This window comes from Pipra filicauda, unplaced genomic scaffold (assembly GCF_003945595.2).
Source record: "Pipra filicauda isolate LSUMZ 115617 unplaced genomic scaffold, ASM394559v2 scaffold75_size2874737_pilon, whole genome shotgun sequence".
NCBI lineage: Eukaryota > Metazoa > Chordata > Aves > Passeriformes > Pipridae > Pipra > Pipra filicauda.
The window spans coordinates 676,522-791,381 of record NW_024104931.1 but is presented as its reverse complement, the minus strand read 5'-3'; the positions used below and the strand labels follow the sequence as shown (position 1 = coordinate 791,381).

Here is a 114,860-nt window from a genome sequence, read left to right as displayed (position 1 = left end):
CACTTGCCCTTTTGTTTTCCAAAAGGCAACACATTTAAAATGCATGAAAGGAAGTTGGATTTACATATGTATGATTAACCTGCAGCACTCTCTCATGACACTCAGCACAAATAGCTTAGGAAGAAGTGCTTAATATGAACAAACAACAGTAACACTAACAGATTAGATGTGCTCCCTCAGGCTTTGAGACATAGGTTAGTGATCAGTTTGTGAGAGGAGAGAAAGTTTTAATGCATGGACCAGGAATGCAGAATTTAGCTGGTGTACAGAGAGAGCTGCTGTTTTCTTTTTGGGATTCATTATAGCATAATGGACTTTTTTAAAATTAACTGCAGGCACTACTAACCTTTCCAGAGAGCCTGGGGGAGTGGAAGTTGACTGAGCTTGGATGAGTTGCAGTAGGTGACTGGAACAGTGCAGCAGCTCCAGGGACAGGAGGGAAAAAGGATCATTTTACCACCCTCGGGGGGAAACTGTCCTGAAGGGGTCCCTGCACAGGCCAGTGCCTGCCTTGGACACTCTTTGCATCATGTTGTTTTTCAGTAGAGATGGCTTGGGCCAGATAACCTCACACTTTGCAGTTAGTGTTGTCAGTAGCCTTTTGGAAGTGTCTTTGCAAGATGTTCCGGGAATGTCCAGGAGCTGGCTCTGCTGTGCTTCATCCCCTCTGGTTTCTCCTCCTGAGCAAGGCTGAGCTTCAGTTCAAGTGCAAAGTGGCAGAGTGTCAAAGGAGCTGCATAGCAAACACATTACTGAGGTGTAATTCACTTGATGCTGTGGAGCTAATTCAGGCCTGGGGCTCTGACCTTTATGGATCTGCTCCCCAGCAGTGTAAGAAGCAGAGGAAAAGGCACCAGGTTGATCAACAACAGCAGAGGGTAGGAAGGCATCTTTAGATTCTAGTGCAGAAATGTTCATGGGTCAGAAGGCACTACTCTGGCTGAATTTCTCAGCAAGATCCCTTCCCCTTAAGTGCTCAGTGTAGTGCTGAACGTTTAAGATTGCATGACATGGTAGCCTATGGAGATGGATAGAGGAACAGAATCTGATAGGAGGTTGTGGTATTGAAGTAGAAGTTTATAAGAGACTGAAGGAAACACACAGCTCCTGATTGCCTTTGTCTTTTTGTACAAGGTCAAAGTGACAGCCAGCAGATAAAGGCAACAAGCACGTGACTAGTCAAAACTGTCTGCTCCACAGATGGACTGAGGAAAGCATGAGCTTTCCTCCCTGTCCTCCTAAGGGCAGACGAAAGAGTGTGACATGCATGTGGAAAGTGAAAAGATCCATGGTTAAATAAGATGTAAAGCAAACTAACCTTTCTGCTTCAGGTCCAAAGCCTGTCTCTGACAGACAGGAGTTAGGAAGGAGCTTGCTTTCTGCTTGTCTTGAAGCTAGCCACTGTCCTGTGCTGGATGCTGACCCAAAGGAGTGTTTGGCAGCTGCTGGCTCTAGGCAGGAAGAAGAAGGCAGAATCTGCTTTAATCCTGTCATAGATGTTGTGCTACTTAGGGTTGAGCCAATTTAATACTTGAGTAAGGAGCAGGCATATCCTTCACAAAACTGGGTGTTAGTGGCTTTTCAGAAAATCCCCTCCTGTCAGGGGAGGACCACCCTCAGCATGTTGTGACTGTAAGAGGGGCTGCACAGAGGATGGGCTCTCCATCCTGCCCTGTGGTCCCAGTGCAGCACCTACCATGTTCCCAGTGGGTGTATCAGTGTAGAGCTCTACCAAATATGGTGAGAAGTCTTTGACTTGTTTCCAGAGTGTCTAGGTGTTTGCTGTTAGCAAATTTCAGTAGTGCTGTTCTGTTTCCTGGATAGGTAATTTCCTTTTCCACCTCTCTGAGCTGTTGGACGGTTGTGGGGTGATGACGAAGCCTGAGCCTGAAAGAGAACTGTGTTGTGGTGCTGGGTCAGGGAGCCCACACCTATGTTCTTACATGTCTTAGAGCTGGCAGACTCATGGCAGGGAGAGTGTGCATTGTTCTGTAAGGCCAACGCCTGCCCTGTGCCCTTCTTTGAGCCATGAACACTGCTTGTAGATACAAGAGCAGCTTTTGTCCTCTGTGGCTTCAGCCTAGCACAGGTTCAAGGAGGGGGAGGGTTGTCTCCCGAAGCTCATCCTTGGTGAGCCCCATGGAGAGGTGGATGCAGCTGTGGTTTCTTGTCTGCCTTCTCACTTTCAGCCCACTCCCTGCATCTCATCCTCTGCCCTGTTCTCTTCCACTATTACTCCTTCCACTCTGCCAATGCAGCAGTGGAGAAGACGAAGTGCCCTTCTCCCTTCTGCTCAGGGAGAGCTCCCTCCCTAGTTTTCTCTGGCTGCCTTTTGCCTTTCTAATCAGTCATGGTAATTTACCCTGGCACTATTTGGCAGGGGCTGTACCTTGGCATTATGAGCAGCCAGGGTCAGCTGTCAGCCTCTGAGCCATGAGCCTAATGCAATAGAACAGATGTAGGTATTTTTTCCAAGTTTTCCCTGGACAGCAGGATTAAAGTCTCTGTTCTCAGCTGGGGTCCCCGGTGTAGTCACTTCCCTCTGTGTTACATAACACCCTATTAAGAAGAACAGCACAAACATGTTCATTGAGATCCCTTCCCCCAGCCATACAAGGCCAAGGAACAAAGGTGAGGGAAATTTCCAAAGGCTGAGGAGCTGTCTGTTTGGTCCAGGAGCCCTGGGATAATCCTGCCCAGCTATCCCCCTGTGAAAGGGCCCTGCCACTCTGCTGTACTCCATCCTTGTGGTGCCAGGGCTAAGGGGGAACACAGGGGGTAGTGGTGGTAAAAGAGCAGTGGGGTCTTATATCCATCTGGCTGTGTGCAAACCTGAGTGAGTACCAATGCAGGGAGAAGCTAGTGTGGCAGCATCCCTCCCAGGCCCGGTGTTTGCGCCTGCCTACTGAGCTGGAGGCTTCTGAGCATGAGCGTGTGCATGAGCAAACAGGCAGACAACAGAGAGTGACGGGAAACCCCGAGGGTTGTCTTGGTGCTAGCAAGGGAGAAGGGGTTAGGTGCGGTCTATCATCCAGATAAACTTTCTTGCTTGAATTCAAAGGTGTCATGTCCTGAGAAGACTCATGTCTTTTGATTGCAAGGGTACTGGGGGAGCTTGCTGGAAATGGAGGCAGTGTGCTCTCCATAGATGATCTTGAAGTGACTGGCCTCAGAGAGGGACTGCAGGCACCTTTGGTGAGCAGGAGAGGGCTTCCCCAGCAGACCAAAGGGAGCAGTCAGGTCCATGTGAGCACACACGAGGATCTGCTGCCTCTGTGCACCAATTACTTGCTTTAGTGACAAAAGACCATAAATGAACAAGGGAGGTAATTAGGTCTGCAGCAGGCCAGGTCTGGAGGCCTGCAGAGCTGAGAAATTTGGAGTGTGTTCAAAGGCACAGGGGGAGGAGAAGGCCCTGGAGCTCTGTGTAGCAAACAAAGGTTCTGCTGGTTTTGCCCCTCAGGGAGCGCTGAGAAAAACGTCTCTGACTTGAAGGATGATCCCCAGGAGGGGGAGAGACCAGCTCCTGGCAGCATCTGTTTGTTCAGGCCTCCAGTGAAGGACTTAAACAGCTTGTTAATTCACTCCTTTGTCCAGCTGCAGACCCTTCGTAGTTGCAAGTGAGCTCCAGGGCAGTGTGTGCAGTTGTGAGCCAGCTCCTTTGCCCTGGTACTCTGTGCGCTGGATGATCCAGTGAGCTGTCAGCAGGGCTGAGGGGCATGTTGCAGCTGTCCTATGTCTAGTAAAATGCTCACAGCAGGTCCTTTCCATCTGCTTTGGCCCAAGAGTGACCCTTGCAAACCTCGTCTCCCTTGCAGTCGCCTCAGCAGATGGTGGGAAGGCAGATGGAAAGAGGGCAAGCTCTGAAGCTGTAGCAATAGAAAAGTCTGACCCTGTGATACCTCTCACCCCACCACCCACAGGTACTGGGTTCTTGCAGTGCCACCTAACCTGTAAAGCCTTGGCCTCCGTGTCCCTTCTCCAGCCTCTTAGAGCACCTCCTGCTTCCTTCTCTGGACCTCAGTGGAGGCTCTGCATGGCATCCAATTGGAAGAGAGCCTGCCCCAGCTCTGCAAGCAGAGTAGGAAGGGGCACCTGTGTTACGAGGGGAGCTCATGGCATAATGAGAGCTGAGGAACCCTTGTGCTCTAGGTGACATGTTGCTGGGGTCTTGGGGCCTACGAGTTTGGCGCTGGGGGTGTACAGCTGTGGTGAATCATTGCAAACCACTTTGAGCAGCTGCTCTCTTGACTCTACCCCCCCTTGCACCCTGCATGCATAAAGTCTGCTTTGGGAGGGGGGCAGAGGTTCCTTTCCCTACCTGCAATTGAACCAGACTGCAGGAGTTCAGGGAGGTAGAACGGCACACTTGGCTCACACTGGAGGAAGTTTCAGCTCAGCAATGGTGTTTGGGACAGCTGAGTTGTATATCGCCTGCCAGGCTGCACCAGCTCCTCTGGAGTGAGGACTCAAAACAGACTTGGTCACTGTTCCAGACTTTTCCTTCACTTCATTTATTAGCGGCTTCAGATGCAAATTCAGTGGCCGGTATGTGGAGGCCTGGCTGGCTTTGCAGGGCTCCTGTCCAGCTGCCCTCATTCAATCTGCCTCCCTGGTGGGCTTGGCTGGATGTGAGCCCAGCAAAGGTCTTGGAGGGAATGTGTGGGGCATCCAGGTTATAGCACTGTCACCTTCCTCTCCATGTGATGGCAGTGGCTGGCTTGGACAGAGGACAGGCCCTTCCCATAACATAAGCAAGCTCAATGCATCCAAGTACAATACAGACGTGAAAGGTTTGCCATGCAGTGCCAGTTCACCCCACCTCACATTTGGCACAGCAGACAGTTCATGAGAGATGACCCTTCCTCCTGCAAAATAGCTTGTGCAGGCAGTGTGGACGAGGAGCAAGAAACAGCCTGAAAAGAAATAGCAGGATGGTGGAGAAAAGCTTGGAAAGGTTGCCAGGCTTGCAAATGTAAAGATGTCCAGGGGCCGTGTAGAGGGGCTCCACTGTAATGTTTGGTACCATGCCCAGCCTGAAGTTCTAGCACCATTTAGTAGGCTGGACCAGCCTTGTTTGGCTGGATGGAAGCAGTTGTCATCGTGTCCCAAGTACAGTATCATTGTCACTTTTTAATTCCTCCAATGAGGTGTTGCAAACAGATATACATGTGTTGTAGCTGTACTTTGGATTTAGATTTGTCTCTGGGAACAGGCAGTGATAAGTGTTAAGAGCTGTTAGGTTCTCAAATTCTTGTGTTTCTGAGCTGGTTTCTAGCAAGAACAGAAGTCACACAGCTGGGGAAGAGGCTGTGTTCCCCACCAGAAACATGCTGATGGGCTGGGAAGGGACCCCAAGCTGGTGATGCCCTCCCAGCAGCTGGGGTTAATGACCAGGCTAAGGTCATTGGTAGTGTTATACGACAAGTGCTAATTGAGCTTGCCCTTGTTCACTGTTTGCCCCGGGATTTGCCTGGCAGCTGCAGGGGCAGGTTTGGGTCTGTGGAGGCAGGTCCCCTGTGGGAAGAGGCTGCTGTGATTAATGACCATCTATAAATGAGAGGGGAAGGGATAGGAGGAGAAAACTGCCAAGGCTTTAACTCCGGTGGGTACAGAGGTTCAGCTTGGTTCAGCTTGCTGAACTTGGCGGGCGGAGAAGGGTCCCTCTAGCTGTTAACAAGCTAGAGGTGAGCGTGGGTGATCAGAATGTGTTGCATAAGTCAGACTTGAAGTGCCAGAAAAAGCCTCCAGGGAAATGAAATGTCTTAAGTGTCATCAGCTCTGCAGAGATAATGAGAACCAGAAAACACTGTGAGGTAAAATGGTACAGATCTGCGAAAACAGGCTTTTGGGCCTGCGATCCTTGTGGATCCGTGTTGACTGCAGGGATGGTGGGGAAGGTGGCCATGAGGGAGTCTGGTGTTTATGTGTAGGGTTAATCCTCCTAGATCTAGAAGGCAATTAACTTTGAAAGAAGAAAGTCTTCCTGCCAAATGATGTCCCCTGCCCACCATCCCTGCTTCTTGAACAGAAGCAAGAAATGAGGGGAAGTGGCAAGGGGTGGATCTGCTATCACTGCGTTTCTGTGGTCAGTGCAAATGAGGGAGACACCCCTGTTTTGCTCTGGGCTTAGCCTCTTGACCAAGGCCCTGTAACTTGGGGTTGAGGGAGCCCCTTGGGACTGGAGCCAGGAAGTGCAGCTAAAAGCATTGTGAGGGTCCATGGGTGTCACATCCAATAGTGGCACCTCTACCTCCTCTGATGGTGACCAAACCCATTACAGCAAAGGTGGCAGATGGTCACCTGTGTTAGAGGTCAGATCAGAGTGAAGGATGCTGGAGCAGGTTGCCCAGGGAGGCTGTGGAGCCTCCATCCTCAGAGGAGTTCAAAAACCCAGCTGAACATGGCTCTCTGAGCATCCTGGCCTGAGCAGGGGGCTGGACCCCTCTCCAGAGTTTCCATCCCACCTCAACCAGTCTGTGAGCATGTGGGAAGAGCACTAGGGGATGCTGCCAGGACAACCTGCTTGCTTGGCCATGGCTGGGAGGCTCATGGCTGGCTGAGGACAGTAGGAGCCTGTTTCCTCCTCATGTCCACTGTGAAATCAAGAGTGATAGGGTACTTCATCACTCCCTTGCCCACACCACTCCTTGCAGGGCTGTGGCTGAGCCCTGCAGGACAGGAGCACTTTGGGGCCCAGCAGAGTGCTTTTGGAAGCCATCTGAGTTGCTGCCTCTGGGCACTGCAGTGGTGAAGCTGGCTTACTTCCACTCTTCCCAATAGGAGGCAGGGCTGTAAAGCAACTGTGGAAGTAAGTAGAAGTTAGGCATCAACAGCCACCTGGCGTTTGGCGTTAGGCCTGAACTGGTGGGAGTGAGGGCAGGGTTATTTCACAAAATAGTGATGAAGTATCTGGTGGGGTTTTGTTTTCCTAGATGCCTTCTTGCTGGTGCCCTGAAGGCTTGTGGGAAAGAGCAGATGTTTGCACTTGTACCTGTGCCCCAGTTGCATGCCTTCCTCTGCCCACAAAGGCTGCATTCCCAGCACTGGGAGAAGCTCTGTGTTGGCTGTGAGATCTCAGGCTGGATTAAGTGGCAAAGGCAAATCCTCAGCTTTGGGAAGAGCACACTTGACCTTTGCCTCTACAGAGTTATGCTCTCCCTGGGGAGGAAGTGTTGGCTGAGCTGCTAAACAAAGCACTGGCTGTCATAAGCAGGACCTGCCTGCCTTGGGGAGGGAGGGCCTGGGGTGGGGGTCATATTTATGCTCTAGGGGGGGAGGAAGAGACAACAGACTCAGTGACCTGTAAGCTTAGAGGTGACCAGCTCAATTTACTGAGAAATGTTAAGCTACATTGCCTTCTCTATCAAAAATACACCATCTGGGATGGTCTGGGCAGATGAGCCCACTGACAAATCCAGTTGCAAGAGGGGAATTTTCTTGGGAAGATCGAAATGATATTTTGAATCCCCTTCCCTTATTTTCCAACCTGCTCTTCTCTGTCATGTCTTGCAATATCTCTCACCCTGAATTGCTGCTAGCATCTTTGCAGTTTCTCCAGGTCCCATGGAAGAAGTATCCAGTAGTGAACTGGGCCCTAGCATGGACTTCAGACAACGTTATAAGTGCTCAGTGGTAGGAGCAGCTAAACTTGCTTGTTCTCCCTAAGCAGTGGCCTGTGTACAGGTCTCACATTAATTCAGGCATTTTCTCCTACAGTATGTCCCTCGGTTCTGTGTAATGTGGCTCATTCCAGTGCCAGAGGGCCCAGCAAGGTATATGGACACAGAGGGTATGTGTGTGGTGGTCTCTTTTCCACTTTGCACCCAGGTTTTTAAAACAGATACATAACAACAATGAAACTGGTTGAGTGCAAAGCACTACAGAAATGTATTTGCATCTCCATTGCTACAGGTACAGTGTTATCCCTGACCTTCTCGCCCTCATCTCTTCTCAGCCTCCTCCACTAAAATCCTTTGAGCTTGGAACCACTTTGAATTTGTGACTAAAGAGATAGTTCAATATTACTGAGAGCATGTGGGTTAGGGAGGGAAGACATTCACTTGGGTAGAGCTGCTGGAAAAATCTAGGTTTTCCCAAGCCTCCAAAAGCCTGTAAAATGGGTATAAATACATTTACAGTGTACTGCATTGCAGAGAAGTGAGGAGACTGATACAGCTTGAAAGAAATTTCTGCTTTTGTGCCACCTTTGCCAGCTCCTGTAGATATTTGTGCAGTGCTCAGCCACTAGAGTGGCTTTCTCTGAGTCACTAGAGTCCTTTCTCTTCCAGGGGTGATGAGAGTGTAGCATGGTGGTCAGTACTGTTGTCTTCACCTGCAGTTGGACTGGCAACATGGAAGGAGATGAAAAGTTTGTTAATCAGCTGCTGTGAACTTAGACCCAGACCATCTGAAGACCTTATGGGAAGCAACCACCACTATGTTACCAAAGCTCTCCTGCACATTGGGGATAGAGCTCCTGCTCTATCAGCTTTACAGTTTGTCTTTGTCTCTTGCCTCTGTGTCACTCACACCCTGAAGTATCAGCTGTGTTTTGTTGGCATGGGATGACTGGGAAGAGACCAAAATCAGAGTATGTTACTGAACACTTACATGGGAGGTCTGTTGTTAGCACTGGTGTGAGTGCTGCACATCTGAGAAACTAATACAATTAGAGTAGCTGTGCACGTGAAACAACTCAGGGCAGTGGGCAGTGTTCCTCCTTTAGATCTGCTTGGTGCTGACAAACCCATTAGTGGCAGCTTGATGCTGCTGCTGATCAGGACTTCAGTGAGAGCAAAAGCCCTGGAGCCTGTTGGCAGCTGAGCTTTGCACAGGACCAAGCTGATGGAGTCAGTTGTCTCCACCCAACCCATATGGTGCAGATTCCCAATCAACTTTCTGAGCATGCGGGCTTTCTGGGAGATGTTTAGCTGTAGTCTAGGCTTGGTATAGCGGCACCAGCAGGTTCTGGGGTGGGAAGGGCACTGGATTTCACTTCCCAGTTTCCCTCCTAGAACCTTGCTGACACAGCTTCCTGGACCACTAATGTCAGGAAGAGGCAGTTCATTTTCTGGGCTGGGGTGGGGGGGGGGGGCTCAGCCCAGCCTACATGGGGCATGAGAAGGGCACCAAACCATCCTTCCAGCCCAACTGCTTCCTCCACTAAAGCAACGAGACAGAGTTTCTGCCATATCCAGACTGTTTGGAAACATGTTGATAAACTTCCAAATGTCTACTTTACAATCCAGATGTGCTAGCCTTGGCTGTAAACCCTCATCTGAAGAACAGGTGTGCTATAATGTTTCTAACAGTGGCCCCAAAGCCAGCTGGAGTCTGGAACTGAGCAGGGGCCAAGGGGCTGATGCCATATAGGATATGGATACTGGGGCAGGGACAGGTGAGGTAGAGAGCTGTGGGTCAGCTGTAGTTCACAGTAACCCAGAGTCAGACTGCGAGGGAAGAAGGGGACAAACTGGAATATCCCTCAGCCCCCAGGCTCTGCTCAGCAGCACTGGAGCTGTCGCAGAAGAGGCTGCCCTGGTTGTATGAGTAACATGGATGCATCCCTAGGGGGCATCAGGCTTGGTTGGATCTGTCCTGGTGAGGAGACACAGGGCTAGAGCTGGCCACCAGCCTCTGTGGTATTTTCTGTGATTTGCCTCAACCCCCCCAGCAGCTCTGTGGTCTGGGAGGCACTGCAGGTCAGAGCACCTCCCTGCCGGCATTGCTGCGGGAACTGAAATAAATGGGGCAGCTGCTTTGTTGGGCCAAACTTCACGTGTAGTTTTGGCCTGAAAAGGTGTCCCCCTGGGCTGGGGAAGGTGTCTTGCTACTGGGCCTGGATCTGGTTTCCAATAGCTGTGCTAGGGAGAAGCACAGTCCCAGTGGAAAGATTGGTGGCAGTAGTGGGCTGCCAGAGAGGGGCACCAACTCTCTGCTGCGGGAAGGACAGCCAGCCTTGGGTGCAGGCTGGCAGGAAGCCTGTGGATGGTGGGGATGAGAGAAGGCACAAGATGCAGATACCACACCACCTTAGTGGTGCCTGCAAGCTCAGAGATGAGATCCACACTGATGGCCTATCGCTCTACCCCCCAAGCCCCCAAACTTGTTCTCACATAGGATTTTAGCTGCACTGGGACCTCTTGGTGATTTGTGTAGCCTAAAGCTTTTGTCAGTGATGTTCGTACCCTTCATAGCTCCCACAGATCTGGCCAAGCTTGCAGGGAAACAGAGCCTGACTGAGAGCAACCAGGTAGGCAACACCTGCCAGAGGAGCAGCTGCCTTTGCTGAAAGTGGGTTTCAAGGCTGGGGTGACTCAGGCCAGGGACAGCACTGAGGAAAGCCAAGGGCTGTATTGGTCCCATATCCTCATGGAACAAGAGACCAAAGTGGCATTGAGAGGGGCCCCCACAGATAGCACTTGCTCCTGCACCTGGGGTGGCCCTGGCCATGCTCTGTGCTCAGTGAGGAGCCTTCAGCATCCCCTTGTCCCCTACAGTGAGCATAAGGCTAGCTAGTGCTGTTGCTTCATTTTCATCTGCTCCCAGATTGCACTCCTGGCTTGTGCAAATATCTTTCCGGCTCTCTACCCCTGTCTGCCTTCCTCCTGCTCCTCTGCAGCAGGAGCTGCCTGTAGACCAGCCTAGCTTCCGCAACCTCAGAGCAGGCAGTTTTGGCCTGATGTTGCTGATGCAGGGATGTTCCCCAGGAACGTCGTGAGCTCCCCACCTCCTTCAGCCCTGCCATCCTCCAGGATGTGCTTCCCTTGGCTCAGGGATGCACAGGGCCAGGCTCTGGGAGGGAGGAAGGCGAGGGTCTCTCCCACCTCCATGGTGCCAGCTGCCTTCCTTGGCTGCCATCCCTGCTGTCAGAGCTTGCTAGCCTTGAGAGAAGGCAGGTGGCCGCTTGTGCTATTGCCACTGCTGTGTCCTTGAGCTGTGCAAGGCTTTCTTGCCTGCTCAGATGGGCTGAAACAGGGAAGAGGAGAGGGAGGGAAGGCAGAGGCATAGCCTGAGAATGCATGCCAGAGCTCAGTATGGAGGCCAAGGTAATCATCATCAGAGAGGGTAGGCTTGCATTGTCCCTGCTTTTGTCCTGAGCTTCAAACTCAAGGAGAGGCAGAAGAATCACGAGTGCCATCTCTTTAATTGTGTTATGGACTTCTGTGCCTGGTGTGTCTCCTGTTTGGGTGGGAAGTGGATGCTTCTGCATCTCAAGCTGCTTTTCTCAGAAGATTACGACCTGATGTGGTATGGCATGAAAAGGGGCTTTACTCATCTTCTCTGTAGTTGTCCTGCATTTGTTTCCTTTTTAACCTCTCATTCATCTTTATTCTTATTTAGTGTAAGAGCCTGGGTTCCTTTCTGAAGGCTGTGTGCCACACCTGTGTGTAGAGTGGGTGACAGTAGAGTCAGCCTGGCAACTAGTGAGGGAGACTTCTGGAGCTGTGATGTCACTGGAGAGCTGAATTCCCAGCCTATGAAGTCATAGCTGGGAAATTGGGTACTCAGCCTAATCCCAATAATTACCCAATGGGACTGTAAAGTGTCAATGCATTAGTCTATTGTGTGATGACTAACTATTTAAGCTCTAACACATCCACCTAATAATTGCCACTTTTTGCATTTCCCTAAGATTCACTTATTAGTAAGCTATTAAACATTCACTTGAAATTATTGCATTGTGATGAACTGAGATCATTGCTCACACAGCCATTGCAATGCCCAAACTGGTAGGAAAGCACCTAAAATCCTGTGATGGGAGTGAGCCCACAATTTTAGGATGGCAGAGTAAACAAACTAATATACAGATATAACATCAGCCCCACCAGTCATTCCTATTTCAGGATCTGTGTGACCATCATCAGTTTCACTTTGTTATGCAAAGCTGATGGGCTGAAGGACTTTAAGTCCAAGTTTCCCATGCCCTGGTGAGGGTCTTAAGGAAGGAACAGCAACTTGAAGGAAATGAATCGTTGCTTTTTAGGAAGATTGCTTTGGAATCAGAAGCAGAAATGAAACTACTTTAATCCCAAACACTCTGTAGAATTGAAAGTTTGATTCAAGTTTGTTTTTTCTGGTCTTCTTGTTGAGAAGTTCAGCATGGGAGGAATTTCTCAGGAAGAGCTTCTTTATCACAGCCTGGGCATTGCCTGGTTTCCCCACAAGGGGAGCATTCCCTCTTCATGGGTTACAGCCCATAAAAATGGCAAAAGGTTCTGCTTCCTTCTTTCCTTTCCTTTCCTGCTTTTGTGAGGACAGATGACTAATGAGTGGAGCAGTTGAAGCCCCTCATCAGGTTGATGTCCTGAGCAGGCTTGCTCCTGCAGGGAATGCATGATGGAATGGATTTCCTGGTCAGGGCAGCCTCTCTGCTCCTCAGGCATAGTCAGGTTTTCCTGGTTTCCAGGCCCCTTTCCCCACCACATGCAGTTCCAGCCACAGGTATTGAAGAAGCAGAAAGGCCAGACCAGCCTCTTGGGGAGAAGGGAGATTGCAGTTGCAGCATTGCAAACAGGACTTCATTAATTATAAATGGACAGGTTCTCTTGAGTTGCTGTAGCTCTGCATGAGTCACATTCTAGCTGAGGGTTGTTTTTTTTTCTCCTGAGGAGTTGCCGAAGGGGCTCTAAATAGTGTGATGGACAAATAAGGAACCAGCTGTGCTCTGCAGCTAGCTCAACCAGGGCCTTTCTACAGCAGTAGCCCACAGCAATCTCCTCTCTGCCTCACTCTGCACTCCCATCCCTTGGGTTCTGCCATCTGGTCCTGCTCTCCAGGTTTCTTCTTCCTAGCAGCATGTTTTTGTCTCCTCTAGTAACCTCTTTTTCAGCATGTGGTCTCAGCCCTTGGTAATGCGTGGACATACATTTAGACAACAGCACGATCAAGAAGTCCAGTTGTGGACACCCCATTGCCTGGTCTGTGCCTCCACCTCAGAGATGGTCCCGGTTAAATGAAAGCAGAAAAACAATAAAACCAGCAAACCTTGGGTTTCGATTAGGAACTGCCGAACAGTTTTTCTTCTGTTTTCTGACAACAAACCATCCACACAGCCCTCAGCTGCCTGCTGGTGGCCTCCTCACAGGGAGAGGCCAAGATGTACCCCAAAGCTCTGAGGGATGCACCAAGAGTGGGTGGAGGTGGCTGGAAGGCCAGGTTGTGTGTTTGGCTGGAGTGGCTCATCTGTTGGGTGGGAATGTCTGTTTCCTTGGGTGCCATGAGTGTGCTAAGCTGTGTGTATCTCATGGCAAAGGCAAGGGGTGGGAATGCTGTCCATGGAGGATTTGCTGGCTGTGTTTGCAAATTCAGAAGCTGCTTTTCCTGCCTCTCTGATGCCCATGGTTACAGAGATCCTCTCCAGACATCACTGCTGCCTCAAATTGTTTCTCTATCCAGCTCCCCAGAGCAGCCATGTTCTCCCTCCTGGTGTGAAATGGCTCTTTTCAGAGAAGCTGTGACTTGTACCTCTACGCAGCTGGCTCCACACCCAGATTTTTAAGCCAGTGGGGCTGGCCAACCTTCCCCTGCCCTTCAGCCCTGAGCAGGGGGAGCACTCCTTCTTCCTCTGCGGGAGCTGCAGGCAGCTTCTGAATCCATGGAATGTGTCCCATCTGCAGTGTGTTAGGGGTCTGCTCGCAGCAGAGGAAGAAGCACATGTGGGTTGGGAACCCTTCTGAAAAGGAAGAAAAGGGGCTAATTAATTGAAGGGATCCAGTGCCAGGAGCCACATCTGGGGGCCAACTGGCCCTGGAAGCATGGCTCCCAGGTGCTACTGCACCAAGGGACTTGTACAGAGCTGGTGGGGACCCAATGGGTAGGGGAATGAAGGTGTGAGAGGTCCTGGCATAGTTGGCCCCCCATCAGCACAGTCTTGAAGAGGCCCTTTTCTCTGTCCTTTGAGAGGACTCAAGAAGATGCAACTCATGCTCATCTTTCCAGGTCATAGCCCACTTTAACCCCCCCTGCCTCTGGCCCCATGGCTTTGAAGCACCCCACCTTCTCTGACATAGATAGGTCAGGTTAAAAGGGCCATGCCATCAGGGCAGGCCACCTTTGCTCCTCTTCTCTGAAGGGTCTGGTGAGCCCCTTGCTTTCTGAACTGTCTCCCAGGTCTGCCTCACTCAGGTCAGTGCCCTAGCCCTGGAAAGCATAGACTTGGAGAGGTGCTGCAATAGTGTCTGCCCTCGGCCTCTCCTCTGGTGCAATCTCTGCTGCCTAGGTCACACAGAGAATTAAGGGAAGTGAAGGCATCAAAGAGCACTTTGAGATGCCCTCCTGAAGCCTGCCTCCCTGGAGGAGCCCTGTGCTCCCTGCTGATGGGGGCTGGGCTGTCAAACCTTGCTTGCCAGCTTACTGCCCTGTCTTCTCTCCACTGCTGATCTCTCTTCCCAGGCATGGATTTGATCTTGGCAGCAAGCAGGCCAACCATCCACACTCTGCCTGTGCAAGTTCCTGAGCAATGAGGTATTTCATGTTTGCCTGCTGAGCCCCCACTGAGCCACATGCTGAAGCCCAACCTGCACTAGGATTCCCCACACAACCCACCCTTCCCCTTTTCTGATGGGTTTGTTTTTGGGGATGGCCAAGTATGAAATGAGCCACAGGGCACCCCTGTGCCTGCAGCCCCTTGTGCCAGACAGCCCTAGGGTGGAGAGGTTGGGGGCCACTGCCCTCAGCTGGCCCCTGCTCTGCTGCACTTCTGTGGGATCAAACGGCATCAGCACATCCCTGCAAAAGCAAAGGAGTGTTTGCATGTGTGAGGCTGGAAGGAGCTCAGTGTCCAGCTCTGGGGGGTTACTGTAAACACAGAGCTAAGCTGATTTGAGAAGGGATGCCAGCTCCCTGAGCCAGGCTCCACCACAGCCAGGGGTGGCTACAAGAGGTGCCAGGGGGCTGCTGATGGCTCTGTTGGGCTTGGATATGTCATTCCTCAGGCCCATTAGGGAGGCACAGGCTCCTGCAGCCCCACCACCGTTGGGTCCTGAGTGCAGGCTCCTGTTGGAGGTGTTGTCCCCTGGGGCTGTTTCAAATAGTCTTCTTCCCTGGGGTGACCCAGCACCTCCAGGAAGGAGGAATCCACTTGTGCCCCCTGCTCCCGTGTTGCCTGCTCTAGCTTTGAGCACTGCCTGGGCCCTTGGCTGCTTAGTTTATGGCTTTGTTTATGGTGTTGATAATTTTCTCATTTCAGGTTTAGGCACAAGCATTCTTTCCACTGCTGCATAAGAAAGTAATTAGGTGAGGATGGAAAGGACATTCTTCTTCCTCAGAACAAAGAAACAAGTCAGGGCTGTTACTGGGCACTACTCATGGCATCCACAGCCATGCAAGCCCCTGCCCAAGTGATGTCTCTGCCCTAATAGGGCAGATAGGCAAGCTGATTGCATCCCAGGAAGTGCCAAACCAGTATTTCTGCTGCCCTGTAAGCCAGCTGCCAGTGCCAAGGTCAAAGCCTGAACCGACTCAGCCCCTCGTTCTGGTCACACTTGCTCACCTGCCAAGTTACGTCCCCTCTCCCTCACTTGCCAGTCCCAGCCAGAAGGGATGTGCTAAGGTCCAGCTCCACTCCAGACCCAGCATGCTTTCAGGGCGATTCATTCCCTGTGCTTCTGCTCCTTTCCCAGCTTCACAGCACTGTGGAGGGCAGGAAGCAGTGCTGTCATCCCAAGAAGGGGGTGGCTGTGATCTGAAAGAGCCTAAAAGTCAGGGGTAATGAGAAGGAAGATGGAGCTACTGATTTCAAATAGGAGAGGCTTTAGGAACACAACTGCTGGAGGCTGAAGAGGAGAAACTGGGGGAGCTGGACAGACCCCTCTGCCACAAAGCTGTTGGGAGGCAGACAGCTTGGTGAGGACCGGGGAGGAAGCACCTGCAGTAGGAGAGGCTGGAGGGAGAGGAGTGCCAGTGGGATGGGGTGCTGGGGGAGCAGCGGACACAGAAGCAGAGCCAGTGCTCTATGTTGCAGTCACCCCATGCAACAATAGGGACAAAAGAAATTAGATAAAATCAGTTTGACTTTTAAACCCAGTAGCTGAGCTGCAGCATCTGACTGAAGGAGCCCCTACCTGCGGGCTGCTGGAAGATGTAAGGGTACACCCAAAGGATCACTCTGTGCTCACGCAGAGTTCCGTGTGTTCTCCCACAGACATCCAGTTGCAGTGCTTAGGGTTGGGATGTTGAGCGAGGTGCACCTCTTGTCCACCTGAGCTTGGCACGATGAAAAGAGGTTGGTAAGCATTACTGGCCACAGGACCCGCTGCAGGGATGCACACCAGCGGGCATCTCCTTCCCAGGAGCATTTGCAGTGCCCTACTCTGCCTCAAGTGCAGAGATGCAGTGAGAGGTCTTTAGCCACCCACCAAGCTCACCAACGCTGCTGTGAGCCAGAACGAGCCCATCCCAAATAAAGGACAGTGCCTGTGCTCCAGTAAATCCAGGAGGATTTACTCCTTGCCTGAGATGGCCAAGAGCAGCAGAAAACTGCAGAGTTGTGGCAGAGGACAAGGCCAAGCTGATGTGTGGTTGAAATGGGATTTGTGCCCCCCTGCCCTATTCTCCCTCCTCCTACTCTTCCCTCAGTCTTTCTCAGTAGCTATGAAGCAAAGCGATCATTTCAAGCCCTCTCTCAACCTTTTGGTACTCAGCAGAGAAAGATGGGGAGAAGGATGGACGTCTACCCTAAGCTGCTGGAATATGTCTCTTGAAAGAGCTCTCTTAGCTGAAGGACCTGGAGCTTTTATGTGGGTCCTCTTCTAGCTTGGACCTATACAAGGAAGACTATAAAGCCCTGAATTGGGTTGAGGGGATCTGAGAGCTCTGGAGTCAGGGTGGGATTGCAGCTAAGGCTCTTCCCATTGCCGTGCCTTTTTCCTGTGAGACGCGATCCAGAACAGCGAGAGAGGGCTAGTGGTACTAATGCAGCTCTGCAAGTCCCCAGATGCCGAGGGGCAGCGGTATTCCTCCGGCATCCGTGTCTCTTGCTCCGTGCACCCCACACCCAGGGCTGCTCCATCTTCCCTGAGCGTTCCCAGCTGCGGCGGGGGCCGGCGGGTCGCTGCGGGCCGGGCGGCGGGGCGGGCTGCGGGGGCTGCACGCAGGCTTCCGGACAGGCGGCGGCCGGGTCTCCACGGCCAGGCAGGGGTTAAGGCTTCTCTGTTGTAGTTTGTTTCCCTTTGCCAAAGTGGGTGTTGCTGGAATGTCTCCTCTCCTAAGGAGGGGGGCCGAGCCCTGTCCTCTGGAGAGGGGGGATGTCAGCATCAAAAAGACACAGAGGGGGAGGTTTCCAAAAATAAAACCCTCCATCCCCTCCAGGCGCTGCCAGTGCCAGAGGCAGGCGCGAAGGTGCTCGGAACTGCCTGCGGAGCGCGGGAGCTCGCTGGCAGCCCGGCGAGCGGGGCCGGCCGCCCTCCTCCTCTTCCTTTTTCTGCGGGGGCCGCCCGGCAGCCCGCGCCCCTCCCTGCCTTAGCACTGCTGTCTGCGCCCCCGGTCCCGGTGGGCGGCAGGTCCCGTCGGAGTCCCGGAGCGGGATGGGGCGGTGAGCGGGGGGCGGAGAGCCGGCGGTCCCCGCTGCCCCGCGCCCGCCGGGGGATGCCAGCCGGGCGCTGAGCGCTCCGCGCCGCCCGTCTCCCCCTACCACCGGCTGACACCATGCGGGGCGCCGCCGCCAGCCTCCTCCCGCTCACCTTCGCCGTCCTCCTCGGCTTCGCTCGCTGTCGGCCAGACTCGGCGGCCAGGCTGGAGCCGGGGACCGGAGGGACGGCGCGGCCGCGGGGCCGGGGGGCTGCCCTGGGGGCGGTGGGCACGGCGCACAGCCTGTCCCCGGCATCCCGATCCCCTCCACCGTCACGACCCCTCCCCGCCGCCCTCCACGTGGACCGCGGCTCCGCGGCCGCCACGGGGAGCCCGAGCGGCGGCAACGGCCGGAGGCAGCGTCCCGACCGCGGGCTGCCCGCGGCCAGGGGCCAAACGGGCGACGCCGGGCTCGGTCCCGACGGGGGGCAGAGGAACAGGCAGGACTCCTCCCGGCAGCGGCAGGGCAGTGGGCCGAAAGCGCAGGTCGTGCCCCGGACGAAGGAGCCAAGCAGCAGAGGGAGGATGGCGGGGTAAGTGCTGCGGCTGGGGGGATTCTGCTGGGGGTGCGTAGCGTGAACCCCGGTGGTCCCGGCGCCAGAGAGCGCCGGACGGAAGGGCCAGGTCTCATCCCGAGCCCCGTGCTGCATCACTTCTTCCATCCCACGGGAGCTCCGGGTGCTGCCCCGTTCCCCCCGCGGGATGTCGGGGCAGTCACGGGGGTGATGTGCGGGGGCCTGGGCCGTGCTGCGCAGCGACCGGGACTGGAGCGGGAGCCCACTCGGTGCTCGGTGCAGCCGCGCCGCTCCCGCCCACCCGTCGGTGCGTCTGTGTCCGTGGGCACGAACGCGTGAAGTGTTAACCTGAGTGGGAGTAAGGCGCCGGGCCGCCGTCTGCCGGTCGTGGGAGTGCGTGGTTCAGGCACATCAGGGTGGACTGGACAGCTGCGCGGTAGCGGGCACAGCGTCCCTGTTGTGCTCTGAGGCTGCCCACGGCCGTCCTGGAGGAGGCATGCGGGGTGAGAGAGTCCCGAGGGCGATGTAGTATGGCCGTAGTACTTTGGGTGGTGGAGAGACTGGAGAGGCTTGCTTGGCTCTGAGGGACAGAGCCTGGTTGCTTCTGCTCTTGCTGCAGGTACCTGGCCTCTTGGCTCCTTCCTCCCATAATGGGCCCCTTGTAAGCACTCCGCGCCGCAGCTTCCCATGGCTTCAGCTGGCTCAGCCGGAGGAGGCTTCCTATGACTTGCCTGGCAGGGCTGCTTCCAGCTCCAGTCTCTGGCTACAACCCTGTGGAGGTGGAGGGGATATCATATGGCGAGGCCAGCTGCTCCGTTGTGAGGGGAGCCTGCGAGCAGGATGTGTGGCGCAGCGCTGACGTACCCTTCGGCCCCCGTCCCCCTCCTTTGCAGTTCCCTCTCTGCACCTCCGTGGCTCCATGCCGTTCGAGATGATCTCCTCTGCCACCTGAGAAGGGCTACCGAAACCATCGTGCAGGAGTTTTACTGACCCATGTGGCAGCATGTGTCCTCTCTCCATGTGAGCCCTGCTAGGGGAATAATGAGGGCAGGCTCTGGGCTGACAGCCCTCTGACATGGGCAGAAATGTCTTCTGCTAATGTCGGGTGGGGAGCTTCACTAGAACGGAAAAGGTGTGTCTCGGAGTTTTCTCTCTCCCATACTCATCTCCTTGCAAAATTTTGAGACAGAGATATTTTCTGTGCCACTGTGTATTTTTTTCTTCAATAAATCCACAGATGTACCAACTTTGCTCTACTTCCATTGTGTTTGATATGTAGAGTGTTTATCACTGACAGCTAGTCAATGGCATATAGGTCCTGAGCTTACCCAGAGTGAGAGTCTTGGGAAGATCCAGTCCTGTTCAGTAAGGTTTGGACTTCTTTGGGCTCAAAAAGATTTTACCCTTTCTGCAGTTGGAGTGTTGTTGGTGTTGCTTTAGGTTCATGTGGCAGTTCAGTTGGATTTGAGTCATCTGATACATAGGACGTTTCTGGTCACTGAGTACCCTGAACAGTCTCAACCAGATTTTCAGACTGCAGCTGCCTCCGATGACAACAGCTGACTTGCACTGCTGTCAGGAGCACGTGGGCAGCCTCCAGGTTCACACTGTGTTCACAAGAGCCCTGAACCTCTTTGCAAGTAGCTTTCATCCCTTAATCAATGGTGTAAACAGGGATGGTTGGTCCAGCACTTACACACTGTTTACCTGTTATCAGCTGCATCACCAAGTGCCATTGCCTCCAAGCATAGAGGAAGAAAGAGCTATGTCCTAGTGCTGTGTTTCTCATGCAGGCTGTGCTGCACTTTCTACCTCTGCTCTGCACTGGAAGGTATGGGCTGGGGATACAGGGCTTTCTCCGATCCCCAAGAACTTCAATTCTGGAAAGTGCATATAATGGCTTTCCGTCTGTTCTGGAGTCCAAATCGGCACTTTTGAAGCATCTCTGTGACCTACTGTCTTCGGAGGTTACGAGAAAGCCTAGCTGAAATAATTGTCCATGAGTAACCGCATGGCGTTGCTCCTCATGGAAAGCTAGCTGTTGCTGCCTCTAGCCATTCTGTGAGACTGTGTCCTTCCACCTCATCCATCTTCTTACACTCCTTGCTTCGCTAGACACATTTTCATCCAGGAAACTCAGGGCCCCTAAAAAACTTCATTTCATGATGTGTCATTTTTTTGCCAGCTGGGATATTTTCTGTTCTGCTGTTTACACTGAACTTCTACTACTCTCTGGTATGACAACCTTCATTTTCCCTTACTCAGGTAGCTTTGCAGGCTGTACTAAACGCTGGTGCTATTTCTTTATACAATTATATTGTATAATATAGGCTTAAAATCTCAACTCCTGTATGGGTTGCCTTTCCAGATTCCCCACTCAGAGGTCTCTGCTGGTACCTCCAGGAGCCACACAGAGTTCTGTGGTTAAAACCCCTGTTTATTGGCACTATATCCTTTTCTGGATAATTATTTTCTCACTTTGTCTGATAGCTGCATACCTGAGGTTGAGTTTCTTTCGTGTGGACTCTTTGGATGTGTCTGCCACCCTGCTCGTGTCTGACCTTTTTGCAGGTGCAACTTGCTCAAGCACTTCCATGAATGCATCCAACTGCAAGTCTTGCAAGAGCTGGGTTTTGGTATTTTCTCCTGAAGACTCATTGTGAGGTGACTTTTGATACCACAGCAAACACCACAGAAAATTACTGACTTCTGACACTGAGCGAGAAAAACAATTCAGCCCTGAAAACATCACTGCTTTGCTTAACCTGCCGGTTTTCTCCAGCCCCCTGACTAGAAAGATTTTCTTCCTAAGTGTCATGAGTAGGGAGTCCCAAGCCCTGACACATGCCAGTTGTGGCTGTAGTCATGTGCTGGATGCATCCCTAGTTTGGACTGGCAGAGAGGACACTGCAGGCACCTCCCTCTACCTCTGTGACCCTTGGGATGTGACCACCCTTGTTCTTCTGCCCTGTGGCTGGGAGGGTGGGTCACAGTGATGATCCTCAGGTGATATACACAAAATCAGAGGAAGGTGGGTAATAGGAGAGTAATCTGGAGGAGCCTCTGCTTCTGGTACTTGCTTGGACAATTTTAAGGGGCATGTGAGACTCCCCCGACTGATAGTCCCACACTCATTCTTTCTCCCTCCCATTTTCTTTTCCTGCATTCTACATCCCAGTTCACATTTAATTACTGTTTTAGACACCATCCATAGTTGTATAGTCCTGGTTTACCCAGGCTTTGTGGCATATAGGTTCTTACTGCAATGCGTGTATAGGACTGCTCAGGAGCGGAGGCAGTTAATGCTGATGTGGACTTGGCAGAGGATTTTCAGTGACTCATCAATGCCAACAGCCTTTTGCTAATGTTCTTCACTGGGTCTGACTGCAAATATTTCATAGGCAGTTGGATGAAGTTCACTTTCCTGCAGTAGAAAGGCAGACCTGATGATCTAATTGTCCCTCTGGCCTCCTGTGAGGATGTGGCCTGAATGGAGTTAGCATATCTGGCAGCAAAGAGTTCTCTGTGAAGCTGCAAGATGATGCATAGATTGCTGTGAAAATAAGTGGTGAAAAAAAGGGTTCTACTGAATGCTTCAGAAACAGTGTGTGATCATTGCTGAGGCTGTGCACATGCTGAAAATATGTAAAAGCCATGATCTTACTACCGTTTTCTTGTTTTCCTTCCCCCTAGTGCCTGTTACGGTTGCTTGGCTCTTGTTTGAGATAACACTGCAAGATCTTACAGGCTTTTCCAATCCTGGGTACCTCTGCATAGTAGGGGTCTGATCCTGACAGTAGCCTTTGGCTGCAGCAGCAAAACAGGGGATGAAGGGCTGGCTTGTGGCAGCTCCTTTGCCCAAGGTGAAGTTTGTGCTGGTGCATCCAGTCAGAGCAATGAATCATACCTCTGGGTGTAGGGGGGCTTCCTGACACTGGTTTCAGCTCTGTGGGGAGCGTCAGGGAGATGTCTGTCCCAGAAAAGGAACGGGTCAGCGAGTAGTGCCTGAGAGCTCCTGTGCACCAAGCTCTCACAATGTGCCAGGGATTATACCTGGGTGCGCGCTAGCCACGGAATGAGGAATGAGGAGCAAACTTCGTTTGCAGTTGCTTACTGCTGCCTATACCCTTTGGAGACCTCAGGATGTACGTGGCACTTGAGGCAGGAGCTGAGATGTGGATTCAATGCCCCACTCTGCATTTGGCCAGAAATGCACTGACCTGTGCCTTAGGGCTTTCTCTGGCACTGTGGCTATTCAGTTGTCTGAGCCATTCAATTCCCCTTCTTTCCAAAGAGGGGAAACTGGCTATTGGAAACTGTATTAACCATTAATCAGTGGTAATTAACCTATTCTGCTGGTAAGGAGACAGAGATAGGAAAGACAGAGCATTTGCTGAAGGCTTGTTTTAGCATCAGCGTCAGGGCTGGGAACAGGGCAGCCGATGGAGTGTGACCTAGTGTGAGGTTCAGTGGAACTTCAGCTTGGGAGACCCATGTGAGGACAAGTCTTCCCTTCTGCTCTGATCTGGGATTGTGTTGAATTTCTTTCCACCTGGGAGAGCTGCTGACCCCTCCACATGCCCACCCATCCTCTGGTCCCTTTGCAGCCCAGGCTGCCCTGGATAAGGGTGAGAGTTTTGCTCCCATTTCCTTGCTGCTGTGCTTCCAGTTCCAAGGGTTGGGTAAGCAGAAGGCAACCTGGGTGCTCAGCTTGTGCAGCTGCTGAATACTTCAAAGTTATGAGCATGGCTTTGGTTTACATCACTTTTAGGTCTGCTGGGGGCTCCTCCCCTTGTGAGGAGCTCTGCCTGCTGCCCTGGAGGCCATTGTTCCCTGTGTGACGGAGGGGTGATCAGCGGCTGCTCAGTGTCTACAGGTAGCTCCTCAGCAGTTGCTCCTGTGATGGTGATACCAGTCCTGGAGGGACCCTGCGACTTGTTTTGTTCTCCAGAAGGAGTGCTGGGTGGAGAGGCTCAGGGCTGGGCATGCCCCACAGGTGGCTCATGTTTGAGCCACGTCTTTGCCCAAAGCGTTGGTGATGGCATGTGCAACAGGACAAATGCATCTGGGGAACACCACTCTCCCTCAAGCACTGTACCTCAATGTTGTAAACATGCCGTGCTCCTTAAACCTCATGGGATTCAGTCTGAATTCTTTGTAAGGCAGTAGAAACCACATGGTGTTCAAGCCATGCAAATGACAACAAAAAGCTTTAAGTAGAACCAGGCGTGCTCAGGACTGGGTCCCATGCAGCAAAGCCCCCATAGCTATTTTCCCATTGCTAAAGCTCTTGCTTACCTGGGCCCCATGCTCTGTACAAAGTTCTGCCATTGGGCTTTCATCAGGAAATAGTTGTGGTTCTTTTCTACCCTCCAGTACTACCTCCATATTGCTCATGGAAAGCTAGCTCACTTCCACTCCTGGAGGTCATCCCTGCCTCCATTTCTTCCCATCTTCTCATCCAGGAGGTGATGAAAGGAAGGGACATTTCCGTCCGGGTACTCCCTCTGCCCCTGCGTCCGAGGGCATCCCTGCCAGGTTGCTCCCCTCTGCACACGATAGGCTGTCCTCCCTCTGCGAGCATCGCCCTGGTTGGTGCTGGCGTCTCCCTTCACCTGGGGTTGGCAATTCATGTCTGGAGTGGGCAGTGGCACAGAGTGACTCAGTTAATGAGAGGTTTGTGCCCAACCCAACAGGGGTTTCATGCCTTCAAGATTGATCTTGTCTGCTCAGGCTTGGACCCCTGTCTGGTTTAGCCTCATACCTTTCTTCCTACAACCTCTGGTTTGCTGTTGGCACTGAGAGCAGCTAGCAACATGCTCCCTCCAGCATGTGTGTGAGAGATGTAGATAAAACTTGAACTTCAATCCCATGAAGAACTAATAAGTGGACAAAACAGTTTTTCTGGAGAAGGTAGCTATTTTACCTACAAGAAACATGATTATCTGAGTAAGTTGAGGTGGGAAAGGGCAAGGGCTTTGCTCATTGAACAGACTGCCTGAATATGACTTACAAGGTGTGTTTCACCAGTGCCAAGGGAAGAATGGGAGCTGCGACAGTCTAAGCAAAGATGCCTATGCTGCTGCCTGTTGTGCAGTCCCTCAGGAGACCTTAATTACCAACAGACATGTTCCAGCTTGGTGTTTTTCTCTTTATACTGATCAGGACATCTTAAAAAAGTTTAAGGCCTTGTGGGCTTTTTTGCAGTAAATAAAGAAAGGTTTGCTTTCCTTGAATATTTTCTGGGGATGTCTTAAAGAAGAGACTCATAGATCCCTTTGGGTTGACAGACAAAATGCTGGAAATTGGTGCTCTTGCCCAGCAAGAGCAGATATGAGTGGATGCTAGAATTATTTTGGCTTGTTCTACTTGCAGGAAGTCACACCAAGGGAATTTAAGTGCTTTCTCCCTATAAAAATCTGCCCATGTTAATAAAATATTGATCCTGAATGGCTGGATAACACTTTAAAAATGATGCGCTTTCTGAGACCGCTTCCCTTTCCCACATGGAGCGATTGTACGTCTACAGGCAGCTTCATTCATGAACACCAGAACAATCCTTGGCATACCTGCCATCCACCATCCTTGGCTCTCCTAAAGTGTGAGCCCTACAGCTTGAGCTCTGGCACTTCCAGAGGCTCATCTCACGCCATGTGGATGCAGGAGTCAGGAGGATGCCACTGGAGCAGGATTATCTTCTGACCCTGCTGTGTTCATGTTAAAGTCAATCCAAAAGACAAATGTTTCCATGGTTCCTGTAAATTCTGTCAGCAGCTCCAACTGCCTTGTCCAGCATTAGAAATAAACCATACTCCCCACTTTGTTTCCAGAGGCTTTCTAGAGCTTTCACGCTGTCTTATTCTAACTTTATATCTTTTGATGATGGTACTTTCCCATCTACCTAGACATGCAAAAGTTACCTATTCCGAAAACCTTCCCTCCATGATGAGTAATACGCTTGGAGAGTACCCTGGAACTTGTTATTCCTTCTCATTATAGATATGTAAATATGAGGTACGACCAGAGGAAGCAGCATGAGCTGCTTGCTTGGGCATTGCAGACCACCTCTCAGAGACCCAGCACTGTATGTTTACAGTGATCACTACCTGAAAACACAGAAAGGAGGTGGGGAATATGTCATTTACGTAAAGGCAAAAAGTTGCTGCAGCACAATCTTGGATTTAACACCCACGGAAATGATTTGAGCATCTTGGAATTAGTGTAGCACTGTGCACACAAATTTCATAGCACCTGAGGGTCTCCAGCCTCTGGGGTCACTGTGCCAGAGGCACATAACAGAGGCAGGACTGGGGTGCTTGCAAACAGAGAGCAAGCTGGGGAGCATCCTGTGTGACTGCTGGCGTGCCGTCCTTCCCAGGGCAGGGTTGAGCAATGAACAGCAACAGGCGGCAGCAGTTAGGTGGCGAATGAAGTGTTTTCCAGGGCCGAAGCAACCTGGGACATTTGCGGAGGCGAGATGCTATGACACAAATTGGAATCAGGCCCAATTTACACCCCAATACCATGAAGAGCCATGAGATCTTTAATGATCACAGACTGCTGGCCTCCAATTGCCTCTCAGGAGGAAAATGGTTCCTCTGAGTGCTGTGCCAGGAATCCTGCATAATGCCAGTTCAAAAGGGAGATATTCTCTGAGGGATCGCTCACACTGCATCATTCACATAGTCCTTGGGGGTTTCTTTTCCAAGCACTTAAACAACTCAGCCCTTGTCCCATTGGTTTTGATCTCAGCTGCTGGTCCATCTGGAAGGAAATATTAGATGCTGCAGGAAATAATTTTACGGGTGACTCAGAGGTGCTGGCTGCAACAAGACCTTGACTTCCCCTTCTCCTAACCGCATGCTTTGTCTCTCCGCTTAGGCCAAATGTCTGTGGCAGACAGTGTTGTCCAGGATGGACCATGGCTCCAGGCACAAACCGCTGCATCAAACGTGAGTATGACAGTCTCAGCCAGTGCAAGTCTCACAGTGCACCCCTAAAAAGTGCTAGAGTAGTGCTGTAACCCTGCAGGTGGCCCCTGCACTGTGGCAGGGAAGGAGATGGATCATGGGGTCTGCAGAGGCAATGCCATGACCTCCCTGTGAGTTTGCCAGGCTGTGGGTCAGCTCCTCCTGTCTCCTGGCAGGCTGAGTAGACTGAATAATTGTGATTTTACTTCATTATTATTATTAGTGTCCATCCCAAGCAGGATCTTGTGTGGGCAGGGCATTGCAGTGGCACATTTATGGGTGAGTTTTGAGACTTAGGCTCTCACTTGTCCTGCTTGAAGCAAAGACAGGTCTGTGAAAGTCCCAGCGGGTGGGAACCAGATTGGGGCTGTGCTCTTGTGGGTGAGCATTGCTGATGCTGACGGAGAAATCAGGGCTGCAAATTATCTGAGTGCTATTAAGGAAAGCAATTAATGAAGTTGGCACAAGGGCTGGGATGGGTGGGGCTGGAACACGAAGCAGCACATGGGATGTGTAAAATGGCAGTGGGGTGCAGGGCACTCTTGCAGTGCAGAAAAGGCCCTCCTGCTTACCCACAGAGGGAGTAATAAGTGTTCTGCTCCTCCAGACAGCCCTGGCAGAGCCCTGGGGGCTGAGCTCATTGTGGGCTCCCTGACCCAGCACTGAAAGGGAAGAGGTTTGGGGAGGCACCAGTGCAATGCCTACCAGGGGCAAGTGAGCTGTCATCTCCATCCCCAATAGCTTCACAGCCACAGACCAGCCCCTGCTGTGATCCCTGTCCCTGAACGATAGGGTTGCACCACCCAGCCCACCTGTGGGCCTTCCCAGGGAACTGGTGGCCACATGCACTTGCCTGATCCCAGGGAGCTGCCGGGCTGCCTGCAGTGCCTGGTATGCTGGGAGGACAGGGAGCACAGGCAGCAGTCAGGCTTTCTGGAGGGTAATGCCCAACCCAGAATAGCCCAGAGCATCTGCCTTCACTTGAGTGGCAGCAGCTGCCCAGATGTTAGGCAGGGAAAGAGGCTCAGCTTTGTTTGCCTCGAGATCTCACGGCGCTTTGGCTGTGCTGGGGTAATTGCATTAGCGATTGGTGTTTGGGAGCTGGGGGCCAAGGGCTGACTCACCTCCCTTCTCCTTCTCCCCCCTGCCGACAGAAGCCAAACGGTAGAGAGCGTGCTGTGCTGCCAGACGGCGTCTGTAAACACAGTGCGGGGCCAGTGATGGTAGCATCTTTCTCTCATTAGGATTTTGGTAGGAGCAGTAGATCTGGGCTTGCAGCCATGCAGGCTGCCTAGCGATCACTTAGGTGCTGGGCCCTTGTTCTCAAGGATTCATTAAAAGGACAGTGTTAACGTGATCAGGCCTGACAGTGTCCCCCTGACAGGGGATGGTAAATCTCAGGCAGGACTTAGGTGGAGATTGGTGATGTGTAAACATAATTTCATTCTCAGCTACCTCCCTCTCTGGGCTTTTCTGATGGAGTTCAAGCTGGTGGAAACATTCAGCTGTTTTTAAAGCTGCCAAGGCAAGCTGGACAGCCCATCCCAATTAGTTTCTGCACTGTAATGCTGTTTAATGTCTGATCTCATGGTCTTTGATATGTGGCATATCAGGGAAGTTAGCAGGGTAGAAATGCAGGCAGAGGGAACCTCTTAAGGATGATGAAGCATGGAAAGAACTGGCGTTGAGGTGTTTGACAGGACCTTGGTTTTGAAGGATTTGAGCCCGGGTGCAGGAGAGAGGATAGGCCAAATTGTTGCCATAATCTACTTCCTCTCACCTACCAAGCATGGTGGTTTCTTAGTTCACCATGCTTCTCTAGGGACTTTTCCAACATCTCTGCATATGACTAAACTCCAGCCATAGGGAGGTGTCTCTAGTCTTTTGGTATGTTCCAGCTATGAGGACCAAAGTGCCATGAGGACTTGTGGAATTTTCAGACAGTCAGTGACTGGGAAGATTAAAGAGAGAAATCTCTCTGGGGCAACAGTGTCTCCTGGGAAAGTGAAAGTGAGCTAAAGGAGTTTAGAAGGAAGATCTTGCCTGCTTGCAGTGGACTTGATTTCTACCCCACACGCTGCCACATCATCACACTGAGCTGCATACAGGGCATCTTGTGAGGCTCCATCCTGTGAGCCATTAGGGATAGTGAACTACATCTGTATGTAGGCCTGAAGAATTCATCCAACCCCCTGCCTGTTTGACTTTGTCCTGGGGTGAGACTCTGGCCATTATGTCCTTAGTTTGGTGAAGAAGAAACCTATATACACAAGCTGGCCAGAAGTCCCCTTGCACTGCCCATGTTTTGGGGGATGCAGTGGCTGCAGTGTACACTTGTCAGTAATTTGGCTGCTGCCTGTTAGCTCATCATCCTTCCCCTCTGCTTAAGAGCAAGGGAATCCTCTTGCTTAACCTCCCCATATTAATTTATCATCCTCCACTTTCATCGGAATTATTCATGATGGTTCTTTGCTGTTTTGGGAGATACCAAAGCACACTGGTCTGGGCTGGAAATGCAGGGTGAGCTCTTTTCTGTCATGGATGTTTTACAGTTTGAAAGAAACATTTTAATCAGTATGTCGGGAAGGACTAACTAAACTAATGCACTTGCTAGTCTTGTACAGATGGTCTTGCAGCTAAGATAGCCAAAAAAGTGCAAGGATTCCAGGTGGAGTTGCTGGCTCTGCTGTGGCCTCACAGTGTGACTTCAGACAGTCACATTAGCACCTGGGGCTTTTCCACATCTGCAAAATGACATTCACTTGCTCTCATCTTTTGTGTTTCTTCTGTACAGTGGCTGTAGGGTTTTTTGAACCCTGACTGTTCTTCACTGAAGTTCTGTTTTCTCTCTGTTATTCCTGAATTGCTGTTGATCTACCTGCCTGTCACCCTGCACGGATCTCACTTGTGTTAAATTGTCCATCCCTTCTGGGGATCCTTTTGCAGTTTTCCTATGGAGGGCCTAGCCGATGGACAGTTTCCCCCGCATTTAAATGGGACTGAGCAGGAGCTGCTTACAGTGAAGATCTACACCACCCTCCTAGATGAAGAGCACATGCAGAGCTGCAGGGACTCACTAATTGAATGTCACCTTGCAGTGTCATTGCTCAGCCCAGGGCCGGGTATGCCTGCAAAGCGATGGGAGGTTGAGCTTGGTGTTGTTCCCCTCTGATGGTCCTGCCTGCCTGGCCTAGCTGGGTGGTCAGTCATGCCGCAGTCATCCCTTTTGTGTGACCTTGCTGGAAGGACTTGTCTTATGCACTGAAGACTAGACAGCACCAGATTTGATCTGTGAGGGCACTGCTAGATGCCCTTGAACAAACTAGCATTGCTACTAGTGATACCTTGGCAGTGCTCCAAGTCTCATCATTTTATTAAGAGTTTTGAGATGGCTGTTTGTTTTCCCTAATGCCCCAGCTCCTGCAGCAGGTGATTACATGAGACTAGAGAGAGAAGAAATGAGTAGCCATCAACAGCAACTGTTTACAGTCCCCACAGCTGGGAAGCAACATTCTGAGATTAACCCCTGGGCTCAGAAACCAAAAAGCAAAAAGAAAGATTCCAAATACATATATATTTTTAACTGTCTTGTTTCTTCAGTCAGTGTAATGGTTTTGGGGGTCTGACTAGTGATTTCACAGTGGCAATGCTGCCACTGACTGATCTGCTCTCCTTATATTGCATAGCTAGACTGCGTGAAAACCACTGGATTTTAAAGCTCTTTCAAGTTCTTCCCAAGTCTGTAAAAGCAACCAGGAAGGGGATTAATCCCAGAGCTGGAATATTTCAGCTAGGGCAGCTCCCCACCCATCCTGCTTGAAGAGACCAGAAAACTAATCCCATTCCCTTCTTTCTCTTCTCTATATCAGCTGCCTTAGGGGCTTTTTAAAGTGCCTGGTCACTTATCACTGCTTTCCTGCTGAAGGGCACAGTCTAATATGACTATGAACATTGTTGGTGGGAGAGATTGTGAGAACTGCTGTGGTTCCAGGTCCCAGCATCATGCTCTGCAGTATTTCAGCATGCGAAGTGGTTGTTTTCAATGGCAGGCTTCCTGGACTGGTGGCCTTTGTTAAAACAGGCATTTATTGGGAGATAACAGTAGGAACTGGCAGTCTATTTAAATCACAGCTGAGTTTTTTATTATAAATTACATCAACTTCTGGAGTGCCAGACTTCCCAGAGACAGTTAATTCCTGCCTGACTAGCACCTTGTCCCTGTTCCAGAGTCTTCAGTGTTGGCTGATTTATTTTACTGGGGGATTTCATCAAAATCTCTGGCTTTAACCTATACAGCCCTACGTGACTTGGGGTCTCCTTTTCCTTGAGGTCTGCCTCTCTTCCTGAGTGTTAACATGGTAATAAATGTCACATGAAACATTCCAGTGAACATATCCCTGATCTAGGTAGGAAAAGATGATGGCGGGCCATCTGTGGGATGAGGGAAGGGTTTTGGGGGCTATACTGCTGTGAAAGGACCTCAAGAGTCTGCACAAGGACTTCTCTCACTTGGTGACAGCAGGATGATGTATGGATGGCACACAAGGGTAGAGCTGTCTGTATGTTTGTTGCTCAGAAGCAGTGTTTCTTACAAGTGTGCTTGGATCTTGGGGGGATGGAGAGCAACAGCCAGAGCGGGAGCGACGTGCTCATGAAAGCCCAGCAGCTGGGTGTGAAGGTGGTGGGATGTCAGATGCCCCTGCAGTCTCCCTGGGACAGTCCTGGAAAAGGGGCCTTCAGCAGAAGTGGTGGCTGCCTGGGTTGAAACCCATTCACAGGGCTTCCATGTGGCTGGAGGTTAATGTCCACTTTGTGTTGTCCAACAAGTTTTCATTACCCTTTGGCCAGCTGGCCCCTTCTTTCTTTGAAGGACAACACTGTGTTCCAGTGCCTTTTCATTACTTTTGCTCAGAACAATGAGCCTGGTCCTACTGGAGTGAGCTGTGGTTTTCTGGCTGCTGCTGGCTGGGTTATAAACCCTATTTGGCATCTGTTGACTTGGGAGGTATTAGGGTCCAGTGTATAATTAATAGCACTTTCCTCCCACGGCGCAAACTGAAGCTGATGTGCTGTAATTAGGAACACACGCAGGCTCAGAGGGTGATTTAGGCATAGGGTTAATGAACTGTAAGTCCCCATAGGAATTGGAGTGCAGTGACTCCAAAATCAGCTCCAGAGGGAAAGCTGGAAAGCTCTGGAGGGGACAGACCGAGGGCACTGTGCAAATCAGACCCCAAAACAGACTAAAGATAACTTGCTTTGGGATTAAGGACCTATTCCTGCCTAGAGCACTATGGGCAATGCTGGAGGCTGTATGCTCCATGGAGGCCATGCTGCTCATTTCTGAACTTTCTGAAATGAGTTTTGTTGGAGAAGAGCTTGGCAGAGACCAGTGTGGAGAATGGAGGTGACCTTGTGTTAGGGCCCCCAGCAGCAGTTACACTGCGACTGTGAAGGTCACCTGCCTGCAGAGAGGAGATGGGACTGTCCTGGTTGTGCAGCCTCAGTTGGATGTCACCACCGTGGGGCCAAGTCCTGTGTCCACTAATGGCCTTTCTGTGTCTCCTCAGCTGTCTGCGACCCGCCATGCCAGAACAAGGGCTCCTGCAGCCGTCCCCAGGTCTGTACCTGTCGCTCAGGCTTCCAGGGCTTCCGGTGTGAAGAAGTTGTTCCCGAGCAGGAATACCACCCGCCTGGTGCCGTTGCTGCCTTCCAGCCCCCCACAAGCTCCCTCCGGAGGAGGACCAGCACGACAGGGCGGGATGCCTCCCTGCAGGGGGCTCAGGCACCCATCCCACGGCACGTCCCAGCTGTGTAAGTCAAACCTGGTTCCTGGCAGGATGTTCCCACAAATGCTCAGGCAACTAACATCATGCTCAGTTGGGCCACAGCCTCCACTTTATGAGACCAGGCAACTTGGATTTCAATGGAAACTCCTCCATGGGCTGTGGGAGCCAACATAGGGGGGTCAGGTCCTGCTGTCCCTCCAAGGGACTCAGTTTGTACCCAGCGCTGTGTCATGGTCCCCAGGCACATGCAGGAATAGGACAGGCTAATGATGCTCCCATGAGGAAGGAGAACTGTGAAGGTCATCAGTTTGCCCCTGTCCTGTTGGTGACTAGCCTTCATGGTAGCATCAGGGTGGATAGAGGAGTGGGAGTTAAATTTCTTTCCCAAGAGGGTATTTTTTAGAGCAATACATCCAGGTAGTACCAACTGAAGAGTACATAGATCTAAGGTGTGCTTTGAAGTGCTGGTATTAGCAAAGCGATGACACTCTGAGATGTCTCCTGGCAGTTTTTAGCCATTATTGAGCTGTTTGTTCCATATTTCTGTGTCACCTTGCTGTGATTTGGGTCATTTTGGTACCCAGGCAGGCGCCTGCACATTGGGTACAGAAGCAAAGATGCAGATGTTGGAGCTCAGAGAGGTCCATACAGGAGAGACTCTGTGAGGAATGTGTTAAGCTCAGGATGACAACTGTAGCATGATCTGGTCCTTTGTTGGGTGAGGAAGAGCTCAGCACTTCAGTGCACCTGCCTCAGGTCAGTACCGAGATGCTCCTGTACACAAGCTGCAACCCCTCCACAAAACTTTGGGTTTTGTGACATCCTGCTGGAGCTGTAGGGTTTTTGCTGAAGGAGGCAGTAAAGATAGGAGAGGTGCCTTTCCCTGACAAGCACTGCTGCTGTACTGGCAGCTTGGTGGGGATGAAGAGTTGGGAATAGTGCCTGCTGCTGTGCAACAACCCACACATATTGTTCGTTTGGGTTTTTTTAAATTGTCTCTGCTTTTCTGTAAGAGTCCATGGACTTGGGAGCAAAGTGTTACGCTGCATCACCCCTAATGGCTCCTGTCTTTCTTGCTGCTACTCACTCAGTTGCTGGGCCAGAAAGACTGGTTTTGTTGGTAGCCACCAAAGCAGAGAATTTGCACATGGCTTCCAGCAGAAGCCCCTCAGTCATTAAGAAGACATTATAGCAAATTACAGGTGCTTAGCCAGGAGGTAACTGTAGTTTCTCCTTTACTTCTCCGAACTCTTGACTTTCTCTGTCAACATCACTCAGAGCTGCCCAAGGAAAGGGCAATTCAGCCTTTGTTTTTCTATATTCCTGCAGATTGTTTTCAACATGCTTGTTGCTCCTAAAGTAGCTGCTGCCCTTCTCTCTCTTCTGAAGTGAAGGCAATGCATGGGCTGGAGACATTTCTAGACACTTACCCTTGGCTGTCAACAATTTTGGAGAGGCTCAAATGACTGACAAAGAGTTGACTGACACCAAGTAGTTTCTTGAAGCTGACATATCTTGGTGCCCAAATGAAAGACTATCTGATAGGAACGAAATTCAGGAAAGGCAGAGGTGATGCTGGCAGGGAGATGTGGCCAAGCCCCTGTCATTGCTGTTCTGAGGGAGGCTCAGTGCCCAAGCAAGCACACAACCCTTGCACGTGCCTGCAGTCCTAGGCATTGCTGACGAGTTTCCCCACAGTGATGATCTCCTACTACCCGTCCGTGCCATCAGTCTGTGTGGAGGGACTGGAGGGTAGGGAGAGCAGTGCCCTTGGAGATACAGCACCTGTTGAAGGCTTTCCCAGTAAGGAACATGACCTCAGACTCCACGCAGAGGACAGGGGGCTATGCAGGCACTGGAAGAGAATTCTCGTCCAGTCAGTCAAGACATAGTGTCAAGTGATCGCTGAGCTGGGATTGCTGAATGCCCAGCTGCCTGATGTACCTTAAATCCTCTGGCACTGTCCCAAGGAAATAGGACTCCATTAAGGACCATGCCATGCCGTTCCTCCTTCCCTCCTCATGGAGGCCATAGGATGTCACCTTATTCCATGCTTCAGCAAGGGAATTTGACTGTCATCCTTTGCAATGGCCAGAGGTAGGACTCCGGCATATGTCCACCACTGACTGCCTTCTGGAGATGTCCTGAAAGATTTCCTGAGGTTGCTGTGTGTGTCTCTGAGAGGTAGTTCTCACCAACACTCTGGGTGCTGTGCCACAGGCTGCTGCCTTTCCTGCCCAGACAATGTTTAGCGGCCCTCCTTTGCAGGCAGGTGGGGGAGTGCCTGCACCCTGTCACTGATCTGCATCGAAATGCCTCTCTTCAGCCCCTGGATGTTTTCCTGTGCAATTCAGTCACTCAGGGTTTTTTTCTGTGGATCTTACAACATGGTGTGGAACTGCATGACCTAAAAGTCCTGCTGCTGTTTCCTAAATATTTTGAGTGTCCCCTTCAGCATACCAACTTCTGGGCTAGCTGAGGAGCCTGTAAGAATGAGCATTGGTAGCCAAAGGCAAGGTCTTGCTGCCTTTGCACCTGGCCATGCCCTTCTGCTACTTCACTTGCATGTCCTCATCTGGCCTCTGGATGAGTTGGCTCAGTTAAATAAACCTGCAAAAAATGAACAGAGCAGAATTAAGGATGATTTTCTGTCACTTCAGTGGACTAAGCTGGCTTATTGAAATATCATGAGACCAGAAGAATTGGACAGAATTGCAAATCTAGTAGTGAGGGGAAGAAAAGGAGGGAATTCCCCTTTTGGTGATGGGGAAGGCACTTCTTAGGTTGATCATTTGTCTCATGAAACCATGCTCTTAGACTTCTCTGAACTTGGAGCCTGCTTGCAGTTACATCATCATCTATTTCTATACTACTATTTCTGTGCTTCTGCATCAGACTTTCTCTGTACAGTTGTAGCAGCAAAAGCAAGAAGTTTATTTGCCTTCTGAGAGCTAGGCAGATCTCGCTCATGCTTGCAAGTATGAGGATTGGTTCTTAGGCACTGCAAACTTGGAGTCGTGTTCACTGGAGTTCAGTTCACTGTCAAGTTTGAGAAGAACAGCTTGGGTTTTCCAGTCCATAGTCTCCTCCTGGATAAGAGTGGATTGTCCTGGTGAGATACTGACTCTTGTCAGTCTGCCATGATCCCACAGGAGCTGGCTTGTCTGATTTGTCAATAAGGAAGAGGTAGAAGAAGCTCTTGGTGGTTTGGTGGATGGAGGATGCTGGTGATTCCAGGTCAGTGGTTGTGAGAAGACTCAATTCCAGGACAAACACCCAGTCTCCAACCTCCCTGTACATTTGCATTGTGAACAAGCAGGAGTTGCACAAGAGTGTGACCTTATAGATTGCTAAGCCTGTCTTGCTGTGCCCGGACAGGAAATCAATCCTCACTTGAGTGAATTTGCTTTCTCCTTTTGTTTATTTGCATATATATTGGCTTTATTTGTGTTTGTTTGTACAGAGGTAACAATCAGAAACTCTGAAGCCATGCACTACAACAGTGCTGTATTAGATTCTCTACAAACATGCAACAAAACCCATGAATCCTCCGCAGGGTCCTGGTCTTTCAGCAGAGATTGGGTTTGGTGATTTTGGTTTCAGTGTGTTCTGAAGTGAGTCTTCAGAGAGAGTTAAGAGAGAAGCCAGCTATGCTATTCAGGAACTGCCTGGACCAAAATATTCCCTGATTGCCTGAGTGGTGGGACTGCTTTAAAATGATTTCTTATCATGAGCTAGTTGGACTTGCTGTTTATGATGACTGCACCTTCACTGTGGACAGTAGCCTGCTCTGGAGGTAGGAAGTCTTTGGGAGTCTGTAGGAGCCCATAAAGCCTTAGTGAAGAGCATGATTAGACAGCTGCTAGTTTTCATGGTTCTGCTTCTGACACATATGCTCAGGCCCTCCAGAACTCACACCTGGAAGCAGAAGCAGTGATGCCTTCTGTGGCTTCTCTGCCAGAAGAGCCCAGGAAGCATAAATGTGACAGCAGGAGATAACTTACTGTCAGAACTGTGCCCTCAGCCTTGGTAAGAAGTAGCAGCTTCTTGAGCAACAGGGTTGTGCTGGTCATACACAACTGGCTGTACTGGTTGGTTTGTATTAGCACCTGGCAGGGGTGAAGGTTAGTGAATGGATCTGTGGGCATTCCCGCTGTAGCTGTCATAGATCTGTTTCTGGGCATGCTGGCAGTTTTGGGAAAGTGGACGTGAAGGTCAGCCTGAGCATTGTGCTGAGCACAGGTGTCAGGGGTCTGGTGTTACATGTAGCCTTCAGTGCCTCTGTTTGGAGAGGTACTGGGGAAGAATCATTGCATCCTTGGCTTGCTCGTATGGTGTGCATTATCTCTTCTCCCTGGGACTAAAGAAGAAGATGTATTCAATCTTACCTGAGCTCAGCTCTTGCCCAGGGGAAGACATGGCTAGAAGGGCAGCTCTGGGTCTACTTTGCTGACACCAGAGCTGGTGATGCTCAAGCTGTCATCCCCTAAAATACAGACTAAGCGATGAACACCGCTTCCCAAGTCCCTTTAGCAGCCTATGGCTCAGTGGAGATTTGGAGTCAGGTGTGTGAGGGAGCCTGTGGGGACCTGTTAGCTGCTGCAGAAGCTGAGAGGTCCCTGCACTGTGCTGATTGGAACAGGGAGTGCTCTGGAGAGCAAAATCATGGGGGTGTAAGAGGCCCTCCCGGCAAATCCTTCCTCTTCTTGATCTCAGCCTGAATCTCTGCCTGGAGAAGCAGAGCCCTGATAGATGATTGTGCGGGAGGAGCTGCACCTCAGCCCAGAAGCCAACCTAAATGGAAACAGCTTTGTTTTCCTAAGGCTGAAATATCAGCAGAATTCATGTTTATTTAGCAGGGAGTGGAAAGGGCTTGTGCCCCTGCCCCTCACCATCAGGATAGATGACCAGCTGCCTCTGACTCTGGGCACTGTACATGGAGGGTCCTGCTGCTGTCACCCGAGAAGGTCCCTTTCTGCAGGAGTGTTGGGCATAAATCTGTAACCAGCATCTGTGCAAGGGAGCTGTGCTGCCCAGAAGGGATGTGTATGCTGAATGAAGGCTGCCTGGAAAGCAAGGTATCCTTCCTCTTCACAGAAAAGAAAAGATGTCTGGGACCTGCAGAACATTTTCTCAGTAACTCAGGCAAGAGAAAAGGACATAGCTGTGGTATAAGGTGCTGAGACACTGTGCAGACAGCTTAATGCAGCTAAGCTCTTGAGGGCAGGGAGCTTCCTCTAAGAGGGTTCTGTTTAGGCAGGGCAGTTGCTGGGAGTTGCCTGGTGTTTTCAGGATGGAAAAGGAAGAAGGCTGAGTTGCAACGTGCCTGGCCCACTGACTCCTGATGTCAGTCTCCTCTGCAGCACCCTGGAGGAGACATTTCCTCCATTCCTGATGAGAGGAAGGGCTTTATGCAGCCCTTGAGGAGGGTTGGCCTGGGAACACTGGGAACCTCATGCCAGCAGGAAGGCTCTGCCAAAAACTCTGTTCTCCTGGAAGCGAAGGATGAGAACAGCAGGGAGCAAGCAGACAGCAGGATCTTGGGTGTGTAGCAGAGGTTGCAGGATGAAGAAAGTATATTCCCCCCATTTGAAAATTGACTGAAACCAGCTCTTGTTCTGGTGGTAGTCACATGTCAAGCATGGTCCTTTGCAGAGGGGAGTGGAGCCCATGGGTGGATATAAAGCTGTCTGCGCTGGAGTGGCCACTTAAAACATGACATTGAGAACTGGGGCTTGGCAAAATCATCTTGATGAGCTTGTTATCACTGTGGACTAGCAGATAGAACAAAAAGTTCACTGCAGGGTCACTTGCTTTTTAAAGATGCTGCTCCAAACAGAGGCAGATTTGTCTTTATTGTTAAAGCAGGATCTGGAGCCTCTTGTCTTGCCAGCTTTGAACTTTACACATTTATGAGAAAAAGGGGAGCTTGCTTTCTGCCTTACTTTCTGCTGAGTGTCCAAGACTGTTTGTCCATGATACGTATAGTACTAGGAAGAGGTCTATACTAGCCACATACCTACTGAATGCACCTTTTGCTCACTTGTGGCTGTCACTCACTTCACATTTATGAGGATTGCAATTTATTAATCCCCAAATATCAGAGAAAATAAAAGTCACCTCTGAATGAGAAGCATACCCCCCATTGCCCATGAGTGCATTCTCATGGCATGGGCTGTAACAACTTTCCCACTTCGTTTGGGATGGGACCAGCCCAGGAGACCATAGTGCATGATGTTGAGTTCCTAGGGTAGAACACTGGTGCCAGTCTTCCCTTCTGCCACTGTGGTGTCTTTGAGCTCATTACTTGAATGGCATATTTTCACAGTGCAGATAAGCCCTAATTGCAGCTTTCTAAGGTGTTTCACTCACGCAATATAGTTTTCACAAGGTTCCTTGATCCAGAGGCAAATTTGAGTAGATATCTGGGACATTGTTAAAAAATTGAAAATAAAAAGCCAGTGCCAGTCTACATGAGAATATGTGAAAAGAGATTACACTCAGGGCAATGAGATCTCCATAAGCTCCAGATCTCATCCTCTCTCCTGCTTTGACATAGTCAAAAGCCCTTGGCAAGCTGGCTGAGAAGCCTAAAGGGAAAACTCAAGCTACCCAAGAGGAGCGCAAATGTAATTTTTTTAATATAAAAATACTCTTGTTTTTAAAGTACATGATATACCTTCTCTACCTGGCACCAGATACTGTTGCTCTACTTTCTAGTGTTTTAAAGCTGTCAGCACCGTTCTGTTTTATGTGTTTTATGTATTTACTTTCTAGGGGGTTGCATACTCTTTTTCAGGCCCCTTTTTTAAACTCCAAATATGGTCTTTACATTAGACCTGGTTCTTCTGCACCTCCTTGGGAGTCATTCCTATAGCTTAACTCAGCCTCTAGGCAATTCAAATGCACTTTCCCTTCTAACTGAAAGAAAAATGCTGCTACTGTCAGCTTAATCTGAGACTCCATGAAAGAGAGCAGGGTGCAAGGCAAATGCATTTTACACGTGGTAGGTAAGGTAGCACAGAAAATCCAATTTATAGTCTAGTTTATATACTATACATACATCATTTGGGACATTTATGACAATACAATTTATACAGCAGTTCTGTAAAAGAGAAAGGTGTTAGAAGAGCACTAAAGCCACATGATCAAGTGCTGGAGAGTTTTCCTAATGCCTGAATCAGGATTGTCATCTAGCTTGCTTTCAGCTCCCTTGTGCATGTGGATTATGCTGCAGTTTCTCATACCTGACTGTGCATTGCCTTATTTGGTTTAAGCTGGTACTTCAGTAAAATCAAAGCCTTTCTCTTTGGTTTCGAGTGTTTTCCATAAATCACCAGTGCTAGCAGGAAACAAGGGATTAATTGAAGTTGATTTGGTACAAGGGGTGGTTGAAATGAAGATCTAGAAGTTTCCATATAAAATATACTTGTTCTCCCCTCCTTTCTTCAGAAGCATTCTGAGAAATGCTGCCTTGAGTGCTTGGTGGTGGATGGGATTGGTACCCAACTTTCTGCACCACCTTCTTTTTGTCTCACCTGTATGGAGGCTCTCTTCAGGGACATGCAGAAACTAAACATATAGGCAGGAATTCAGAAGATATTCAAGCTGGAAAAATATTATCTGTTACAGTTGAAGGAAAAATATCCTCCACGGGAGGAAGAAATCTGGAAGGAGAGGCTGAAATTTTGCAGGGTAGAAGCGAACAACAAAGTAGGCAGCAGAGGGTAATGTGTGCAGCTGCATATGAGGGACTGGTGGTGCTTAGGACTTTGGAGGCAAAAGACCCAAGTCACATGGGTTTTTTTCCTGTGCATCCTGGGGTCCTGCTCTGAGTCAAGGTATTCTGCATTGCCAGAAAAGATCTTGACATATTGGAAAGAGTTCTGAGAACTACAACAGGAGGTAGGGAGCTGAGGGTTAATAGACCCATATCTTGAAAACTGAGCCAAATGCTGACCTTGGAGGATGGGGAACATACTTTGAGGCTGAGGCTATTAGGAGGGGGCAGACAGGGTGTATTAGATTGCCTGTAGCCTTGGCAGGGTGGCCATGTGAATTTTTCAGCAATAAGGCTTTCTAAAAAGCAAAGTGCCAAACTCTTCCAGGGATGTAAAGACAGGTTGATAATGACACTGGAGCTTTGCCTTCTCCATCACTTTGGAGCTGTGCTGCTGAGGAGCTGGAGGAGCACTGCCAAAGCAGGCACAGTGCTCTGGATCCCTTCCAGATGAGGATTCCATGAAACCTGTTTCTCCCTGATGGTCCTTGGTGTGGATACTAAAGGCCACATGAGAGAGGTGTAGAGCAGATTCGTGGTCATGGTACTTCTGGAAACTCTGGCTTTGCCACCAGGCATCATGCATACGTGGCCAGGAGCGCTCCTAGTCCCCAGCCAGCCTCTAGTCTTCTGGCTAGTGAGTAAGTGGAGGGGTGGAGCCAGTGCTGAACAGCACAGACTAAAACTCACTGAGATGCTCATTCTCCAGTCGTTGGCAGGGCTGAGACTTCAAGAGTGGTCAGCAAAGGTTACATCCCAACACAGCTCTCATGGATTGAGTGCTGCAGGTGAGGGAATCCTGCGTATGGCTAGGGATGGAGAGATGTGAGGAGACCTAACCACATTGAGCTAATAAATCCAAAGGCCAGGGCGTCCTGCTGGGTCTTCAACCATTATTAGAGCTTAAAATATGTCTTAGATCTTCTTCACTTCTTCAGATGAGAGCACTACACCCATCTCTTCTCCACCCTGTTGTTCTCATGCCCGGTGTGTGTGTGTGTGTCTGTGTGCGCGCAGCTGCAAGCTCTTCACCTCACTTGCACGCCTGGGATGAGAGAGGTTTTGCCTGCCCTCTTCATGTCCTGTGTAAAGCGGGGGGCAGGCAGCTGACTCCCCCCACTCCTGGGGTGCATGTGAGGATGAATAGGCTAAAGTGTTTTTTCAGGGCTTTGAAGCTGGCAGCCTGGTGGAAGGGTGGGTGTCACTAGGCAACAAGATGTTAATGAAACTAAAAAGTGCTTGTGTTTGTGCTATGTTACAGGGGAGATGAGTGATCTCCCTGCAGCCAGTGATGAGCTTTTTCTCTGGCTGATGCCCCTGCAGCAGGTTTCATTAGATAGCAGCCAGGCCCTCAGATTGCAGTTGTTGTGTCTTATGGAAACAGAGGGCCCTTTCAGATGGAGATCTTGGTGTGCTTCTGGGCACAAGGACAGGTTGATATGTTGTCCTCTCCTCTTGCATGTCACTGCCCTAAATACAGGTCCTTCCCCTGCCAAATAGAACCCTGTACTGAGGAACATGGGGAGCAGGAGAGGGGCAGAGGAGGCATTGGTGTGGTTGGTGAAAGCGATTTAAACCTCAGTGGGGTGGTCACGTTGCATGATGGACAAACCAGCTCTCCAGCTGTGCCAGCAGCTTATGCCTGGTTTTGTGATGGTGCAAAAGCTGTGGCTATGGGATGATGTCTGCAGTGAGATGGTGGCACTGATGGAGACCTGCATGTGAGGGCAGCTGTTAGGATACTTCTGGATGTGTGTCTTCTCACTAAGGCATGAGAGTGGCTGTGCAACTACATTTGGGAGCAGTGCTGTGCCTGTTGATTGTGCTGCTGAACACCAGCCCCTAGATGCAGCAGGGGAGCCAACTGTGGCAGCTTTCTCATTGTTTCAGCCCAAAGGAGTTTGCGGCTCAGCACAGTAGGCCAGCCTGGGCAGTTCTGCCAGAGAAGTGGTAGCTTGCCTGATCTACCTTATCCTCTGAATTCCTGTTTCAGTCTATGGAGTGTGCAAGGTTTGGCCCATATGTGGCATTTGTAATCAAGAAGCCTGACCTGGTTCCTCTGGTGGCTCCATTTGAAGCTCAGAGTGATTGCAGGCTGCATTTTGATTTTTCTGAGAGTCACTGGCTTGCACTTCAGCTCTGGAGACAAGCAGATTGCATACAGCTCTTTATCACATTTGGCATTTGGAAATCACGGTTCTGACCATTTTATGGGTCAGCACTAAGGTCCGATGTATCCAACCTTGGGTGCAATCTGCAGCTCCTGGTGACCACCTGGTGCTATGCCCTTGTGCAGGGCATGTTTCTGCAGCCTCACTGGACTAGGCAGGTGCTGTTTCCATGCTTGGAGAGCTGGACTTCTTCCAGGGAGTCAGTTGCTCACTGCTTAATATGCGAGAGCAAAGAAGAACACTCACAGGGTGGCAGGTGGCATGTGTGGCATGTGTGACAAGGGAAGGGCATTTAATGTCAGCTGAGAGCTCTGCAGAGGCATGTGAGCAGCCACTTTGGCTAAGGAGCAAGTTAGATCCCCAGAGGCTGGTTAAAAAGAACCTATTAGCTCTCTGTGTACTTAGACGAGTTCACTTTTGTATGTGGTGTCCAGCAACTCCTGAGCAGATAAAAATAGAGTTCACAGCCCATCTCTTTCTCCCTCTTTGTTTTTGCGCACTACATGATGGGCTGGGAGCCAGCAAGGACGGCCCTGCATCACTAGCACTGTTTTGGGGGCCAGAAGAAGGAAGATGCCAGGGTGATGGTGGTGAAGTCTGAGCCTGTTGGCATGGGGCAGACAGCTGGGGACTTTACTGTCCCATGGACTTGTACATCTCTTGCTATGGTTTGTAGTGAGAGATCCAGAGAAATCTTGGCCAGCCACTGGTGTATATGTCAAGTGGAGCAAGGAGCTGGAGTTACCACTGCAAGATGGCATGAGAGAGAGCCCAAAATGAGAGCCATGTGGGCTCTGTGACAGCTTCTTACTAGCCATGGTGAGGGATAGGGGTGGCACCTGGATGGTGGACTGACATGGCTCTTGGCTTGTACCACCAGCATTGAGTATCATGTGAGGGAGGGAGTCTGACATGTTCCTGGCCATGCAGACCCACTTTGGCAGTGCTGTTTGTGCCCAAGGAAAAGGGTGTTGTCAGTGGCACCTCTGCCTACAGAAGCTCTAGAGGTTTCACAGCAGAGGGAGGATTTGGATGACTTGTGCCTTTATGTCTCTGTAATGGTCTAGATGCCTGTGTCTGGTGTCCCAACTGACATGAGATCTGGCTGCAGGTGTCTGTGAATCCAACACAAAGGTACTGGGTGGTCATTCCTGTGGCCTTCATGGTGCACAGGTTCTGCTTGACTCTGCCAGGAAAGTCTTCTGCCTGGGGGAGGCTGGTAACTGCTTCTCCTGTTTGCCTTCCACCAAACCCTGAGGAACAGGGACTTCAAACTTCAATGTCTCCTTCATTTGAATGGGGGGTACTAGAGCTGAAGACAGCTACAGGCAGGTTTCAGAGGTATTTCTGCTGTTCCTGGAGATAATAAACTGAGCCATGATTTATGGACATGATGTGGGTGGGCTTGAAGTCAGGTGCCTTGTATGGTGTGGTTTTCCCTCCCTAGTTCTAGCAGAGCTGTCTTCCTTGTCAGCATGTTCGTGAGCTAATTGATAATAAACTTGAGTGCTCTCTAAGCAATACCTCTCCTGTGCTTGGGGGCCTGCAGACTGAGCCATGAATCCTGTCTGCCTGCTGAGGAACCTGTTTGGAGTCCAAGAAAGGGGAAGTTTCTGGTTTGCAGTCAATTTGCTGCTTTCCAAGGCTGGCTGCTTCTCTCTCCTCCTGTAGACACAGACACTGGTGTTAAGGCTGCCCATTCTTCTGCGATGCTTTAGTGGAAAATCAGCAACTGCCGAGCATTACAAAGGGGGAAGTGAATCACTGGTTTTGGTCCCTGTGGCCCCAAGCAGGGAGGATGTTTTGCCAAAGGGACAGGCGGATGGACAAGACAGACACCAAGTACATTGTTCGGTGTTTAAAATCCAGAGGAGAACCTGCCTGTTGTCCTGGGAGGTTATCAGGGGCTGAGCATGACTCAGCCCCTGATCTGGCTGAAGCCTCTCATCTTGGAGATGCACACACAGGCTGCGGGCTGGAGGAGCTGGGGTGGACTTGACATTGCTTCAATGGTTCCCCTCCGTGGGACTCTGCTCCCAGCTCCACGGGCAGCCTGTGGCCTCTCCAGGTGCCTGGAGGCAGGAGTTGCATCCTAAGCAGCAGGCTGGTTGTATTTGGAGAGATGGAGCTTGTTGGACTTGGGCCCTGGGATGGGGGTTTCTGGACCTTTGAAAGATGGTTTCTTCTGTGAGGGCTGCTTATCTTCAGCTTTGTTTTGGCCAGTGCTGTCCTACTCTGTTGTTGCCCTCCTGAGAATTGCTCCTTAGGTCTCTGTGACCTCTGTCATCTCTCCCTGATGCTCAGCATGGTGCAGATTTGTTCCAGCTGGAAGAGTGACTTTCCAACCCTCATCTGTCCAGCCCTTGCCTTGTCTGGGGTTAGTACCCCTCCCTGCTGACTGCACTGCCCACGATTCACTCTCTCCACAGTGCCTCAGGCCATCCACCCTGCTGTAGTCATGGCTGGGGAGAGGGTGAGGCAGATTGGATGACAAACCAGTAACACTCTTGTGGTACTTGGCTCTGCATTTCCTTTATACAAATAGAAGAAACACCATTTCCCAGCTCACTAGCAATCTAGCCAAAGTCAACAGTTGGATGAAGAGTGGCCGATAGAAGCTAAATCCAGGAAGACTGAGGTGTTGCTGCTGGGGAGTGGGAAGTGCTTTGAAGAGTTTGCCACCTTTGCCTCCAACCCCAAGGAGGAGGCCTGGCATTAAGTCTCTAAGAGAATGACCTGCCCCACCTGCATTCCCTCTAGCTTTTGCTTACCCAGAGAATCACGATCATCTAAAGTGATCAGAGATTTGAAAACACTTTCTATATACAGTGGGTTAGAAAAACAGTATTGTTTTCTAGATAGCTCAGTCTCAGTGATTTAGACTTGGTTATTGTGATTCTGTGTACCTAGTCTTGAAATTGTAGGCTTTAAAAAAAAATGTGGCTGATTCAGAAAATAAGAGTCCTCATATCCATCTGTATGGTTGTTGGGAGTCTGCCAGCTCAGTCCTCAGTGGAGTGACAGGATACCATTCACTTCCTCTAGTCAGGGGACAGGCACCTTGCAGGTTCATGTGGGACTGGCAGGAGAGAACGACATCCAGGGAATAAAAATACCTTCTCTACCCTGCTGTGACCAAAACCTATTGAAAATAAAATGTTTACATACAAAGGTGCTATAGCAGAGGTGTGGATCCCTTGCTGGTTGTCATATAGGTATCATTTGGATCCTACAGGGTTATGTAGCACTAGAATGTAAGGGACCAGATCTCCCCTAGTTGTTCTGACTTCTAGCATGTGTCCTCAGGGGCCTATGGGGAGTCTAGGTCCTTGACTTGCACTTCAGAAGAGGGCAGCTACAAGTGCTCTTTGGGTAGTTTTGAACTGTTGCAGATGTGGGTCAGTCTGTCTGCACAGCTCCCTCCCATCCCAAGTGTCTTTTAATTTCAGTTATCACCTAATACTTACAGGTATTTCCATGTGAAGGTGACTGAGATCTCAGCCAGTGACCTTTCAGGTGATGGAGATCAGCAGGAGCACACACATCCATGCTTCTGGAAGGAGAACGCTGCTCCTTCTGCCTTCCTTCCTTTACCTATGTGTTCCCCTGGACCACTGCTACTGTTACCTGAACTCTGCAAAGGCAGGCGCTCTAGGACAGCCCAGAAGGAGAAGGAGAGAGTCCTAGGAGTCTGCATGCTGTTTTTGCCCCACAGGCTGCGCCTGACACAGAGAAAGTTGTCAGCAGCTCTGACGGATGAAAAGCAGGGAAACCAGCTGCTTGGCAGGTGGTTGTCTATAAAGGAAGAGACCGCTGCCTCTTTGCAGAGATCTGTGCTGGCCATGTGCCTGGCTGGAAGAGTGGAAGTAATACCATGTTGAGGGAGGCTGTAAGACTGAATGAATATGAAGCCCTGGGATTTTAAGTGTCCTGGAATATAGTGCTTGAAATGTCAACCTCCTCTGCCTCTTCAGTGCTTCTTCTTGAGCAGGTGGAGGCATGCAGAATGGTAAAACAAACTCCACATTCTGCTGATTTGGAGCCACACCATCTCTTTGCCATCCTCACTCTTACCCCTAGGACAGCCACACCAACAAGAGAACCTCTGGCAGTGTAGATCCATGGGAACTGGCCAAGCTCCAGCCATATGTGTATTAAGATCCTCCAAATGGGTAAGGGTTGCTAATGGCTTCTGACCAGATCAGTACTGATGTAGTGAGCTCAGATTCGTTTCCCAAGACACTTCAAGCAAGCCTGTCCCTGTCTGCCCAGCATGGACTGCCTCTGAAGGTTTGGAGGGGAGAAGCTCTGTTTTGTATTCCCTGACCATGAGCCAGCTGCTCGGCATGATTTGGGAATGGATTGGGACTGACAAATTGAGATGGAAAGATGCCTTTTGCCATTGATTTCTATTGCCCAGGGTAGAATGGTGTTACTCAACTCAGTCCACAAATCCCAGGGCTCATATGCTTAGAATAAAACCAAATAAACAAACTATTCAAAGCAAATCTGACTTCCTCCCCACTCCCCTGCTGTGACTCACTCTGGAGTGCTTTGCCAACAGGATCTTGGTAGGATGGCTTTTCCTCAAGTGTTGCAAACCATGGAGTAATGTTCCTACTCCATTTTTCCTTTGTAAAGTTGGCACTGCCTCTTGCAGTAAGCTCATATAATCTCTTGTTCTTTGGAACTGAAATACTAATGATTATTTTATTTAAAGCCCTTCTCTTTTTTTTTGTGGGTTTTGTTACAAAATCCTGGGAATAAAAAGAGATGTTCCTAAAACCAAAGGGTGGAATTACTTCAGGCAGGCATTGGGTAGAGCCCGGTCAAGCCCTGCTACTTGCACATAGCATGCTCCCTTTGTCAAGGGTCAAAATGATCTGAGGATTTTCAAGCAGAAGAGTCGATATTTCCTTGTGTTATGCCACCAGTCACCTTCACCCAGTGACTCTTCAGAACTCGGGGCTGAAGTTGCCCTCAAATGACCAGCACTAAGACAGTCAGTGTTGTTGGGCTGGGGAACTCCTTTTCTTTGGGTGCTTCTGTCTATGCAGTAAAAGACCTTGGAACCCCAGCCATGTTCACCCATAGGACTATGCTTGGGATCTCTCACTAGAGATCAGAGAATAAATGTGCCTGAGCTTCCAAGGCTTGGTAGCTCTCACCTAGTGTCCTTAGAGTTCCATATGTCTTTGTCACTAACAAAACTAGCAGTAACACACCAGGTGACAAAGCAGTAGGTAGCAGGCACCAGAAGTTAATTTGCTGGCTGCAGGGCTGAATTAATAGCTCAGAAATGTGTGGGCAGGTCATGCCTGGGCCATCAGGGATAGGTGGTACTCTGCAGAATCTCAGGAGAGTTTCTGAAAGGGACTGAGGTAGAACTGAAATAAGGTTCACTTCTCTTCAATTATTCTGGCTAGCCTTGCTGATTATTGAAAAACAAACACTCCTTGCTGTCCTCATCAAGTTTAGATCTTGATTTTAACAAGACAATAAATATTTTTGTCAGTACACTTTCCTCTCCTGAAGCAATGGTATCAGGAGTTGGGGAATCCAATACTGAGGTTTTTGCAGAAGGAAAATAGCTATACTGCTGCATGTGGGTATGATTTCTAGTACAGAATCATTTGGCTTCAGTTTGCAGATGTTGTTTCATGGTTTACCTTTCTTGGTTGGATTACATGACTCTTTACACCTGGTGTTTTGTTCCTGTGGAGAAACCTGTGTCCTGTAGTCAGAGCACCTCTTAATCTTCTTTTTCCTAAATTGAAGAGATTGAATACTTTATGTGTCTTACAGAAAGGCATTCTCACTAGCCCTCTAATTATTTTTGTCATTCTTTTTCCTGTATCCTCTCCAATTTTTTGACATCCCTTAGAAGATGTGACATACTTTGCATCAGAGCTAGATGATATTGCAGCATATTTACATCCAACTGTCATGAGGATGTGTAGGGAGGGAAAAATACCTCCTCGTTCCTGCATGTTTCACTGTCCTGATGTCAGGGCATTGAACTGACAGTTCATATTTGATCGCTTGTCATTGCCCCCGAAATCTTTTCAGAATTTCTGTTTTCCAGGATCATCTCTGACTATCTGCAGCTGCTGCCTGCATTCCTTCTTCCTAGAAGTGTAATCCTGCATTTGGCTCTATTAAAATCCCATGTTGATTGAAAGGATTTGCCCTCCACAGAGATCCAAACTGTTCTGTGTGATTGCTCTGTTCTCATCATGATACACCACATTGCAAATTTTTGTGTCAGCAGCACACATTATCGATGTCGATCATATGTTTATTTCGAAATAAAAATATTTATTTCCAGATGAAATTCTTGAATCGTGCCAGGCTTCATACTGATCACCCTGGAACCCATCTAATTCCTTCCCCAGTGACAACTATTTCTTGTGTTCTGTCACATTGCCAGTTTGTTATTCATTTTGCATGTGCCTGATTGACATTGTACTGCCCTGTTCATTTTTTTATCGGAATAGCATAGACTCTGAGCTTGTTGATGTGCATGTGTGTAATTCTATCAAATTATGAAAATTAACTCCTTTGTCAAGAGTGGTTCTTCATATTCTTCATAGATTCTCTTCACTTCACTTCTGTATTCCTTTCCTTTAGTTCCCAATTGATTGACCTGTATGTCATCTTTTCCATTGTTCAGGGCAGATTTTGGGCTCGCTGGCTGTGTTGCTCTTGACCTGTTTGAATACCAGCACAGCATGAGCTCCCTTTCCATCTCCCCAGATCTTATTCCAAGCTATCTAAGGAATGTCAGTGAGGCAGAGCCACCTCTCATTGGATCATCCAATCCTGTTGGGTTTAGAAATTTGTGTTTCCTGTAGACACTGTAACACACCCCCTGTGCTGACTGTGACAGGGAAGATGGTAAAAACCATAGAGTGGTATAGATTTCTTTGGACACTTCAGTGGGAGAGTGCTGGTCTCTTTGCCCCAGCCATTCAGTCAGAGATGGAGGTGTTGGACAGCAGAAGAGCTGTCAGTGCTTAAGTTCAACTGCAGAGGCATCCAAGGCTGGGACTTTCAAAGGAGCCTAAGGGGCACGTGGGCAGCCAACCTATTTTGGCTCCCAGTTGTACGAAGCCTTTTTCTTTGCAGGTGGGGCAGGTGAGACTGAGAGAGACATTTGTTGGGAAGCAGAGCACCCTCTTGGAGGCTTGGTGCTGCCAGTCAGTTAAAGGGAATGGAAGCAAGTGCAGTAGAGCAAGATGTACTGCTTTGCTGGTTTAATGAGAAGAACTCTGCCTAGTGGTCTGAATGGCTTTATAAAAGAGTATGAAGTGTAACCTTGTGAGCTGGGTGGCTTTTCCATGCTTAGGCCCCAGAGAACACCAAAAGCCATAAATGCAGTTAGTGCAGAAAGTTGTAACTGCACTTACAGACTTGAGTTCTTGGTTATTATTCCCTCTTGTTTGTGACTCTCATGGGCCAAGTTTTGTTTATGTGCTTGGTCTGGTCTCTCTTCTGACTGCCTCACTGTTTTTTTAGTGCTTCTTTGGGGCTAGAACAGCAGGTCCTGAGAAAGCTCCCACCATAAAAACAAGTGTATTTGGAGATGCTTGTGTTTGCTGGGGGAGGGGTATGGTGGGGCAAGGAGCAGCCTTTGAGCATGATGAGCAGGCAGAAGTTCTTCAAGGCAGCTGGGGCATTCCTGTGGTGGAACGGCCTGATGTGATGGTACAGACAGGGCATCTTGGTGAATACTGTGCCCTGCCAGGCTCAGGGCATGGGCCATGGTCCCTAGAGTGAAATGGTGCCATGGTGATGATGAAAGCAGGTTAGGAGTGGGATCCTGCACAGGTGGACAGAGCTCTGTGTCCGGGTGGTGGCTCAGGCAGCTCAGCAGTGAAGGTTGCTGCAGGGTACACTGGTGAACAGGCACTGTGGGTCAGCGCAGTTACTTGTGAGGAATATTGGTTCATTTTTTTCTCTTCCACAGGACTCAGAGCAGAATTGGCTCTCCTGTCTCCGCCCAGCACACAGGGTTATCAAGGACTGTCCGGCGCTACCCAGCCAGCAATGGCCAGCTCACCTCTAATGCACTCCCCAACGGGAATGGCCATGAGCAGAGCAGCTCTGGGCCACATGCAGTTTCCCAGGAGCACACCTTGTCTGCAAAGGGTAAGGCCTCCAGGGCTGTCACTCTTTTGGGACTTCTTGTTGGGGTGTCATGGGAAACGGGAGCACTTTGACTGGGGATCCTCAAGAAACCCTGGACTCCCAGGACTGTGCTGCTGAGTGGGATGGAAAGGGAAGGTCAGCATAGGCACTGCTGGGCTTGGCGAAGAAAGGGGCCCTACTGAAGGTGGGCAAATCAGTGGAGCAAAACGCTGATGGCATGAGAGAAGAGCCATGGGATGTGACAGTTGCCTCCCAGAGGTGTTAAACCTGAAGAGGGATGGCCTCAGTCTGTAGGAATGGTGTCTCCCAGCTTCCTCCTCAGTCTGAGCAGCCCTCAAGGTCAGACTGTGCAACCAATATCTGGTTCTTCCCTTTGGCTGCCCCCTTGGTGCCTTCTGACATGAGCAGGGATCAGGCCAGGCTGCTGAGACGTGCGGTTGATGGGCCTCAGCACCTCCCCAGCTAGGACAGATGCAAGTTGTTTTCTGCAGCTTGGCTCCCCCTGAACCTGTGATTCCCCAAGGAGGCACCATGTGGCACCTCAGCCCCTGTAAATAGGGCCATGAGCCTGGCTGAAGCTGTAATCTGAAAGTGGAGATTGAAACAGGGAGAGTGGGTGTTGAGCAGAGCAAGGGGAGCACATGACTCTCTTGGTGGGGTGGAATAGAAGGCTCTGGTGTGAAGCCAGCTGGTTACACAATAGTTCTGCCTGTTGTCCGTTTTTCACAAGCCCCCAAGAGCTCTGAGTGTGACTTCCCCCTGTATCTAAGGATGGTGAAGGACCAGAAGGGGATCACAGATAACTGCAGGAGGTCAGGGAACACTTGTAGGAAGACATCTGTTTTCTCAAGCCATGATGCTCTCTTTTATGAATACCAGTGTGTTCCTGTGGGAAACCTTCCAGTGATTTAAGAGCAGCCAGTCTCCCGGCTACTAGGTGGCTGGAGAAGGAATACTCTTTAAAGCAGAACACCCTTTATACTGAAGTTAGTGCATGTGTGTCCCTTCACAGGGAGTTATGCCACTCCAGCCTGGCAGGCAGAGCACGGTGCTTGCCATTTTTCATGTGTTGACAAACTCTTACAGGTGGTAGAACAGAGAACAGGCTGGAGTGAGCAAGGGACAAGGAGAAATACCACCCTGGGCAGAGACATAGACCACTCTTTGCTATGGAAATACTTTGGAGCTTAAGCTGTGAATTACCGCCCCCCAGCCTGGAGATGTTGTTTCCACTCAGCACTACTCTTTTCTTTCATAGGGGCCAACCTGACAGAGAAGATTAGGAAGATAAAAATCATCTTCACACCCACCATCTGCAAACAGACATGCCGGAGTGGGCGCTGCTACAATAGCTGCGAGAAAGGAGACACCACCACTCTCTATAGCCAAGGGGGGCATGACCACGATCCCAAATCCGGCTTCCGCATCTGTGAGCACCCCAAGGACCCCAGCCCACTTTCTTGCCTGCTCCCCCACTCTCTTCTTCCTGCCTTTCCTGACTCTGCAGATGAAGCGCTTGGGCTGCTGTAGGGCTGAGAGGAGATGACCTCTCTCAGTGCCTTGGAAGATGTTTTCTGGTCTCTTTAGGGCTTACTCCATCTCTGGGGGAGGAAGACAGACTTTGCCTCTTTGCTCTCTTTTGTGGGCAAACAACTGCTGTTTCCATCCCACTCCGGCTAGAGGGGACGCATGTGTTTGAGTCAGGCCTGCAGCCAAGCCTCGCCACCCCCTTCTTCTCAGAGCCAGCTCACTGCTTTAGTTGGCATCCAGTCTTGGGGCTGACTTTCATCACCTAATTTCCTCCTGTTCTCTCCTTAACTCACGTGGCAGCCAGGAGAGCTGGCTGCAGGTTGCAAACTGTTCTTATAAACAGGGTTGCTGAAACCTCTGCTCGCCTTTCAGAGCTCCTGGGATTGCTCATCAAGTCACTGGGATATCCAGCTGTGGGTTGGTCACATTGTCTTGGAGCCAGTTGGTGGGAGCAATGTGCTGGACCTGTTGAGACTTGTCCTCTGAGTGCCTCTGTATCACTCAGAATTCTTTTAACACTGAGAGAATGTAAAGTCTGGCTGTTGTGGGCACTGATGGATAATGGTGTTCACAGGAATTTCTGCCTAACTCCCAGTCCAAAAATGTGTCTCCTTCCCCAAAACTGGGTGCTGGGTTTGAGCAAATGAACTTGAAACAGGATGAAAGAGCTGACAAGCCCTTCCAGGAATGTGGAGCAGCAGTGTCTCATCTCACACTGAAATGAGTCAGGATGGTCTGTCAGGGAATCCCATGCCTTGCTTGAGTGTAGTTCACGCTGAGATGCTCTGGGTCGGTCCAAGCATCTGATGAGGTCAGAAAGGACGTGATTTTGGTTTCATCTGTGGATGCTTTTTCTGAGCCTGTGCAGATGAATTGCTCTTGATTCTTTAGTCCCACTTCACACTTCTCCCACTTGAACTGCTGGCAGGGCCAGGGCTGGCAGTGAGACAGGCTCTGAGGATGTGGCTCTCTGCCTGTTCTCTCCTTCTGCCACTCCCATCCTGCTGAGTTCCCTTCTGGGCTAGAAGTAAAAACCCTGCCAGGTGGGGAGGGGGCAATGCAGAAGTGAAGGAAATGTGCTGACTCGGCCACACAGGGCTGCCATAGCTCCTGACCCAGTCCAAAGGGGCTGGTACTGGCCAGGTCCAGCTGCTGGTGTCCCACAGCTGCCCTTGGCTAAGAGGCAGTGTCTCAGTTCCTCCTCTAAGCAGACCTCTCTTTGCCTTGCAGATTTTTGCCAGATCCCCTGCCTGAATGGAGGGCGTTGCGTGGGCCGGGATGAGTGCTGGTGCCCCTCCAACTCCACAGGGAAGTTTTGCCACCTGCCAGCTCCCTCTCTAGAAAAGAAGCAAGGAGGGAGAGCCCCAAAGACCCCAGCTGGCGGCTCCATGAGGCACTCCACCTATACCCTGCCCTTGTCCAACCAGCTGGGTGAGCATGGCCAGTGGCTCCAGACTCCACATTTTCCTCCTACTTTGTGTGCTCCTCAGATCTTCATTAACAGGCCTGAGGAGGCCACTATCTCCTTATGCTTGCTGTTTCAGGCCAGTTTGTTAGAAAAGAGGTCCCTCTAGTTTCTGAAGGGGGCTGAGGATTTTTGTAGGTTTTGGTATGTTTGTCCTGTTTTTGGGCCAGAGAAATATTTTCTCTTAGATGCATTGTTCCTCTAGATTTCCTGGTGGGCTCAGTGTACCTCTCCTCCTTTGTGACTTTGTTGATGACAAGATGCTTTTTGGGTGCCAAATTGTTGCCAGATTGTCACAAGTGAGGTGTAAACTCATATTCCAGCTTCCCTGAACCCTTCTCTGGTGAATGTCCACATCAACCACCCTCCAGAAGCCACTGTGCAGATTCATCAGGTGGCCAGGGTGCGTGGTGACGCAGAGGTGTCGGAGGATAACAGCGTGGAGGCAGTCCTGGTTCCTCAGCTGGCTACCGTGCCCTGGTACACCTATGCCCATGGGAATGGCAACAGCATTGCCGGTGAGAGCAGCCAGCAGCAGCAGAGAGCGCCAGGGCTGCTGGGGAGGTGCTTTCGGGAGGCTTTCCATGGGCAGGTAAGAGATCACCTGACAGGTGATGGAGTGTGTGTAGTGACATGTTTGTTGTTCTGGGGTGTGGGAGCATTGGCTTGTGGGGCAGGGGGGTGGCTTCATTCTGTGAAGCTGTTCGGCATCAGCATGGGCATCATGCAGGTGCTGTGGGCAGAGGCAGCAATGTGTTAGCACTTGGAAGAAAAAAATTCTTTGCTTTGGTCCAACAGAGAGACCTCACTGCCTTGCCCTGACCAGGCTGTGCCCTGGGGCAGCACAGCCCAGACTTGATGACTTTCACACACAGTCTGGTTTGAAAAGAGTGCCCTATTTATAGCAACATTCGCTACCATGCTCTGTGATTATTGTAGGAAACGTATAAAACATAGGAAAATTCCTTTCCCTCTCAGACGATAAATGGAAGTCTGATTTCCATGGAACGACGCCTTCCTGGGCAGCTTGATCGGGGCTTGGGAAGCAAATGCACGTGAGGGACTTTCTCACCCCTGTACCACAATCATCATAGTTTCTTATTTTGTCTTTCCCCATATGTTTCTCTTGCGTCACTGGAAAAGCATTGGAGGTTTTTGGCACCCACAGGAACACCTGTGAGCTTCCCCACAGCAGCTCGTGCTCAGCGAGACCCCCCAGGCCTGGCAGCTGGGGACTCAGCACTGTTCCCACTGCTCCCCAGCCTTTTTTGGGGGGCTGCTCCCAGTTCCCACCTCATCTTTCAGTCACTCCCATCCAAGTAGTTTCTAGCAGGAAGTGTTCTTAAGCCATTTTCTAGTGCAAAAATAAATTATATCAGACCCTGAGGCTGGAAAAGCCCTGCTCTCTGTGGGGATACAGCAGCTCTGTGACCATGGGAGCAGATGATGATGACGATGATGCACAGAGATGCTCGTGAATGCCCAGAGAGGCTGTGGGAGATGCTCTGGGGGCGGCAGGGGGTACTCTTGCTGAGCTCACACCGCACCCAGCTGAGGTGATGCCGTGCCTGGGAAAGGGTGAAGAGTTCCGCGGGGAGCGCTTGCCTCTCCCCTCTCAGCCACAGCCGAGCCGATCGGTATGCGAGTGCTGGGCAGGCGGCCACGTGTGGCTGGAGGAGGGCCAGCTCCAGCTTGTGGGCCCAGCAGCTCCGCTCTAATGGGGAAGCCTGTAATCCAGAGGGCCTTGCCGAGGGCGGGGGAAAAGAAACTCATTCAGCAGAGGAAAGTGCCTGACAGCGAGCTCCCTGCCAGGCTTAAGTGGTGCACCCATTTCACTGGCTAATCAGCCAGGCACGGGGCTGATCCCTCGAGTGATACCATCTCTGGTTCATCTCTGCTCTGTTTGGTGTCACCTTCCCCTCTGATGCGTGCAGTCAAAGGAGTTTCTGTCAGCACAACTTTTTACTGTCTTAATCCGCATCCTTGGTCCCACTGTATCCCAGTGGGGAGCTGTAGTGAGAGGGCCATGCCAGCCTCTGACCCCAAACAGTTGTCCCTCACGCTAGCTCTGCTGCTACTGCACCAGCTGGCTGCAGTGGACAGGCGCATGTTTCCTCTGCATCCCACAGAAGCCTGATCTGCTCCTCTCTCCACAGTGCACCAACCCCCTGCCAGGGCTGACCAAGCTGGAGGACTGCTGCGGTAGCGTGGGGCTCTTTTGGGGTGCAGACCAGTGCCTGGCCTGTCCCCCCCGGCCAGGTGAGTACTGCTGCTGGCCGGGACAGCATGAGAGATAGCCCATATCCTCAATGACCAAAAATGGTCCTGCTGCCTCCTGCAGCAGAGGCAGGGAGCAGAGCTGCGGGTCCCACCTGCATGGCTCTCCTTGGCCCAAGGCCCTTGGGCATGGGCATCGTGTCCCTGGTGAGTGCAGAGCCATGCTGGCTGCTGCCCCAGACCAGCAAGGAGCAGTGCTCTGGTTTGGGTGCTGAGCCCAGGCTCACTGCTTTCTACCTAAACCACCCCTGCAAAACCCCACTGTGGCTGATGGTTCCCACCGTGCTAGCCCCACTCAGAGGAAGAAACGTGAAAAAAGCAGCCGTGATTTTAGGAGGTGCAGTTCTCGGTTGGAGGAGGAGGTTACAGACTTGGCCCTATAGAGTTACGGGCTTGCTCTGGGCCCGACACGGGCTTGGCAGGGACTCTGGAAATAACACTACATCAAACAATTGGCAGGAGTGCACTCAGGGTCCGTTCCAGGGGCACAGGCGTCCAGCTCTGTTTCTGCTGCACTTGGGAGCCGGATGGACTGATCCAGCATGAGACGGGGATTCCTCAGCCGCTCTGCTTGGAGTGCTTCATGACTGGCACAGGCTCTTGCACTGTGGCCCTATCCCATGTTGTGGGAGAAAGGCTGTGTAGAAGGACTCCTGGATGGAGGGGAGACAGCCCTGTGGGCACAGTGGGTACAGCATCCAGTGCTGACTGGGTCTGGTGTGGGACAGGGCGTACTTGTCCAGGGTAACATGGACAGGGAGCTGCTCACCTCTCCCCTGCCTGCCTGGCTGCCCTCTTTCATTGCTGCCTAGCTGCCTAATCACATCTATTCACTGGAGCAAAAGACTAAAGAAAACAAACCCCATGGTTTGGGAGACTTTTGACTCCTGAGTAGAGTGTAGGTATCCAAGGTGATAAGTTTTGTGCAAGCAAGTGTGGCATTGGCAACTTCTAGCTTCGCCCAGAGGTTGTCCTACTCACTTACACACACGTTCCCAAGAGCTGAATTTGTGTCTCATTATCCTCTCTCCGTTCAGTTCCTCCTCAGCCAGGGGAGGGCTGGCTGGAGCCAAATTCCTTGCAATCACAGACGAGGTTGTCAGCATCCTGGAACCCAGTCCAGATCTGGGGAGCTCTGATTGGTGTCATCTTCTTGCGCTACATGGCTCTGCTGTGGCCTTGGCCATGCTACTGCTTGCCTGCCCTCGCCCGTGTGCCAGCCCCAAAGGAGCCCTGGGCACATGTGGTATGGGGGTGACCATGGGGTTTGCAGGTTCAGCACAGACAAGGAGATGCCCCACATAGGCTTTAGCCCCCTCTTCTTTGTCCTTGAACTTCACACCCCCACTCATGGCTTTCTCTTCCCCATCCCACAGCAGTGTCCCTGTTTCTCACCCTCTCTGTGATCTCACCATTAGAAAGCAGAGGGGCCACTTAATACTTCAGTTAGGCTGCAGGTGGCTGCAAAAACTCTGTACCTTCTTTCTCCTTCTCTGTGCCAGGATGCAAGGTATTACTCAGTAGCCAGAGCTGCAGCAGTGATTTGCTCTGCTGGACTTAGAGTTTCAAAATGTGTCTAATCATGGGCTTCTAAAATGTGAAAACAGGCACAAAATACCCCCATGTCCTCCTTGCAATCAGCCAGCCAGTAGAGCAAATGCACTTAAGAAATGGCTCCTAGCTACCAGCAGGGCCCACTTTCACAGCTCAACACATGCCTTGTGTCCCAGAGGCAGTTGAAACTCAAGGCAAGTTGTCACTGCTGGTCTTCATTGAATGGACAGATGCTTGTCTGGCTTTTTTTTTTCAGATTAATTTCATGAATGTATGAAAAATGTATCCCTGTGGGTCTTCTGTATTCCTCTGCCACAAGAAAATCCCATTTTCAGTCTCTCTGGCTTTGGGTGATAAAAGTTCCTCATTGGAGACCTAATGGCTCTTGCTGGATTTTGTTAGGAATTCAGGCTAGTTAAAGGGGCCGTTTTCATCCCGTTTTAATCATGTGCAAGTATCTTCCTCCTTCAGCTACCTCTGATTGACTGCCCCATAACCAGCCCCCCATGCAGGAGTCCACACAATGCAAGTGCAGGGAGTTGTAAGGCAGACACTTGATGGAGGCAGCCTAAGAGAGCCCAGCTGCTGTGGAGTGGGAAGCCCAGGTGGATGGCATGCCTTTCTTTGGCATGCTGTCTTCACACACAAGATATCTGGCCCCAGAGCAGAGTCAGGGAAACAGTCCTTTCTCAGTGATCTTACTTCTTTAACAGAGCCACTGAGCACTGTTACCTCTCATTGCCTTGTGCCTTGTTTGCCGGGGCTTCCAGTTCCACGCCAGCATGAAGGCATCACTCCACATACTTCCTGCCTGTAGACTACATCCGATGCTCACATTCCTTCTGTCTTCTGGTCTTGCTGACCTGTGTTGTGCTCACTCAGTCATTGGGCTGTAGTTCAGTGTCTTGTGCACAGAGATAACATGTCCAGGGGATGTTTCCAGCTTTCTTAGCACTGTGATCTTCAGAGAGAACTCCTTGCTCTTGTGTGTCCCGGGGAGGCATGCACCAGAGCAGACTTGACAGCACTGGGAATTTAATTACAGCAACTAGAGACAGAAATGGCAGAAGCTAGTTCAGTGTAAACACTTACAAATGTACAGAAGTGCAGCCAGGCAAGAGCTAGACAAATGGGGAACTTGTTTGGATTGACTGTCTGCCCGAGACAGCGATTGTTAGTAGAGTCTGGATTCGTCCAGATGTCTCCATCGTCTGCAGCTTTCATGTTTGGTACATGTTTGTGTGTGGAAAGATATCAGAGAAGAAGAAGAATAGGAGGCGGGCTTCTGTCTGAGCAAACTTAACATAACCAATCCTCACTATTTTTTGAGTTTTGCTCAGCATCAGAAAAGCCAAGGCACTCAAATGCTTTGTTGCATCCTAATGGGACCATGTTAAAAGCTGAGTTCAAAATTGAGGGTTGACCTGGCCAGGGGTCTCTGTAGTAAGTGTTACTTTAGTCTCAGAGATTTCCTTAGGCCCTGCTCAGGCTGTGTGGTTTGCTGCTGGGGAGGGTGTATGCTGTTCAGTCTCTTTAGAGAAGTGGGTACAGAGGTGGATGTTCAAGCAGGCTATGGTAGAAGTCTCTGGGAGTTGCTGTTGCTCATGCAAGTGACAGATGAAGATAGGAACCCCAGGATATGTCAGAGACAGCCTTGGGAGAAGGAAGAGAACCAAGAGCTTGCTCCTTGAGCTGTTGGAGCAAAGGCTGTCATCCGACCCATGAAAGAAAGAGATGAGCCAGAGGCAAGGCCCTGGAGGGTGGCAGGACACCTGCATGCTGTCATGAGGCTGCAGTCCTTCAGCTGTGGTTAGAGGTGGCTGGATGAAATGTGTTGTGTTGCAAGATAGAATAAATCAGATGGAGACATCCAATGACCCTCACACGGCTTTATTTCTTGGAGGAAGCAGTGGAGCACACACTGAAAGGCTAGAACAGAATGATAGGAGCAAATGGGAGCTGGAAAGTAAAACTTGGAGAAGGGTGATAGTAGGAAAGGGGAATTGGAGGCTGAGGAAGCAGCTGAAGTAGAGACACTTGGATGTGGCTGGAAGGAAGCTCAGGGACCAGCAGGGTGTTTAAGCAGTGCTGGTGAGAAACCTGCGCTGAAGCAAAATCCTGTCCTGTAGCAAGCTCAGGATGTGGGGCTAGTAGCAGGCACACTGCTGGGCAGAGCTACTCCTGCTTGCCTGCCAGACCATGCATTATTTTGGGGTATACAGTGGTCTGTGGAGAAGAATATGTTGGAACAAGGATAAGAGATGGTCCATGGAAACTAAACCCAGCAAGACGAGAGCTGCAGGTCGACACAGACCCTGTGGCAGGTGTGGATTTGGACACTGGTGTCCCTGAAGGCTTGGCCCTTCTCAGGCACATGGGGATAAAGGAAACTAGTAGCAGAGAGTTCTGCCCAGAGGGGTTCACAGTCCTGCTCTTCTACCTCCTCCCTGACCGTGAGACTATACACCTCGGCAACCAGCAGCACTGCAAGAGAAGCCCAAACCAGTGATGAACACTGTCTCCAGTACTGCCCAAAAGCTACAGGTCTCACCTTTCTCTTCAGGTTTGGGAGACTTTCTGGGTGCAGGAGTAAACCTGTATCTTCCAGGTCCTGATTTTTCAGTGCCCCTGGCCCCCTTTTTCCAGCTACAGTCAGTCTGAGCATGGGCTGGGCTGTGCACCCACTGGTGTTGCTCAGTGCAGATCTTCCTGCACTGCTTTCTCTCTTCCTGCTTATGGGTTTTAACTGCATTAAGAAACAAGTCTTTGAAGGCTATTGTTTTGTTTTTATTCCCACTCCTCGTGTTTTTTCAAGTTTTTTGTCCTGGAGAAAAGTTTGAATTTCACTGGAAAGTTGGATCTTGCAATGTCTGGCTTGGCATCCGCAGCACACCCCAAACGGACCTCCCACTGTGAGAGGGGTGGCAGCTTAACCATGGAGCTGTCATCATCAGAAATACCGAGTGGCTCTGCAAGCTGCACGCTCCCCTGCGCTGTGCCTGCAGGCATTGAAACAGCCACAGGAAGCCCCTTGAAAATCAACCCCTTGGTCTGCTCCTGTGAACAGACTGGGGAGGATACAGGGAAAAAACCCTGGAAATATGGGAAGGAGGCTATGGAGGGGGTTGGTTTTGCCACTATTACCATGTACCACAGGGAGTCTGTCCAGGACAGTAAAGAAGGCCTGGAGGTGGCAAAAGAAGTTGAAACTTCTGCAAGGTTGTGCCAGTACCACAGAGAGCAATGCTTAACCTGGGAAAGCACAGCATTTTCAGGACTGCCTTGTTCTGCACAGTGCTTGTTTTGCTCATCATTCATGTGTAGCATTGTGGTATCAGCATACAGCAGCAGGTTGTTGCAACAGTGGGGGTTTTTAGGTACAGAGGTATCTTGTCCCAGCTGGAAGCCACTCTGGGAGCAGAATGAGGATCTCTCTGTTGAAACATCGAAAGGCAATTAGGAATTACCAGAATCTTTTTCCTTCAAGCATCTTTTTCACTGTGAAGATCTTTACTGACCACGAGTAGAAGTAGAGGGCTTAGTTTTGTATTGCAAATGACTTTAGTATGATAGATGGAAAGAGTTGAAAAAAATGGGCTAGCTTTCAGCAGCCGGGCATTTCCTCACTTCTCATCTGACTGCAGGTTTGCCTCTTCCCCTTTTAACAAAGTGATACTGGCTGGACTAATGAATGTATTATCTCATCCTACAAACATTGGCTCACTTCACTCTGTTGTGGTTACCACCACTAGTAGAAGTTTTCCACTGCACCATCACCCTGAGCTTCTTCAAACTGTTTGGGGAGCCTGGACTCTGGGGTAAAACCTTTTCTCTTGGGAAATGATGCAAAACTAGCCTAGCTGCTTAAAGGTCATCCGACTAGGCTACAAATCCCTCTGCTCAATTTCCATGCATTCGTTTCCCTCTTATTATGCTCTGCTTGAGTATTTTTCTAGCTAGGAACAAAGGTTCTGGTGGAAGTCCTGGGTTGTAGATGCTTCGCACTCACCTCCTTCCTGAGTTTGTGAGCATGTTGCATGCACGTTCCTTTGTGCAAGCCTGGCCCTGACAGGGATACCCAGTGCCTGCAGAGCTTGCAGAAAGTATCAGTGGGTGGTAGAAGAGCTGGAGGGAGCAATGAGGAGAATGGAGAGGCAGTCCCTGTGTGCAAGTACCTGGTGAGCACATTGCTTTGGCACAGCACCCACAGGGCTGAAGTACCCCAGAGGCAAGGCTCTGAAATCACCTTCAATCACCAATCAATGACTTTCAATCAGTAACCAGGATTCCCTGCCCTCAGCAAGCCTGAAGTCCCTCTGCCTGACAGATGCAGCTCAGCTGCTCCATCCCTAGCCTCAGGCTCTGGGAGAACCCTTCCTGGAGAGAGTGTAGACAGACAGACAGATACAGGAGGCTGGGACCCCCATCTCTGAATGTTGACAGATTTCTCTCCTCTCTGATCATCAGATCAGCTTTTTTCCCTTTGCTGGGTTCCAGAGGAATAGCCTCCTAAGTCAGTCTGTCACTCCTGCCAATTGCATGAGAGAAGGTTGGATGTTGATCCCCTTTGCAGGAAACTCAGGTGTTCTAGGTTGTGTCTTTCAGGCAGTTTTAGCCATCTCTAGTGTAGTTCAGTAACATCAGAGCTTATGGAAGGAAATGGTCCTCTACTCAAGAAACCAAGTACAGAGCTGAGAGTTAATAGCTTACACCCTCCTGTAGCCACACCCTGTCTTCCCTTGTAGCCAGGTCCTGACAGAAAGAGAGCAGCCTCCATCTACTACTTGAGAAATGTCTTAGTTCCCCTTGGTACAGAGAGATCTGCTCACATTACATTCCAGTTATTCTTTGCAGGGAACATGGGTTTCTTTGCAAAGTTAAGGCATTTGTCCATAGCTTCACAAGTGATTTGCTGAAGTAGTAAGTTGCAGGTTTCTGCAAACTGGAGTCATATGAGTGCTGAGGTGGCACAGACCTGCACACTCACCCACCCACCACTGGCATTTTCTGCTTTGATCTCTTCCTGGCAGCATCTGGTGGAGGGATGCTGCAGTATCTGTTTCTCCGCAAAGGCTTTTCAGAGAGGGAGCACAGCTCTGACACGTCATCACTGTTTGATCTCCAGCATGCTTGGCTTCCTCTCAGAGAGCTCACACATAACAATGCTGCTTCATTTGAGCATCTGTTATCACACTGTGCTAAGGTTGGCAGATGCTTCCAAGCACAGTTAATGCCTGTCGGCAGCCTCAAGCCCACAGGCTGTGGTGTGTGAGTACCTGGAATCCCACCAGGGTGCTGAGCTTGGAGCCCATAAGCCAGAGGTTGCTTTTACCTTCCCAGAAGGCTAGGAATGTGCCCAGCGATTCCCAGTATCGCCAGTAGCTCCTTTGTCCCTAACATCCAGATATTTGTTAGCTTACAGTTCATGATTGAACTGTTAAAGGGGATAAATAGATTTTTTTTTGTCTTTGTCATTCGTTCAGTCACTAAGGGTCAATCTACATACAGAGAACCTTGTAGCTTCATTTAATATACCTGAGGAACCCAGGCTTTCTATTCTTCTTCCTGGTACAGGCTGGTAATAGCTTGTTCTCACGTCTTTTATTTCCTAAGTGCCTTTTTCCTAGGAGGCTGGTCCCTAACTTTTGCCTTTCAAGAACTGTCCTAGAATGGCTTTAAATTGCTTTATAAGGTTCAAGTGTCGAGGACAAAGAGTTATGGACATACCTGTTCTCTGCCCCCAGAGTGTTGTTTGTGTACTTAAACTTTGCAGGCTCTTAACAACCATTTCCTGCTGTAAGCATGGTCTCAATTTGCCCCTGGTTCTTGAAAGCTGCAATGCATTAGGAATCTGCCAGACCCTCAGTATGACTGTTGCCATGGAGGCCTTTCCACGTGTGACACCAGGGAGTGAGCTACTGATGCTGGGCAGGAGGAATTAAGGGTGGTGGGAATACGGAGGGACAGTCACTTAGCAGTTGCATGCACATCTTGTTCCCAAGTGTAAGATCCGGAAAACTAAGAAGAAACCCCACCCTGGGAAAATCCCAACCTTAGGCAAGGCACTCTTCTTCCTACCCCACCCCATGCTTACTCACTTCCCAACTCATCCACTCCTGGACTCCCTTTTTGTTGCTCCAAAGTACAGTGCCTAAATTTTACTTCCTTGGAATTTATGGGTCACATTTTACTTGCCTTTAAAAATTTTGGAGAGATTTAATTGTGTGTGTTATAGGCCATTTTGAAACCCACAAAACTATTTTAAGCAGCAATTTGAATTTTTCTTTGACAAGAGGGATTGGGGCAGGAAATCACATGCGGCAGAAAAAGGGGGAAATATAATAAACAGGCCGTGAGCTATTATTTCAGCAGCTTCTCAATGACCTCAGCCATTCCTTTCACTCTGATCCTCCTTGTCATGTGCCACCTGGCTATCCGGGCTGACCTAGAAGTAGCTGAAGTGAGACAGTGGTAGATATAAAGTAGAGGCAGCACCTCTGGGTCAACAGGTTGGCACTTGTCAAGCAGCATAAGACACTGCATGAGCAATGTGGCTGCTCCCACCTTTCCCTCTGCCCTGGGAGTCATCAGAGGCAGACCTAGGGGGGACTTTTTCCCCTCTGCAAGGAGGGCAGAGAGAAGGGAGGATGCTGGTGGCTGGCTCTACTGCCAATGTCCCACACTGTTTGCTTTTCTTCCCAGCACGCCCTGTGATTGAGAATGGGCAGGTGGAATGTCCCCAGGGATACAAGAGGCTGAACCAGAGCCACTGCCAAGGTAAGGATGCTGCTTTCATCTCTCTCTCTCCTTCCCACATCCCCTGTCAGAGTTGTAATTATCTACACAAGTAAAATACAATTATCTAACTCCCCGATATAGATCTGCAAAAACATGGCTTGTAAAAATCTCTGTCCTTTCGTCAGGAGTGAAGGAAAATCAGGTGTCACTGGATTACATGACTCAGCTGATAAACACAGTCAGCACATAGCTGCGCCAGCACAAAAAAACTCACCTGTTAAGCCCTACTACCGCAGTAAGGACTCGTGTTTGTGCTCTGCTAAGTATGAGTGTAAAAACACTTCTTCTGTGGTCTGAAGCAACAGAAATTCTCTTGCCTAAAAATATTTGTGAAGGTTGTCAGCTTGTCCAGTTGTTCATTTACAAGTGGGTGAGTGCCATAAAAGCAATTCTTTCTATTCTGAGTGTGTCACTAGTCCATGCTGCAAGGCTGCCTTGCCTGCCCCATGCTGCCAGGATTGATCCATTTCTCCCTTCCGTGGTCCCTCAGTTCCATATGAGGAAGGCACCATCTTTCCGCTTTGCTCTCTGGTTCATGTTTATTTGGCATCTCTTGGATCCACACTGCTTGTGTTTTTCTGTGCTCTGACTGAAGAATAATGTTGTGGTTCTCTTCTTGTGATTCGTGATAAACTGAGAGGTGTCATCTCGCAAATGCAGCAGGGAGCCATGTCCCTGGCTGTGCAAACCCAGGGCTGGCAGTCCAGTGACTCATCTCTTTTAGCTGGGACTTTCCACCATGCTTACTTAATTAATGATTCAACCTCCCCACATTGTCCTAGGGGAGAACTTTCGACAACACAACAACATCTGTTCTCCTTGGTGCTCAGATCTCATCCCTTTATGTGGCCGCAGACAGTGCTACATGTGTTATGAGGAGCTACTAGGAGACATCAAATTGGAGGAGCAGAGCAGCTGGAGAGACTCGTGTCAGCAAGCAGAGACCTGAAGTGCCTGCTCTGGATTTGTGCCCCTTCTGGAGCAGGGAGAAGCTCAGAGGAGCAGAGGGAGATGGCAGTATAGATTTGGGTAGGAAGATGTTTTTCCACTGGAAAAAGCATGAACCAGGAATTCATGCCTCTGTGTGCTCCTTCATAAGCTGGGCTGGATAAGTACTGTTCTGCAGACACTACTGCCTCCAGGATTTTTCCCATCTCTGCTGTTGCGGTGGGATGTCTGTCAGGAAGCCCAGTACCTCACTTCAGGGCCCAGAGGGAGCATTTGGGCTGATAGATGTAGGAGAGGCTACACAGGGCCGCCTTTTGCCAGGCCAGGTAGGAGGGGAGACTACCTGGCTTTGCAGGCTGTTGTCAAAGTACTGTTGACTGGAGGATGGCCCTGGCAGAAGCCCACTTTCTTCTGTTCAGTATGGACAGAAAGGGTTGTCTTTGGTGCCTTCCAGCAGAGGAACAAACGGTTCATCTCTGCAGGATCTTCTTTCCTTTCCTTTTCTTGCTGCATCCCATTGGGCAGGAACAAGGCTGCAAGGAGTCTGAGTTGAGAGTGCCTGGCAGATCCAGCCAGGGAACCTCTCAGTGCTGCTGGAACCAGCAGGAAGAATGGAACTGGAAGGGATAATGTGGACCACACACTGGCACCTCGGTGTCCATACATCCATATGTCCTTGGAGTCCATATATATATTCGGTGTCTGTTGCTGACTGGGGTCCTTTCTGCTCACCAAGTACCAGGGTAAACCAGCCTGAACCTTTCCACCACAGGCTGCCTGACTCGGTATGTCTGTTTCTGAGGAACACTGGCTTGTGCAGGGTGGGAAGAAGCAGCTGAAAGAGCATACAGATCTCACTTTGGGGTCCCTGAGGCCTCTTCTTGTGGGCTAGCCCTGGCCCTGGCATGCTGCAGGGGGTAGGAGTGCATAGCTCTGAGTGCACCTGACTGCTTCTGTTCCCAGTGGGAACTTCCACTGTGGGTGGGTCCTTTTCTGACAGCAGAATAGATGGGGTTAGACTAAGGCTGGTATGTGGCCCTGTTTTGAATTAAGCCTATAAAGCCTAGCCCTTGGTGCTTGTTTGTTTTGTGCACTCATTACTCCAATCCCTTCAAGCCCTTTGCTTATATGGAGACAAGCACTTTGTCCAGTTGGTGTGTCGAAACAACATAACACTCTGACCATGCCAGGGAGTGACAGGGATGAGCTGTGAGGCTCCTCTGGAGAGCCCTAGTGTCTTCTCTGAGTGGACTTCCCAGCTTATTTGGGGTCTGGCCACTGGTTGTTCTCAGGAACTCTGTCCTGTGCTTGGTACAGAGCAGGAAACCACTGTATTGTGCAGCCAAATCCTACTCCTCCCTGGCCTGCTTCAGATTCCTATAGCGTTGATACTTCTCATTGACTTAGCCTCTGGCTTGGTCTTCTTGCCCCTTATATGTCTCAAACGAGTATGGGGCAACTGGTGGGATGAATGAGGAAGTTTAAGAGCACAGGACTGAGGAGGACTTCTCAGACCAGTAAGTCTGAACTTCAGCTGTCATTGTTGGCTGAGACATCCCCTTTCCACCAAGCAGTGATGCTTTGAGGAATAAGGTAGTGCTGGGAAAGCTGTTCCTGTGTCTTCCACCCCTTCCATCTTCAGACAGTCTCTAGAGCACCACTGTGTGCTCTCAGGGCACCTGAGGTCACCAGGGCCTTGTTCACTGCCATTGGGACTGCCCTGTGTCTTTGGAAAATGTTTGGCATGATGCTGCCTAGCATCACGTCTTGGCAGCTCACAGCTCTCCTGTGAGCAGTGAGTGTGCCCAGGTTCCTCCCACTGCCTCCTCCCACCTCTTAGCTTGTAGTATGTGTTCCTGTGGTTTGTCCCAGAGCGGTGTTGAGGTTGATCCTACTCCTGCCACTCTGTGCTCTCATTCAACTCTTCCTGCACTGCTTGTGCCTCCTGACACAGCACAGTTCATCAGCATTTTACTTTTCTGGGCCAAGCTGTTTAGTGAAGATTTAATGCTACATCAGTTCATGAGGAGGGCTTCCTCTTCACTCTCCACCTGAAAATTGCCCTCAGCTCCCATTTATGTACCTTTTGCCAATCTCTGTCTTCTCTGGCTTAGCTCATACGTTCCTATATGTGCTGAAGGAAAGTCTTTACTGCAGGCCAAATGAGTGAGCCTAATGGTGTTTCCCTGGGATAAACCCACCTTCCTTCCCAAAGACTGTGTCTGATGCATGCTGAATCAGGGTCAGTGGCAGAGCTTGAGTCAGGTCTTGAGCTTGGCGACTTCCTACTTGCTCAACTTGTTCCTAGAAGAAGATGCAGTGAGCCACAGCCTAGCCAACATCCTTCTCCCTCTGGATGGGGTCAGTCACTGCTCTCCCTGCATGCTGGCACCGAGTTTCTTAACAAGGATCATCCATGGATGATGGCTCCATACAAGCAGGACCAGAAATCAGGAGAAAGAACAGGACTCATCATTCCTGGCTTGCAAACAACAGCCATGATGGCTGTACGAATGACCCTAACAGGGTGGTTCACCGTAGGGGCCACGTATGTTTTCCACAAGGACCGTGAAGCAGAGCAGTCATCTACAAGCCATTCCTGCAGCTGCAGTGAGCAAGCTCTGCACTGCAGATGTGGGACTACTGTCACCACAGAGGCTGTTTGGTGCAGAGGCTGCCTTAGACACCAGCCCAGCTGAGACCCCCTTGGTCTGCAGCACCTGAATGGGAGGCGCTGCTTAGGGAGGGGGTTTAGTTCACCCTCAGCTTCCTCACATCTCACAAAGCTCTCTCCTCTCCTCTCCACAGATATCAACGAGTGCTTGATGCAGGGCCTGTGCAAAGATGCCGAGTGTGTGAACACCCGTGGCAGCTTTCGTTGCACCTGCAAGCCTGGCACCATGCTAGACCCATCCCGTAGCCATTGCATCTGTAAGTGCTCCAGGGAGCTCATCAGTTTGGGAAGGGACTTGAGCGGGAAACCATGGCTGAGTGGATGCTGCAGTGTGGTTCACATCTGCAAATGTAGTTGAGTTGTGCTGTTCTGCACTTGTGTGCAGAATGGGTACCAATCTTGCATTATCCTTCTCTATGGACTTCACATGGTCCCTGCAGTGGCTGGAGGGAATGTGCCTGTGGTGTGGTAGCAGAGGACACAGCCTCCTGGGATGAGAGAACTCCCACAGGAGCTGGATTTACTTGGGGCTGACACTGCTGGGTGAAAGGCCTGATGGTTGATGGCCAGGGGGTGTTCTGGAGGGAAGTCAGGGCAGCCCTCGAGCAGGATGGGAGGCACAGGCAGAGAAAGGGGCAGGAGGGAGAGGTGTGTCCCTCCCATTCTTTCTTTGGAGAGCACAGAGTTTAACCTCTGGCACTGACACTGCTGTTGTGTTTCAGCGGACAAAGCAGTGTCGATGGAGCAGGGGCTGTGTTACCGCTCAGCAGCCGGAGGCGTGTGCACCCTTCCCCTCTCCCACCGCATCACCCAGCAGATCTGCTGCTGCAGCCGTGTCGGCAAGGGCTGGGGGGAGAACTGCGAGGAATGCCCTATGCCTGGCTCAGGTGAGACGTGCCTGCATTGGCTTTGCCTCCTTTGGTTAGACTGCAGTCTGGGTTTGCCTGAATACAGACAGCTGCAGGACCCAGAGCTGAGCAGTGCAAATGCTGTCCTGTGAGATGGGTACAGCAGCCCAGGATGCAGACCTGATAATACTAGGAAGATACAGAAATCCCAGATGGAAAACCACTCCAGAAGGAGTGGCTGTGCCAGAGGGAGAGCACAGCCATGTCTGTGCCTAGCTTTATTCGACAGCTCTTTTCTCTCATACATCTTCTACTGGGAAGAAAGCCAGGTGAAGATGAGTTCGGTTTATCTCAGCATGAGGTCGAGTGGAGGGTAAAGCACCAAAATCCTCAGGGATCAGAAAAATTTTCAGGTGGTTTGTGCAGAATATCTTGAGTGACGTGCAAAGCGCTCAGCCTAGAGGTACCCTGGGTTCACTTTTATCTTCTCCCTTGCTCAGCTTGGACCTTCCTGTGGCATGATCCCTTCCTAGCAGTACTTACCATGGGAAGAGATTTAGTTTTTGGGGTCTGGGAATGCCTATTAGAAACCCACCCTGCTCTGTGAGTGCATTCCTTCTGCTTGAAGTATCCACCCACTGCAGTCCAGATGTGTTTCAGTAAGGATTTAACCCTTAGAAATTGCAGAAAATGATAGGATAGGGGAAACTGGCACCTGCATTCACATACATGCCTGTCCATTTTCACTCCTTTATTCCACTGTACCACTATCATGTCTGGGTGTGGTAAGCCAGGTGATCCCTACCATAGTCTCTTCCTTCTAACCTCTGACCTCTAAAGTTTTGATTTTATTTTCCTTTACAGAGGCCTTCAAGGAGATTTGCCCAGCAGGACATGGCTACACCTACTCCAGCTCTGATATCCGACTGTCAATGAGGAAGGCAGAGGCTGAAGAGCTGCCCTTCAGCTTGGAAGAGCAAGGGGAAAACAGCAACTGGACTTTAGATTGGACAGCAAGGAGACAGCAACTGCAGGACAGCCTGCGTGGGAGCATCCTGGAGGCATTCCCCTACCCTGGCACCTCAGCAAGACAGGGTAGTGTGAGGTCTACTGCTTAAACAGCTCCATCTGGGCCTTTAGCAAGGGTTGAAAAATTCTCAAGTCCTGTCATAGACTACAGATGGACTTCTGGTTGATAAAGACTTTCTATATCTATATGACTATAGCATTCCTAAGGCATAAGGCACCATGTCTTCAAGCTTTTGGAGAGAAGGTTGAGTGTTTCAGACTCCTGCAACTGCATCTTTGCAGTTGGTGCTGAGTGGCCAGGCTGCCTCCACTAGGACCTCAGGTCTACATGGCAAGCCCCGCACTCCAGTCCCTGGGCTTTTGTCCAGCTCAGCTGGAAGGCAGTGTGGCCAAATGCTTGTGCCAGTACTTGCTGGAGCGGAAGCTCCTGGGTTCTACCCAGTACCAGGAGTCCAGGTGTGTTGGCTTTGGGAACAAGGCCTTGTGGAGGAGCATGAGGGACTGAATGGCAGGGTCATAGAGGTGGGGTGAAATTAGGACAGCCAGGGTTTGAGGAAGACACCTATCTGCCTTGTCTCTACTTACCATGCACTCTTTCCCTTTCCAGGTGAAATTTCTCCTGCCATGCAGGTGAGTAAGGTATGTCTTGCTACACCTGGGTGCATCCAATGGTAGCGTGATGGGCAGGAAGCAGAGTGTCATAAAAATAAACCGAGAGAAGGTAGAACTAGATTAGATATTAGGAAGAAATTAATTTACTGTGAGGATGGTGAGATGCTGGAACAGGGTGCCCAGAGAAGTGGTGGATGCCCCATCCCTGGAAGTTTTCAAGACCAAATTGGATGAGGCTTTGAGCAACCTGATCTAGTGTGAGCCATCCCTGCTCATGGCGGGGGCATGGAACTAGATGGTCCTTGAAGTTTCTTTCCACCCAAACTGTTCTATGATTCTATTCCTGCTCACATTCTTTTACTGTTTACACCAGGCAGGTGTGTGAGTTAAACATGACTGTAGCCAGTTCTACACTGCATATCACAGGGTTTGAAGCTCTAGACAGGAGACTTTATCCACGATGGACTCGGTCCTAAAGAGCAAAAGGGTGAATTACAGAAAGGATCTAGCCCACTATAAAAGGACACCAAGAAGAATTTTGCTTTGAAATTCTAGTCTGTGCTGCAAATTCAAGTTTGCCCTGCTTTCACTGGCTTCCATGAATATCAGCTGTACTTACACAGCTGAGGTGTGGGCACTCACTCCCTGCTGTCAGCCTGGCCTGGCTGTAGGGCTGATAGGGTAGCAGGATAAGGGGAACCGCTGCAGTCTGCTGGGACATGCTCCTCTCATTGAGCCCAGTGTTGTGCTCAAGCCCAGCTCACAGGCAGGTCTCCCTGTGCTGGGGTGAGTGCAGCAGAAACATCGGGGGAGCAGTCGGGGCAGGAGTCTCTTGCACTGGCTTGTCTGTATTCACCCTGTCTGATGGGAGCAGCCTGGGGACTGATTTTCTGCCAGCCTCTTCTAGAACTGGGTTTCTTTATTGTGAGTCGCGCTTAAAAAATGTGTGCTTCTTGATCTCTGCTGTCAGTAGAGGTTCAGCCATGTCTCTCCTGAGCATCTCTGTGCCCTCTTGCTATAGCAGCTCATCCCTCAGAACATACTTTTAGCCCCTATGAAAGAGAGCATAGCACTGCCATTGTTGCTGCTTCATAGACATGAAGTGACTTGCCCATGTGCATGTGAGAAATCTCAAGACAGAGCAGAAATTTGAACCAAGACTTCCAAATGTGAAACAGAGTTAGTCTGGAATTTATGTTGCTCAGCTGCTGGTTTTGTTCATCCATTGTGGAAAGCTCCCTGGAGCAGAGACTCAGGTTGTGCTCCAGCATTTCCTTTGTCAGCCATAGGTTTGCCAGGAGGGGATACTGAGAAAAAGCTTCTAGCACCAAGCACCTTTCTAGTAGGCAGCACTCTTGAGGCAGGCAGAAGTAGCAGCTGTCCTCAGTAGCAGCTGTCCTCAGCACCCCAGAGCTGCCAGTGACAGTGACAGTATTTACCATGCCTGGATGACCTTCTTGGCCACCTTGGGGAGGTGCCTACCTGATAGCAGTGCCTTGGGTCTCACCTGTATAGTTTGCTGGCTTGGCCTCTCTGTGGGCAGCCCCCCAGGCATGGCCTGGAGCTGTATTTTGCCCAGGATGATGTGCTCAGGACAGAGTGGCCCTGCCAGCTGCACCTAGCTGTGATGCTTCTCCTCCCAGGATGGTCTCTTAGGGAACAAGAGGAGCCAGGAGGTGGGGGGGAAAATGTCTCAGGGATGCTGCATCCCTGTTTCATGCATGAGAATTGAGGCAGTCCTATATTTCTGTCCCTCAGGGCACTGCTGATGCCACTGCAGAGCCTGACACACACAGAGGTGAGTGCCAGGCTGGCGGGAGGGCAGGGTGCTTGTGGGGAAGAGAACAGGGCAGTGAGAAGGGAGGAGAGTGGGGAGACTGGGAGCTGCCTCCTCTGCATAGAAGCCCCCAGTGGGCAGGATGGGCTCCTGGCTGGGCTGGCTGTGGGGCAGTGCAGAGAACCCCTATCACACTGGGGTGGCTGATGTGGGGCTGTAGGAATGTGGGGAGGTGATGAATATCCTGCAAGGTGGAGGAGGAGACTGTTAAATAATAAGGTAATAGTGTTGCTGCAACCACCCTGCATCCCCTTCCCGTGAGCTTTTTTGGGGCTATGGTTGCAGGGCCACCCAGCACAGGTGAACCTTGGGCATGCACCTCTGCCTGTGATCAGGGGTTTGCCTCACCTCTCTTCTCCTTCCACAGCAGAGGAAGAGGAGTTCTGGCATGGTCCTCCCCAACCTGGCCCCATCACCACCTGGGATGCTGCTGCTCCAACACAGGTGCCAGCACAGGGCTCAGGTGTGTGTGTCCACCACTCTTGGGCATTTCCTGCCTCTCTTTGCCTGGTACTACAGGGAAATGATGTCCTAAGCTCTGCCCAGGGGCCCTCTCCCTTCACCAGTCTGCTTGTCTTCCCATACCCCCCCTTGAATTCACAAAGAAGAGTCCCTGCCCTACCACCCTGGGGTGTTGTCCCAGCCTGGTCTCTGCTGCCAGGCAGGGAAAGCTGGCCGGCCATGGGGAGACAAAAGAGTGATCCTGTATGGGAAGTAAGGTGTTTGGCTCTCTGAGCCCTTCCCTGCCTGCAGCTCCCTTGCCCGCGCAGCAGTGGCTGCCGAGCGGGGATGGATCACGCGCCCGCTCGGGTGGCTTTGGCCCCGTGCCCCCCGTGGCGTGAGCTGACTCATCGGGAAGGGGGAGCACACGGGGAGGCATGTGGCTCCCGGGGCGGTTTGTTTACTGCGCCGGAAACAAGGGCGCTGTTGTTCCACGGTTGCTCAAGTGTCTGGGAGTGTGGCCCCTGCCCTGCGCCGGGGGCTGGAGCACCTTGGGGAGCAGGCCTGGCGGAGGCACCTTGCTGAGGAATGCATCTTCCTCAATAGCCTTTTGTTTGGGGTTGGGCTACCCCCCCAGCCCTGGCTGGCTCGATTCCGAAGGATGTGTGGTGCCCCGCTCCCCTCCCACTACCGTCCGTGCTCAGCTTAGCAGGGTGATGCAGGGGAGGAGGGCTCTGCTGTCACCCCAAAAGGAGCCCCATCACAGGTGCCAGGCTCTGCTGCCAAGGCATGGGGCTACAGGCTTCCTCACCACCCTTATTTGGGGCCAAGGTACAGGTGTGCAGTACAGGGGACTGGTCATCCCAACTGGGCTCAGCCCAGAGTAGCTGTAGGAGGTGGTAGGGTCTACTGTGTCTCCTGTGCAGCCCTGCGGGTGCAGGCTGCCTGAAGAAGCAGATGAGCAGGCTCAGCATTGCTCTCCAAGAAGGGGAAAAAGCAGGCTCCTGGCATAGTACTGGGGACAAAAAGCAGACACTAAACTCTGTGCACCTTTTGGTGCTACCCCCAACTCCATGCTCTCTCCTCCCAGGGGTCAGTGGCTGTGCCTCTTCACCCCTCTCCTGTGGAGCTGGTACTTGTGTTCTCACTTCAGAGGGATACAGCTGTTCGTGCCACCCTGGCTACACCTTGGACCCTAGCCGCCTCCACTGCATTGGTAGGTTGTCACCTGTTCTGCCTGCTGGGCCTCAACAGACTATTCAGTCCTTCAGGCTCTTGGGGGAAGGTTTTCTGGCAGCTCTGCTGAGCCCCTGCCCACCTGGTGCACTGCACGGCTGGCAGGGGGCTGGCAGTCAGCTGAAGGTGGTGACTGCCTGTCTTCCTTCCCTGCCTGGGCACAGATGAAGATGAGTGTCTGAAAGACTCTTGTGCTGGAAGAGGTCGCTGCATCAATAGTGTGGGCTCCTATTTCTGCCTTTGTTACTCTGGGTACACCCTGGCTGTCTCGGAGGGCAAGCAGAGCTGTAAAGGTAAGTGGTGTCCACCTGGCACAAGGCTGCCACCTCCCCAGAGCTTCTCTGTTCTCTCACGCTCTGTCATGAATGTGAACACACATATGTGTGCACACAAAAAATGCCCACCTGCACACCCTCCCTTCCCACAGCTGTCCATGGACAGCTTGATCCATGGGGATTGCCTTCTCCTGCTTGCTCAGGGACAGGACCTTGCCCATGATGATCTGGGCAGGAGTCTGTGATGCCAACTGTGATCACTGCTTTGTGGCAAGGAAGTGCTAGGGCAGATGAGGGATGGAGGAGAGTCCTGGCACTGGTCCCTTGGGTAGAGCCATATGCAGGTGGAGCAGGTCCTCACTTGCACCCAGCCTTCCTGAGGTTGGAGGGGGAAGACTCAGAGCTGTCTCCCTGTCTATTGCCAGACCGAGATGAATGTGAGCAGCCTTCTATCTGCCGAGGACAGCGATGCATCAACACTCCTGGTTCCTACCACTGCCAGTGCAAGGAGGGCTTTGCCATGAGCCCCAGAGGACAGTGTGAAGGTGAAGCTTGCTGCCCCCTGTTCCCCTGCCCCTCCAACCCACCCTCTGCATGAACACCTCTTTTCCTCATCACTCGGTGCCTCCTCCTGGAAGGGAGGTAGGACACCCCCATGTTGGTCTGCCAATTCCCCAAGGGCTGCCTGTCTTCTCCTCTGACTGCAGAAGGAACAGGCTCTCCTGGGTAGAGGGATGTGCCTGATCAAAGATTCCCCTTTTTTAATAGCTCATCTCCATCATAGAGTGGGAGGCTATTTCAGGAGGCAGTACAGGAAACAGGGCATGCACAGATTGCTGCTCCCCCCCTCCCTTCCCCTGAACGGCCTCCAGAAAGCACTTGCCTTAAGGACTTCCTGAGTTGGAGGTTGCATCCTAATCATAGTTATGAAAGGCTGTGATGAAACAGCCCTGCACAGATGTTCTCTGATCCCTTTCTCTGCCCATGCACATTCCTGGCCTTGACAACATCCTTCGGCAGTGAGTTGTGCTGCTGGCTTATGTCAGCCCTCAGGCATGGGCGTAGGATCCTGAGTGATAAGTGGGGCCATAGAAAGTGTTGCCTAAGCCCCAGCAAACTCATCTCTGCTCCAATTGGGCATCACTGTGCCCTGGAGGGGAAGTCTGGGGATCCAGCTGGAGAGGATACATTGGAGAACGCTGCACTGTTTATCTTTGGGAGCCTGAGAGGAGTGTGTTTCTTGGCAGATGTCAACGAGTGTGCAGATCACAGCTCTTGCCCCAGTGCGAGATGTGTCAATACTCTGGGATCCTACAAGTGTATCAGCTGTGGGGATGGCTACCAGCCCAGGAATGGGAGATGTATTGGTAAGAAACTTGGGCTGCCTCTGGGAAGCATCCTTGCCCCCCACAGCAGTGCTTCCTGCAAGCCTCTAAAGGAGCAGATGCACAGGCAGCACCCTTCTCCTGCAGCAGGCCAGCCTGCGTGGCCAGGGCATCATGTCCTCATGGCTTGCTTGGCAGGGAATGCAAGCACCTTCCCATACCATGTTGTCTTCTGCTGTGTCACACAGATACGGACGAGTGTCTTGTGGAGGGGACTTGTACTCATGGACGGTGTGTCAACCTGGATGGCTCCTTCCGCTGTTCCTGCTACCGGGGCTACAAGGTGGCACCTGATGGGAAAAGCTGCCAAGGTACCAGGGAGCCATGAGTTCAGACACTCTGAAGTGTCGCACAGTGCAGAGATTTCCCTAGACTCTTCCTGAGCACTTGGCTCTGCAACTGGCCACCGTGCTGGCTGGTTACCCCAACACATGTGCCCCTGGTCATGGTTGCTCTGCATCTTTTCTACTCATCTCACTCTCCCTCATGTGCTTATGCAGACATAGATGAGTGCACAGCCCAGGCTGCCTGTCCTTCTGGACTCTGCCTCAACACTAAGGGCTCCTACTCCTGCATGACTTGTGACACCGGCTATGCTGTCTCTAGAGATGGCAGCATGTGTGAAGGTATCCCTTTCCCAGGACAGAAGGGCAGGTGCTGGAGGGAATGAGAGGAGAGACATTGCCATAGCTGGGTTACTGGTGGGGCAAGAGGACTTCAGGTTTCAGGGTCCTTTTCCAGCTCTTTAGCTTCCTGTTCACCAGAGAACGTGGAGGGGTGCAAGCAGACATCACCTGGAGCAACAGGAAGGTGATTTTCCTCACACAGGAAAGGGATCGGGGGAAGGATTCATTGATAAGACTCCTGGACTATTGATGATCTAGGAGGTGCTGACAAAGGCCAGAGGAGTACAGGAGGCCTGGAAACATTGGCGGAGAGTTGTGTGTGGTTCAGTTCAACTGTGTGCCTGGGAGCATGAACCTCAAATGTAGGTCCTCAACAGAAGGAGAAACCGTGGATCCACAGCCCACGGACAGACTGTGGGCAGCCAGGTTTCATAATTTTTACCCAGCCCCTAATGTAACTTGGACATGTTTAAAAAGGAAAGCTTAGATCAAGGGCTCTGCCTGATCAAGGTATGCTGTCAGAGAGTTAACACCAGCATCGATTTGTGTTGGTTGTAGTGCTGAGACATGAGAGTGCTGCAGTCCCTGCCTTTCAGCCTGACTGCCCCAGTATAGGCAGGGAAATTCCCTCCCCGGTGGCTGCCCGTAGGGGTTGTCCTAGGCTTGAGATGGTTTGAATCGAGCAAGGGAAGGGAGAGGGCAGAGCTGGCAAAAGTATTTGTTTAAAGATTGGCCACGTGCTGAGAATTTCTCTCTAGAGCACTGCAGAGCTCTGCAGCCTGCACGTAGCTGGCAAATTGAAGATCTTGCCTTCAATGTGACTCTCAGAAGGATCCCCCTGCATGTGGGCCTCCAGTGGGGGAGGAGAAGGATGTTTTAGTCCCATTATTCTTCTCTGTTTTGGTGTCTGAGAAAGCCAGTGTTATATGAACTTATTTTCCAATTGATTTTTGGGTGCGATGGAAGAAGCATTGTTTGATGTCTTACATCTGCCCTTCCCTTTTCCCAAGACTCCACATGAGCCGCCCCATCTCAGCCACCTTGCCCCAGCCCTTTCATGAGGGCACCTTATCAGGGTTTGATACTGTTTAGGTCATACTGACCTGATGGCAGGATGGCATGTTCTTCCCTGCCTTGGCTGGTAGCCTTGTCTGTGGATTTAGGTTTCACATTTGAAAAATGATAAGGGTTTTGTAATATTTTTTTGGTAAATAAACTAGGTTTTGGTTCCTCTCCAGAAGAATTCAATAATATTTCTACTTTCAACCCTTTGAGACTGAAAAGCTGGGAATCCTGCCCTGAAGTGGTAGGGAGCAATGCTCATTCATGCTTGTGGCATGCTTAGTGCTCTGCGAAGGGGAAAAGGTCCCTCCCTGCCCCCAGGAGCTGCTTTAGCTCCTGTCAGGGGAGTAGCGTAGAGCAGGACTCCCTCCACTAGCGTGTCTTTTGGTGCCTGCGCACCAGCCCATCCTTCTGACTACCAGTGTTTTCCAATGCCTGCCCCTGCCTCATGGGCCCCAGGCAGCAGCAGTCTGCTGGCATCTCACATGAGGAAGGGAAGGTACCCCTTCCTCCTCTGCTGTGAGCAAAATCCTCAGAATGCCAGCAAGCTCTGGCCAAGGCCTGGGGGAGTTGGGTGGGAAAGGGTTTGTGGGGAGCTCTGCAGTTGGGTAAGAGCTGTTGTAGGCCCCTGGACAGCTCTGCCATGAGAAAGATGTTGTAGGCAAGTCTGGCAGGTGGGAAAGCGGAGCCTCAGAAAGTAAGGCTGGTGCTGTGTTAATTTGCTGATGATGTTTGCTCTTGTGCAGAGAGGATTTGTCAGCAACTGTGGCTCTCAGCTGGCCTCTTGGTGGTGTGGTACCCAGTGCAGAGCTCTGCTGGAGACAGACACTGGAGTTAGCAGTATCCCCGTGCTCAGAGAATCACAGAATGTCCAAGGTTGGAGGGGACCTCTCGATGTCATCTTATCCAACCCCCTGCTCAAGCAGGGCCACCAAGAGCTGGCTGCCCAGGACCATGTCCAGACGGCTTTTGAATATCTCCAAGGAGGGAGACTCCATAACCTCTTTGGGCAACCTATGGCAGTGCTCAGTCACTGTCACAGTAAGAGTGTTTCCTGATGTTCACACGGGACCTCCTGTATTTCAGTTTGTGCCCCTTGCCTCTGGTCCTGTCACTGGGCACCACTGACTTGGTGCTGGAATAATGTTTATCCTGATCCCTCTGGTGGAAAGGAGTGAATAGTCTGGGCTGACTCCTCACACCTTGGTAACAGGGAAGTCCACCCTCTTCTTACTGTAATGAGATGGTCTGAGAGGGCAGCTCAGACCCACCTTGCAGGCCAACAGCTGGGTGATGGCTTCTCTGGGTGAGGATCTTCCCCAGTCGTGGCTAGAGCTGGGGCCTCACTCTGTGCTGTGCCCTTCTACTTGGCAGATATGGATGAGTGTGAGGACCCTGCTGTTCAGTGCCTGGGGGGAGAATGCAGGAACACTCCAGGCTCCTACAAGTGCCACTGCCAGGCTGGCTTTGAGCTCATCAATGGCACTGTGTGTGAAGGTATGAACCGTGCAGCCCTCTGGGTGCAGTACCTACAGCCTCCCTGTGGATCCCCCTTCTTTCTCAGCAGGGGGGATGCCAGTGCCAGTGCAGGTGATGCCACCATGCATGGCACATCCATAAACTTGTAGTCAAATTCAGGATCACTATGGACAGAGAAGATCTCTGTCTCCATGGTGGGAAAACCAGGGGCCAGGAGCCCTTCAAGGGCTGCCCATAAGAGACTGGGAAGAGGGAATCTATGTGGCTTTGGTGAAGGATGTCCCCCAGGGTTGGATGCGTGGCCCTGACTCTGTTCCCTCTGCAGATGTGAACGAGTGCCTGAACAGTGAGATCTGCAGCCCCAATGGCGAGTGTCTCAACAGTCATGGATCCTACTTCTGCATTTGTGCTCCTGGTTTCTCAAATGTGGCTGGCGGAGTCAGCTGCCAAGGTGAGCTGGAGGATGGCAGAGACATACCTTAGGTCCTGCCCTCTGCTCCCTCCCCTGCTGTGATGTGAGATCCAGGTTGATGGTTTTGTCCTGATTTCACAGATGTGGATGAATGTGCAGACAAGTCCCGGTGCTCACAAGGCCAATGTCTGAACACAGAAGGCTCCTACAGGTGTCTGTGTGAAAATGGATTCAAACACTCGCAGGAGACTGATGACTGCGTGGGTGAGAGCTCATCGTTGGGGAGATTAGCCCCCTGGAATTTGAGGGGATGGATGCAGCCAGTGCAGGGGAGAGGGCAGTTCTGCTCCCAGCACCCAGACTTGCTGGTGACTTGTAAGGAGGACTAGTAATGGCTCAGGGCTTCTGGCCAACTGAAATTAACTCAGATGCTTCAGTGAGCAAGCAGGGTCCCCATCTGACCATCCTCATCCCCTTGCTCTCCTCCCTGCAGACGTGGATGAGTGTAAAGAATATGGGGATGCCATCTGCGGCACATGGCGGTGCCAGAACAGCCTGGGCTCCTACCATTGTATCATGGGCTGCCAGCCTGGCTTCCACTGGACCCCCTTGGGTGACTGCATTGGTGAGTACAGCCTTGGGAGTCCCGTCCCTCCCCCTGGCAGGAACAGGATGGCTGTGGGACATTTCTGCCAGAGGCGTGAGGGAGGAGGAGGAAATGTGTGGCTGGTGGAGAGGCAGATAATGCTGAGAGCTTGTTTTTTGGCTGCACTGCCTGCTTGCGTCTAGACTTCTCTCTTCCTGGCATCTGGAACAGACACCTCATTGTGCTGCTTTCCGCTCAGGGAGAGTCCTGGGCAGGTTACAGCCATTCCAAGCTTGGGTCTGAACTGCAGCTCCCCGTAAGCTGTGCTTGCTGGGGTCAGTTCCAGTCACCTGCCTGGCAGGCCTGGGTGAGCAGAAAGGCTGCTGGTGCCACTGTGCGCTAAGCTGGGAGTCTGGCTTTGGAGCCCAGGCTCCTGCATAGAGGAAAGAGCAAAGGGATTTCTGCAGTTTTTGAGGCTCCCCCTAGCTCAGGGAAGGCTGCAGCAAGGAGGAGCTGCTGCCAGCCACTGGGCTCTGGGCTGCGCCAAGACTCAGATGTAGCATGTGGAGCTGCTCCTGGGCTTGGGAGCAGTGGGCTGTAGGCATGTAGCTGCTCTGGCTGCTCCAAGGAAAACTCTTCTGTGCAGCAGTTGAAAGGGAGCAGGGCTGTAAACCTGTCCTCTGTAGGCAGAGAACCCAGTTGTGATTGTCCCACCACGCTCCCTGGCACTAGAGCGGTTGAAGAAGGACCAGGTCAAGAAGAATGGGGCAGGAGGGTTTCGTCCTTCATCTGTCTGCACTTGCCTCACACCGGTTGCACACTTGCATCTCCTGCCAATGTGAGCCTGAAGGCTCTGCGTCCCTTTATACCTCTGCAGGAAACTGTGCTGCCTTCAGTCACCCCTGCCAGCCACCTCCCATGTTTCCCATCCATTTCCCATTTCCACTTTGCTCTTGTTGCTCTATTCACATGGCCTCTTTGCAGCTCTCTATGTTGCAGGAAGCTTCTCTTTAACACACACACTCATAGCAACTCATAGCATAGTGAGTGAGTTGGGAGGCAGACCCAGTCCCTCACATCATGGGAATGCCTGCCCCGGCCCCAGATCTTGGGGTCAGAGCAGAAGGGCCTGGGTAGGGATGTCCACTGGGAGAGGTGGGGTCTGGGGCAATTCCTGCTCTCCACTCCGCTGCAGACATTGACGAGTGCGCCAACGAGACGCTGTGTGGGAGCCACGGCTTCTGCGAGAACTCAGATGGCTCCTTCCGCTGCCTCTGCGACCGTGGCTATGAGAGCTCTGGGCACTACTGCATTGGTGAGTCCGCCAGGGTCACTCTGCCAGTCAGTGAAGCAGAGCCATCAGTAAGTAGATGCCAGGCTATTGTCCCTGCTGTGTGATGGCTCCTGGACCTCAGATGGGGACTGCATCCACACTTGGAGAATCGCACACGTGGACAGGGCAGCTTATGGAGTCAAACCCCCTCCCAGTAGATCTTTGTGATTGCAAAGGAGCAGGGCTCTGAAAAAGCAAGTGGTTCCCAGTGAACGTGGAGTGAACCTTTTCTGTCCAGGTGGAAGGAGGTCCTTGGGGGATAGAGGCGCTAAAGGTGCTAGAGAGGTACTTTGATGGGTGCCTGTAGAGAACAGGCAGGGTGTATTATAAGGAAAAACATTTTCACCATGAAGACAGACAGGCAGTGGAACAGATGTCTATGATGGCTATGCAGTTGCCATCCTTGGAGGTTTTAAAGACCCAACAAGACAAAGCTCTGAGTAGCCTGGTGGGATTCCATAACTGGCCCTGCTTTGAGCTGGAGGTTGGACTAGAGGCCTCCAGTGGTCCCTTCAAACTTAGATGATCCTGTGATCCAGCGACCCACTGCAGGCTGGAGTTCAGAGCATGAAGCTCTTGTCAGGCTTGTGTTCAGCCACAATTTGAGCACAGCTCTCAGCTCATCCCTAGTAGCTTCCATCTCTCTACTGAAGGGTGATCTCATGCTGCAGACCATGCCCAGGCAGGGCTCCCACTGCCCACTGCTGCCCCTTGCTTTGCAGATGTAAATGAGTGTGAACTGATGGTCGCCGTGTGCGGAACTGCACTTTGTGAGAATGTGGAGGGATCCTTCTTGTGCCTCTGCCCCAGTGACCACGAGGAGTACAACACAGAGGCAGGGCAATGCCAGCCCCGAACTGCCATGGGTGAGTAGGCAACTAGGACAGAAGCATGGGTGACAGCTAGAGCAGGAGTGTGGTAGCCCTGGCTGGGGTGACATAAAGCTGATGGACTGACAGGGCTGTACAAGCCTCCACAGACATGGGCACACTTCTGTCTGGGGAGAGCTGAGGAGCCTGGAAGTGCGGACCTGGGAAGGCCACACTGCCAGTGGTGGATGTACTCTGGGACCGTCTAGGTGTGGGATGCTGTCTTCGGGTGCCAAGGACCCCATCCCATCCTTGCTCTGCTGTCTTCTAGAGGGCTCCGACACACACGCAGCCCACCTCTCTGACAGCGCAGAGCGCAAGCAGTGTTACTACCACATCAGCGACGTTCGCCTGTGTGACAGCGTCCTGGCCAAGAACATCACCAAGGAGGAGTGCTGCTGTACTGTGGGGGCAGCCTGGGGTGACAACTGTGAGACTTACCCCTGCCCCATCCTAGGCACAGGTAGGACTGTGGCCCCACCACAGTAGGCACGGCCAGTGCTCTGCCTGCCAGTTCCACCTTCGTCGCACTAATGAGCTGTTTCTTTGCTTTCCATCTCCCTTTGGCATCTGCCTCCTGGTCAGTGGAGTACCAAGAGATCTGCCCTCTTGGGAAGGGCTATATTCCCCAGGAAGATTTGCTCTCAGGAAAAATCTCTTTCACAGGTACTAGTGGCATTTTCTTTCATTTCTTCCAGGGGGAAGAGGGAGGGCACTGTGAAAAAGCCCTGCATGGAGATGCATTGACAGAACTATCTCCCTGGGCCTGTGGTGGTGGATGCTAACATCCTGCTACTGCTTTCCTCCATCCAGAGAAATCCCAGATTGCCAAGGTGGAAGTGCCCCTCCCTCCAGTCCTGCCTCGCTGCTGGCAGTGATTCTTTCTTGGTGCAGATCTCCCATGCCCATTATGAACCAGGGATGGGGACCATTAAGACACAACCCTTCCAGTTACTGATCTCCCAGTGGCCAGCTGGCTCAGTCTTTGACTCTTCACCTCCAGGGGTGTTGCGTTCTTGACTTTCCAGAAATGCACATGAATTTCCTTTTTGTGAAAGTATCCTATTCCACATCATTCCTCCTCCTGCTCTGCCTGTGGGTGCTTCCCCTTTGCTCCCAAGCGCGGGACCAGTGGGAGAGGTGGGGGCTTCATTTGGGGACCTGTCAGTGATCCAGGCCAAGGTGCCGTGCTGGCTTTCTGCAGGTACAGCACCCAACCCACCTTGCTTCCATGGCTGCACTCCCTGAGACACTCTTTCCCTCCCTCCATCCCTGTCTCAGACATGGACGAGTGTGAAATATTTGGCTCCGAGTTCTGCCGCAACGGACAGTGTTTGAACACAGTGCCAGGCTACAAGTGCTTCTGTCGTACAGGCTACTTCTATGACTCCAGCAGGCTTGAGTGTGTTGGTAAGATGGCCCTCAAAGAGCAGTGGGAACCACACTGTCCATGGAGGGACAGCCATGCTGCTGCACCCAGACTTGTCCCTGCTGCCCACGGTACAGGGCCAGATCTAGGTAACAGGCTTCCTGGGACCCTCCTGGGGAACAAGACTGGAGGTGGTGGGAGCCCCTGAGGTCTCTGTTTGGGCAAGGAAAGGGTCACATTGCTTATGTCTGCCAGACTGAAACATTGCTCTGTCCTTGTGTGTGGGCAGACCAGGATGAGTGTCAGAACGAAGTGTACTGCATCAATGGTGAATGTCTGAACACGGAAGGCTCCTACCACTGCTTCTGCAGCCTCCCTCTTGTGCTGGATGCCACTGGCAACCGGTGTGTGAATTTCTCCAGCAGGGCAGGTGAGCCTGATCTCCCACTGCAGCACACCTTTGCCCCACACATCCTGCCCCCATGGGTGGGTCCACCAAGAAGGACCAGTGGGTGGGAACTTGGTGTCTGGCAGGGATGTGCCAGCAGCAGCACAGTATCCAGCCAGGGCAGGGAGGGGGCAGGAGCTGGGGCACATGGTCATCCCTCTCGGGACAAGATGGGCAGGTACTCTTCTGGATGATTTTGATGGCATCCTTTGTGTTTGTCACTCACAGATGCCTTGGAGGAGTATGAAATCCACTTGGATGTCTGCTGGCAGACCGTTGCTGACTACATCTGCCAAGACCTGCTGCGTGGTGAGCAGACCACGTACACTGAGTGCTGCTGCCGGCTGGGCGAAGCCTGGGGCCAGAACTGTGCACTTTGTCCACACAGGTCCTCTGGTGAGTAGGGTGGCATGGGCAAGCATCTCCCAGCAGAGGTGGGAATGGGCTGGGCTGCCACTGGTCATGTTGTGCAGGTCTGCTGCATAAGGCTCTTTTCTGTATTGCTAAAACCAGCCCAAGGAATAGATACCCCCCCAACTTCTCCAGGGCTGAGCTGCACCAGTGAGTAGGATGTACTTGAAACTGGTTTGCAATGAGTCCAGGGTATTGGAGAGGAGAGTTCCTCTGTGCATCCCACTGCTCCTGCATAGGTTAGGAGAGGTGAGGTAGTGGCAGCCTGAAATGGGAGCATACTGGGAGCTGGGGTTCTTGCTGCTCAAGCTGCTGGCCCAGACAGGAGGTGGTCTTCTTGAAGATGGGATCCCATCAACGAACTACAGAACTGCAGTTTTGGAGGGCACTGAATGCAGGCCTGGCTCGGCTGACCCAGTATGGATGCACACTGGCCATAGCAGACCTACCTCTCTTGAGCCAGGCTGCACTGATCATTCCTTTTCTCTCACCACTTGCAGCTGATTTTGCTTTCCTATGTAATGGGGCCAGTGAAGACAGTGAGAGAGGGGCTGAGCTGCGAGAAAGACCTAGGTATGAGTATGGACCAGGCTTGGAAGACCCCCACTATGGCCTTCCCAGCCCTGATATGGGCCCCTACTACAACTACCTGGAGTCAGAGTATGGAAACCCTGATGCTGGATTCCCTCGGAGGGAACCCAACAGTGAGTTTCATGGCAGCCCTCTCCACCATGGCCCAGTGTGGTCCCCACCTCGCTACCTGCCCAGCCAAACTGGTGAGTACTGGGAGACACAGAGAAGTGCCTTCCCACCCAGCCTGTGTCCATGGGGACTGCCTGGCAGCTCCCACCCTGGCCAGGCTGCTCCAGGCTTGGAGCAAGCTCTGTTACTGGCTGTTCTGAGTCAGTCCTGGCACCACCAGCACTGTCTTGCTGCATGCCGGATGTCCCCTCTGTGGCTGGGTGGAGGGTCACCCTGCCTGACACCACCTTTCCCCTCTCCAGGCCTCTACGAGGGCTTCGAGGGGCTACAGGCAGAGGAGTGTGGGATCCTCAACGGCTGCGAGAACGGGCGCTGCGTGCGCGTCCGGGAAGGATACACCTGCGACTGCTTCGACGGCTTCCAGCTGGACATGACCCGCATGGCCTGCGTGGGTGAGTGCGACCGGGCCCCGCGTCCCCTGGCCGCGGCTGCTCCCTGGCGGTGCCAGCCGGGACAGCTGCCGGAGCTGTCCCGCTCTCCTGGCGATTCCTTCCCATACAGCTCGGGGGGACTCTTCTGGAGGTTCTTCCGGCCGCTTTCTGCTGGCAGCTAGATCAGGGCACCTCTGGGCATCACCGGGAGCAGCTGATGGCTCCGTCTTCTCATAATACTCTTGTACATCACCAGCCACTGTTACTGTGAATAATGTCCTCTGCATTCCCTACTGCCCTGGTGAAATTCCTGACTTTCCACCCTGCAGTATGAGACACGGTCTCTAAAACTTCTCTCTGCATGTCCTCTACATCCTTATGCCATGTCTCCATCCTTTTCACACTGCAACTCCCTAAGCCAGCTGAGGCCTCAGATCCTCAACAGAGCAGATGAAGACCTTCTTTTACCTTAGGCATGGCACTTACTCCAACTCCCAACATCCCTACTGCACAAAACAATGGTGCAGCTTCTTCATATAGAACCCATCATCTCTGCCACTCCTAACGCAGCTGGGCAGAATGGCTGCCTGAGCTGTTACTCCCTCTTATGCATTTAGCACTGTTTCCTTTTCCTTGGCCACAGTGCTTTGCATTTGCCTTCAGTGAATTTTGTTTGGTTGAATTTGGACTGCTTCTCTCCTTGATCAGACTGAATCTGAACCCTGCAAAGCGCTTGCAGCCTGACATCACACACATATATTTTATAAGCATGGGGATTCTTCCTTCATCTACCTTAATGACAGCATTTGAATGGAGTGGGAGTCAGGACAGACCCCTGCAGGCTGTGCTTTAAAAGACTTTTAATGTAACAGCCAGGTATTTCTAATTGTTTGGAGTGCAGCTATGTAGCTCATTGTGCAATTGCCACAGTTTAATCTAGATGATATTTTCTCAGTCTGTTTGAGTGTGTCATGTGAGAGTGTGTTGAAATCTTCACCATGGCCAAGGCACATCATATCCACTACTTCTTCCTTATCTGACAGGCCAGTTATCAGGTCAGACAAGGAAACCAGATTGACTTAACATAATCAGGCCTTAACTGATCTGCACCAGCTATTTAATGACCCTGTTATCCTTTAGAGGGTTATAACCTAGTCACTAAAAAACCTGAACTGCTTAGGGGAGTGGGGGTGAGCAGACTGTAATTCTGGATTCTCCCTTCTCTGTTGTTGAAGATAGTTACAAGATTTATCCTTCCTTGCTTCTCAAGACCTCCTTTATGCTCCTGTCAACTTTGCAAGGACTGCAGGAGCATTAAGCATATGAACTTGTGTTGCAGAAAGCCTTTACCAATATTGATATAACTGTTTTATCTATCTGAGTGTCAAACCTCTCCATCACAATGTGGCCTTTCCCTCCTTGTGCTCCTGCACCCTTGTTTAAACACTTCAAATGTGGTCTGTGCCCTGTCTGTTTTTATGATGGCTGGAACAAAGCCTGTGTTAGCTGCTCCAGCCAGCTCGGCTGGCTTTTGTTTCCCCTGTTGATAAGGACTAGACCGACATTCACCATTGTTTCCTGCTAACGTATTTATGGAGCCTTTGCATGTTGCTTTTCATGCCCTGGACTAACTAGCCCTCATTTTACTCTGGAGACTGGTTTTTTTTTCCCTTCAGTTCTGCTACTCGGTTCTTAGTCATTGCTGTGTTTTTACCTTGCTACCTGCAGCTGCTGCAGTGCCTCCCCTCTTGTTTCCCTATAGGGGCAGCTTACCCTGGCCCCACAAGGTGGGCTGCATGCCCCCACCCCTGCCTGAGTGGGCAAACTCCAGGACTTGTGCAGCCTGCTAGCACTACTCTGTTGCTTCTGGCTTCTGGGTGGCTCTGGGCTAAAGTGTCGTTTTACTTCTCCTCTTGATTCGGTGGCCAGACCAGCCTGCTCGCTCTTCCAGCTTTTGCTTCCCCCTGCTTACTGGGCTGCAGAGCACATCTCCTTTGATGTGCTGCCTAACATCTCCTCCTTGCGCTACCAAGCAAGCCCATTCTGTTCATGGCAATGTTCTGGTCCTGAGGCTTAGTGCAAGTCCATAGTGCCTTTTTAACCATTGTTTTGGCTGCATATGAAGACTGCCTTGTTCCTCAAGCTCTCTCTTGTCATGTTTCCCCTCTCCTTCTTCCTCCCATGACTGCTGTTCTTCCTCTCACCTCCCTGAAAGTTTTGCTTCTAGCATCCCTCCCTGGGGTTGCACTTCTCTTTCTTTGCCAGATGGCCCTCTCCACCTATGCTAGGTGAGACACAGTCTCTAAAACTTCTCTCTGGGTCCCTAGGGTGGCAGAGCTCTTCAGTCCTCCTGGGGTCCATTGGTTACTACTGGTTACTCTCTCTCCCTTGCTTGGCCGGCTGAACCCATCAACTGCTCCCCACTCCCTGATGATCTCTGGGGGGCTGAGACTGGACTTTGTGGTTCAGAGGGGTTGGACCTGCCTTGGTAGGTGAGGATTTGGGCTCTAGAGGTCCTGTGACTGCAAACAAGGGCTCTGGGGTGTACAGGGGTGCTTTGTCCAGCTGGTTGCCCCATCACAAGTTGGTGTATCTCAGGCAGAGTGTCCAGGTAAGTGCATTTAGCAGAGCAGACCTGTCACAGTGGAGCAGCTGCTGTAGGGCTCACATGCACACCGTAGCCTGGTGGCCGAGTGAGCCCTTTGGCACAGTTTGCAGGTTAATAAAACAAGCCACTGTTTGTGCAGCACGAAGTCCCTCTGTGTTCTGGTCCTGGAGATGATAATCGTCCTCTCAGGGCCACCATCATTTGCCTGCTCAACCTTGTTGGATTGGGAAAGGGCATTTTCCAAGGCTTTCTCCAAGATCATAGGCTATCACAACTTATCAGCAGGAAGCTGCTAACCTGGGGGTGTCACCAGCTGCAGAGCATGGTGGGGCTTTTATCTAGTGTGCATGGGGCACAGTTCACTCCTGTGCTGGAGGATGCCAAATGCTGGGGATGTCACCCTTGGAGACTGAAGGTGCTCTGTGGATATGCTGAGGGTATGGGAGGCTGGTGGGGTCACAGGGGACATCCTGGAGGTACTGGAGGGGGGGGTGGGGAACCTGTGTGGGAGGGCTGGGGGAGATGGCAGGAGTACAAGGAGATGTGGCTGTGGGCTGGGACTGCTCACTGCCACCAGCTGCTTCTCCTTGCAGACATCAACGAGTGTGAGGAGGTGGGCAGCCCTGAGCCCCTGTGCCGAGGTGGCACCTGCAAGAACACAGAGGGCTCCTACCGCTGCCAATGCTTGCCAGGCTATGTGGCCCTGGCCCGGTCACACCACTGCGTGCCCCAGACAGCCCAGAACCCAGCAGCCGCGTAGCTCTAGGAGAGCGGGGGTGAGGGTGCTCCCCTTCTGCGTGTGGCTCCAGGACCTGGGAGCACAGAGAAAGGCCCCCCAGGGCTGCGGGTGCTTCAAGGCTCTTCATTCTTTCCCCTCTGAAGTGCACAACCTCCCCACCACCTCTCTCTACTTGTCAGGGCTGAGCTCCCAGCCTCTGCACCCCCCTTTGCCCTGCCAGCCCCTGCAATTCCTGCAGCAGAGCCCACCCCAGACCCCAGCACCTGTCACATTGCCCTGTGCCACGGAGGCTCACAGGATGCCTTCCTGTGCCACACAGCCCCAGCCTCTCCCCCTCACCCTGCCAAGAAAGGGGGTTCATCTCCCTGCCACCGCTGCACTGACCTAGTGACAAGCCTCACCCACACCGTGGGTGCTGACCCCACTACTTGTGAAGCGCCCAGGCCAGAGCTTTAAGGGTGGGGGGGCACCCCAGCTTTCTAGAGCTGCTGCCTAACCTTGGGGCATGGGGGAGAGGTCTAGAAGGCCTCAGGGCCAGCTCTCCATGCAGCCCTTAGCCCCACACTTTGCCTTTGTGCCCCATGCCGGCTGGGCAGGGGGAAGGGGAGCAGGTCCACCTTCCTTTCTGTAAAGTTGTTGGTGATTCTTTTTTTTTTAACCGAGTCTGCTGGAAACTTCTCTCATGTTGTTAAATAAAACATTTATTTTGGGCCCCTGTGGCTCAAGACACTGGGGCTTGTCAGAACTGTGCTTGTCTTGCCTCTGCCAAGGGCAGGGCCATCCCACTCCAGTAAGCCAATTCTTAGCCCTCTCAGCTGGCACATAGCCTCCTCCTGCTCCTGAGCCAGAGCAGAAACCTTTGCCAGGCCAAATCCCCAGCCAAGCCCCAGCCCCAGGGGTCAACTCCAGACCCTGCAGACAGCACGTCAGTTGTGACTGCTCATACCCTGCCTTGTTCTCAAGGGGGCTGCAGCTTCAGCATGAGAATGTGCAGTTACTGCAGTTAGCAAAAGCCATCAGGCAGGTCTGGGATTTGTTTTTCCAGCCTCAGAGCTCACTAGAAAGAACTTTACCTATGCTGCAGCAAGCAAGGCTATGTTCTACACTACCACCTCTTCAGGGAGCCTTTGCACAATTTCAGGTCTGCATAGGACCAACAAGGCAGGAGCACAGCCAGACACTGGCTGGACACCAGCAGCAGGAATGCTTGGCTGCTTGCAGGTCACCCACACTCAAGTCACATACCACCTCTATCCATGCCTTCAGCTAAGAAATAAAACCAGCTGAACCCCAAGAAGAAGATGCCCAGCCAGTCTCCTTTTCCTCCTGCTCATCTCTACTCATAGAATACAACACAAGCAGATTCTGTCTAGGCTTTATTAAAAGGAAAGTTATAAAAAGAGATTCAGGAGCTCACAGCAGCTCCAAGTTAGTAGTAGTGCAAACCATTGGTTAGAGAAAGAATCATCCCTGCAGAGACATTGAACGCCACTTGGCTTTGCATCCACAAACACAAAGTTTTCCCAGCTGCAGTCCTGCTGGCTTGAGCAGGGGCTCAGGACAGAAGAGACAGCCAGCTCACAGAAAGACTCCTTCCCTCTGCTTCAGCTGCATGGATAGCAAATGCAGGTCCCAGGGGCATCACAACAGAGCAGGGGAAACACAGGAGAGTGGATGCAACCGGCATTCTAGAAGAGGCACTGAAGGGTTACCAGATAGCAGCTCAGACACTAGCCAGGTTCGCTGCTGAGGAATTCTTTTGTGAGGACAGACAGCTCCACGTCAAACAAATAAAAGTGCCTCCACAGAGCAGCTGGAGGATGATGCTCAGTCACTCCTGCTCCTGCAGCAGACACTGCTGCCCCTTGAGCTGCTGTGAGAACACCCCAGGGGTGTCACCTAAACGTGGTAAGAGTGCTCTGCCCATGGCTGACCTTGCAAGGAACACAATGCTGGTTGCTCAGAGGCTGCAGAGCTCTGAAGTAAGCAGTAAGAAATGCTTATTATATAAAAGAATTTGGCCTGTGTTGTTTCTGTTTTTCCCCTCCCCAAGCCCTACTAATGGCAGGGCTCCTCAGCTGGTGATCTGCACTGGTATCTTCCAGCAGAACAACATCTGGTCCTGGTCATCCACCAACTCCCACTTCACGATCAGTTTAATCTGAAAGAGAAGAGCAGAGAGGAAAATGAGGGTGTTCAGGAAACCTTAAGGCAAGGGCATAGGGAGAAGAGTTATCACTTGTGTGGAACAAGGAGGTTCTGGGGACTCTGCACAGAGGACAGAGCTGGGGCATTGCCCTTGCTTGCAGTAGGTGGGCCATGCTCATGCAATGACTCCTGGAGTGGAGGAGGAGGGCTCAGTTGCATGGCACAGAAGACCTCCACACACTGCACTCAGATCCCCATTCCCTGAGAAAGCAAACAGTGGAAACAGCCTGCAACATCCCAGCTGAACTGCACTCCAGAGCCAAGCACCCCGAATCTGGGAGTGTTCAGCTGCATGCAGCAGACTCTGCTGGGAAGCACAGTACAGGAGGATACTGGAGCAGCTGAAGCCACTTCTCAGCAGCTGGAGCCAGGCTGCTTCCTCTGCTGGGTCTGTCCCAAAGTGGGATCTTGAAACTAGAGTCATGTTCAAAGCAGAAATAACACCACATAGTCTAAGGAGTCTTCTCTCCCTCACCAGAACAGAACAAGGTGTCTTCTCTTAAAGGCAGGTGCCCCAGTAAAGGTGGGAGCTGGGGAGCTGACCAGCTGCCTGCGTACTTACACTGGGGTACTCGCTCTTCACAGGGAGTTTATTCAGGTAGCTGTAAGAATGGCCCTTCTGAATGGGGCACTGGATCCCGGACTTGCATCCATCGGGCTCAGGAATAGGAAAGGGTATGTCCACGTGCAGCATCTCGCCGTACACCCTTGCTTTGCTGCCCTGGCTCTCGATCTCTGCAAAACACGGAGAATATGTGTATACCTCACACCCTCCTCTCCACGTACCCCAAAGGCTGCAAGAACGCAACTAAGGGACACTCCTCCTCCCACCCAGACCCCTCTCCATCCGCCCTTCCCCACTCCTCTCCAAGCAGTGGAACACGAGAGGATTACCTCCCTCTCCCCACCCCTGCCGGGGACACGATCCTTACTGCTGGCGAAGGTGACGTTGATGCTGTAGGATGTCCCCTTATGCAGCAGGCAAGGCTGAGTGGGGCAAGGGCTCACGTTCACCTCCTGGATGCTGCCGTCTACGGAACCTGCAAGGAAAAGTCGGGATTACCGGGCCGTCTCCGCCTGCTTACACCCCGCCGCCGCCTCCCGCTGCCCCGAGGCCGAGCGGGGCCGGAGCCACTCACCACAGTCGACGAAGCGGAGAGGCTCGGCCAGGGCAGTGGCGGCGGCGCCCAGCACCAGAAGCAGGGCGAGCGGGGACGGCACCATGGCGAGGGCGGCGGCAGCAACTGGGAGCTCGGCACGGCGGCGGCTCCGCGCAGTCACATGAGGGCGGGGGCCCCGCCCGCCGGTCAGCTGGGGCCGGCTCCGCCCACGGGGCCGGGCCGGGACCCACCACGCGATCCCGGGGGCGTCCTGGGGCTGGGCCGCCCGCCCCTGGCGCCGCGGCGGAGGGCAAGGTTGCACCGGGGAAAAGGGTACAGCGCCGTGACAGGACGGGGGGGGGAAGGGGGTAGTGGGGGTGTGGTGTGCTGGAACAACAGCCCTTGGACAGACAGACACCCTCTCCAACAGCGCTGCCACTGGACATCCCCACTCCTGGGCTATCCTGGTGGAGTCAGTGCCAAAGGTAGCAGCCGGAGGACAGGCTCAAGTACAGGCAGTGCGATGGGCCGGGAAGCTCTTTTGCTGCTTCTGCTGAAAGGAGAGAAACATAAACCCCCTGCTGTAGTAGACCAGCCCGTAGGCTTGTCTGTCGCTTCCGTCATATCTCGTGTTCTGCATGTTGAAAGTTGTCTGTGTAACCTGAGTGCCAGAAGTTACATCTGCTGAGTACCTGGCGCGGCTGCTGCGTTTTACAGAGCACACACACACTGTGAATCTTGTTTCTCAAACTCGTGAAATGCCATAGGCTCCCTGCTTTGTGCTGTGGATGCCAGGACAAACCAGAGGATGAGGAAGATGCTTCAGAAAGCATTTGATCCAAGCTTTTCACCATTTTCACATGGTAGCAAGTTTTAGCCTTTCTTGGGGTCATGTCAGGAACATAGTAGAGACAAAGGCACGAGTGCTGATTTGGTAGGAACGTGGCAGAGCTAACGCAGCGTCCCCACTTCAGACCTCTGTCCCAGTGAAGTGTCTGCCTGCTCAGCTGCAGCTGCACAACCAAGTGACTCAGACGTGACACCCGACGCTTTGCTCAGGCTCTCTGCAAAGGGTGTCACATCAGAAACCCAAGAGGTGTTAGTAGGACCAAGCAGAACATACTCTTATGCATATCTGCTGAGCAGTTTAGCACTTCAGAAGAAGAGGGATCCCTTCCTTCAGAAAGGAACATGGGGCTTTTTCATGTTTTTTTAAGATTTTGAATAAGCATTTGATTTGCAGAGGCAAGCAGACCAGGGTGCTTACAGCAATCCTATCAAAAAAACTCAAAAGACCCTGCTGAGACTAAGCCATGTATTTAAGCCCACCTAGCACACTTTATAAATGACCCATCCTTGCACATTGGAAATCGTTCTCTTTGAAAGGCTTTCCTTCTCTGCATCCTTCCAGTCTTACAAATGGTAAACAAAGCTGGCTTATCTGACTTCTGGGAACAGAACTGTAGTCAGGTCAGACTAACACCATAAAGTGCCATCACACATTCATGGGATAAGCAGGACTTGGAATTTGCTTGGGTGTGAATTCCACAGTGCATTAAATCAGGATGCATTCCTGTGAAACAACTAACCAGATATCTTTGCTTCACAGATGCTTTTGCACAGTGGCAGCGACACATAAATACAAGTCAACACGTGTTTCAAAGGCTTTGAACTGAAAATCATTGAATCTAGGATCAAAATTAACATGTCTATTTCCCCCTTCCTCCTCCAAACTGAAGCCTAATAAGTGTAAGTTTGTAAAACTACAGCCAAGGCCTTTAGAGAAGAAAGACGCAGAAACCTTCTGCCCAAGGTTTTTAGCTGATATCACACATTACCATTGTGTCAGTTTTGCAATAACAGCACTTAAAGCTTAGATTCCCCAGGGCAGCATAAGCACTCTAGGCCAAACAGACCTTGCTTTTAGGCACATGACCCTTTTGACATCTGATAAAAGGCATGGGCCTCCTGGTCCCCTTGAAACCCAACATTGTACCAAAATACTTGAGAAAGACTCAATTCAACTTTAGGCTGGTCTCATTATTTTGCAGACGGGGCTCCTTCCAGATTACCAACATCACAGGGAGCTTACGATTAGGTTCAGAAACACCAGGAGAAATGACTAAGAAAGCTAACAGACTAATTCTTTCCAACAAGACTGATAATCAAGTTCTTAATTTTTGTAATCCAACCAACTCTAGTACATGAGGAAAAGCCTAAGGTTCCACTTCAGAACCTAGCTATACCTGATTAATCCAAATCCCTCTAACAGCATTAAGCTTACAGGGACTACAGTGGCAGTGAATACAAAAGTCAGGTTTTCAAGAAAATCCACATACTAATCAATTTTGCTGTTCTTTCAGCCAGAACAGGCTCCTTTTGCTACAGATTGTCAGAATCACATTGAAATGCATCACATCCACTCTCAACACCACACCAGAGGTTTTATTATCACCAGCTTCTGAAGCACTGAAACAAGCTCAGTTTCTCACCAAAATAGATACAAGATGATTTAAGTATCAGAGAAGAAAAGAGCAAAATATCTAGAGAATTCGACTCACAGACAAATCTCCTCAATACAGTGTGCTTAACAATAGCTAAAGGAACTCCCTAAACCTACATACCACAGACCAGAAGAGAAAAGCAAAACGCAACCAAACTTAAAACCAGATTATGTCCATCTATCAGGAACAAGATGACCAACAAAAGCACAGCCCAGGAAAGAAGAAAAACTAGACGGTAACTCTGAAAAAAACCCAACAAACCATCACTGTACCACATAGCTGACTGAAGGAAAAAATGGCCAGTGATAAGAAAGAGGTGCAAAGGAGTAGCTGTTCTTAGTTACACCCACCTCTCCTAGCTGCTCAAAAAAATTTGCCCCCAGCACCTGAGTCACTCCTCAGCATAGTGGATCATTAATTATATTAACTCTGAGTGAGGCTAGCTGGCCTTTCTCTCATTCCTTCAGTCTGCAGTAGCCATCTCAGCAACGTCCCGAAGTGCCTTGAAGGTATTTGCCACGCTTCTGCCTCTTAACACTGGTAAAAACAAAGGCAGCTAGAAAGTTAGAGTGTCTGGGTTTTGGGGCTACATCCATTCCAAAAGGTGTTCACAGTGAACAGAGCCACACCATGGGGAAGTGCAGTGGGATCAGTCTAACACACCATGAAGGAGCAAGAAGGGAAGCCAGTGCATTATGGAAAGCAGGCATGATCTCTTGCCTTTTCTCCCAGGAGGTTTTGATTCCCTCTTCCAAAGCTGTCTGCTTTTGGGACACCACATTGATAATAACTGAGAAACACCCCAATATGGTTTTTTAAAACATTCGGTGGTCCAATATACCTGATAAGGATTCATCAACCACTGCAGGCACCTGCCCTGCTGGGATACTTTCCTGGCTTTATCCTAACATCATCAGAGCTAACACAAGACCAAACAAAATTAAACAGCTCAAACCAGTCTTTATTTACATGCTCAGGTTTGGAACAAATAAGCAAAGGCACGTGGTTTCAAAAGCATTGCCTTTCTTGGAGCAGGACGGTGAGAAAGCAAACTGTCACAGGGTCCCAAGGTCCCCTGATGGTAAATCATCTCCTCTTGCTGGGATGACTGGTTTTCCTCCACGAGTCTTCCACACAGTCACTGTATGACTCTCCACAGACCTGGCTGGGGCTGAGGAACAGGATTCCTCCCCCAGAAGCACATGAGGAAGCGATAAAGACTTTTAACCGCAGGTGCATCTGTGATCGACCGGCCAGGCCACTGTCACACGGCAGACATGAGGAGGAGGTTATACCACCGTGGGAGGGAAACGTGCCCCGGGTGGCCGTAGGGGAGGCCACGGGGCAGGCTTGGGGTGGGGGTCTCCTTCCCCCCTTCCTGCGGTGGGAGGAGAGGGACGGTGTGGGTCTGAGGCTGAGCATGCTTCCGTGGCACCGGGGCAAAGCGCCCGTCCAGAGGAAGAATAGCCTCCACAGGGATTTCTGAGCTGAGCCCCTACCTGATAAAGGAGAGCAGACTAGTCGGAATCAGGGGAAAACCCTAAAAGCTCTCAACTCTGGCCCCGTGTTTGCTCTTCTGCTTGCCTAACTCCCCTGCGGCGGCACCTTGATCCCTCCCTGAGTTCTACTCAGGATAAACAACCTCACGGCTACTCGCGGCACAAGCACGCGATGACGGGCAGCACTGCGCTGTTTATTGCTCCCCACTGTTTTACTGCTGTTTGCTTCCCTCTGCGAGCACCTCCAAGGACGAAAGGCGGCTTCGTGCCTTTATGCGAAGCTGCAGCGGGTTTCCGGGCCCAGCGGCCTAGCTGTGCCGGCGCACGGACGCCGGTCCCCGGTGCCCGTCCGCCTGCCGGGGCGGCACTTCCGCCTCTGTGGACGCCGTGGCGGCGGGGCGGGGCTGGGCCATTATGGCGGCGCCGGGGGCGCTGCGGCGGTGGTGGGTGCTGGCGCTGGGCGGCCGAATGAGGTACCGCTCCCTTGGATACCCGAGCCCTAGGGTCCTCCCCCGGGGATGCCGAGTGTCTCCGCTGCGCGGCAAGGGGCGGCATCTGCGGGGGTCGGGCGGCGTGGCGGGGACCCCGCTGAGGCTCCCCCTGTCCTCCCTTCTCCCCGAGGCAGCTGGGGCCCCGCTCCGCCGTGCCGAGGACGAGCGCTGCCGAGGCCCTCGCCTGAGCCTGCCCGGGCTGTCCGCCCGCTGCGGTGGGAGTCGTCCTTCTCCCAGCCGGGCCCGACGGAGAGCGAGCCCAGCGAAGGACAGGTCTTCCTCAGCGAAAGCTGCGTGAAGGTGGGGACCCCAGGAGGGCTCCGGTGTCTCTGGGAGGGATTTCCGAAGTGCCCGGCCTGCCGTGGGTGCACAAGGGAGGCGTTTAAGTGTCACTAGTTTGCTCAGTAGGCCTTTTAATCCTTTTCCTTATTTGCAGAGACTGCTGGAGATTGCAGAAGGCTCAGAGTTTCTCAGGCTGCAGGTGGAAGGAGGTGGCTGCTCTGGCTTCCAGTACAAGTTTTCCTTGGACACAGTTATCAATCCTGATGACAGGCAAGGACAAAGGGGTGTAATGGTGATCAGGTATTACTGTTCTTTGTAAAAATGGCAGAGGAGGTATGTGTGACTGTAGGATCTTGCATTGAAGGGAAGAAGCCTATGAGATAAGGAGACTGCTCAGGCTGTGCTTCTCTGGAAGGTCTTTGGCACAGTTAATGGTTAAATATGCCGCTTTTTTGTAGGGTGTTTGAACAAGGTGGTGCCCGTGTGGTTGTGGATGTGGACAGCCTGGCCTTCGTGAAAGGTTCCATGGTGGACTTCAGCCAGGAGCTGATCCGAAGCTCCTTCCAGGTGGTGAGCAACCCCCAGGCAGAGAAGGGTTGCTCATGTGGGACTTCCTTCTCTGTCAAATTCTGACTGGACTTCCCATGGATGGACACTGTTTTCAGACACTTCCTGGCAGTCTTCAGAGGGTTTGTTCTTTTCCCAGCTGCTCCCTCTCATCTCGCTCTATGACATAGCTGTTACACATTACTGCAGCTGTGTGTATGTTTGCACTGAGCCTGTCTCCAAGACTTGTTGGCCTTCCCTTCAGAAACATGAAGCAACCATGAGCACGCACACAGGAGCCTCTTCAGCACCTTGTGAACCACTGGCCAGGTGGTGCTAACTCGCCTGCCCTGTCCTGAATGTGGAACCACTTAACTGTTTCTCTCTGCAAGAAATGGCTATAAATATATATGTGTGTGTGCGCGTGTGCAGGTGTGTTTATTGAAAATTCTTAGTAAAAAAAGTCTCCGAGATTGATTGGCGTTGCTCGTGCATTTACAGGTGGGTAGAATCTGAGTTCTTTTCAGGCTGCTGTTGCTTATCCCTTGTCATTCAGCTGAATGGGACTTGGAGTCTTTCTCACGTATACCTCCCAGGGTTGCTGTCTCTCCACTCACAGCTCGCAGTGGGCTTTTCCAAATACTTTGCTATTTTCTTGCTGAGCAGACTTCTCTTGGTCCCAAGAACCTATGGTGGTTTTGCTGTGAGTTCCTGGGATGAAGGTTCTTACTTATTCAGAGTAAGTGAAACTGAAAATTGAGGTAGGAAGAACTAATAGCTTATCTTTTTATTAAAAAAAAACCAAAAAACAACAACAACAAAAAAAACCCCAAATACTTTTACATATACAAAAATAAAACCCATAGCTCTATATGGCCCAGTGCTACTTCAGGCTGTTCCTAAACCCGACTTGGAGTTTTAGGTCATACAGACTCTCAGGTTTCATAGTGTGTTTGCTGCCTTCTCTTGCCAGCAGGAAGGGAAGTTAAGGTGACATAGAGTTGGATCTGGAGTACTGGTTTGGGGTCCTCAAGTCCTTTTGACCTAAAGTTGTCTGGGAAGTTTTTTCATAGCTCGTTTTACCCTTAAGTCTCAGTCTAACATGCCTGGTTTGATGAAAGACTCTCAGGTAATGGGAAATCTAGAAGTTTCCAGAATAACATCCTTTTGATTAGTCATTTTCTATAGTTTTTTATCTGCCACTAGATGTCTTTTAAATCAAAGTGATTCACCTGCTTCTGGATGAAAAAAAGAGGTGGGGAAGCTATTTTTGTTCCCTCTCTTGTGTTTTATGTGATCATAACCAAATTGTCTAAGACTCGAGTCTTTCACGTGAATGTGGGAGCACTGCATGACTTTGGTGTTAAGGGAATTGCTTATGGCAAACCGTGAGCTTTTTAAGTCTCCATGCCACAGGCATTTTTGTTGTTAAGCTTTCCAAATGCCTTTTTAAACTAATGAGCAGTGTCTGTGTAGAGCACTGTTTTGCCTATTTATTTCTACTGCTCAGAGTTGGTAGCCAGCTAGTTTCAGTTTCATCCGTAGATGTTACAGGAGGTCATATGTGATCTGCTCTGACTTTGTCACATGAACAGGATGTGGACCGGCAGCTCTTTCAGTTTAGCCCTTTTGATTTCCTGCAGTCAACATCTGCCTGGTTACCTTGCTATCAGAGAATGCTGAATGTAGCACTGTCACGTTTTGTGAAAGGGAGTAAAAGGATGTGGTTAAAAGACTTGCCTAAACCCCTGCAGGGTGTTTTGACACTGCCCTTGTGCTCCCAGGTCTGGAAGGTGATGTTAACCAAAACTGCGTTTGAAAAGTATAAGACCTTAAAGCTTGTGTAGGTAGCATACATTAGATAAACTCAATTTCTTTCAGCTGGGAGAAATCAAAGTTGGCCAGAGGAATTGCTTTCTGAACCAGGAAGATCCGTTCTTGATCCGTTTCACACAGGCCTAGGTCAAGTCTCTTTTGGGACCTCTTATGGGAAATAAAAGTGCAGCAGTAGTGCTGGGGAGGTAGCAAACCAGCAGCTACCAAGGCTTTTTTCCCCCTGAACTAAAGCGAGTCTTCAGCCTCTGTAAGCCTGCAGGCTTCATCTTGGATTACTGTTCTTGCTAAATGTAAATGTGCTGTGTTCAACCTAGCCAGGTGCTACCTGCCTTCACTTGCTCTACGCTGATGCAGTAAATGGAGCAAGTGCTGTCCATGTGGAGTGCCACCACTTTCAGAGAACCTGCCTCTCCCTCACAAGGACCGTGCAGAGGATGAGGCTTTGGTCCCCCCCAGTGTCACTTGCAGTGTTGCTGTAAAGCTCGCACGTGTGGCTTGCGTTGCCCGTGGCTCTGGCAGTACTGCTCTGACTGCACTAGGTGGACCCCTTACTCCTTGGGAGTTGCTGCACTGGACATACACAGGCATTTCGACCACTTTCGGGGGGTCGGGTTGGGTCTGCTCCCTGCAGGACCTAAGTAGAAGCAAAAGTTTCTTTACAGCTGTGTCTTTTGGAGGCAGGCTGGAGCCAAGTTCGTCTGGTATTGCAGCAGCCTTGTCACTACATCAGAGAAACTGCTAGAAGCTGGAGAGGTTCTAGCCATACACTGCTCTTGGCCTCCTAGTCCTGCTTCCCGGGAGTAGCTGTAATTTGTTGGCTAAAGCTACTAGTTTTCCAGTTCCCAGTAGGGAATGGGTGCAAAGGGCTGTCTGTCACCCTGAGAGTTGGTCTGATTCTTAAAGAGTCTGTCTGTACATCAGAAATTGAAAACTTCTCTCGATGCTAGGAAGTCAGCAGAGGGGGTCTTGTTGCCAGGGGGGTGAAGGTGATCTTGGTGAATTTTGACCGTGCAGACAAAAAAGGCTAGATCCTACAAAAAGCCCTAACCTGTCAAGGTTTGTATACTGAATAGCCATAGGTGCCAAAGATGGCACCACACTGTAGGCTGTGGGACAAGTGGTGCCAAGAGAAGGACACACAGGATTAGACAGGAAATTTGGTTCTGCCTGGGCCATGAGGGGCTGCCAAGGCATGCCTGTGAGGGATCAGCCCTTGTACTGAACCACTGAGGAGAAGCTGGAGGTGCCGCCTTCGCTTCATGGCAAATGAGAAGCTGCAGTGGAAAATCTTTCTCTGCTCCCACATAAAGAAGGAGGATTCTCTCAGTTCACCCACCTGACAAGGAATGAATGATCAAGAAAGATATTTATGGAAACCTATGTTAAGATGAAACTTCAAGGAAAAAGGGCACAATCATCAGTGTCACTGACAGGAACGTAGAAGAAGATGGAATAGAAATTCTCCCTTTGGTGAGAGCTTGTGGGAGCTCTGCAGGGACTTGTTAGGAGATGACCAGCACATCCTGTGAGCCTGTGAGAACTGGCTCAGTTCTTCAAATTAGGTATCTACCATCACCTATTAACTGTGGGTCCCTCTTCAAGGCTTCGAGCCAGGGTAATGGCACATTTTTGTCGTGTCCTTTTTTTTGTGGTTTAGGGATATGCATACGAGTGCTGTGCTTGTGTTGGAGGGCTCCTGTGTGGTATTGTTTGCTACAAAGAACATTTTGAGGTGAGTGCCTGCAATAAGACCAATGACCAACCTAGAGTGGATGTTAGGGAAATAAGTCCTTCTTATCCACAAACTGCAAAATTTCACTAAGCTCAGACCTTTCCCTTGTGAAGTTGTACATCTGTACAGAGCTGTTGGGTGAGTCAGGAAGATAACTAGGGTTGAGGAGCCAGTACCCCTTGGATGACACCCACTGGGGCTTTTGCTTCTCCCACGCAGTAGTGTAATTTCCTGCCACCTTAAGGGCCTAGATGAATCCAGCACATGGGATAGGATTCATCTAAGCACACAGGATAGGAATCACTGCACAGTGGAGGAGGCAATAACGGGAAGGCAAAAGTGCATGACAGAAGGCTTCTCTTGTCTGTGTCCCATGCTGTGAAGGCACACACTTTATATCAAGACTGTTTTCAGCCTTACAAACATTTCAAACGTCTGGTGGCAGCTGGAAGTAAAAAACCAGAGTGGTATAAACCCCACTGTAAGCTGGGACTGGTCAGTGGAGTTTATTGAATTACAGAATTGAATATCCTGAGTTGGAAGAGACCCACAAGGATTATTGAGTCCAAAAATTATACCATGTGCCTGAGAGCATTGTCCAAATGCTTCCTGAACTCTAGCTTGTCTGGTGCTGTGACCACTTCTCTGGGGAGCCTGTTCCAGTGCTCAACTGCCCTCTGCGTGATGAACCTTATCCTAATATCTGACCTAAACCTCCACTGACACAGCTTCATGCCATTCTCTCTGGTCATTACAGAGAAGAGATCAGTGCCTGCCCTTCCGCTTCCCCTTGTGAGGAAGTTGTAGGCTGTGATAAGGTCTCCCCTCAGTCTCCTCCAGGCTGAACAAGACAAGTGACATCAACCGCTCCTCATACAGCTTCCTCTCTAGGCCCTTCACTGTCTTTGTAGCCTCTTTTGGACAGCTTTATATCCTTCTTATATTATGGCACCCAAAACTGCACACAGTACTCAAGGTGAGGCTGCCCCAGTGCAGAGAAGAGAGGGACAGTCCCCTCCCTCGACTGGCTGGCGATGCTTTGCCTGATGCCCCCTAGGACACAGTGGGCCCTCCTGGCTGCCAGGGCACTGCTGACTTATACAACTTGCTGTCGATGAGGACCCCCAACAGGGCTACTCTTGGGAGTTCAGAGAAAAAATCAAAGCAAGTGTGCTGTATTTCCCAATGAGCTGCTACAACACATGCTTAAGGACTGAATCAAACATAATCTCCACTAGCAAACAGCACCATCAGGTTCATTAGCAGAGGGCATGATAGGATGTGCACCATTTAGATGCTTAATTTTTTTTGCCTGTTTTCATGCAGACCAGATAAAGCCCTCACCAAATGTTTACTACGCTTCTCTGGAGTGGGCCATAGCTGCTGGAGAAACTGGCAGCAGAGAAAGAGATAACTTTGTTTAATGGTTTGTTTGATACAACTGTCAGCCAGCCTGGATAAAGAACCACAGTTTAAGGACACCGAGCACTGGCAAAAATAAACTGCAGACACCTGTATTGTATCAAACTCTTCCCTTTGAGAAGTGTTTTATTGCCTTTTTTTTTTTTTTTTTTTTTAAGAGTATGAATCCTTGAACTAAATGCCATTAGGGGCTAGGTGGAGGATTAATGGTACAGTTTGGATCCTGCTGGGTTCTGAGGAATATGTTTGCTCTGCATGGTTTCCAGCATTAGGCTGCAACTGGCTTTGATCTGTGGAGATACCTGCCCAGGAAACAGCTCAGTAGATCATGAACTTGGGGTTGGTTTAGTATCCAGCTGTGGGCAGAAATACTGTCATGAGTCAGCTGAAGCTGTTCATGACAGCGAGATGGGCCATTATTCCAAGGCTGTGATTCTTCAACCTATGGGGAGCAGTTTGTGTGCAGTGCTTCCTGCCTCTGGCCTTCCCAGCATTTGTATGAGTCTTAATATTTCCTGCTTGAGCAATAAGAGTTTATGGTCCTAGTCTTTGTCGTTTATTAGAACCCAAGTTTGTGCCCCTGTTTTAATCAGTGCTCATTTACCTTCGGCATCCTTCAGAGGAACAGAATGGTATGTCTTTCAGTTGCCATGGAAACAGTGAGACTAAATGCACATTTCCATGGCAACCTGCCATTATCTTCAGCTCTATCTGTGGGTCTCATTTTCTGACCATGGGGGTGGGGTGGTGAAAATGGAACTTTATCTCTTAAAAAAGTACAATTAAAAAAAAAAAAGAAAGGAAAAGAAAGATGATACCACCACCATCATCACCACCCCCTTTCTCCTCTGACTCAGGCTTGGGGCCAAGAAAGGCCCGTGACTACTGCTGCCATCCCATGCAATAGGGCTCCAAGGTATTGTCTTCAGCTCCTTCTCTCCTTCACCCTTCTAAAAATAGACATTCAGAACAATTAGATGACAATGTTCCAGCACTTCTCTGAACTCTTTGTTTCCTCAACTAATGCTCCTAGCAAAGGGCCTTGAAGTTAATTGAACTTTCCAACAGATTCCAAAGGTCAAAGTGTCCCAGTTCCTTTTGGTCCAAAGGGCCAAGGGTTAATTACGGGGTATAAGACTCCAAGGAGAAGAAGTCTTTGTCTGCTGTGACTGGAGGCACCAGGGCACATCATGTTAACCTCAGGAGAGGGGGACCTTCTTGCAAGTGGGGCAGCATGGACTGTTCCAGGAGGCTGTACCCATCAGAGAGTTACAAAGGCAATGCTTATCTGTTTCTTGATCAACTCAGAGTTTACAGGGATACAGAGAAACCAGGTGTATGATGGGTCTAGCAGTCAGACAGCCAGAAGTGCTTTTGGCTACTACTAAAATTTCTGCCTCCCCCAACCATTGAGTCAGAAAAAGGACAGAATCTGCTGTACTTTGAACAATTGCACACAGCTGTTCCTTAAGCCCATGTTCATTATTCTTGTTCTAACTGACTTGACCTTTAGCTAATTCCTCTTATTCACAGTCTAATCTTGGTTACTGAGGGAAAAAGCTTGTGTTTTGCACAGTTCTAACCTGATTCAATAGAGTTATCCAGGGAGAGGATGGGGGTAAGTTCTCCTTCCACATCTGCCCCCTTAGCCTTTCCCAGATGCTGAAAGAGAGGATGATAAAGCTATCTCCATTCAGAAGTTAGCATGGAGGCAGATGTGGTCTTCAGAATAGGTCAGCCACATAAGGCAGATGCTGTTCAAGCACAATTCTTTTCCTACCTGTAGTCTACCACAGCACTGATCATACGTGACAAAGAGTTGTCACAGTCAGTTGGGGTTCGTGTTGTTTCATCGAGGGGAGAACAAAGGCCAGTGAGTCCTGTGCATTGCTGAACTTGCAGGATTTCACCCCGAAAGAATTACTGCCTGCATATACTGCTAGGGTTTGGTTGACAGCTATTGCTTGAAAGACATTGAAAATGTTTTCTGAGATGTGGGGACCTTCCTCCTGATTTGGGGTGCTGAGCACTGGGACGCACTCTGCATGATTCACAAGGGTACAAGTTTGGTGGAGGATGTGCTGTTGGTGCTAGACCAGGCTGGCTTGGCCCCATGACATGCCATGGCAGAAGGTACAGAGGAAGGTTTGCTGTACGTGCTCTGTGTGTCAACCAGTGGCTGCCCTCTAGCTGCTGTGGGGAACTGACCTGCTGCACAGCAGCCTGAGAGCAGGACTGCTGTGGTCTGGCAGGTTTGTGCTGTGGACTAGAACCCACAGGAGGTTTGCCTGCTGGCTCAGTTGTAGCCCTGCTGCCACAGCTCAGAGAGCCACATAGCCAGGGTGGCTTTAGGCTCTTTCCCTCAGGTCCATAGCAGCTGAGCAGGCATTGACTGAGGGAGTGGCAGGTCTCCCTGCTCAGATTCTCCTTGGCACACAGGGTCAGTTCTCCTTGCCAGTGTCCTACAATTTGTCCAGGTGAGGGTGGCTGTGCTCTGTTCAGCATGTCCAGCAGGCTGTGTGGCAGGCCTCCCTTCATCTCCCTGCCTGCCCACACATGGCTACCACAAACTTCAGACCTGGAAGATTCGTATTAAATATAGAAACTTTACAGGGAAGAGCTAAGAGCACTTGGAAAAGAAAATTCAGTACCTGCCTTCGGTGACAAAGGCAGAAGTAATGGGGCAATGCTATTGTTAGCAGAACTTTATCTACCAATGCTTGCAAAAGCTTAGTGGGAAGCAGCAGGACTGTGTGGCAGATTCCTTGGCCTCTTAATAAAATGCTTCCCCCCGCTGTCACTGTCCTATGTTCCCAGATAACAGGCACAGGCCAGAAATAGGACTGCCATGGTGAAAGAATTTACTTAATCCTCTTCGAGCTAAGCAAAAATGTATCAGTGAAGAGGCAATTCACAGGGCAGAGCTGAATTACACGGAAGAAAATTGTGTCTGCAAATCAAACAGAGTTCAAAGCATTGTGAGAGAGCAAAGGCAAAACAGGCTGGTATGGAAGGGGGAATAGCCCAGAGAGATGTTTAAGGGCATAAGGCAACAGGAGGTATTTGCTGAGCCTCCCCCAGCTCCTGCTATGAAAGCACAGGTTTGTGGATGGATGCAGCTGTCAGAAGGCAGCAGGGCAGATGAAGCTGTCATAAGATGGGAGGGCACTTCCAGCTGTCCAGGTATTGGAAGAGGCAAAATAATCTGATAAGACCTGGGACCCTCTGAGAAGACAAGAATTGGTGAAGGGTTGATGTGTAGTTCATGTAGAGAAAAATTAATAGGATAGAGGAACCAAGAGTAGGCAGCTAGACCAAGGGGACGAAGGGCCTGAGCAGAGTATGCACCCATGCCTGCTGGGCACCTGTGTGGAGGTGCCGTATCCATGAAGACACTTACCTGCTCTGCTTTGCACTGGCTGAACTTTGAATGACAACAGCGTGTGCAGAAGTACCCTCAGAAAATCGAAGCTGCTAAAGTTTCAGAGATGAAAACCAGACCTGCCAAAGGACTGCTTTTCAAGAGTTGGGCCCCACTGACCTGGAGAAAAGACAGCAGATCTGAAAAGTAAGAGTGCACAGAGAACCTTAGTCAATGTGTTATATGCTTAGGAACATGGGCTGGTTCTTTAAATGAGTAAATGCTCCTGTTGTAAGGAGTTGAGGTACAGACTTCTGCTTCTTGAGGATACCTGCTTCTATGCTGGGCTTTGTGGTTGATGTCCTTTTGATCTGTACTGGATGTGATAATTTTACAGGGCAGGTGAGACCACTAGGAGCGTTGCATTGGGAGGGCTTCCTAAAAGACTGGGGCTTGGGGATAGAGGGGAGGTCCTAGCTCCCCTGGGGCTAGTCCAAACACTAAGTAGTTCAGCAGGACAGCTTATTGAGAGAGTTGTTTATCTCAAGACAAAATGAAGGCACACCTTGCACAGCATGTGCTATGCTGGGCACAAAGATGTCTCACTGCCTGAGCTCCTCATCTAATGCTCAGATGTGACGGGCTTGCTACACATGACCCTGCAAACTTCTTGTGGCCCACGGGGACCTGATCACATCCTTCCAGGGAAGCTGATTAGTGTCACCTCTGTTGGAATGTGTGCTCCTTTTGCCCCCTCTCCTCTTGCTTGTTTTTTTCAGATGCATTTGATTTATACATATTCATTCCCTTCTTCACCAGAATGGGTTTTGGTGCGTGTCAGATGCATGAGAGAAAAATTTATAGAGCAAGCTGCAGAGGAAAGCAGCTGGGATTTTTCTTAGGAGAGCTGCAGTCGTTAATTATAGGAGTCTAACTAAACCTCAGCTCAGGCAAGAAGCATTTTCGAGATCTCCCTCCTTTCTTTTGTACCTTCCTGCGCAGGTTGTCACATCAATGTCAGGATTCGTGAACAAGTGAAAAAGACACCCACCTTTTTAAATAAAAATGGCATGCTGAGTGCCAGGGAGCAGCTCTCTTTTTGGCTCCCTCATCTCCCAAACTGGTGTGAGGGGCACTGCACTGCTCTCCAGCAAGGGCTGCACACAGCACTTGTCTGTCCCTTGGGCTTGCTCCCGCTTCTTCCCTGCCTCAGGCAGCATGGTGAGTCAGCTGCTGCTTTACTAAAGCATCTCAGGTCTGATCTAAACACCTGTCTCCTCTCCCCAGCTCAGTTCTGTGCAGCCTGGCCTGTTCTTGGGACAGCAGGTTCCCCAGGGGTACATTTTGTTAGCAGAGTCACTGCAGAGCTGGGTATTTAGGTCCCAAACATGTGTGCATCACAGGCAGAGCCAGCAGCACTGGAAAGGATTTTCTCTGTATGAGTTTACCCCAGGGGAAGAGAGGGAGGAGACATAACTTGGACGACCTTAAAAGCCTAATACTTCCTATGCATGTGCCTCTCTGATATGTTTCTGGCCAATGATCCCAGGACAGGCCATTCTATTCAAAGAGTGCCTACACAGATAACTTGTCTTAACTTGGCCAGCCTACTGGCAACCTTTGCTCATGTCACTTCATGATCTGTAATACTGAGATAAGAGCGCTTTCTGCAGCAGGAGTCTGTCTGCATTAACAGCTAAGAGATACAAGAGGAAAGAAGGCTAGAAACATACCTATGGTATATAAAGCTATTTTGGTCTCTTTGCCAAAGAAAGTTGCTATGTGTTTTCCTCAAAGTTTCACAGGGCTACCAGGAAATGTGTTTGCCTAGCCAAGGGAGGTTAGTGTCATCAGAAGCTGATTTTGGCGCCCCAGATGGATGTTCATGGCCTTTTGATGGGGCTTGGGCAGGGAGAGAAAAGAAGGGGGGCACTGGCTTGCTAATTAAGAGGTATTCTCTGTCTGCTGCCTTTCTTCTGCTCAGAGGGGGAGGCAGAACCTGTGCCTGGTAAGAGCCTCTTGCCTGTGCTGGGACCCCTCTTAAAAGCTGCTAAACATTAAAAAATAATAAAGAAAAAATTCTGTGAGCACTTTGATAGTCCTCACAAGAAAGTGAAACAGAAGAGCCTTTGAGCTGCACATAGAAGAAAAACCTCTGTACATCGGTGGGGGAAAAAAGGCTGGTGGAGCAGAAATCTGGCAACAGTCCCCAGCTGGCGAGGGAGGTGCTTCTCTTCTGCAAGCTCCTGTCACGACTGATGCAGAGACAGAGAGAGGAAAAGCGCAGGATCCTCTGTAAGAAATAACTAGCACCTCAAACCCACCGGGGTGTCGGTGGGATGGGGAGGCCAAGCCAGCACTCATCCTGTGCCTTCACACAGGGTCTTGGCCCTGGGCTCAACCCAGCAGAGGCACCCAACCTTGTCACATCATGCCTTCTCCTGGGGGACCCCTTCCCACTGTGGGAGCCTCTCAGCCAGACAGCCTCCCCCTTTGCATCCCCCCAGGTTTCCATAGCAATCGGTGTTGTCAGCTGTGTAGGGAAGCCAATGGAGGGAAATAAAGGTTTCTTCCCATCCTGGGCCAGATATGGGTTGGGAGAACAGGAGCATCCTGATGTTTCTGGTGCTCCTGATAGAGGGAGCAACACCTAGGCTACTCCAGTTCACCCCCAGCGAGGCCAGGGCACAAGAATGTGATGAAAATGCACAGCTCCCAGCGCTCTGCAGGGCAGGTTTTGGGGGACTGCATGCACCCCAGAGCCATCCTCACACACCCGCAGCCATGCTAGAGAGCTACTGATAATACTGAATGGATGCCATCCCTGATTTTATGTCTTCTTCTCTCTCAGCCTCCATGTCTTTTCCCCCTCAGCCTGCTCCATGGCACATTGTCAGTCAGTGAAGTCAGAAATTAATCTTCAGCTTTAATGGAAAACGCTTAGGGGGGGAGAGGTGGCAGGAGGGGGAGAGCGGGGATGCACTTGGGTATCCTTGAGGGGCAGCCTTGAAAGCAGCATTTTTATTCCCAGGGTGGGGTAACAGGGCACTGGAGTAAAACCTCAGGGAGAGAGAAGAGGGTTTAGATGACAAAGGGGAAGGTGTATCCAAGACAGTGCTCCAGCAGGAAGAGAAGGAGCATCCTGGGTAAGCTCCTTGTACTGTTCACTCCATGGATAGAATGGATTTCATTACCTGCTAACTGTCTTCACCCCTCTCCACACAGACAGAAGGAAGGTGGAGACCTGCCCATTCAAAACAAATGGAAAACTTATGGGGACTTTCAGAAAATAAAAGGAAAATGTCAATTTGAACCCCAAATGTTTTGTATTATTTATCTTTAAAAAAATAAATTAGAAGATAGGTTAGTTTTGAAATGGAACTGTCATATTGAAAGAATGCCAAGCTATTTAATTTGTTAAATGTCTAAACATAATGTTTTGACGTTTTCAGGAAAAAATTATCCCATAAATTTTCAGACAAAATTTGCTAACAAATGTGACTGAAAAGTTTGAAGTCCTGAAAACTGCATTTTGAGGCAAGCTTGGTATGTGCCAAACATGTTTCTTATGCTCCTGGCATCCAAAGCACAGCAGTGCTGGGCAGACCCCAGAGAGCTGCTCAGGGAGCAGGGCTGCCCAGGCATGCTTGGCACAGTTTGGGCTTGTCCCATTTATGTCCAGGGCAGCTCCATATGGTTGGTTTCCCCCTGACCCGGCTCCTGCCAGCACCACTCTGCCTGCGGTGGGAAGCATGGCACAGGTACCCATAGGTTGATGTGCCTGTGCTCAAGCTACAGCTCTGCTGCAGGGGTGAAAACTGGGGCCCTGATTATATTTAGCATATGATAGTGGGGAAAGGAACTATAAATAAGCTAGAACCATCCTTCAATTGTTCATGCAGCATGGGGGAGAGAAACACAGAGGTTTTTGGGATAATCATGTTCATAATCAAGGGGATTCTTGGAGAGTCTAAATGCAAGATTTATTGATAGGAGAGAGAGGAGCAGGCACAGACACTGAATGCTGTGTTCCTGCATGGCTTGTTGAGAGGCTTACATGCTTTTCAGCAGCAAGATTAGATGTCAAGAGGAGATTACCATTTACAACACACTGTACCACTGTACACTGAGACCTCTGGTCTCGCACAGCACCTCTGTGCCGGGCACCAACTGCAGTACAGCTTTGACCGCCTACACACCTCTCACCAGTTCCCAGCCCAGGCTCCTGCAGGTTGGAGAGGCTAAGGGCACATGTCTGGGAGGGGATTTCACAATTGCCCATGCCAGGGAGGGACTTGTTTTGAGCTCAATAATGCTCATATAATAATGAGTTTGAATTGGGAGGGTGACCAAAGCTGGTGCCAGGCAGAACCCTCTGTATCATTTCATGGCTTACATAGCTTAAAGCTTGCCCATCTCAATAACCAGCTCTGGCATACTGTGAGACCTGAGAGTATCTGACTTAACTTCCATGAATTCAGCATTTTCCTGTCTTCACCACTTCTTCTCCTGCAGCCTGGAGGAGGGAAGGAGGGGCTTGGCGAAGGAAGTACAAAGAAAATGAATCTGCAAAGGTAAGAGAGGAAAAAGCAAGGAGCAGTTGTGACTCGAGCTGTCTGCAAATCCCCAGAAGGACTGGAGGATGGCTGAAAGCATCTCCACTGAAGCAGGTCACTCCTGAGAGTGCCTTGTCTCACTGCAACAGGCTTGACACCAGCACTCCCCTGAGCCAGTGCCCTGAGGACCTCTCAGTTCTGACAGCTGCCAGAGATTTTTTCCTTAAGTCAAAGCAAGTTTAGTTTCAGGGTTAATATCCTTCCCCTCTGAGGGTCTGAAACATTTCCCAGGGCCTGGTTCCTCCAAACTAAGCCATACACAGCAGCAACAGATAGCAATAAAGTTTCATCTTGGGGCACAGGTCTTCTCTCTGTAGTTACTGCTGCTTTAATAGAAAATAGCTTAAGAAATAAAGCTGACTTCTGCCTGCAGCCTGGGCCAAGGCTCCTTGCAGCAGCCGAGGACCATGGATTGGTACAAGGTGGCCACTGTGGCAGCTGTGTAGCCTGGAGCCCCAAAACAAAATTCTCTGCAGCCTGTTTTTTATATCAAGGCAGTGTCTGCAGTGTTAGGCAGGACACACTGTAAGCTCAGCTCTGCTGTCGGTGGGCAGGGGGTGAGCAGGAGCTGGCCTCTTTAATGGGAATGGAAACCCAATTAATCCTTTTCAGACTCAAAGCCTACCATCAGAGGAAGGCTGAGAGGTCAGTGGAGAACTGCTCTACATAGCTACATTTTTATTGTATTAATTTCCCTGCTGCTCAGTCAGAGGATTCCAGAGCAAATCCACTTTGCAGCTAACACATAAATAGAGAAAAGCTTTTAGAAAATGGTGGGCATGAGTATTACCACGGTAGAAGTCTGCATCACTCAGCTTTGCATTTCTCAGGAACCAGACTGCCTTTCCAAGGGAGTCTGCTGGTGCTTGCTCTCCTGGCCCCTGAGAGCAAGAGATGTTAAATGGAGGTCTTCCTGATGGGCTGCCTCAATGTCAGTGCCAAGCATCACGCTGGAGCTGCTGCTCTAGAGCAGAGTTCCTACCCTACTGCCTTGCTTCAGAGACCAAAGATGGTGGGTTTTTCTTCCAAAACCTTTCATACAACCTCAGGTGGAAAGGAAAGACTCCTTGTTTCACTCAAAGTCATGAATTCAGAACATTAGAGAAAAAAGTGGTCAATCGCTATTTTTATCAGAGATCAATTTTTTCTGCCTTAATTGAATGGGCTTTTCTTTCTTCCCCTGCTAATGCAGAAGCTTCCAAAACGGTTGCCCAATTGCGATTGTATGCATGTTAACTGCTGAATTGCATTGAATTATTTTGCACTTTTTGTTGTCATTATTAAAAGATTGGGGGAAAATTTAGTAGTCATCTCATGAAGCCGAGGCTTGACTTCTACATTCTCAGTGTTTCATCTGCTCACCTTCTCATGCAATTGTGTGGACCTCGTGAAGGCAGCGCAGAGTTTGATGGCTTGGGAAGGGCAGCAGAGGGGCTATTTCCCTCGCTCTGTTTGAACACCCTTTTTCTGCTGCTGGTATGAAGGTCTGCAAAGCTGTTTGACGCAGGAGGGGACGTCCCTGGTTTCCAGCCTCCTGAAGCCTCCACCATCACCTGCTTGGAAGTACAGAGTTTACCAGTAAAAGCTGAGGCTAGTGCCTGCTCCTCCCTCCCCAACAGAGGGGCTTTGGTTGCTGTTTGAACTGTTTGAGTCCAGCAAGGTGCTGGAAAGAATCCAGGAGGCTGAAGAGAGGAGTGGCACCCTGATACCATAAGGGCTATAGGAGCTGGGGCCCAGGAGTGGCTTTGGCAAAGACTGAGGGATGGGGTACCACTGTCAGGGGAGTGGAGGGAGCAATGTAGGGGATTTGGGTGAACTGGGAGGTGCCAGGGAAATGTGACAGGAGTGAGCAATGAGGGGCAAGATTAAGGGAAGAAGACCTGATTGGGGCTGCCCTGAGCACCTAAGGAGAGGAGCACCCAAGGAGCACCCAAGTCCCCAGTGGCTAATAGCAGTGTCCTTGACCCTGTCTTTAGTCCCACTGCTGTGGAGCCCAAGTTCTGGGTACCCCTTCTGGGAAGATTGCTCAGCCTGCAGAGGAGTGACAAAGAAGGGAGGCCTCACTCCCACCTAGCTTTGTGGTGCAGTGACAGCTACAGGGGCAATGGCATGGAGCTGCAGTCTTTGCAGCATCTGGTAAATTGATGCTAGGGCTAGTCATTGCTGACTTCAAAGGGGCAAGGAAGAGGAGAAGTGGATAGCCGTTTTCCTGAGAATGGAGAAAAGCTGGAGGTGGGTGACCCAGGCACTGGATGCTGTTGGACAGGGTTCGGTTCTGACCCAGGATTGGAAAGTTGCTTCGTTGCCATTGGCTTTTGGTCTCTCTGTTGGGTTAACCTCTGTGGTCTCAGCTAGTGCTTGCTAGGGGCGATCCTCAGGCTCTGGGGCTGAGCACAGGCATCCCCTCAGAGGTGGAAGGGTCTCCTCTGGACAGGGCTTTAAGGACAGTTCTGCTGGCCTTGAAGACAGACTAATATTTGATGGAGAACCTGTTTGTGTTCAAGAGCCATCTGGATCTGGTGCTGAGTGACATGGTTTAGTAGTTTAGGGGTTACAGTGGTAGTCCTGTGTTGGTGGTTGGCCTGGATGATCTTAAAGGTCTCTTCCAACCCTTGACGATTCGATGATTCCATATTCTCTGCTTTATAAGCACCAAGCAGAGTGCCCACAGTGTACACAGTACCCACAGCCTACAGTGCTCCAGGTCAAAGGGAGGGACACCACACTGTGGCCATGTGGGGGAAATTCCTGGACACTACCTTGGTGGGCAACAAGCTTCAAAGTACTAGCCTGCCAGCCTGACCCTCACAGCACCTCACCCCAGGCACCTTCTTGGGTCATGCCAACCAGGCAAATATATACTTTAGCTGATCCTGTGCAGTCCTGTGTTGAAGTGCCCGCTGGGGCAGGGCCCCTTCACTGCCAGCACACTGCTGACTGTACAGGTTCCCACAGCCAGCCCTGCCAGCCTTCTCACTCACACTTATTGGAAAAAATAATTGGATGGATTGAAGTGCAGTGCTGTTTTACTTAACAGATAAGAAATTTCATATCTGCCCTGATTAAGGGCCAAGAGGCATGAGCTCGTTCCAGAGACAGCAGTGGAAGCAATTTCATTTCACTTCTGCTGACAGAAGAAGAAGTTTGAGGGGCTGAGCACTGCTATGGTTTGCTGCATTAATGTCACCACAGGAGGGACCTGCCTGCTCCCAGCGGGCACAGAGATGCTGATGAGCTCAGCCTGGAAGGTGTCATGCCCAGAGAGAGCCCTATGCAATGCCCAAGCCCAGCTGGTGGCACCTTGCAGTGAACACAGAGTGAGGGCTTGGGGCGGTGTGAGATACTCATCCTCCTGCTCAGCACCTGGAAGGCAGGGGGTCCCTAAGCCCCTGCTGCCAGTGCCAGTGGTACCTGACACCTCACCACCTCTGTTCCTTCATCACAAGGGCAAAACATCCAGACTGGTAAAGAAAATCAGAGTCAAACTGAAGCCATCATAGCACATGGGTCTGTTTAAGCTGGCAAGAGCTTGGTGTCACCCTGTGTTGAGTGTAGCGCTGCTGTGATGTTTTTGGCGCCTCAGCACAACAAAATGTCTTTAGTAGAGGTATTGCCTAGTTCCCTTGGAACCAAGGGCTCCACTGGTTCCCCTGCTTTCTGACTCTCTTGTTGCCACAGACCATTTGAAATAGGCTGTGTCACAGCACAGTGAGCTCTGCAGATGGGCCAGGACACAAACCCATATCATGGCAGGAACACATGTGCTTGAGCATCTCTGTCTTCAGCACTGGTCCGAGGTACCCGGCAAGTCCACGTACTCACCAAGGTAGGCTGGATGTCCCTCATCTCCCAGAGAGGCTGGCTGGCAAACAACAAAATGGTCCCAGTAGTCCCGGCATCCAACAGGGAAAAGCTGAAGTTTGGGAAAATTTGGGCAGCTCTCCAACTCTGCCACCAAAGTTGGAGTAGATGAGTGCGCAGGTATGAAGATGAGGCATGAAGAGGAGGACCTTTACCTGTACTTAGAGTGAAAACAGTAAAGTTATTAATTGCTATCAGCATTATGAGCCACAGCAGGATGTTACACTGTGCTGTGGGAAGTGGCATCTGAGGTTGAGGCAGCAAAGTTAGGAGGAGGTGTAAATTGACAGCAGGTGTGAAGTTGCTCCTTGAACACAGGGTTCCCTGAGTCCAAAAAGTCAAGGGACAGGGGAGGAGGAGACATGTGAAGCACTGAGGACCTGGCCACTGTTTCCCTGATGGCACAAACACTTGGCACACAGACAGTGCTGTCAGTCCTCACAACTTCATTCCTAAGCTCATGGCATTTGGCACCTCACCTTGGGGCCCACTGTCTACAGGCAAGTTTCCATGAGCTGCAAATAAAATTATTTTTAATTTTTTTTAATATTATCAAAATAAAAATAATTTCTAGCCTTTCAGAGTTGGGACTGTGCAACTGGAAGGCACTGGCATTCTGATTATGGGCAATCCTTGTGAAGGAAATGGTACTGGTTTGGCTAAGGTAGTGTGTCCTTGGGATCCAAGAGCATCTGCAATGCTCCCAGCAGCAGGCAGTGAAGAGCAGCAGGTTCATATGGTGCTGTTTTTAGACCTAAAAACACCGCCAGTCCCTAGCTGATCTGCAAAATGGAAGGTATTGAGCATCCTCCACATACTGAGAGGCTTTTTGGAAGTTGGATGCCCTCTCACACAACCCTGCACAAGGCGTAGGGCAGAGATGAACCAGGGCTAGAGAGTGGTGGGCTGATAAGCGTTCTCCTGCTGTCAGCCAGGACCAGGTGCTGGAGTTCAGAGGAGGAAGCTGGGGAGGTTTCACCTCTCTTATAAAACTAATGTTGAGTTTCTAAATCAATACCTTCACCTTCTAAAATGTTCCAGAAGAACCTGTAACGATTTTTAATCTGTTCTAAATGTCAGAACAAACAGTGTTTTCTTCTGAAAAGCTTTGCAGTCAGTGGTGCTGGGAGCCAGGCAGGCAGTGAGTACAGCTCCATCCCTCTGCTCCTGGCTACACAGCTGCCACAGTGGCCACCTTGTACCGATCCATGGTCCTCGGCTGCTGCAAGGAGCCTTGGCCCAGGCTGCAGGCAGAAGTCAGCTTGGGTGGCTCCTGATTTTCTGTGATGAAACTTCAGCCAGGGGTGCTCATTCAGAGCCTGGGTCATGTATTATCCCCCATCTTTTAATACCTCTGGGTACTTCACCAAAACACCTCACAAGGATGAAGGATTTTCTGAGAGGAGGGTATAAGTGCTAAAACCTGTCTTTAATATTTGGACATGGCACTTTGAGCCACAAGTGGACTTTA

At 50.8% G+C, this 114,860-nt stretch overlaps 3 protein-coding genes and 1 long non-coding RNA gene across 10 annotated transcripts; 2 read left to right on the top strand and 2 right to left on the bottom strand.

Moving 5' to 3' along the window:
• Positions 1 to 17,281: 17,281 nt before the first annotated feature.
• LTBP2 (latent transforming growth factor beta binding protein 2) lies at positions 17,282 to 88,665 on the top strand. 5 transcript variants are annotated; one of them, XM_027720183.2, is made up of 34 exons: positions 17,283 to 18,104; positions 25,968 to 26,038; positions 31,627 to 31,870; positions 49,766 to 49,947; positions 51,206 to 51,376; positions 52,708 to 52,908; positions 53,266 to 53,534; positions 55,099 to 55,201; positions 63,476 to 63,550; positions 67,328 to 67,450; positions 67,916 to 68,080; positions 68,906 to 69,136; positions 69,678 to 69,700; positions 71,441 to 71,480; positions 71,890 to 71,982; positions 73,051 to 73,176; positions 73,361 to 73,489; positions 73,897 to 74,016; positions 74,719 to 74,838; positions 75,045 to 75,167; positions 77,919 to 78,041; positions 78,349 to 78,474; positions 78,577 to 78,699; positions 78,929 to 79,060; positions 80,217 to 80,336; positions 81,077 to 81,220; positions 81,495 to 81,686; positions 81,809 to 81,889; positions 82,505 to 82,633; positions 82,882 to 83,022; positions 83,269 to 83,436; positions 83,952 to 84,227; positions 84,456 to 84,605; positions 87,786 to 88,665. In XM_027720183.2, exons 1-34 carry the CDS (start codon positions 17,650 to 17,652, stop codon positions 87,950 to 87,952), a joined length of 5,136 nt encoding a protein of 1,711 aa, XP_027575984.2. In that variant the 5' UTR covers positions 17,283 to 17,649; the 3' UTR covers positions 87,953 to 88,665. The 5 variants fall into 5 exon arrangements, with proteins under 5 accessions (XP_039245624.1, XP_027575984.2, XP_027575983.2 ...); XM_027720182.2 differs by having other exon boundaries at positions 69,678 to 69,709; XM_027720181.2 differs by having other exon boundaries at positions 69,678 to 69,709; positions 71,887 to 71,982.
• Positions 88,666 to 89,294: 629 nt separating this feature from the next.
• NPC2 (NPC intracellular cholesterol transporter 2) lies at positions 89,295 to 91,419 on the bottom strand. Its single transcript, XM_027720188.2, has 4 exons — positions 91,279 to 91,419; positions 91,072 to 91,179; positions 90,702 to 90,874; positions 89,295 to 90,092 (listed from the first exon to the last, which is right to left on the bottom strand). The coding sequence occupies exons 1-4, from the start codon at positions 91,361 to 91,363 to the stop codon at positions 90,006 to 90,008; spliced, it is 453 nt and encodes a 150-aa protein (XP_027575989.1). The 5' UTR covers positions 91,364 to 91,419; the 3' UTR covers positions 89,295 to 90,005.
• Positions 91,420 to 94,683: 3,264 nt separating this feature from the next.
• On the bottom strand, positions 94,684 to 96,637 carry LOC113987465. Its single transcript, XR_005566606.1, has 2 exons — positions 95,243 to 96,637; positions 94,684 to 95,004 (listed from the first exon to the last, which is right to left on the bottom strand). It is a non-coding gene; the product is annotated as an uncharacterized LOC113987465 (long non-coding RNA).
• On the top strand, positions 95,006 to 97,038 carry ISCA2 (iron-sulfur cluster assembly 2). 3 transcript variants are annotated; one of them, XM_027720217.2, is made up of 4 exons: positions 95,006 to 95,031; positions 95,868 to 96,033; positions 96,170 to 96,285; positions 96,474 to 97,038. In XM_027720217.2, the coding sequence occupies exons 1-4, from the start codon at positions 95,021 to 95,023 to the stop codon at positions 96,646 to 96,648; spliced, it is 468 nt and encodes a 155-aa protein (XP_027576018.1). In that variant the 5' UTR covers positions 95,006 to 95,020; the 3' UTR covers positions 96,649 to 97,038. The 3 variants fall into 3 exon arrangements, with proteins under 3 accessions (XP_027576018.1, XP_027576017.1, XP_039245642.1); XM_027720216.2 differs by lacking the exon at positions 95,006 to 95,031 and adding an exon at positions 95,624 to 95,715; XM_039389708.1 differs by lacking the exon at positions 95,006 to 95,031 and having other exon boundaries at positions 95,722 to 96,033.
• The last annotated feature ends 17,822 nt before the right edge of the window (positions 97,039 to 114,860 follow it).

What these genes read in the sequence shown, in the direction of transcription:
- LTBP2 (XM_027720181.2), top strand. Translation starts at nt 17,650, where the DNA reads ATGCGGGGCGCCGCCGCCAGCCTCCTCCCGCTCACCTTCGCCGTCCTC. An exon ending in GGAGACTGATGACTGCGTGG is followed by an intron (nt 78,700 to 78,928) that starts GTGAGAGCTCAT and finishes TCCTCCCTGCAG; the next exon opens with ACGTGGATGAGTGTAAAGAA. An exon ending in AGGAAAAATCTCTTTCACAG is followed by an intron (nt 81,890 to 82,504) that starts GTACTAGTGGCA and finishes TCCCTGTCTCAG; the next exon opens with ACATGGACGAGTGTGAAATA.
- NPC2 (XM_027720188.2), bottom strand. Translation starts at nt 91,363, where the DNA reads ATGGTGCCGTCCCCGCTCGCCCTGCTTCTGGTGCTGGGCGCCGCCGCC. An exon ending in CAACGTCACCTTCGCCAGCA is followed by an intron (nt 90,875 to 91,071) that starts GTAAGGATCGTG and finishes CGTGTTTTGCAG; the next exon opens with AGATCGAGAGCCAGGGCAGC. An exon ending in TGAAGAGCGAGTACCCCAGT is followed by an intron (nt 90,093 to 90,701) that starts GTAAGTACGCAG and finishes CTTCTCTTTCAG; the next exon opens with ATTAAACTGATCGTGAAGTG.
- ISCA2 (XM_039389708.1), top strand. Translation starts at nt 95,761, where the DNA reads ATGCCGAGTGTCTCCGCTGCGCGGCAAGGGGCGGCATCTGCGGGGGTC. An exon ending in TCAGCGAAAGCTGCGTGAAG is followed by an intron (nt 96,034 to 96,169) that starts GTGGGGACCCCA and finishes CCTTATTTGCAG; the next exon opens with AGACTGCTGGAGATTGCAGA. An exon ending in GTTATCAATCCTGATGACAG is followed by an intron (nt 96,286 to 96,473) that starts GCAAGGACAAAG and finishes GCTTTTTTGTAG; the next exon opens with GGTGTTTGAACAAGGTGGTG.